This window comes from Marmota monax, unplaced genomic scaffold (assembly GCF_021218885.2).
Source record: "Marmota monax isolate L192 unplaced genomic scaffold, Marmota_monax_Labrador192_F-V1.1 WCK01_AAM20220418_F8-fsc00010, whole genome shotgun sequence".
In the NCBI taxonomy this organism is placed as follows: Eukaryota; Metazoa; Chordata; class Mammalia; order Rodentia; family Sciuridae; genus Marmota; species Marmota monax.
The window spans coordinates 28,828,194-28,972,372 of record NW_026692321.1 but is presented as its reverse complement, the minus strand read 5'-3'; the positions used below and the strand labels follow the sequence as shown (position 1 = coordinate 28,972,372).

The window sequence follows — 144,179 nt, the reverse complement described above, 5'->3', positions numbered from 1 at the left end:
TAGGTTCAAGTTAGAGCCAAGTTTCTTGAGAAGGGTTCTTAGGAGAGTCATGTGTGTGGTATGAGGCCAGGGTGGCAAACAGGAAGTGAAAGGGGCAGCTAAGGTGACCCAAGCCCAAAGAGATGTGTGCTAGAGGCCAGAGGAGTAAGGCTAAAAAGGATGGATGCTGCAACTCATGGGAAGGTGGGGAGAAGAACCAGATTTCCAGGCATCAAGAAGACAGGCACCACCATGAAGCACGCAGGAACCCATACACACCCACGTGTGTCCACTCCAGTGTTCCCACCTGGATAGCAGTTGTGGTAGGCATCTTGTGCTCACAGAACCCACTTTCAAGTAGGGAGAAAAAAGATCTTTTCTCTTAGACCTCTCTTTCTCTCCTTCTTTTTTTATTTTTGGCACCAGGGCTTGAACCCAGGAGCACTTAACCACAAGTTGTTGGGATTGTAGGAGTGCACACCACAACCAGCTCTAGACCTCTCTCTTAACAGAGGAAGAACTTTCCCAGAAGTCTTGGGCAGATTTCTCTCTACTTCTCATTGGCCCAAAGTGAGTCACATACCTATTACTAGACCAGTCACTCATAGAGGGGAATAGAATTATCCTGACTGGCTTAGACCAATCACCATTAAACCCCAAGGGCCAGCCTGTGGTCACTTAAAACCAACTTCTGTTAGCAAGGCAGAAGAGATGAATGGCTATGGGGTGGGCAGTTGCCAGTATCTGCTACAGATCTGTTTTCCCTCCTTGCTTGATGCAGTGGATTGAGAGCTGATAAAGGGAGGAACAAGGACACAGATAGAGTTATAAAGTAAGTGAAGCACACAGCCCCTTCAGGAAACTTATACCAGGGAATATGAGACCAAAAAGGAAACATACATGAGGATATAGAATGAGAAGAATAGGAAAGCAGATACAAGAAATAGAGGAAGGCAGTGGAGTGTAGTAGACTGAGTGTAGGCTGGGAGTTTGAATATTTTATGTTTTTATTTTTGCAGTGTTGGGAATTGAACCCAGGGCCTTGCACATGCTTGACAAGCAAGTGCTCTACCAGTGAGCTAAATCCCCATCCCTTGAGTACCTAATTTGATATGCATATAACTATGTGACTTTCAGCAAGTATGTTAATCTTGGAGTCCATCTTATCCTATGAAATGAGACTATAAGAATCACCATTAGAAATTAATGGGAAAGGTAGATACGGTGGTGTAGAAGTTCAAGGGCAGTCTCAGCAACTTAGTGAGGCCCTAAGCAACTTAGTGAGACCCTGTCTCAAAGTAAAAAGTGAAAAGGGCTGGGGATGTGACTCAGTGGTAATGCACCCTGGGCTAAATCCCAAGAAAGAAAGAAAGAAAGGAAGGAAGGAAGGAAGGAAGGAAGGAAGGAAGGGAAAACTAGTTTAGCAGTTCCTGAAATGGTTATATAGAGAGTTACCATATAATCCAGCAATTCCACCTGTAGGTGTCTATCCATGATAAATTAAAATATATGTCCACATAAATCTTGCATACAAATGCCCATAGCAGTGTTTTTTCATAATAGCTCCCAAATGGGAACAATTCAAAGTCCATCAACTGATGAATGGATGAATAAAATGTTGTATCCACACCATGAATTCTTATTTGTCAATAAAAATAAACACAATACTGTTATATGCAATAATGTGAATGAACCTTGAAAATTTAATGCTAAATGAAAGAAGAAAGTCAAAAAGGACTGCATAGTGTATGATTCCATTCATGCAAAATATCCAGAATAGGCAAATCTACAACACAGCAGAGACGAGTGGTTGGCTAGGGCTGGAAGAAACAGGGAAAGAGAAAGATGATGGTTAAAGGATGGAGGATATCTTTTTGGAGTGTTGAAAATGTTCTAAAATTGATCGTGATGGTAGTTGCACAATCCAGAATTCATTGACTTGCACACTTCAGATGAATACATTCTGTGGAACGTGACTCACTATAAATCTATCAGAAAAGAAAAATAAGTGCATGTTGGAGCAAAACAGAGTAAGAGGATGTTTGGCCAGAACACCTGAGTCTATCTATGAGGTGGACATTTGTCATACTTTGGCAATGGTTCAACATTTGAGGAGTGCCCCACACATCTTTGAGGATTCTTTTCCCATGAGAGAAGGTAGATATTTGTTTTCCCAGCCTCCCTTGCTACCAGGGAGCCTGCATGACACAGGCTCAGTCAGACACACCTTCCAGGCTCTGGAGTTGGTTCCACAGGGAGTAGGCACCATGTGAGTCCATGTAACTGGGAATGGCATCAGCCATGTTCACGTTCTTAGTCAATGGGGATGAGGCTCATAGGAGCATCTAGTTCCCCACACTGGGCTGGTAAGGGGTGAGCTGGAGCATCTGAATCTAGTAGTGGTGGACCAGCTGTCTCTACGGGGCCATATTTGTGGTGTGATTTGAGGTGTTATTCTTACTACCTCACCTCTAGGCCTGTTTCTCTGGTGCTCCCAGAGATTCTGTTAACTACCTACATTCTTTCATAAATCTCTCCTCTACTTAAATGAGCCAGATTGAGCTTCTCCTGTCCAACTAAGAACCATGGCTGATACAACTGGACCCTTTCTGCCTTGAGTCGCCTCTCCCTGTGAAAATAAGAAAGGAGAGTGGCCAGGCTATTTCCCAGGGAAATCAAGCTTCAAGCCAAGACTGACTTCTTTTTGCAGATTTCTTGACACAAGCGAGCCCCATCACAGTGGGGTGGGGAAAGATGGAGAAGGAAGAGAACAGGAGCCAATTTGGACTCAAGAAAGAAACAGAAAACAACAACAACAACAACAACAACAAAAAAAAAAAAACCAACAGCACATATTCTGAGATTTTCAACTGGGTAGAGTGACTAAACCGCTAGGCACAGTAGCCATTTAACACTCTCCAGAGAGTAGAGCTCCCCATGGGGCAGAGAGTGGCCTGCTTTATTCCTGAGGGGACACTCAGGCTCTCTCAGAGCCAACATTAACTTTCAGGGGTGGCTTGGAGGGTGTCCTCCATGCAAGGAATTGGCATTGATTTAAAAATATCTTTAATACTTACTAGGTGCCACACACTCTTCTGGGTGCTGAAACACAGTCTGGTCTGGTGGAAAGATAGGTAAACATACAAATATAAATTATGTCAAAGGTGATCTCTGGAGAAAATAAAGCAGGGTCAGGAGATGGGAGTCCTGGGATGGGTGGCCACAGTATACTTTCCAAGAAGGCCTTTCTGAGAAGGTAGGTACGGAGAAGATGGGGGACTTGGTAAGGGGGTTGGTCATCATCACAGAGATGTTTTCTATGGCTGTTCTTTCCAACCCTCCTCCTCCTCCTTCCCACTGAAAACACTTGTCAGACACAAACATGATTGTGGGGACAACAGGGGAAATATTTGGAGGGAAACTCTGGATCATGTGGTTGTCTCACATTCTGGTGAGTGGGGATTAAGAGCTCCCTGGGTGACCTGGACCATTAAGCTGGATGGGGCCAGCTGGGCAGGGCAACCCAGAGGAAGGAACTCTTCAAGACAGGTAGAGTGACCAGGCAGCCATGCTCACTGAGCAGGCAAAACTTCCTTTACAGGCTTAGGGACTTACTGAAGGCAGACACCCTCCTGGGTGTGAAAGGAAGTCTCATCGCTGTGTCTGAGTCTTTCGTCCCCTCCCCTGCAGTAAGTCTACAGATGGCACTGAGGACTTTTTCCTGGTCTCACTGCTCTGTTAAAACAAACACAGACGAATCCCCACTCTGGCTTCTCTGTCTGGGATCCTGATTCCCTCAGAGCCATTATGAGCCAGGCTGGCCCTTTGTTTCCTTTTCAGGCCAACTCTGCTTTTAAATCCAGCCAGTCTGGACTCCAGCAACTCCCTCGGATTCATCTACCACCTGCTGCCCCGCGCTGTCATTATCCCCATGACTCCTAAGAGATCTGAAGAAGAGAGACGCATGGGAGACATCTCCTGGAATGCTGATGAAAGCCGGAAAAGACGACGCCTGGGTTATTTGCAGATTTTTATTACTGAGGGACTCTGTGCCTTTGAAACTCTATATTATATGGTTTTATTGTTATCAGGAGCAATGCCTTGTACACACCACTGTACCTGGGGACATGATCTGACCCATAGTATAACTGAATCCAAAGTACCCAGTAGTGACTTGTAACCAGATTTTAATATATCTTCTCTCATTATCCAAGAGGAACCTTCCATCTGAGGGCTTGTTCAAGTCACAAAGAAATTCAGGGGAAGGATGTCCCTTTGGAGTAGGTCTTTTACTCCATCCCAGAGACTCATTTAAGATCTTCCCAGCTAATGTCTTAATTTCTTTGCCTTACACATGGTTATTGCTGGGGGACTCTGTCACTTGAAGGCCTTTTGAGAGGAACAGGAATTGAGAGGCAAATTGGTGTGTTGTATCTTTTTTGCTTTGCAAAATTCTCATATGCAATCTAACTCAGTCATGCAAAGTAGCAAGATCTAAAGGCTTTGGATTTAGTATCTCAAGAGGACCAGCTGTCAGGTAAGGGAAAATGTTAGTAAATATTAAACTCCTGTCTACCAGCCTTGGACTAAATACCCATCAACATCAGAACTCATATTCAACTAATCAGCTGAAAAAATATCCATGCTTCCATCTACTGAAATTTATTGACTATATATTATGTAGAAAGGCTGCTGACCTTGTTTTTTATTTTTTGCTTTTGTTTTTGTTTTGGTACCAGATTGAACTCAGAGGGGATTTACCACTGACATCCCCAGCCCATTTTTATTTTTTATTTTGAGATAGGGTCTTATTGTTGAGGCTAGCCTCAAACTTGTGATCTTCCTGCCTCCACCTTCTGAGTTGATAAGTTTCCAGGTGTGCACCACCATGCCCAGCTTCCTTGGGATCTTAATCCATGTCCTCAGTGAGTTTTACATTTTGGCAAGAGAAGCAGGCAGACAACCAAGAAAGAGTGAAGTAAATGCTAAACAAAGAGGAAGAAGATGGGATTTCAATAGGTTGAATTGCTGCCTTCCCAGTCTTCCTGGTCAATAGAGAATGGCTGTCAAAGAGATGTGAACCACCTCCCACTCCAGACCAACAACACATTGGTGGACAATTTGTTGAGCACTGATTATGCGCCACACATTGTACTACACATAATCATCTCTCCAATTTAAGCATCATGTCAGTTTTACAAATAGGTACTATTATTAGCTTCATTTTACAGATGAGGAAACTGAGGCTTAGAAAAATTACTTGCTCAGGATCACATAGCAAGTAGTTGCAGAAGTGGGATTTATAGCAAAGTTCAACACCAAGTTCTTAGGATTAGTATTCTGTGGCCTAGCTCTTCACTACTGCAAACCCAATTCCAGTGAAGGGCAGTGCAGAACAAGTGTAATTTGAACACTTCTTCTGGATGACTATTGTTGGTCTCTGGAACTGCATAGAACTCTCTTCCCCATGCCAGGGGTCCAGGGACTGAGGACCTGAGAAATAGAAAACAATTTTAAAGAGAATGAAAATGTTTATTTGCTATTCTTGCTCTGAATATAAGACTCCTTAAGACTGATGTTTGCTCCAACATTTCTGTGCTCCCATGTGGAGAGGGAAGGTGAGCTGTTTTGCAATAATTCTTTCATGTCTTTTGACTCTGACAACATGAGAAAAATATAAAGAAGCAGGACCACACCTTCCCCCTAGCGAGCTCAGCAGAAGATGAGCTCAGCAGCCTGCATTATTTTCTTAAAGGTACAGCTGCCGGATAGCCTCAGCTGCATTGGTTTGGAAACCCTGAAATGTGGGTCAAGACTCTCGGGCTGGTTTTGGCACAGTTGTTATTCCTGATCCCCTTCCGCAGGGAGAAGGCAGGTTGTGAAGACTGCAGGTGCAGGCTTTGGAGAGATAAGTACAATAACAGAGGATGGCACTGCCAAATTGCAGGCAGAATGCATGGGTGGCTCAGCTTCCTTGCTGCCTGTGTTCTCCTTTTGTACACCTCCCTCTCCCAGGCTCAGGAGGTGTCAGGAGGAAAGCTGCAACAGAGTTTTTAGCTCAGCTGTCACTGGGGCAACACTCAGAAGGTCAATTACGGTGAAGGCAGGAAGTGAGACTGGATAATCTGAGGATGTAGACATCTTGAGAGCTTTCAATAAACCCTGTCTCTAAGGGCCAATGTCATATTTTATGGTCAATCTTCCACTGCCAGCACAGAAAAGGACCACGGGGCTTGTTGTTTCCTGTCTCTGGTCTTGCAGGTTTTATATTCTCAATGCCTAGCAAGGTACCTGGCACATAATGGGTGCTTAATTAATGCTTGCCAAATCTACCAAGAAGGAGGTACTTAGTGGAAGTTTTGAGGCCATTTGGATAATGGCCTTTTTGTTTTAAGGATTATGCTCTAGCAAAGGGAGGAGTTTCTAGATAGACTTGGGATCCACCACAAACCCTAGTCTGGGCCAGGTGTGGTGGTACATGTCCATAATCACAGTGGCTCCAAAAGCTAAGGCAGGAGGATTGCAAGTTCAAAGCCAGCCTCAGTGACTTAGCAAGGCCTTAAGTAACTTAGTGAGACCCTGTCTTAAAATTTAAAGAGAATTTTAAAAATGGCTAGGGATGTGGCTCAGTGGTGAAGTGCCTCTGGGTTCAATCCTTGGTACCAAAAGAAAAAAACCCCAAAACACTACTCTGGGTACTATCTCCATGGGAGATTTTAGGTGAACACAGAATGTTCTGGGGCTAGAATCTGTAAGGACTTTGTGTCAAGGTATGGAAATTCTACAACTAGAATTATCAAACCCTAGTACAATCTGGAGACTCAGCGATGTTTTCCCCTGAAAACTCAAATGATCTATATTGAGGCTCCAGTCCATTCATTCTTCCAGTAAACTTAAGGACTAGGGCACAAAGAGCTGGGCTTAAAGAATAGAATCAGAGCAGGAAGACGACTGAAGAAAAAATTCTGGAGGTTTCCAAGCCTTGTCCTGGAGAGAACACATCTGCCCAGCTGAGCAGCAGGTGCTATAAAAACACTCCAGGTGCTGAGGTTGTGTTCTCCCTTCTGTGTGACTTCTTTTAAGCTTCTGGCAGCATGATTTCTTTGTATCCTTTCTTCACAAGTACCTTAAAGGTGCAAAGCTGAGTCTCCACCCCAGAATTCTAGGTGATTTAAGACTGACAGGTCTCCCAGGAAGAATAGCTTTCTTGTTTGAAGATTCCTATCAGGTCTCTGACAGTCCTGAAGTCTGATCTTGCCAGAGAGACAACTGGGTGAACCCTACCTGTGCTGCCTTGCACCACCTTGCACATGCCTTGGAGAGGACTAGCCTGGAACTTGCAGTGGAGCTGAGGCCTCTGAAGGAACTTCACTGTGGGGTTGTGCTGTTCAGTTTCCTGGAGAGAAATGCAGCCTGTTTGGAAGGTGTTCAGTGTACTGCTTCCAGCAGAGCACCTGGTAAAATTCTGACTTGCACCTGTGTTCAGGAAGGGCTTCTTCCTTCCTTCTTCTTTCTTATTCTCTCCACCTGTCTCCGGCCCTTCTCTTAGCCCCAAGTACACCTAGCCTTAACTTTGAACAGCATAACTGCCGCAGGGGAAGAAGAAAGTGCAGAGTAATCGCTCCAGGGACAGGCATCCCATTTAGTTTCACCACTTCTGACCTGAAGCAGATTCTGACTGCTGTAATGATTCCAGGTCTCACCGTCAGTTGCCCCGTTTAGACTTAAGATCTGGACTTCTCTTAAGTTCTTCCTGGCAGGGGAGCCAGTCTTGAGACCTAAATGTCTCCCTTTAATAGTGCTGAAGTTCCTAGGAATCTTGCAGCACTTTGAAAGGATAAAATCCTTGGAGGATTAAGACCACAATCACTAGTATATTAACTCATCTGAACCTTACCCAAGGTTCTCGAAGGAAGGGGCTTCTGGAGGATACTAGTTACCTGAGAGAGGGCCTAGCCCTAGGGAGAATTGCTCAGATGACAGTGACAAGCCTCCTTTTTCCTGGAAAGGTAGGCTCATTTCTACCTTTCACTCCCTGTCCTGCTTAAAGGCTCCTCTGAGAGAATGCCCCAGAAGCAGGCTGGTCCAGATTGCTTGGGTGTGGTTCCTCAGTATAATAGTCCACCCTTGTGCTGGGGAGCGGGGTGTTGGACAGTTGAATCTGAGGTGCTCTGATGTAGAGGAGAGACTGCAGCATCCTGTAAGCATTGCCATCATCATTATGACACATTTCCCTGGAATTCATGGATTTGGCCTTCAGCATTCACTCATTTAATGTATCTTTTAAAAATCAAATATCTCTTCTGTGCATTATCTTAGGATAGGAGACAGAATAAGACAATGCCTCAATCTTTGAAAATATCCTGGAAGACTAAAATGGCCCCTGGTGGTTACTGTCTTAATCCTTGCAGGATATTATCCTTCTAAAGGGCTGGAGGATTAATGGAAATTTCAAAAGGGCTCACCTACCAGGTTGGGGGACATCTATAAAGCAATACTGACCACATAGGACAATTCTCTAAATTCTGACAGAGAAATCCAAAAGTGCTCTAGGACTATAGGTCCAAGGTCTATAGGTACCAAGGACATCTTCCCAGAGCAGGTAACCTTCATCAGAGTTTTGAAAGAATAATAGTTTCCCCAAAGATGGAAAGGAAGACTATTCTCAGGAAGTGGGATGCCTCCTACTCTTGAGAATATGGAGTTTGAATTGGTTGAACTTTACTCTTTCCTTCATTTAAAAAATCCTATTTTTAAAGAAGTAGGGAGTTATTCAGAGTATGTGAAGGGGAGGAGGGAGAAGTGAGGATGAAATCAGACCTTCCCACCCTTTGGCCAGTCAGCCATGTTGTCTATTAATCCAACCTGCCAAATGCAATGACTCAGTGGCAGCTGTCAGAATCTGGGTCTTACATCCTCTGCTGTCAGTCCTTGTTGCTACCTGCTTGGCTCCTTCAGCCCAGCTCCTCATCTCTTTGCCACCCTTTGTCTTTCTTTCTTTGCTTTTTTTTTGGTACTAGGGATTTGACCCAGGGGTATTTTACAACTGAGCCACATCCCTAGCCCTTTTTATTTTTTATTTTGAGACAGGGTTTCTCTAAGTTGCTCAGAGCCTCCCTTAGTTGCTGAGGCTGGCTTTGAACTTATGATCTTCGTGCCTTAGCTTTCCGAGATTCTGGGATTACAGACGTGTACACCATACCTGGCTTTGCCTCCCCTTTCAACTGACCTCTCTGTCTTTAGCTTCCTCCCTGTCCAGTTCATTATTCATACCATTATCATTAACTTAGAAACATAAATTTCTTTATTTTAAATTTAAAATTTTTTAAATTTAAAAATAAATTTCTAAATTACAGGTCTTGTTTTCTCATCTTTCTGCATAGTGTATCCTAGTGCATTACCATTCAGGATAACCCTTAGAATGGCTTCTATGAAAGGCCCTTTGCAATCCTGCCCTTGCCTACCTCCTGAGTAGCTACCGTTCCTACCTGTACCTGCTTTGGACAAACCTAACTACAATGTGTCATGTTGTGCCCTGCCTTCAACTCTTTGGCTGCTCCCTCTCCCTGGAACACCTTTCTGCATCTTGTCCTCTCAGGAAATTCCTATTCATCTTTTAAACATGGACTCAAATATCACCTCCCTCCACCTTTCCATAAAGTCAATCATTGCCATTATTTATTTATGTTTCTATTGTTACTCCAGCTCTCCACGTTATGCTCTTCTGCAGATTCTGAGCAGCTTTAGGGCAAGAAGCAAGCTGATTCATTTTCACAACTCCAGCCCTAGCACAGGGCTGGGCTCATTATGGAGCTAAATGGAACAGAGCGAGCTTTGCTTTGCAGGGTGCAGGCTCCCAGGCCTGCTGCACATGACAATCACCAGAGGATCTGTAAAAACACCCCAGACCAGTTCAACTGGAATGTCAGGAAGTCAGGGTGGATATAGGTCATTTTTTGGAAGCTCCCCCAAGAGATCCTAATGGGAAGCCAAGATTGAGACCTGTTGGGCGTGCAAAGCAGATGGAAGTGAAGATTGAAAGACTTGAAGGCTAAACACTGCCCCTGATTATTTTCACCATGTTGAGCAAATCAGTTATTTTTCTGGTCTCATTTTCTAATCTGTAAATTACAAGTTCTGAACCAGAAGATTTCTAAGGCCCATTTCACATCACCAAGCCTTCTCCAAGCATCATTAAATGTTCCTGGGTCAGAAGAGAGTAGTAAGTGCCTCCACCAAGGTTTGGTTCTAGTCTTTACCTCTTCCTGGATGGATGGCTCAGCCCTTCCTGCTTTACCCTGGGCTCCTTCTTCTCTCTTCCTTTCCCACAGGTCTGGGGATTTTCTGTAAGCCAACCTTGCCAGGAGCTGGGAGCAGTTCTGGCAGAAGACGACCTCTGAATGATGGTTGGCTCAGGATTTTGCACTGATAAACTGGAAAGGGATCACTGAGGGTCACCAGGTGGCTCTCTTTCAGGACCCCGGAGCTGATGCCTTTCAGGAACGAACAGACTGTACCTATTGCGTTTTCTTTTCAAAATGTCATGCTGCATTTTTGAGAGCACATGTGGGAGTATATAATTAAAGTGTTAGCAGTAAAAAAATAAATACAAATGGTGCTTCCCTTGGACTTTGTGGTCTTATCTGTAGGAGCAGGATGCTGGTGGGAAACTCTACCACTGTGAGATCCAGGCTTCCTGGCTGGGCATACGGAGATTCTCCAACACTTAGTCACAGCGAACAGGAGTGGCCTCTTTCAGCCCCTGCAAACAGTTTCTGTCACCCGCCATCCAATCTGTCCTAGTCATGGGCAAGACTCTGTCTTATGGTAATGAGCAAAGACAGAGCCCGTGATGCCTCCATTTCCATTTGTAATAAATCATATCAGCCTGTCCCTGCAGTCAGTAGGAATTTGGTGCTTTGCAAATAAAAGCAGCTCTAACTTGAGCAGACACAATCCGTTATCCTGCCATCTGTTGTCCTGGTTTCCATATAGAGATGATGAAAAGATAGGGTTTTCTTGAAAGCTTGGCACTTTGGGAACAGAAGAAAACACGCTGCTTTGAAAGATATCAAACTGGCTCTCTCAGCTTAAATGCCACAATCTAGCCGTCTGTCCGTATAGTCCCCATGTTGCTGAGCCTCTCATTTCTGCTATGTTGTGTTCTGCATGATGATTAGGAAAAAGCCACAAATTCCCCTTTGTCTCCTCAGTTACCTGCCATTTTTGAGGAGTAGCCATCCCTCACTCTGATTGCACATTAGAATCCTGGAAGAGCTTTGAAAATATGCTGGTTCCAGGACTGTTCCCTCCTTTCAAGATTCTGATTTCATTGGTGCAGGGTGGGCTCCAAGCTCCTTCACCTTGTAAAGCTGCCTAGGTGATTCTAATGTGCCGTCAGGGTTGAGAAGTACGTGTCTTTATTTTATGAAAATTATTCGTTGAAGTTGAATATACTCTTGTGCATCTTCAAGACTCAACATTTATTGTACGTATGTGGACAGACATTATGTGAGATATGAGATGAACATAGCCAAATCCTTGCCTTCCAGAAATGATAATTTAAAATTGGTTTTGTGTCATAATTTGTATATAACTAGCATTGATGTTTGTTCCTTAAAAATACCAATAAATTGGGTTGGGGATGTGGATCACGTGGTAGCGCGTTCACCTAGCATGTGTGAGGCACTGGGTTCAATTCTCAGCACCACATAAAAATAAAATAAAGATATTGTGTCCACCTAAAACTAAAAAATAAATATTTTTTAAAAACCCAATAAATAAATAAATAGAAATTTAAAAACCCAACCTGAAAAGACTCCACCAAACCAAATAGAAATCAACAGTAACCAAAACCAAACCAAACCAAAACAAAATGAACAGCTCCCTGTGGTTATTTGGCAAAATTGCCTTAAGCATTTGCTATAGTGTGGATCTTACATATTCCCCAAAGGCCCATGTGTTAAAGGCTTGGTTCTTACTTAGCATTTTTGGAAGGCGGTAGAAACTTTAAGACAGGGTCTAGTGGGAAGTACTCAGGTCATTGAGGGCATACTCTGGAATTGGTTATTGGGACCCAGACTACTCCTCTCTCCTCTTCCTCCTCCTCCTCCATCTCCTCCTCCTTCTTGTGGTTGGGCACAATACCTTTATTTATTTATTTATTTTTATGTAGTGCTGAGGATCTAACTCAGGGCCTTGCATATGCTAGGTGAGCGCTCTACCACTGAGCCACAAACTCAGCCTCTTTCTTTTACTTTTTGATAGTGATATTGAGCAGGGTTTCTCTGTCACATGCTCCCACCATGATGTGCTATCCCTCCTCCCAGACCTAAAAGCCATAGATCTGTCCAACCATAGACTGGAAACTCCAAAACTGAGCCAAAATAAATCTTTTTCTTCAGAAGTCAATTATCACAGGTTTTATTACAGTAGTGGAAAGCTGACTAACAGTATTAAAATGGGTATACTTTCTACTGAAGAAATTCCTCTTTAGGAACTTATACTGAAAACAATAGAAAAGGTGTACATAATGAGGATGGTCATCAGAACATTGTCCTCCTTGAATCCTCCAGGGAAATGTTGGAAACTAGTAAAATGGTGAGATATTCATATCTTCTAGAACTCTATGTATTTCTTAAAAATATAATGCAAAAGATTTTTAATAGATTTTGGGGGAAGTTCACAGTATACTAAATGGAGAAAATCAGATTCTAAAGCAATATGTACAGTATCATCCTATTGAAGTAAAAGAACCATCATATATTTATAGAGGGGAAAAAACACTGAAATTGGAAGTATACCAAAGAGTTAACAGGAAGTATCTTTGCACTGTGAGGCCACAGGTGATTTGACTGTTTTTCTTTTCTTTTCTTTCTTTCTTTCTTTTGAAAGATACTATAAAAGTAAACCTCGGAGAACTAATGAAGGCTGGCCAACTTTAGGAGTCCGAGGATTCTCTGAGGAGTGCAAATTCCTAAGTGTTGATGTACCACAGTGTGGGAGACCTGGGCTCTTACTCTGAATTTCAACTTTGTTCTTGGAGATAGCTATTCCCATGTCCCTGCAGTGCCAATGTGCAATCCTGGTCTGGCTTGAAACATGAGGAATGGTTACTTCAAACCGGTGGCTTCAGGATTTCTTCACCGAAGGACTTACGGATGGAGGGAGGGGCTGGCAGTCTTGAAGGCCTTATCTTGGGGCTGAAAACTCCACATTCCTTAGATTGCATTCTTTCAATAGGCAGAATCTCTTTTTACAGGTGTCCTCATTCACATTTTATGTAAGACCATGAAAATATCAATTTTTTTATGTTAAAGATTGTACCCATTATTACCATAATGTGGATTCCTGGGGAGAATGAAGAGATTGTGTTGGTTAGAGTCCAATCAGCAAATCAGAAATCACTCAGAGCATTTTATTTTATTTTTATATTTTGGATTAAGCCCAGGGATGCTTAACCACTGAGTCACATTACCAGCCCCCCCCCCCTTTTTCCCCCCCACTAGCTGAAGATTGAACCCAGGGGTGTTTAACCACTGAGCCACATCCCCAGTCCTATTTTATATTTCATTTAGAGACAGGGTCTCGCTGAGTTGCTAAGTGCCCCATTATAGGTGTGCGCCACCACTTCTGGTATTCATAGCATTTTAAATAGAGGGAATGTAATCTAACAAGTGTTAGATGAGATGGAGAAACCAACCAGAGGACAAAGAGACAACTAAAAGATTAGCAACAGCTGGATGCTACTACCATCCATAGCCTGGAGGGACAATGGAAGGGAGGAGGTGGGTTCCCAAAGCCCAGGGCCAGAAATTACCTTAAATACAATATATTTATTTTTCTGTGGTGCTGAGTATCAAACTCAGTGCCTCACACATTCGAGGCAGGCACTCTACCACTGAGCTACAGCCCCAGCCCCAAAGAGTTACCTTAAATACACAGGAGGCCCTGCTGTAAGTGCAGCCCAAGGCAGAGGCAGATAAAAGAGTGGAAAGCACCCCAGCTGCCTTTCTCCTGCCTTCCAATTTTGTGCTGGTCTCTTCCGTTGTCCACATGACTGTTAGAGAGTGGCACAGGAGTCTTCCTACCAAAGGAGCAGAGAATGGGGAAGGGGGAGGGATAGACCTGGGGTCACTCAGGCTGGGACTGTGTTATATAAATGAGCCAAGGATGGTGTCTGTGAATTGGCCCTTGGGGTTTATTTCTTCACTGCAGGTTGAGACCCTTTGGCACATAAGGGGTGCCAAACTAAAATTTTTACACATACAATTATTTTAAAAATAGCTCAAACAATTTTTAAAGCAATTTAGAGCCTACTTGCTTCATATGACCTATGAGAGTTCACCTGGCATCTGTTAGCCATTGATAAGATAGATATCTATGGTTATATGACCCTAAAGGGCTATAGCCCTGGGCTGGGGATGTGGCTCAAGCGGTAGCCCGCTCGCCTGGCATGCGCGCGGCCCAGGTTCCATCCTCAGCACCACATACAAACAAAGATGTTGTGTCTGCCGAAACCTAAAAAATAAATATTAAAAAAAAAAAGGGCTATAGCCCTTAAGAGCTCTCTGAGCCAGTGATACCCTGTCCCCAAGCAACTGTGTGACATCACCTGAACATGTCACCTCCCTAATAACCCTTTTTCCTGGGATTTCCTTCTCCTTCTCTGTAAACCTCTGGGGAACAGATTTACCCTCTTGCACAACTCAGTAAAGAGCTACTCAGTCAAGTTTGTGTGTTGCTGCTTCTGGTAGTTTCCTTGATCAGCGCCCAATCCCTTGAACTCCCTACAGACTGTCATGGAGGCTAAGAAGAAGAGCTAATGCCCTTGTAGTCTCTCTTCGGAGCCCCCATTATTTCTGAAGAATTAGTGGCATATGACTTCATGATACTACATAGGTAGAATCTAAATGGTAAGGAAAGAGCTGTTATTGATTTCTTTAAATTGAACTGTATGAATTCCCATTCCCATTTTCCAATACAAAAATGACAGTTTCATATGGGTTTATCCAATGGTCTAAAGTTGACCTCTCTTTCCATCCCATGAGTCTTGAGAACTTGATTATATTCCTGTCATTCATTTACACATTCTATGGGTACATACTGTATACCTGCTTTGTGTAACAGGGTCTTTGCTTATGTGCTTCTTCACTGTATCTCTCTTCAGTACAGGCCCTGTGATCCCTGTGCCCAGATGATTACAATCTCCCTTTCCTTTCTGCTCCCAGAATCCAACTGTTTGCAAACTCTACTGTGCTCCTTAATTACCAAAGAGAGATTAGTTAAAATGCAAATTCTTAGATCTTCCTACTTCATTCAAATTCTATAGGTCCAGAGTGAAGCTCAAACACGCTTCTTCATTGTAATAAGCATGAAGGGTGTTCTGATACAGGTGGGATGTTCATCACCCTGCAAGAAAGGCCATTCTGGCTTGTCGTTCCAAGAGCTGCCAGAATGATCTTTCTAGATGTGTTTCTGTGTCATTGTCCAGCTTAGAGTCCCATGATGGTTCCTCATTGACTACAAGATGAAACCCAAATTCCTCAGCTAACAGAAAAGACCTTCCATGATCTACCCTTGGCCCACTTTTGGGGCTCTCCTCCTTCCACCCCACTTCTCCAAGAATACTTGCTGCTATTCTGTCGAATGCTTCCCTAAGTCACTCTGTGACTTGAAACTTTTATGTTCTGGGCCTGTGATTTTTAAGCCAGACCCACACACAGTGGCTGCTTCTGATAAACATGAGCCTGTGTCCTCTAGGTCTCCTCTTTGCACCTGTTCTGCCAGCTTCTGACCTGTTGACTTTGTCGCCATCTGACCTGGATTTTGTCCCTATTGACCTCTCAGCTCTCTAAAGATTTGGCTGGTTCCTCTCTGGCTCTCCCCAATCCAGTTTTGCTTGCCTTTGAAGTTCCTGACCAGCTTGCCTGGCACATGCTCTGGAGGGGCCCACTCTGCCTCCTGGTGAGCAACAATTCAAGAGCTCTTGCTTTTCTCTTTCACCTGGAATGCCCTTTCCTCGCTGCTCAGCCAGGGGAGCTTCTCAAGATTTAGCTTAAGAGCCACATCCTCAAAGATATCCTTTCCAATGTCCCCAGAGAGAATTAGCTGCTGCTTTCTCTGGGCTCTCCTGGTCCTCTGTGCACATCTGCAAGGTTACCCTTAGCACATTATTGGTTTACAGATTTACCTTCCTCTTGGGACCAGAAACTTATCTTAGGTATTCAGTGAATGCTTCCTAAATGTTCATGCTATGAAGAAAGGATTTCTAATTTCCATCTGCTTCAGGTTTACATTCTGGTTTTCATATGCTGGTTACCTAGAGGATGCCAACCACGAATTGCACCATTAGTAGCAGAACAAAATTTAGAAATGTGCAAAGCCTAATGAGGTCATGTTTCCCTCTTTCTAGGATAGGTTGTTCAAATGTGTTACAGGTATTTTTTGACCTTGTTGCTAATGGTTGCCTTGTTATTCTATATACTGCCTGCTTTGACATTCCTGTTTGACGTCACCTAACCCTAGGAATTAGTCAGCCTTCTTAGAACTATATACTGAGTGGTATTCCCAGAGGACAATTACTAGTCTCTCTGCAAGTTGTTAATAATTATAAATAGGAGGAAGCTTAACAATGTTTAGTATATGAATCCTTAAAATCTAATAGGTGATCCTTACAGATGAATGATATGGTTCTTATTCTCACAGTTAGTTTTGACTTTTCCTATTTATCATTCACCTTACTAAAGGCTGACCTGTGAAAGCATGGGAATCTGTGTGGTCAGGTTAGATCTTTTTTAAGGCTTTTTTTTTTTTTTTTGCTGGCTGTGCCCGGAAGAGCTCATTATAGGAGTTTTGCCTGTGACCTGGTCCCACAGCATGGCCTCCAAGGACTGTGCTGGGCCACAGTTGGGCTCCAGTGAATACTCCACAAAGTCACAAGGGGCAAAAAATGCATACAAAAGACCCAGGTCCTCATATAAGTTACAATACCCAAATGCCATAAAAATAGAAATCATGACCAGCATTATCTTTTTTTTTGCGGGGAGAGGGTGTACTAGGGATTGAACCCATGGTACTCTACCATTGAGCTAGATCCCTAGCCTTTTTAATTTTGAGATAGGGGCTCACTAAGTTACTGAGCCTGTCTTGAACTTGTGGTCCTCTTGCCTTAGCCTCTTGAGTCTTTTGGGGATTGTAGGTGTGGGCCACTGCACCTGGCCAGCATTATTATTATTATTATTATTATTATTATTATTATTATTTTGTACCAGGGGTTGAACTCAGGGGCATTCGACCATTGAGCCACAGCCCCACCCCTATTTTGAATTTTATTTAGAGACAGGCTCTCACTGAGTTGCTTAGCACCTCACTTTTGCTGAGGCCGGCTTTGAAAGTAGATGTTCCTGCCTCAGCCTCCAGAGCCACTAGGATTACAAGCATATGTCACCATGCCCTGCATGTTTTAACAGTTATTTGATATTCAGAAACTAGGACTAACTTTGGCTTAGAGATCAGGATATTGGCTATCTTTTGTCACCAGTAACCATGATGCCCACAAAAGAATTTCAATGACACTTCACATTTTATAGGCATTATTATAAACTCTGTTTATAGGCAAGGAGAACAAGATTAAACATTTTAACCAAGATCACAAGAAGGAACGACTTTGCAGGTAGGCACCCAGATTTAAAATCCAATATTTTATATGAAATGTTGGATTCTGTTTCTTGGGGAGCAGCTGGAGGTACTGGTTGGATTTTTGAGGACAAGGTCATGTGTTGTATGCACAACTGATTCACTTAGCCACAAGGAGAAAGGCTGTGTCCTTTCATCCCCACCAGTACACATAGTTTTATCAATGCATGTCATTGGGGTTTTAGGCAATTCAACTTTATTGAACATTTCCTATGTTACCAACTTTGTGCTTGGAGCTGGAAATGTAGTCTTGCCCTCAATCAACTCAGAATGTAATAGTAAAATCAAACACATAAAAATACTGTGATAAGGACTTTGATAGAGGCACACCTGGGCATGAATGGAGCCATATCTCAGAATGGGAGTTGGGGACCAGCAAAAGTTTTCAGGCACCTCCTGATCGTACAAGTCTTAACAAGTATTTAGTTAGGGTAATTGGAACTAGCCAGGGGGAAGCGAATGTGCAGACACACACTGTGGTAAAAGAGCATGTGATCCAGCATGGGAAGATTTCAGAGAGGTCAGTGAGAGGCAGGAGGGGCAGGCAGAGTCCAAACTGAGAAGGGGTGTGAGACCCACACTGGAGTTCCACTTTATCTTTATAAATTTAATGAGCCATGAAGGACTTTAAGTTGGAGTGGGGATATATGTTTTATAAAGCTCCTCACCTATTCTGATCAATTGCAGCAGTTCCTTCTTTGGGAGGTTTGTGCCAGGCTGCACCTCCACCCACTTCAAGGGGCTGTAGTGGGAGCAACCCTATGACAAAGTGGATCAAGATACTGCTCCTGAGGATTTAGGAAACCAGAAGAGAATGGAGGGGAGGTCCTCTTTCCAGTGGATGAAATAGAAACTGCTGGTGGCCAGGGTTTCTGCCACTGGGAGAAAGCTGGACTTCAGGGAAGTGGGAACTTGAGCTCTTGTAGGGAGAAGCAGAGAGTGGCAGAGATGAGGCCCCTAGTTTTAGTTGTTTGTGAGGCTCAAATGTATCCCAGCCTTGCTTAAGACTGGATTCTCTGATTTTTCCTTGAATTCTACAAATGTCACTGGTATCCATATAGGACAAATCTTTTATTTGTTTAAGCTAGTTTGAGTTTAGTCCCAATTCATCAATTCCATCATGAATCCTCTAAAGAGTAATTGGCTCCTAGTTACAAAAACAGAATGACTTGGGAGAGATAAAAGGTAGCTACTAGGTGCTAAGCCCACCTCGGTATAAACAACTACACGTAAGGAATCAACGAATAGGCAATATCTCAGCAAGAGAAAATGTTTGTGTCAGGTCTGTTTGAGACTGTTTTCCAAAAGGTTTATCTATCTTAGATGACTCATTGGTCTATGTGAACTGATTGGTAAAATGGGTTGACCGCTTCTGGCTCTCTGTGTTGTAGTTAGGTATTTGGATGAAGTGGAACTTCAGGGAGGGCTTGGTAACTACTCTTTCTTGTTATAACATTGATTTATCTTCTATTTTCATCCAACCCTCCATGTGGAAAATTAGCACTTGTTCATTAGAGGTTGGGGGTTGAGTCTTGCTGGTGCCCTGATATTGGAGTGTGGTCACAAGGCAGCTCCAGAGATAGTACAAGCTCAGTAATGACAGCCATATGTGACAAGGGCCCACAAACAAGATGCAAACCCCAAGAGTCTCAAGCAGACAACAAAAAAGGAGCTAGGGATCAGAGCCAGGTAGAAAACAAAGGTATGCTACCTAAAACCATGGCTGCTTATGGGACTGGCAAGCCCAAGACTCTCTCGTGTTTGTCTGTGACATGTGAGCATAGATGAGTCTATTTAGATGAAAACATGGGTTACAGGCGGACAATTCCAGCCACCACTCAAAAATTTGGTTACTGAATATTCAATAAACCATGGCCTTGGTACTGGACCTGGTCCATGAAAGCACAGAGGAAGGCAGCAGATTAAGCAAATAGATCTTTCCACAAATCCCCACCCCCAGGATGTCCTTTCCTTCCCTTTTTTCTCGGCTGTGGGAGTCACATAGCCATGAAGTAGAATACAACCCACAAGCTTTCCACTACATGTCAATTTGTGTTAAAGCAACAGACAGGGAATTTCATACAACATCTTTATTTATCCAAACATTTGGTGAGTGTGGGTAAAGATAACAAGCATTATCTGGGCTCTCTGCGGAGGCTCACCATAACATAAATAGACATAGTTGCCCAAAAGCATGATTTTTGTTCTAATAGCTGTCTGGAACTCATCGGTCAAAGCAGTTGAACAAAGTGCTTCTCTCTGATACTATCAGGCATAGTGTCTGCATGTCTGTCTCTTCCCACAAAGAGCTTTTTTTTTATTCCTAGTGCAGAATTTCCCCCCTGCTTTTTGGCACTATGGGATTGAATCCTCATCCTCACACATGCTAAGCAGATGCTCTCCCATAGAGGTACACCCCTAACCCTCTAGAAATGGTAGTTGAATCAACAAGCCCAGGGGCTCTGCGGTGCTTTCCTGTAGAGAACTGAGTAGAGAAGGAAGCAGAAAGTGACCCAAACAGTAGAGGGAACCATGCTGGGCTTTGGGAGAAATGGCCATCAAAGGAAGGTCAAAGCTAGTTGGCGGGAGGTGGAGGAAGAACTCACCCAGTGAGCCCTCACTTCCTATTTGGGAAGCGGACCCCTGCAGTTCAAAGCTTAGCTCCTTTTGTGTTTCCCTTTGCTATAGACATAGCTATTTTATAAGTTGAATTAGGAGAAGGTTAGATCCTATTTGGAAGGCAAGATTTTTGTACTGTCTGTAAATTGAGAAGCATCCCTTTGTTTTAAGGGTGTGAACAGTGCAAAGTGCAATAGAGTCCGTGGACAACTCCATCCCTGTCAGCTATGGGAAAAAAAGTGGGTATCTGGGGATTCAACAGAAGCCTAAAACTTTCTTCCCAAAGCAGGATGTGGTAGAGGTGATGAGGAAAGATTTTTGATCTTCGGAAGGTCACCACTTACCTGGCAACAGCGCCACATGACTACTGCACAGATCCTTCATCCATTAGATCACATCTTCTCTGGGGCTCCTCATTTGCTATAAGACAAGGTCTATACTTCTAGATGATACTTGCTGCTCTCCCCAGGGAAACACAAAAGGAGCCATCTGCCCTTCCAACTTTGGATTCCAGGTCCAGTGGTAGACAATTCCCAGATCACAGAAGGCTCTTCCCCCACATGCTTGCATGCAAGCTATCTCCCATAGCTGGGTTGCTTCTTGGTCCACTTGATGGAGATCCATTCATCCTTGTCTTAGTCTGTTTATGTGGCTATAACTGAATGCTATAAAGAATAAAGGTTTATACAGCTCACAGTTTTGGAGACTGAGAATGTCTAGGGTCCAACAACCACATCTACTGAGAATCTTTTTTTGCTGGGACTCTGTAGAGTTCTGAAGTGGCATAGGACAACATGTGGGTCTTTCTTTTTCTTCTTATGAAGCTACTAATACAATCATGGGGATCCCATTCTCATGATCTCATTTTCTGATACACCGTTATATATCTGTGGGTTTGTCTTTCCTACTAGAATGTGTGCTCCATGAGGGCAGGAACAGGCTTTCGATTCATTTTTTATATCCCTGAAAGAGCAGTATCAGTAATTGATAGGTAAATGGGTGGAATGGATGAGTGCCACTCAACAATGACATTAGCTTTGAAAGACACCAGCAAGTGATTTTTGAAGACATGCCAGACTTCTGTGTCTTGGTCCCCTTTCTACCTCCTCCCTGTCGGCTCTGAGACTTCTTGCCCTGGCTCCCTCCTAACCCAGCTCACCACCTCCTTCCACGGGCCAGGAAGGGCTTAGCCCAGTGTTCTGCACCTTTGGCTGCCCATGAGAACCTCTGGGGAGTGTTAAAACATACTAAGGCCTAGACCCCACTCCAGACCAACTCGACCCTGTGTGTGCAGCTAGGGTTGTGAGCCTCCACCCCCAGGCCACAGAAAGCTCCACATCACATACTCTGAGGCAACAGTGTTTTCAAAAGCATCACTCCATGTGTACAGCTCTCCAAATCTTCCCTATACATGGAAAAGTCCAGAGGAGAGTAATAAAAAGCAGGGAGGGAGTGAAACCTATCTTCACATCCAGGATAAGCGCTGCCCTGTTGTAATACACTGGGCAACTGTATTGGGAATATCTACTGTGAGGTACTAGATGTACTTCTGCCCTGGAACTTCGGTCTTAAAATCAACTGTTGCCCAATCTCCCATGGACATTTCACCCACATCACTGTCACAGCACTCAGCATGTGACCAGCCTGCCTAGGCTCTACCGGCTCGTGCACTACAATCTACTATTGACTTACAGTTCAATGAAGCCCAGGCTGGCTACCATCCTTGTCAAACCCTGGCGACCTCTAGTTTAATTGGCATTGGCCTTCTCCCAGGAGGTCAAGCTGAGGTTGTGGGCTGATTACCCAAGGGCCTGTACCCACTCCAGAGGTCAACCGGATAACTGCATAATTGCTGGGACCAATCCGTCATGCCCTGAGGCTGGGCCCCTGGCTTCTGAGCACACTGAGCAACCCAATTTTGACTTTTCTGCGGCTGTGAGGATCTGGAGCAGTTTCTATTTGAAAATTTACCCATTAGCCCTGTCTTCATTGGCTGTCTTTTCTCCAACTTCCCCTCTGCTAGAAGGCAAGAGATTTCATTAAAGACCCCTTAACCTTCCTTTAAACTTTTGGTTATTTTAATGGGAACACTTGAATTGGGTTCTGCCAGGAGAAACCAAGTCAAAAAAGCAGGAACTTATTATTTCTCAGGATCACAGAGTGTGAAAGAAGGAGTCAGATTTCAGCTATCATAGAGAGTCTTATGCCCGGCAATCTATTAGAAACACATGCAGAAATTTAAAAAGAGCTGATGGCCAGGTGGACTTATTGAGGCCCATCTCAGAGGTGGGCCTCAGATACTGGCATTTTAAAATCCCCCTTGTGAGGCTAATAGTGGTTAGGGTTATGAACCATTTGCTAGTTAAAGTTCCTTTATTTTTTATGTGAGAAAATTAGGACTGGAGTGTTTGGGATGAATTCTGAGCCATTAGCCATGCTTGGATGTCCCGGTTATCTGAGGAACCAGAACTGTAATTAGTGACAATAATGTTCTGCTCTTTTCTGCTTGTCATATCTCTCTGGACTACTTGCATGTTCTCTTACCTTCCTCCCACTCCCTAATTTTCCATTTCTAGGTAAAATCTCAGAGGTTCTAGAATCTTCTTTTCTTTCTAAACCCCTGATTTAACTTTCACTGAATCGGTAGATAAGCTAGAGTACAGGATACCTTGCCCTGGGTTACCCAGCAAGTGACTGCGTTCCATTTTTAGTCCATAGTGGCATAGTGGGCTCTCACCAAGAGGCTTCCAGAAGGATTGTTCATATTCAATTATTTTTCAAAGACGGATGTTGGCTCATAAAAATGTGCCAAGTATAACTGGGGGGAACGCAGACATTTTGGGATTATCTTGGCTCCTAAACAATTTGCAGGTGTTAAATTATTATGATAACACGAGGGTGGAGTGGTGAATAAGGAACAGGTAATCAGGCCAGGACTTGAGTGAGGCAAGCAATAGATGGAGTTGCCAACATTGAGGAGCCAGGTGCTCACTCTCAAGGTTGTGCAAGAGCCTCCTTCCAAACTGCGTCCTTGGCTTTCACATGCCTCACCCTAAACCTGTCTCCGAGGCAGGAAGAAGTGGGGGAGAGAAAGTGGAAAAATTCTACTTTAGCTGAAAAGTTAAATCTAGAATTTATTCCAAGTTAAATAGAGTTGGAATGCAAGTACACTAGCTTTAACCTTCCTTGGGCACCAAGTCCTGTGGAGACCAGAGGCCTTGCAAGCAGAGAAAGCCACAACTGGAAGCCACCCCCTCCCCAAGGTGCCAAGGAAGACCTGAGGAAACTTCAGCTTTTCTTCTTCCTTGCTGGGACCTGTCTGCTTTACCAGTCTCATGAAGACTGCAGGTGAAGGAGGCCCCTAGAAAAGCAAAGAATAGGCATCCTCATAAGATGAATTTAAATAGTTAATTTATTTAATTCCTCTTGCTTGAGAATTTGTTTCAGAAATAAGCCAGAGTCCTGAGGCTTTATGATTGTTCCCACAATGCAGACCTAGTAGTGTGATTCCAAGGACTGGGAGAGGCTGTCTTCTTAAGCATGGAAACTAAACCTATGGGTCTTCTCATACCCAAGAGTCCAAAGTTAGAGCTTTACACCCTTTATCTAATGTAAACTGCAAATTCCTAGAGTTAGCACACGTATCAGTCATTCCTGAGAGCTGGAAGGTGCGCCCCACCTGCACCCCAGTCTGCCAGGAGCCAGCAAGGCATCCCTCCAGGGCCAGCTCAGGTCCCATTCCTTCTGAGATGATGTGCACCTTAGCCTCTGACCCAGGAGGATGCTCTTTTCACTGTCTGAATCTGATAATTAACTGCCCTTGACATCTTCTCTGTTGACATGAAAATCTACGAATGTTGAACATTACTGGAAAAATCGGTCAAAAGTCTGAATGGAGTCTGAAGTTTAGTTATTAGTATTCTACCAATGTTAGTTTTTCTTGGTTTGGACAAATGTACCCTGGTTGAGTAAGATGTTAACATTAGGAAAAGCTGGTGGGGGGTCGGGGGATTATACAGGAACTCCATGCTCTGCTATTTATCTTTTCTTTAAGTCTAAAATTATTCCAACAAACATTTTTTTTAAAATGCTTTCATGTTTGTCCTGTAGTGGAGTTGAAAGACTGAGCTTTAGAGCAAGAATCTTGGCCCAACCACTTACTAGTTGAGAGCTGTTGGGAAAATAAGTGAACTCAAGTCAAGTTTATTTGGCTATGAAGGGGGGATAATGCCTATGTGGTCAGGACTGGTACTTGTCCACTAATATTGGTCCTCCCCACCTATCAGTCATAGAACATGGTTGCCCATCTGGGCTATTATGACTATTTTGGTCCGGTGATTCTCTGGAAGCCGGTGATGGAGCTGACAAATACTAGATATATCACTCTAGACTGGAGAACTCACATCTGTCCAGGTGTGATAGAGCTTGGATTACAGCAGTGGTTCTTTAATCCATTTTACTTCATATTAGATTGGCTGGGGAGCTTTAAGAAAATGTAGACCACACCCTGGTACTAATCAATTAGTATTTATGAAGGTAGGACCCAGGTATAGATTTTTTTTCCCAAGTTCCCCAGGTGACTCCATTGTACAGCAGACTGAGAACTAGTGGATTAGATGGTCTTTAAAATTCCTTCCACTCTCAATTTTCCGGATATTGCAAAATCCATGTTTTGGCCTTGGAAATGGGTTTCTGTGTCAATTAGCAGTGGGTGGATTTGGGAATTCAAAACACTGAGCAAAGTCAGAAGGCACATTCTGAAGGACTGATTTAGGGGGATTGGGAAGTTATGTTTCCTCTTTGTGATCCCCTTCCAGCCCTCTCTGTCTCTTCTCAGTGTGTGAGGTTAGCATGAATTTTCAAATGAAGAGAATCACCATGCTACAGAACCATCTTGTTCCCAGATTAGGGAAGTGATTAAGTAGACTCCTAGTAATTTAAGGCAATAAAGAGAAAAGAATTAGTAGGGTCAAGAAAAATTTGCCAGGGCTGGAGATGTGGCTCAAGCGGTAGCGCGCTCGCCTGGCATGCGTGCGGCCCGGGTTCGATCCTCAGCACCACGTACAAACAAGGATGTTGTGTCCGCCGATAACTAAAAAATAAATATTAAAATTCTCTCTCTCTCTGTCTCTCTCACTCTTTCTAAAAAAAAAAAAAAAAAGAAAAAGAAAAATTTGCCAAACCAAATGTGACTAGAAAAGTACACGTGCTAGTTGTAAACATTTGGTAAATATAGAAAAAAAAAAAAGCAAAGAATAAAACCTACATCACTCATAATACGACTTTCAGAGACAGAAATTATGAACATTTTAGCATATTTAGGTCCATCCTTTTATTTTTATAAAAGTGGGTTGATAGTTGTTTTAGTCAGCTTTTTATCATTGTGAAGAAAATAAGACAAGAACAACTTAAAGTAGGAAAGTTTTATTTTGGCTTATGATGTCAGAGGTTTCAGTCCACAGTGCCTGGCTCCATTGCTTTGGGCCTGGGTTAGGGCAGAACATCATGGCAGAAGGACATGGTAAAGAGGAGATGCTTGTAACCATCAGGAGGCAGAGGGAGGGGGTAGAGAGCCAAAGAGAGCAAGGGGAAGGTGCTTGGGACAAAATATATTCCCCAAGGGCACACTCCCAAAGATTCACTCTCTGATCCCACCTCCCACAGCCTCCACCACCTCCCAATAGTCCATTCAGTGTTCAATGGATTAATCCACCTAAAAGGCTAGAGCCTACCTGATCCAATCACTTCTCAAAGACCCACATGTGAATATTGCTGTATTGGGGAACAAGTGTTCAACCCATGAGCCTGTGGGGGTTACTCTAAAGTCAAACCATAGCAATGGTGAATATAAAGTTTTTTTTATCCTGCTTTACCACTTATTATTAGTTTTACACTAAATATTGTTGAAACCATAATTTTAATAGCTACATAACATTTTATCACATGATTATTTCATACCTTGATTTTTTTGGATCATTAAATATTTTTCCTTTTTCAATTCACTTTAACTAATGGATATTTTTGACTCAAATGTTTTTTGTGGTGTGTGCGTGCCCACAAGTATACCTGTCCTTCAGATAACTGAGGGCTTGTTTTCATATGAAGTAAAAATCTGCTCATGCATATTGTTTGGGAAAGTCTTGTTTATTTTCTTAAGGAGGTCTGGAGGCCCTAACAAATACCTATGGCTTCCTTCTATTCATTTCATGTATTTTGTTCCAAAGATTTCATAATTCCATCTCCACCCCTGTTATTCCCTAGGGTTATGAGAGAATAAGAAAAATATTTTTCATAGACCAGGAATTGTATTCTTTTCTTGGCATGTCCCCTCCCACAAAGCACCTTAAGTCTCTATATAAATAAATGACACAAATAAAGATCTTGTCGGGGCAGGGAGCATGCCTATTGCTTTTCTGAGGCCCAATGCAACAGTATTGTTCATATGTTTATGAATCGAGGCTGGTTTGTGCTATGAAATAGGACCAAGTAGAGATGTAGACACATGACATATTGATTTTCACACATAACCCTTTCAGGGAATTTGAGGAAGAAACTGAAGAAAGATGAAAGGGAAAAGAACAAATAGAAGATGAGGTAACAAGGGCCCTGAAAAAAACTAGAGCTCTATCTGATGCTCATTTAATTTCCAGCAGATCCTGTCCACATTCAGATTCAAATTCAGTGGGTCTGCAGGAAGGACCTGAGATTCTGCTTTTCTGAAAAGTCTGCTTGTTGGCAATGCTGCTGCTCCATAGACCTCACTTGAGAAGCAAGGGCCTAGCATGGGTTGCACCATTTTAGCAACAGTGCAAAGGCACGTTCCCTCATTGCTGCCATTATTTATTTATATGTTCTGATTCTCTGACACCTGTTATTGCCTGGTTCACTGGTGATGCTTTTTTTGTGTGTGCTCATGTAAACAATGAGGATGCTTTTACAAAGCTCTCTCAATATTGCACAGGACTCATCTTCTCTCCCAAGTTCCCTCCAGTAGCTTCTCCTTCCCTCTACCATGGTTTTTGATTTCTTGAGCTCATTTCCAGGTTTTTCTTCGCTTAGATGACTCATTCAATCAATTTTTCTGTCCTTTCTTTACACAAACTGGTTTTATTTTTCTAGAGATTGCAATGCACAATCTTTGCACCAAAACAGCCTTCCACCTTTTCTTTCTGGTTCCACCTAAGAATAAAATTACAAATAGGATCTCCCAACAGTGGATGAGTTTCAACTAGACTCAACTTAATACTTATAATCAGCTCCAAGATTACTTCCTCATGAAAATGGTTCACCACAATATATGGTTTCCAGACAGACTGGAAGGAACACTGATGTTTTTCCTAGAATGCAATTTCTATGACACTGTGGTAAACAGGAATTTTCAGACTTGCAGTCAATGAATGTCTTTAAAATTCTGTTTGGATGAGACTAATCCCCATGGCTGCCCAACCACCCTATAACCCAAATGGTTGGTTCTCTGATCTAAAAGCAATGATTTGGGTGTGAATCACTGACCACAAATTGTAATGCCTGGCATCATCCCTCCAAACCCACTCAGGTCAGTAAACAGTGATTAAGCCAACGAGCTGCAACAAACCTTTCCAACTTATAAACTAAGTATCCATTTAACTCATGCAAACTTTAAGCTATTTTGGTGACAGTCTCATTAGGTTATTCTGTAGTGCACAATTAAAAAATGACACAAAGTGGTAGATTGTTTGCCCAGCATGTACCAGGCCCTGGATTCCATCTCTAGCACCACACACACGAAGAAATTCACAAGTGATGTATCTTTAAGAAACTATTTACGTGCCGTTCTATTAAATGAAACTTTCTATTAACTGGCATCTGCACAGATGTATGGTGTGACCGTGAAAGATGATCAGTCACAATGAGCCTGAAGCACCATTCTAGTACCTTCTAAATCATTAAAGACAGCTGTGACTTTCGTTTAATGCTTTTTGGTGTTAGATCTATTTGAAGTCCATTCTTGGGAAATTGATCTTCTGTGCCTTATAATAATTTATATTGGCAGAGTGTTTTCTGGATTATCCAGCATTTTCAACAAGAAAACGTTATAATCCACATCTTAAAGCTGAAGTAATTAAGGCTAAATGATTCGCCGGAAGTCCACAGGAGGTAGTGAGTAGAAAAGCCAGGACAAGAATTCAAGTCTTGGGCTGGGGTTGTGGCTCAGTGGTAGAGTGCTTGCCTAGCACGTGTGCGGCCCTGGGTTTGATCCTCAGCACACATAAACAAAGTAAATGAATAAATAACATAAAAGTATTGTGTCCAACTAAATTTTAAAAATTAAATATTCAAAAAAAAATAATCCAAGTCTCATATTTGGCTCACTATGGCTGCTTTATGATGGTTTGTTATTTGATAATTAAAACAATTGTATTACTTCTCTAACAACCACTGAAGAACAAGGTTGACCAGAGTTATCCTGGGTCTAAAGTATGACTTATAAACTAAAGAGACAACCTTGGTACAGCACATAGAGGTATGCATTGACAGAGTTTGCATGTCCAAAATTCACATGGAAGTTCTTCTTTAATTTATCTGGGGATACCAAGCATTATAACTCCATTTTTCTTTTCAGATATTTTGATGAGTCAACCAAGAAAAAAAAAATGGCTTGCTACCTTAGAATCTTAGCCAATTTCAATTCTATTTGATTCAACAAACATCGGTTAAGTATCTTTATGTGCTTGCATACTGCTGGGCACTGGAAATAGAAAGGCTGACAGGACACAGTCATTTATCCTTGGAGAGATTCACAGACTTGTTAAATGGTTACTGAGACTACTGGAGCAGCCCAAGAAGAAAATGGTCAGCTGGAGGAAGCAAGTTGGAGGGGGGTTGTGGGGGAACAGTTGATTCTTCAGGATGAGAATGCAATTCCCAGGCATATGGCAGGCAGGTATTATTCCAGAGTCAGGAATGCTGAGGAGTAGTCAAGTAGGCCAGCAATCTGGACGCCTGAAGGTGAGAATTGGAGGTCATGTCAAGAGACAGGGATGAGTCAAACACGGTTTTTCACAATAAGAACAATACTAATTGGAGTTTACCCATTAATAAGTGGAAACCAAAGAAGAATTTTATGTAGGAGAGTAACTGTGGGTATGCGTAGCAACTCCAGTTTTTGAACCACACAAGGGTCCTTCTTTCTCTTCTCTTGCTAGTTACCCTTGCCCTCGATGAGATGTACTTTCTGCTTTTCAAGTTAATAACCAGACAGCTTCAGCAAAGACTCCAAGACCCATCCCAGTCAGGGGCCTCACATGCTCCCACCTCATAGATGGCATGGTTTGGGGTCCTAAATCATATTATGCTTGATGACCTACTTTATTTACCTAAATGGTCACTCACATTACTTAATAGTCAAGATAAAGAAAGTGAGGACTTCCCATGAATCAGAACAAAGTGTGAATCTGTGCTCCAGGTGGTTAGATAGCCTAAGTTTTGGGCTGTGCTCTTCTAGGTTCTCTAAGAAGAGTGAATTTTAGAGATCAGTAGATGGAATTAAGATTCCAAAAGAAAATCCTTACTTGCTTTCTGATCAGCAGGTAGACTAGCATTAAAAACAGAAATGTCTTCAGTTTCCTCTGCCCGTGGGGGTTCTGGTCTTCTTGAATAAGCTCCTAGTGGGGAAGAAACATGCAGTTCCACTTAATGTCTAAATGGCTTCCTTCCTGGTCATGCAAGGCCATAGAGCCTTTATTAAAAGCAATCTCTGTTCCCACATCTGTCTTCCTACTTGGCTTCCCGAGTGTCCAATCCAAGCCCCTGAAACTGCTGCCCACCACCTGCTACTCCACTTACAATTATCCTGGTTTGGCATGTGTGTCCCCTCCACCCTGAGCACAATACATTCAGACAAGGGACACCCCACCTTCCCTCAGACTCTCACAGTCAGCTCCTGCCTGGCACAGCAGGAAAACAATCATGGCATAATTTGCAAACTGTGAGAAAAGTAACAAAAGCATTCTCACTCTGGCTCAATTGCTTCATATTTGCTTTGTGCTTATTTGAGGATAACTCAGTATATTAGTTAGGATCCTCCTAATAAACAGAACCAATAGGGTGCGTGTATTTGTGTGTGTGTGTGTGTGTGTCTAAGAGAGAGAGACAGAGAGAGAGAGAGAGATTGATTAAAGGAATTGGCTCAAATGATTATGGAGCCTGACAAGTGCCAAGATCTGAAGGGTGATTCAGCAAGCTGATGACCCAGAAGAGTGGATGGTATAGTTCCAGTTCAGGTCTAAAGGACTGAGAGCCAGGAGAACTGATGGGGTGGTTCAAGTTAAAAGGGTGGTAGGCTTGAGACCCAAGAAGAACCCAAGTTCCCTGTTTCCATTTGACGGCAGCCAGGCAGGAGGAATTCTCTCTTGCTTGAAGAAGGGCCAGTCTTTTATTCTCTTTAGTCCTTCAACTAATTGGTCGATTTCCACCCACTGTAGGTAGGGACATCTGCTTTATTCAGTCTACCAATTTAAAAGTTAATCTAATACCAAATACTCTTATAGCAATAACCAAAGTAATGGTAGATCAAATACTTTATTATTTAAGGACTGGACTCTATGGTCTAGTCAAATTGACACATAAAATTAGCTATGCACCCAATATATCAATAAAGTTTATATACTGTGAAGTCATCCATGATTTGTGCAGTACGTAGAAAGCAGATTTATTTTACATGCACTCAGGATTGTGTAAACTTTATCATTTCTATAAGTTAAGTTTGTCAAGTAGACATGTTTTTTTTTGAGACAGCACGTTTATTTATAATTTAACTAATATGCAAATACAACCTTTATCTACCAGTACCTTCACTAATATTTTAATTATCTTTGATTCTTTCTTTGAAGGATGAAAATTTTAAAAGTACATGCTTCATATTTCTGTCGAGCCTTTTATCTTATACCTTTCTTGACTTTGTAGATATTTTTAGAGAAATATATTTAAAACTGTCATTCTCAGTTCTAGTGGCTCCTAATGAAAAGGAGGGAGCTAGTTGCAACTGATACTGAATTAGAGGTGGAAGAGAGATAGCTAGAGAGAAATGGCTACAGACCATTCCTCCCCTGGGGAGCAGGGAGACCATGGTCCAAACCACTAAGCTGGAATAGAGCAGAGTTTGATCCAGGCTGGCCTGGGCTGTGGGGAATTCTATCCAAACTGAACAGGCAGGGCACAAGATGAAATTTCTAAGAAGAGTTCAGATGCCATATTTGTGTTCAACATATTTATTCAAGAACCTATCTGTCTTAGGGATAAGACTAGAACAAATGGGGCTCTAGTCAATGTCTCAGAGTTTATGGATAGGCCCTAGATTCAATAGGCAGATGGAAAGGGAACAAAATCAGAAGCCATGGAAAACAGTAAGACAGAGGCCATATTCTGTGGCTTGTGATAGGGGGCTATAGTTCCATGGTCCTATCACTGGGCATGGGGCTTTTCCGGGTTGCCCTCAGCAGGAGAGAAGGCTCCATATACACCACAAGCTTAGCTTCACATCTGCTCAAGAACCAGGAAGAATGAGTATGAGCTTGGAGTTCCTCTCCATAAGGCGTAACTACCCACAGATATTATTGTCTTATATTTACTTTACAGTTTATGTAAGGGAAGTTTCATACATACTGCCTCAAACTGAATCTGATTCTATGTAAAGAAACATGAATAGATGGGGAACTGTTAGAGATGAGGAAATGAGGGTCAAGTAACTTGGACCAAGGTTATCTACAGTTAATACTGGTATTTTGCTCCCCACTCAAGTGCCATCTTTCCATATTTGGAGATCAGATCCAAGGCATCTACAGGAAGCTTCTGGATTTAAAAAAAAAAATTGATGGTTCTGGATAAAGACACACTTGTAGTTCTGCTCAGGTTTGCACTGGGCCCTGGGAGCCTTATGCAGACAGGTTCCATGGGCCTCTGCTTCTTTGGCTCCCAGTCACCTAACTAGGCTTGCTCCAGATATTGTGATGTGTCTGTCTCCGCTCATCAGACCTACCTACTCTCCTCCCTTTCCTTGAATGACACGTCTAGATGTCTAGATTGGACTTAGATCCTCACAGTTTACCTGCAAAATCCTTACCTCACTCTTTATGGAAGGAAATGGTGAATTAGTTATCTCAAGATCCTTTAGGATGAAGGTCTTGGAGAGCAGATACTTATGAAATTCCTCATGAAAGGGAATAAAATGTAGTTCAGGAAGGAAATATGTATTTCCTTCCTGGAAATACGTAATACGTATTTAATAATAAGTATTATTATTAAATAAGTAATAAGTATTTATTAATAAGTATTTTCTTATTAATAAATAATAAGTATTTCCTTCCTGCTCTACATTTTATTCCCTTTCAAGAGGAATTTCTTGTGTGTCCTTTAGATGATGTAAGTATTATGTCTTTTGTGTGGATGGTGGTCTTGCCCTTACAATGATCCTTGTCAGAAAGTCGTTGCTGTTTGTAAAATGGGGAAGTAAATCTCCACACCTATGCATGGAAGTGCTAAAAGGCGATGATTAATTTATTTAAAGCCATGAACCTAGTTAGAGGCGAGATAGGACAGGGCTCTCAATCTCTTTGCTCTGGATCTCTCTAAATGACAGGCAACACTGCAAAGCATGGATTCCTCTTCTATTCAACCCGCACAAATAACTAGTTATAAATCTCCTGTAGGTAGAAAGTGACAAGAAAATGATCAAAAGAGACATGATGGTATTCTTCATTCTTTCCTCATCCTTTGGCATCTTTCTTAACATCCAAAGCAAAATATTTTGAGACAACACAAGGGTGATTGGTTACTGTGTGGATTTTCTATAAAATAGCCAACAATCTCCTCTTTAAACCTTCCAAGTGCCTTACACTTATTCCAAAGGTACATATGACTCTTATGTATATGTGTATTTTTGTAGTGCTGGGGTTCAAATGCAGGGCCTTGCATGTGCTAAGCATGCTCTCTACCATTGAGCTACACCCCCCACCAACTCCACTTATAACCCGTAATCTGTAGAGTTTGTCTGGGGCTCAGGATGAGTCTCAGACCAGGTTGCTGGTCATGGGATAAATATACTCATAACTTTCTGAGTGTCAAAGTGGACCAGACAGGCTTTGGTATAGGAAATAAATGGCACTTTTCTGATAACTCTGTGTCTTAGCTTGGGCACCCTAAAATCTGAGTCCTAGATGGACTCAGATGCACTTCAGAGAGTGAAGCAGGATATGACAGGAAAAGGAATTAAGCTAGGATGTGATCTCAGGTGGAATCTAACTTTGGTATGATTCCCAAAGAAGAAGGAATTGTACCACTGAGCTGGTCCCACCTTTTGGAAGGGGTGCAGCTTTTTGTATAGGGGACCACTCCCCATCAATCAGGCAATGCGGACTGTCTTGGAAGAGGGTGGTATTGTAAAAGTCAGGACCAAGGGCTTCTGTGCAGTAAAGGCAACTCTCTAAAGAAGGAGCCAGCTGTGAGCCCTTCACAGCCACTCAGGAAGGACACAGACAGGGTCCATCTACAATATGGGCTAAATATCAACACAGGGCATTGGCAAAGCCAAGACAATAGAGATGCCTGTGAAATTCCGGGAAGAAAACGGCTCCCTGGAATTAAGCAGAGCAGGTATTACTAGGAGATAAATCCAGGTTTTCAGGGTCCTAAAGCTTGTTAAAAATTGAGAAACTCTTTCTAAGGAGAAGAACACAGAAGAGAAAACTGGGTTCAGAGTGTAAGTGAAATTGACCAAGGACATCAATCAAGGAAGTAGCTCTGTTTCTGGCTCATAGTCCAGCATCTGCTTTGTGATAACAGTAGCCATACCCACCACAGCAGACTTCTGGGAGAGCCAGGAGATAACAAACATGCTTTGTAAGCCCTCCCTGAAATGCCATGTAGCTGTAAGTCATTAGTATTAAATGGACGATTGATCTGTGAGGTGAAATGTTGCCAACTTGAATAATTTGGTCAAAGGGGATGTGTGTGTGTGTGTGTGTGTGTGTGTATTCCCCCCACCCCTCCTGAGTTTGATGCAGTTCTTCCTAGGTTTGTGCAATGCTTTTCCCCCCCCTCAGCATCCCTGGCTTGATTCGAATTTGCAAACTTCCAAAGTTGGCATAAGTAACAAACTGATAAATCTTCCAGGCTCAAGGTTATTTGCCTGAGCATGGAAACAGAGAATGGAGGCTTTATCATAGAAAACAAGAACACACTGCCTCATCACCCTACCAGAATAAATAGTTGAGGAACATTCAACAGTTCTTAAGAGGCAAGGTTGAGGAGCTGAGAGAAGGAATGGTGGTCTCCTGAATTCTGATAGAGCAATAAATTCCTAAAAACAATTCTTGATTCAAAAACTATAGCCAATTGGCACAGCTGACTCTAAGTCCTGGATATTACAATTTGTGCCCAGTGAGTTTTCCCTCATCCAAATTTTCATCATTGGTAGGTTGGAGGGGTCTCTCATCCCCTGAAGATAAGTGGGCGTCATTTAGTTCACCTTCTTTTCTGTAAACTGAGCAGCTCTGTTGAATTGTGGGACAGGAGCCCACTGAAAGAGTTGAACAGCTCTGTTGAAAATAAATAAATAAATAAAAACTTTCTTTTAGAAAGTTCTTATTCTTTCTTTTGAAGATAGGATTTAAGAATGCAGGAGTACAGAATTGGAACTGGCAGAGAGTGCTATGTGGGAAGCTCCTGTGGAATGTTTCTGGCAGGTGGTCAGCCAGCCTCCAATCAAACCCTTCTAACAATGGGGACTCACTTCCTGATGACTCTTGCCTCAAACTGGGAGTTCAAGATGGCTCTTCTTACTCCACCCTGTAATCTGACTTCCTTTTACTTCAAGCCCCTGATGTTTTACCCCTAAAGACTCATTCTGTAACCTCAGGAAATAAGACCCATGACTTTGTCTTGCCTCCTTTCTGTACCTTGCAAGGATTTGTTTCAGATCTGTCTTTCTTGCTACGCTGTGCAGACACATTTGACTTCTCTAACACCTATCTCAGTGTCTGGCACATGGTTGGTGTGTGGGATATATTTGTTGGATAAATTAAAGAGTGAATGAATGAAATCCATTTCTTTTACATTACAGATTTTAAAATATTAAAAGATGGTTATTAGGCTGTTCCTCTTATTTCCTATCTTGTCCTTTTTTCTAACAGACTAATTATTTTTCAATAGTTTCTTGCAATTTCAGAACCACCTGGCCTGTCTCCTTCCCTTTCCTTTAATATTCCTATTAAATTGTGGCTTTTACAAGTATTTGAAATACCACAGAAAAAGCCTTAGTAGCGTGCAGTAAAGTGGGATCATCTTGTGGGCACAATGATACTTTATCTGAAAGAAGGCTCCATGAGTTCTTTTCAGAGATAATGAGATAGGAGGAGATTCTATCCCCTGACTCCTACTCAAGCAAAGGAGTATATCTCATTTACTGGATTGGAGTCAGACATATGTAAGTTTGTGCTGGAATTCTACCATTTGAAACTAAATATACTCTTGGGTAAATTACTTTTCTGTACTTTAGGTTCAACATTATACTGTGTTGAACACTGGAGATAATTGTATAAGTTGTGGAGATAAAATGAAATTATGTATGTAAAGTTCCTGACACATTTTCTGACCCATACAAGGTAGACAAGACATGAGAGCTATAATTATTTTTCATAATCTCTGATTAGGGTAATATTATGGGAGTCAGATATAGGCCAGATTTATATTTAATTAGACTTCATGGTGTTAAAGTATGATAATAAGCAGAGACTCTCAGAACTTTGGGTACAAAAAATAACCAATAACATATTTTTCATTCAAAAAGCAATGTGTATATTGTATAAGATCACTTAAAGGCAATATGACAGTAACCTGAAATTTCCCAGAAATCTTTATATAATCTATAAAGTCCAGGTAAGCCTGGATTCATCCAAAGGGATACATGGTCAGGATAATATATAAGGTAATGTATACCTACTAGGTTTTTCTGCTCCTATGAGCTACAAGATTATAATACTGTCTAATGTAGTTTCTAGTTGACGGGAAGCTCAGGATGCAGCACCAATATCAGTCATTGAAAGAACAGACATTGTGAATCCTTGGAGAATGCAGAAGTGTGTTTCCTGGAACTGATCTTTTCCTTTTCCATTACAATTGAACATAGACCCAAATTCATGCTCAGAGAGCTCTGCTGAGTACTTGCAGAGGATACCTAGCCTTGGCCCCCTGATCTTTGCTTTGGAGCACATGGAACAGAAAGAATTGCTCCAAGTTTCAGGCTGCAGCAAGATAGTGGATGTTTTTAACTACTCAGATCCTCTGCTCCAATGTACCTAACTCAGCCAGCTGAGAGAGGCTAACTCTTGGTTGGTCTGTTTGATAACAGAAGACATTCTATATTCACCTCATTTGTCCTGTAAGATCAGTAGAGAAAAAGGGCACAAGGATTTGGAAATCAGTCCTCTTCTATTTATGTCACAAGCATAACTATTTTGCAGGAATGGAAATTACAATTGGCATGCTATTTATTCATCATCTCTTACCCCTTCTTGGTTTTCATACTGCCTGGCCTTGGAGAAGGCTATTTAGGGCCAGAAGGGGTTGAGACGGATGGAGAAATGGCTATGAATGTGGGTTCATGGTATGATGAAGCACGGAAGGAGAGAAGAATGCGTTTTCACGATCGTGGGATTTTAGAATCTTGTTGGCTTAAAATATGGCTTTCATTGCCATATTTGATCCCTTGAAACAAAAGTGGGTCAGGCACTGAGGCTGAGACATGAACCAAAGAGGGAACCCACTTCTTTGGAACCTTCCCAACTTTCCTTCTTTTTTGTATATTCCAGGATTCTAGGTCAAGGCCTGCAGTTGACAACCACTTAGATGTTATATTTAATGAGGTACCACACTAAGAATTTTAGAAAATAACCACAAAACTGTTTGTAAGAAATTCCAAGAATAGAATAGTGTTGTTCAGACCTTTGTCCATGGCAGGGGACACTGCTTACTATAGCCAAAAAAATAATAAAGAAAAGCAAATAGGGCTGGGGATGTGGCTCAAGTGGTAGCATGCCCGCCTGGCATGCGTGCGGCCCGGGTTCGATCCTCAGCACCACGTACAAACAAAGATGTTGTGTCCGCTGAGAACTAAAAAATAAATATTAAAAAATTCTTTCTCTCTCTCTCTCTCTCTCTCTCTCTCTCTCTCTCCCACTCTCTTAAAAAAAATTAAAAAAATATTAAAAAAAAAAAGAAAAGAAAATAGATTTTATTATTCTTTTGAAACAATGGAACAATAAAGGATAAGAATTAAAAGGCTTGGAGTTTCTGTCTGTGCCAACTCTCTAACTTTGGCCAAAATACAAACCACTCATATCAGTAAAATTGAAAGAACAACGAGTTACCTTTTCACCTAAATCTGGGGTGAATGTGAGGATTGTGATTAGAACTTACTGAGATGGAAAAGAAAAAAAAAAAAAAGGCTACTTAGATTTTTTTTCCCCTATTGGAAACATTAGGATTTGAGGTGATGCACTTAGGCATGGCCTCTATGGATTGGGAACATTTCTTCTCCCTATATCAACATTTTGAACACTGATCCTATGGAAACAGGGTGAGTAGGGCAAAATTCCCCAAACAAGAGCCCTTCTCCTTGAATAATAATAGAAGTAGCAAGAATCAGTGTTTATTGAGCATGTGCTGTGAGCAGACACCATGGTAAGAGCTTTCTCAGTATTATCACTTGCTTCTCACTTTAAGCATCTGGATTATCATAATTTTTTAGACAAGGAAAATGAGATTTGGGTTCTCACAGAGCTAATAGAAATGTAATTTTTTCATTTTCTCTAAAGTCTTATTTCCTCTGATTCATATCTGCAATATTTATGTGTATGTGTATATATATGCAAACATAAACATATACATATATAACATATAATATACAATATATTATTTTACATAGAATTCTACAAATATGTCTTCTAAATTTATTTATATGAAACACACACACACACACATTTTTTGCAGTGCTAAGAATTGAGCCCAGGGCCTCACACATGCTAGGCACATACTCTACCACTGAGCTACATCCCCAGAGCTTTATGTTTAATTTTCAAATTGCACATAATTATATGTATTTATGGAGTACCGTGCAAATTCAATACTTGCATATAGCATGTAATGATCTGATCAGTATAATTGGCATATCCATTACCTCAAACACTTATCATTTCTTGAAAGTGGAGACATTCAAAATCCTCTCTACTAGCTATTTTGAAATATACAATTAATCGTTGTCAAACATAGTTATCCTACTAATGAAATTTCAACTTTAGCTAGCTGCTAATTTCACTAGCATATGTACAAGTTTAAGTGCATCCAGTGGGATAAATCCTACTCTGTTGCAAACTCTGTTAAGAATGAGGATTTTTAAAAAAAATTAGCTTACACATACACCAGAAAAAAAAAAAGAATGAGGATTTTTACTTGTCGTGCTTACAGCTATGTCTTCCATTGTAATAGGAATTCTATATGTATATGTCATATGAAAGATTTATTATTGAATATGTGATAGGAAAAAAAAGAAAAAAAAAAAAAGAATATGTGATAGGTCCAGAGAAACTCAAATCTAGGGATATGCTTTGGGGCTGGGATCAGGCCTCCTGAAGCTCTTAAGTTTGAGTGGGCTGTCCATGGGAAGTGTCCTTTGGAACTTGGTGGAATGGGCAGGGAAGTTGTCCCCAGGTCAGACCTAATGGACTACAGATGCAGTATCCATCTAGAATATGTGGCTGGGTTCTGAAGACTAGCAAGAATGCATGAAATCCCCAAGGTAGCATAATTGTTTGTTCAAGAGAAGTATGTGTACCCTGGATATTAGGACCAGAATAAAACTTTTCCCGAGGCTTCTCATACACACTCTCTTGCATAATGAATACACTGTATCTTGAACACATCTGTAATAGAGATTTTATGCTTTTCTGTGGCTGCTCTCAGTAAAGGTGGATGACAGTTTCTGGACTATAATGACATTATCAGGCCCACCCTGGGATGTCATTGAAGAGAGAGCTCCTCCCTGTTTTAACCATTCCTTCTCTTCCATGATTCATTGTATGGGATGCACTTCTGGAGCAGGTGGGCACCCTGGAGACACTTCATTCTTGGATTGTTCCAGAAGCAGCACTAGGAATTTAAACACATCCTCTGCTTATTCACACACACTCTGCGCTTCCTCTGTGGCCCATTACTCACCCCAAAAGACACTAGATTTAAAAGACCATTTCACTTGGAGAAAACTCAAAGGCATGAAAAAGGTCTTGTTATTTTCTAAATAAGATGATGGAAAAAATGCAAAACAAACCCAGCAACAGCCACCCAGTTTGATGCTGGTGCCCTTTATTTCAATGCAAATTTAAGACATCCACAGCCTAACAAAGAGAAAGGGTCCACACAGGACCTGATCCCCCCATCCCCATGCAAAATTTCATTCTCTCTGCCATGCACCACTGGTGTGGCAGAGCATTGAAAAGGCCAGTTACCCAAAAGAAGCACTTCTAAAACTTTTGAGCCCACAGGAAGTCTTATAATTTTCTCCAGAGTCACAAAATAAATTTCAGACATATCATTTTGTCACTGAAAGTCGCCAAATCTAGGGCCAGAATGATTAGGAATGCTGGCAGAGTTGCAGGAAAAAGCCCTCTCTCCCAAGGCTTTGTTCTGTTTCAGGGAGCCTGCCAGTTCTGCCTGCTGTCCAAGGCCAAGATTGTGTAATCCCTACGCCCCGGGAGCCTAACAACCCTGAAGGAGCCTGCCTCCTCCTTCAGCCTGGCCTGGCAAGACCTGAAAACAAAGAACCACTTCTTGTCCATAGGACCAGCTTGGACCACCGTATGCTGGATTTAAAGCTCTAATCTACCCACCTACCTGGCACAAGTAGCCCTTTGACTCATCTAAGTCAGGATTTCTGAGTGGTGTTTGGGTTTTATGTTTTCCATCCCCCTCATTTATAACAAAAGAGAAGACATAAAGGATATAGAATCATGAGAAATGTAGGCTACATTAAAGGAAGAGTCCCTCGCCTGGGCAAGTGGCAGAAACTAGAAATGAACGCTGCTCCCTGAGACTGGTATAAGGGAGTGGGGAAGCTCCAATTTCCCCTTTAAGCCACGTCAGGTAGACTGAACTCCCTCAAAGTTAGGATCTCAAAGGAATCAGCCAGATCCTGTCCCCAAGTCTTTATCTTTTATATATTTCCACAGTTTCTATTTTGTTTGTTATTAAAAGCTGTTGGGTCTTAAAGAGTATATTGTTAAAATGTATTTACCTTGTGGGGAGTTTTGCCTGAAGTGTGACCAATTTTCTAGTAGGGACAATGACTAGCAAGGAAGGAAAAGCTCTGAGGAGGACCACTGTGAGGGTCAAGGCTTAGATTGGGCGAGAGGAAGAGAGGCTTGAAAAAGAAGGAAATCTTTTGTCTCCAGATGGTCCTGCCCCTAAGGGCTCTAGCAAGACAAAAACCATACCTGTGCCACCAGGGTGCTGAGGACATAGGCGGTTCTGGGAAGGAAAAAGAAAGAAGAGAGGAGAAGAAAGGGGGACATAAAAAGACTTCAAGCACCGGGAGGGAGGGTTTAGCCTCAGCAAGTTGGTTGGAGGGGCCATGCCCACTTGCCCCAGCAAAGGGCTGCTGACCACTGGCTCATGGATGTGTCTTGGGCACAGGCAGAGTGGTGAGGTGGAAGTGGCACTGTCCTGGACTGCAGAGGTTTAAGTCCTTGTCCTGTAGCAACTGGCTGTTTGACCTCTGGAGTTTCTTCTTATCTATCACAGAGGGGGTTGGCTCTATGGTCTCAAAGGTTGCTTCCAACTAGCACAGTTCTGGCATTGTGAAATGGTGTGGATTTTGAAGAGCTCACGGAAGGGAGCCACACCTTACCCAGAGGACATTCCTAATTAACCCAAAGGAGCAGTTCACTCTGGAGGCCTGTTCCCCCTGGTTTCCAGTGCTGTGTCTCCTTCTCAGTACAAAGTTTATAGGAAAAGCCCTTGGAAACTGCTGCTTTTCTTTGCCCTTGAGATAAGAACCCTTTTGTTTGGGTCTCAAGCATGTCTCGAGTTATGTAACTCACTTTTATTAAAACTCTCCCTGACTGCTTTATATTCAGCTTCTTAGCTGCCCTGGTTTGCGGCTTTAATTAAATAGGTGGCCTTGTATTTATGCTAATTTTTTGTCTTTTTCAGATCTTGACAGGATAATCACATTGGTTTGTTTAGTAAACACTGAGACCAGCTTCTCCATCCAGGGCCTGACAAATGGCCTGCGACTGCTCTGGGAAAGCTTTGCTCCTGATCCAGGAAACATTTTCAAAGGAACAAGCCCCCAACCAACCCAAATCTGCCTCCTTTACAAACCTATTCTCCTTGGAGAGCCAGACAACTTCTTTTTTTTTTTTTTTTGAACCCTGGGGACAAGAGTAAATCATCCATTCTTCAGAGTGGTTGTCTCTGATGTCCTATCCAAAGTAGTTCTCTTCCCCTACCTGTTGTCCTTTTCAACTTGTCTTCATAACACATACTATTATTTGAAACCAGCTCATTTACTTACTTTTGACTATAATGACCGTTGTGTTCCACCTGCCACCAAAGCATGAGCTCCCCCTGCCCCTGTCTTCAAGAGCAGGGAGCTAACAATGGCCACACCCATGTCTTGCATGGGGTCAGTACATGATCAAGTAGCCAAGGATGACCTGTAGAGTAGCGACCTAGGCATTGGGCTTGCTGGGATAAATGAATCTATAAAACCAAAATGTGTTATATGTTTGGAGTTGTGTTGCCAAAATCAGAATTTCCTCAAACCCTCATAATTTCTCCTGCTGAGTAATGGGAGGTCCCCACCCACTGATTCTCACTTGGTGTTGTGCAAGGTGCTGGGGGAAGGGTGAGAAAAGGCAAGGCATCAATGAGACAGGCTTTTGAGGAATTCACAGATCTGGAGTGGAATGAGCTGCAGGAGGAAGGAGGGCTTGTAAGTGAGTAACTGTGAGGTGATGGGATTAGAGCCTTGAAAGGGATGGAACCAACACTAAGGAGCAGTGACCAAAGGGACAGAATGAGAGACTTCACTTTTCAGAGCCCGAGGGTTCAGGAAGAGTTTAACAGGGGAAAACAGGAAGAGCACTGAAGGCACCAGGAACAGCGTGTGCAAATATGAGAGGATTTGTGCGTTGCCAGAATAAGGGCAAGCTGTGCATTGGTGCAGGGAGGGCCCTGGAGATGGAAGAGGGACGTGGTGGGGAATGGGACTGGGAAGGTCAGCTAAGGGGGACTGTGGAAAGTGTGGCTCAGGGCCTTGATGAGGAAAAGGAAAGTGAGAAGGGCTGATGTCAGACTTCCCCGCTGGGTGGGAGGACTCTGGCTCCTGACTTGCTCAAACTTTGATACCTGAAATCTGCAATGTCATTTGGGTACATTTAGAGGTAGGGTCAGGCTTGAGGGGAGTTCTCTTAAAGAAATACTACAAAATTTGATTCAAGAATGCTGGGGTGCCTTCTAGGGGCTCATACAGGGAGGCTTTATGAAGTTAGTACTTCATTAGCTTTGCAGTGAAGCCACCTCTGGAGGCAGGGTATGGCCTTTGTTAAAAATATTCCAAGTCTGATGTAAGAGCTGATTTTGTGAACTCACAATGATTTTCCTGGGAGAAAAGTCTATTCTTGCCAATTCTTCCTTTATTATAAACAGGTCTGAGTTTTGTGCCTTCTTTTTCTGTTTATATTCTCTTTCCAGGTGACCCAGCTGCCTAGATGGATCATGATATCCTTTGCAGTCCTGCCTTTGCCTGTCTTTCTTTTTCTTTTTCTTTTTATTTTTATTTTTTAAAGAGAGAGGAGAGGGAGAGAGAGAGAGAGTTTATTTATTTATTTTTAGTTTTTCGGCGGACACAACATCTTTGTTTGTACGTGGTGCTGAGGATCCAACCCGGCCGCACGCATGCCAGGCGAGCGCGCTACCGCTTGAGCCACATCCCCAGCCCCTTTGCCTGTCTTTCTGACCATCCTTCTCACTATTCTTTTTCTGCTTCCTCCACACCAGCTTCTGCCTGGTGCTTGGGAGCTTGAACTCCCTTGTATCTCAGCACCTTTGCCTTGGTGGTTCCTTTACCTGGAGCTCTCTCTCCCCCAAAATTTCATCCTCACCTTCAGGAAGCAGCTCAAATGCCACCTTCTCAGAGGTTCTCAGAGACCTTCTGTAGTCATTCAACCCAAGGACACCTACTAGTCACTTTCTAGTAGCCTCTTTGCTCTGTTCAATTTTCTCCGTAGTACTTTCCTCTATCCAAAGTCATCTTTGTGTGTGTTTGCCTTCTTACTCTGTCCTCTTCTATCAGACAGCTGTTTGACAGAGGAACTTTGTCCTGTTCCCTTTGCTAGATCCTCCCCACCTGGAATGGTTCACAAGGACATTCATTTGTAAAAGGAACCTATCAGAGCCTACTGACAGCATTCTTGCATAATTATAAAATTTTGCATTTGTACTTTTCCCCCTTCTAGTTTTCAAGACAATTTTACAGACATAATCTCACTTCCACTTCAAAACAACCCAAGGACGCAATCAAGAGAGAGGCTGTTATACCCATTTTAATGATGAGTATATTGTGATGAGGAGATGGAGAGGTGGAACGACTCTTCTAAATTTTTCCAGCGAATAAATGACAGCATCAGGTTTGCCATCCAGACCAAGCCTTTCCCAATTCTATCTCATATTCTTCAGTCTTGTGATTTCCCCTAGCAACCCAGAAAGAATCCATCCATGTGAGGAATGAGAAATCACTGTGTCTTATTCCTCTAAGAGGAAACGAAAAGAGAATTTGGCTTCTGCGTGAAGATTTATTTCAGCCAGCCCAAACTTCTCCTGTGGGTTCCCAGAGCATTGAGCTAATTTTTACATAGTGATAATTAAGTTCAGGACAACAACAACACATTCATTCCCTTGGGGCAGAAGAGTTTTGTAACTTATCATGACAATGGTGAAGGCCTTGAACTTTTATTTTGATTTAATGTCTAAAGTATCTGCTGCTTTGCAATTTCATATATTTCACTTACTTAAAGGCAAATCAGTTTGATTGGGAATGAAGAGTGAGAGTCAACCTTGCTATTTTATTTTTTTTATTTATTTATTTTTTAAAGATGACATGTTTCTTTTTTATTTATTTATTTATTTATTTTAGTTTTAGGCGGACACAACATCTTTGTTTGTATGTGGTGCTGAGGATCGAACCTGGGCCGCACGCATGCCAGGCGAGCGTGCTACCACTTGAGCCACATCCCCAGCCCAACCTTGCTATTTTAAAGAGGTTAATAGACTAATGTTTTTCTAAACTTGCCTAAAGAGACAGTAATAAAATAGATCAGAGAATTTAGAAGCCTGAAATTTCTGGTTCTATTCAAAGACAGTTGAAAACCAGCTTCTACAACCTCCTGAGCTTCAAATCTCCACTAAAATCTTTAGGAAATTTATAGGACTCAAATGAGACTTGTATCAATTTCTTATTGACGGATAGCATACATAAAAAGCATGCAAATCTTATGGGACCCAATGAATTTTCACAAAGTGAACTCATTCATGTAATCAGCTTGGATGCTCAGAGGTAAAAATGATTATGAGAGTGTAACCCCATCAGTTGATTAATCCTTTTGATGATTAATAATTTGAATTGATTACTGGGTGATAATTGTAGCCAGGTTGGGTGTGGCTCCTGGAGGAAGTAGTGTTATGCTCGAATTCAGGACCCCCAAAAGACTACTGTTGGTAAAGATGGCGCCCAGAGTGCTTCTCTTCTGGGAGCTCAGGTCCATGACCCACCGAATCGCGCGAGAACCGTCACCTCCAATCCCTGTGAATGGCGCGAACTTTGAATTGCGCACCTCCAATCCCTCAAGTGGCGCAAACTCTCGGCCAATGAGGAAGTAACAGCCCACTCCAATTGCTCCTCCTCATCCTGTGTTAAGCCCATAAATATCAACACCCTGTTCGTGCTCGCTCTCTCTTACTCTCCCTCTCTTACTCTTATTCTCTCTTACTTTACCTCTCTTCCTCTCTTCCTCTCTTCCTCTCCCCCTTTCCCCCTCTCCCCCTCTCCCCCCCGCCCCCTCCTCCCTCTCTCTCTCTCTCTCTCTTTCTCTCTCCCCCTCTCCCCCTCTCCCCCCTTCTCTTCTGCAACTGGCCGCTAAGGTCCTGCTAATAAAATCTCGGACAGGTTTTGTTTTGGCTTGTTGAGTTTACGGAGCTTTTTCCACTGTTCTTTACAACCACCAGAGACCAAGATCCATGTAAGAGGCAAAGAGGTGTTTATTGCTAGCTAGCTCCATCCTCTGCATGCACACAGCAACTGGTGACTCTGAGAGGCTCCCGAGCCCAGGGTTTGCAGCAGTTTTATACACTCTTTGGGGAAGGCAGGGACTTCATATACATCATAGCACCTCCTAACAAATCATCACACACCGCGGGAAAATCATGAAACAACTCTAAAACATGATTAGCTCATTCACTGGTGGGAACAAGTTAGGTAAGGGTGATTGGTTAGTACAAGAGGGGGATTCGTTTGAACTGATTGGTTTAAGCCATGAGGGGAGTACATGCTGAACTACATGGTTTCCCAACATGTTATCAACCACCATAAACTACTGGGAGGGTCATCTGGCATCCCAGGTATTTCCCTGTCTCATGCTGCTAGGGGGTTGCTATGGCTCCTCACCAGGGACACCTGGCTCTGCAGATCTCCCCTGTTATTTGTAGATAAACAACTCAGCAGGGTGGGTATGTGCGTTGGTTGGACAGGCTTTGCTCTGAGGTAGAGGCTGGTTCCTCAGTAGGACTCTGGGGTATGGCCTTGGACTGTATTTTGTCCATGGTTCCTCTCTTTCCCTATCTCTCTGCTTCCTGGCTACCATGACCTGAGTAGCTTCCCTCTACCACACTCTCCTGCCATGATGTTCTACATTACCACAGGCCCAAAGCGATAGGGTCTGCTCATCATAGACTGATGCTTTGAAAGCCATGAGCTCCAAATAAACTTTTCCCTCTTAGTTGTTCTTGTCAAGTATTTTGATCACTGCAATGAAAAACGAACACAGATAGTTTCAACCCATTCAACAAGATGGCAAACTTCTTAAGGTCAAGAGTTTTGTTCTATGCATCTTTTATAGTTGATATACCCTTAGTGCAGTGCTGGGCACATAGTGAGTGTCCAGTAATTTCTGATTTAATTGGGCTGAACTAAATGATGGAGGTGAACCCGCCAAAGTCAATGGAATATCTCAATGATCACAGTTCCCTGCCTAATCACTTCCCTTTTAGTTCTTCTTATGGTGATAAAAGGACCAGGAATGAGGTTTTCTACAAAATGTCCAGTTTCTCTGTGTTCCTCCCGAGCCCATGTCACAAGCTCATTAGGTAGAACAAAATCTTCTATTTTCACCTGGATTTTCCTGAAGCATGTTCCTTACGTCACCAGAAAGTGGAACAACAGGCAGAGTGTCTTGCTTTAGGTGGCAAGAGAGCATTGTTTGTGTCCTTCCATGGTGTGTGTGTGTGTGTGGGGGGGGTACTTTGGACTCAAAATGTCTGATCTTATTACACTAACCTGATTTCCCTATTGCTGAGTCCAGTTTGATAGACATTTCTCTAAAGGCCACAAGAATCTCTAGGATTCTAAGTTCTCCATTTTGCTGATTTGAAGCAAATCTGACCGAATTTTTAAACACTATTTCTGTCATCTCATAAGCTAAGGATCTGTACTCAATTGCCCATTTCAACATGCAGTGAGAAACCAGCCTCTACCTCAGAGCAAAGCCTGTCCAAGGAAGGGGGCATGACCCTTGTCCTTGGAAAGACCCACAGAGCACTCCTAGGCACTTACCCACCCTGCTGAGTTGTTTATCTACAAATAACAGGAGAGATCTGCTGAGCCAGGTGTCCCTGACTCAGGCTAGGTGAGGAGCCATAGCAACCCCCTAGCAACCACCAATCAGCATGAGACAGGGAAAATACCTGGGATGCCAGATGACCCTCCCAGTAGTTTATGGTGGTTGATAACATGTTGGGAAACCAAGTAGTTGTGGCTTAAACCAATCAGTTCAAACGAATCCCCCTCTTGTACTAGCCAATCACCCTTACCCAACTTGTTCCCACCAGTGAATGTGCTAATCAATGTTTTAGAGTTGTTTTATGATTTTCCCGCGGTGTGTGATGATTTGTTAAGAGGTGCTATGATGTATATGAAGTCCCTGCCTTCCCCAAAGAGTGTATAAAACTGCTGCAAACCCTGGGATCGGGACCTCTCAGCGTCACCAGTTGCTGTGTGCGTGTGGAGGACCGAGCTAGCTCGCAATAAACACCTCTTTGCTGCTTACATCGATCTTGGTCTTTGGTGGTCTTTTGGGGGGTCCCGAATTCGAGCATAACAGCAGCATTGTGTCACATTAAGCACATTTTGCTTATTTTGAATATTGGCTATATATGAATTGAGATTCTGAGATGTTAAGTAAGTACATTTTAGTAGTTTTGATTTTCTTTGGAATTAGACACTAGATGAATCTAATTGGTAGAAATCTCTCTCCTGGCCTTTTCCTGTTTTTCTGTGACAGTAAGAAAGGTGGCTTTTAATGGGCAGAATCATAAACAGGGAATTTAAAAAGGAAGAAAATATTAACCTTGAGAAACATGTAGAAAGTTGATAAAACTAAGTCTATCTGAGTGAGTTTTCAAACTCCAAGTGGGCCACTTGCCATCAAGCATATCAACATAGAATGAGTGAGTTTGCAAGAAGGGGATGGTAGAATTAAAAAAAAAAATTCCTAAAAAGAAAAATTGTGGTAAGATCCTGAAAGCATATCAGATAGTAATTGTACACTGTCACTAATGGGAACAGGCTTGTTTTGAAAGTAGAAATCATGATCATCAGGTAATCAGATCTAGTGTCCGGGGTCTCTCATGACACAGTGATTGTTGTAGACTAGACCAAGAAACAATGGGATGATTTATTCTTTCCTATTAGGGTTGGTCAGCTTCCCAAGATTTGTGAGAGGGAGGAGGGCTGTGAGATCCACAATGTTTTTCCTTTGGGAATGGGCCTCAAGTCTCAGATCTCCTGATAGTTTTCTCTCCTCATCTATGTATTTGCTTTTCAATATCAGATTGAACTGGCTATGATTATTGAGTTTATTAAATTCAGGTCCATTAGGAAATTCTATGGGTATTTTTGATTAGGTGCCAGGTGAGCTCTAATGGTTGGGGTGGAGCAAGCAGGGAGCATAGCATGAAGTGGGTCTTTGGTAAGCTGGAGAATCTATTTCCTGACCTGAAGAGGGTCTATTAGCCAGCATCAGATAATGGTCACTGTGTAGGTGAAGTGACCCAGGTGGTCAGATCTTCTGATGTTTTAAGAAAAACCAGAAATACATATATTTAAAAATGTGGATAAGTTTCTGATTTTTAACTGTTTTAAGTTAAAGAAATAAAAGAAAGTCACTCTGTAAGTCAACTATATAAGTACCAAACAATAACAACAAATCTGTGGTTCTTATACAGCTTCCTGACCTTAGGCCTCCTGGTTATACTGATTTTCTAGAGTGAAAAATTCAATACTTATTCAAGTCAGTTCAAGTTATAAAGGACTAAATAATAAAAACATATGTGGCAATAAAATAAAATAAAATTTCAACCAAGCAACTAGGTCTCCTAGAAACCCAGGAACTTTATAAACATCCTAGATCAAGGGAAGACCAGAAACAGCACATGTATGGTATTGAGGGATGACTGGAAGGTCCTTTACCACTACCATGGTGGAAACTTTCAGAAGTGGGGCCTAATGGAAGGTCTTTAGGTCACTGGGGATGTGCCCTTGATGGGAATAGTGGGACTTCCTCTTCTTTTTTTTTTTCTTCCTAGACATGAGGAGAGTGGTTTTGCTTTACCACATGCTTTTGCCACTACTTTCTAGCACTCCAATCAGAGGCCTAAAAGCAATAGGTCTACCTAATCATGGACTGGAGCTTCTAAAATTATAAGATGAAATAAACTTTTTCTCTTTTTAAGTTGATTACCTCAGTTGTTATAGTAACAGAAAGCTGACAAACACAGGTGGCATGTTTTGATATAAGCTACCTATAACTCATATTCATTTCTCTGATAATTGCAGAATTTTTGGTTGGATCTCAGAGCTTCTTGTTGTAAAAGGACCTTCATTACTTCACACAGGGGTAGTGGTGTTTTTTTTTTTGTCATAGTAAGTGGATTATTGGACTGGAAAAGGAGGAGCTAATAAGTCAAGGTGTGTTTGGAAATTGTGCCCATTGTTCTTATCAATGATAGACCCTATGGAGTACCTCTCCATCAACATTCCTCCCCTCTTTCTTACTGACAATATCCCAGTTATGTTCAGGTATCAGGCAACTTACATGCTTTTCTAGTGGTGAATGGATTCACATTGGAGACTGATTATAATACATCCAATTTCTTCTCTTTTGTTGATTCCTGAATTATTGTTGCCTAATATCCCTGTCCTCCCTCTTGACTCACAATGGGCACTGTTTTTTCTTCCATTGATCTTTTGTCACCTTCCCAATTCAAATATCTTCTTAGTCCCTCTTTTCCATACTCAACTACTCACAATTATCTCCTTTATCTCATAATATCCCTTTTCCTGTCTTTTCACCAGAGTCCTCCTCAGAGCATCTGGATCTGCAGTGGTTTCCTGGAGCGCTCTCATATTAATTTTAGGAAACAGCCATGTATCAGTTTTTGGCATATAATGCTAAATCTCCTCTATTTCCAACTCCCCACTGGATGGTTACCGGCTCCAAGGTTCTCATATAAACATGATGAAAGATATTAAAGTCACTTGGAGCTGGGCATGGTGATACATGCCTATAGTCTCAGTGACTTTGGAGGATGAGGCAAGAGGATCACAAGTTCAAGGCCAGCCTGGATGATTAAGCATGGCCCTGTCACAAAACAAATAATAATAATATTTTTTTTAAAAAAAGGCTGGGGATATAGCTCAGTAGTAGAGTGCCTCTGGGTTTAATTCCCAGTACCACAATATATTAAAATCACGAAGGAACCTAGGAACTTTGGGCAAAGGGGAGGAAGAAAAGGGGAGGGGGCATGGGGGCAGGAAAGATGGTGGAATGAGATGGATATCATTACCCTAGGTACACGTATGACTGCACATGTGGTACGACTCTACATTGTGTACAACCAGAGAAATGAAAAGTTGTACTCCATTTGTATATAATGAATCGAAACGCATTCTGCTATCATATATAACTAATTAGAACAAATAAAAAAATCATGTGGGAATAGGTTTCCTTGTCAAAGTATTAGACTGAAAGAATTTGGGATTTTAAAACTACAGCAAATTTTATGGTGAGAAGTAACCTGCTTCTCTTATGAAGAACAACTACCCTACCTATACTCACGGTGGGTTTCCCATAGCTTTTCTTCATTGACCTCTCAGTCACCATCAACTAAGGATGGAATAAAAGAAAACACAAATGTATATGAGGAGAGAGCCCCCAAGATGAGATAGAGGGTTTTAATCTTGACCTTTGGATTTAAATTTGTCCACAAATAAGAAGCTAAAAAATGGTGATTTCATATGTGGAAATGCACATGTTTGATTCTACATACTTAAAATAAGAATAGGAGGGAAATATTTAATTCATATTGAAATTCCTAAGTCTGATTATTTTAGACATTTATTATGGGGAGACTTGGAACTACTGAGTTTAGCTAGATGGGACAATATTTATCACTTTTGGCCCCTGCTCCCTCCTCCCAGTATCTATTTGTACCCATTCTGTCACTAATGTACATGGTTTTGTGCTGGTTGATACAATATCCAATGCCCTTGGGAGGAGAGGTAGCATTTGTTGAGAGCAGGACCCAAAGGAAAATGGGGAAGGAGGCACAGCCTCTGTTCCTTGTATATCCTCTTGGAAGGGGTTTGAGACTCCTAGTTAGAGGAGTGAGGACAAAACAGAGGAATTGGCTTCTTGAGACTTTGAGGCATTCTCAGCCAGGGAATGAGAGTAATAAACTGCAAAAATATTCATGAGTATGGGAATCCTTTGGCACAAACAGAACTGCCTAGGAAAAAAGTGTGGCCCTGCAATTCTTCTCAGTAGTGGTACCCAGAGGACCAGAGACACTTGGATCATCAGCATTCTACCCAGTTGGCCCAGACCCAGGCTTTTTCCTGGGGAACTGTCAGCATGAGCTAGGATATAACTGTCCTCAAGAGCTCTGAAAAAAATAGATGCTAATGGGAGAAAGGTATTGGAGGGAATAGCAAGACTGGGCAGAGAAGGACATTTAACATCAACACTTGTTTAAGAAAAGAAAGAAAATAAATATAGATAGATCTGACACTCCTCCATAAAAGAGACCTCATAAAGGTTTTCCCAACTTTGGCAATAATCTAAAAAATTTATATGACATTCACAATAAAATGTTATGCATCAACCAGCCTATAAATGATTGCAGTATGTTGCACTCCTGTTAGTTTTGCAAAAATAAAAGAATAGAAATGTTAAATATAGTTCAAAGAGTTTATGTCACAAATCTGGAAGTGGAATCTGATGATGTTGCTGCTCCAGTTTCTGGATTCTTCATACCAAGTGTGGTTATTTCTGAGGATGACTTTCCATGGATTACAATATGTAACACAGAGTTGTGCTCAGAGTGAGCATGTCTTTGAGAGAGGCTTCTCAATTGGAGCAGGGGATGGGTACAAGGTGGAGGAAATAAGTTGGCTGTTTTCAACACAGTCCCAACGTGGGATCCACAGAAGAGTGACAGTAGGTGTAAATGCTTCTCCAGTAACAATGTCCTTCCCTTAAGCAGTTTGGGCTCTGGGTTTGAGAAGCAGACTATACTGAAAACATTGGAGCAGCACTTTATCTCTGAGATCTACCACTGATGTCACAAAAAAGCCCAATGGTTAATTAGAACAAACAGTGGAAACACTATGATATTCAACCATGGCCTTGGACTCAAGAGTGGAGAGAATACAGTCCTTAACTTTGGATATTTTGTTCATCCCGGAAAGGCACAAAACTCTACTGAAGGAAGAGTCTTTTACTGGGGAATGATCCGGCCAACCCATGGAGCTGTTGGTATCATATTCCAGAGTTCTTCAGGTTGCTACAGGCAACAGAACTTAGTAGTTTGAGTGCGAACTCCAAAGTTCTATCTGTGGGGTCAAAGTCCTGGTCCACTATTTTATAAGCTAGGTGACCTTGGGAAAATTATTAAATGTATATTTGCTTCAGTTTTCTCAGTGTAAAATGTAAGAGTACCTTTGTTTTAGAGCTATTGTGAGGCTTAATTGAAAAAAAGTACTATATTATTATGGCAATACAAATTGCCTGGCATTTGTAAGTATCTAATAAATATTAGATGCTATTGTAAGTATTCGTGGAGGATTTCAGGGAGTTTCCTCTGTGACTCAAGAATCTGATTCCAGTATCTTATCTCCTAGAACAGTACCTAAAGGAACAGGGTTGCAGACCGTTCCAGTGAAGCAGGCCTTGGATGCATGTCTAGATCCCAGTGCTCCTATGTGGGGCCTCACTGGGCTCTCCTATGAGATTCTTACCTTGCATCTTACACTGGAGTCTGTGGAGTTAGTTGGAATTGGCTGTCCTGTGCTTTGTTCTTTGACTTGTCCAAGACCTGGTGCTCCTTTCTGCTAAGGTCATATTGGTGTAGCATACCCATCTGAATCTCACCTACAACCTCCATCTGATTCCTGGGTTAGACTGGATAACCTATATCACTGCCCTTAAGCCTGGTTCTTTATTCAACTAGCTTTCTAGTCCTCTATGGTATGTGTGGTGACCTCTGGGCGGGCCCCAGCAAAGGGAGGCTCAGAAGGGAAAACTAAGGCCCATTTTCATTTCTATCTAACCATTATGCACCATCATTTTTAATATGCTGCACTATTTCTTAACGGAATAAGGCTATCATGTGGAGCATGGGTTTCATTAAGAGTTCCACATGGAGAAGAGGAGCATGAAATCCCTCTACTTTCTGTTTTCTCTCAATCTCTTTAGCATTAACTTCCAGGATGTAAGCTCTACCAGGGAAAATCAGGACACATGTGTCCTTGTCTATTTCTATGTTCTCGGGTTCAAAGATGATAGGAAGATGTGTAAGTTCAGAGGCGAAAAGTATTCAACAGTTCCCAGAACCAGTATATGTATGTGGGGGAAAAAGACAATATTAAAAAGTGTCTGGAGCCAGAAACTAGTCTATGGAAAAATTTTTCCAAAACTGGTTGGGTTTAATCGTAAAAAGAGGATTTTGTCCTCATCAATGATAATTAAAAATGAAATTTCTCTCATGTTACAAATGCAATTATAAAGGCTTCATACATTTTCATGTCAAAGATTAATTGAGGTTGTCATGAAAAGAAAATTTGATATCCCTGGGACCTGAAGCTCCTATAGGAAAGACACTAGATTGAGGTTTTCCCAACAGTTGACAACATTTTCAAAAATTTATGTGACAATAACAGTAAAATGCTATGAAGTTGAGAGAAACAGAGAGAGTTTTCTATGTGATCAACAATAAGAACTTTACTGACTATGCCACAGAATGAAATAAATTGTCTTTTAACCCTCTTTTCAGAAAACAATTTCCCCAAATTGGTATAGTGTAAAAAGTCAACCAAAAATTCAACAGTTAAAAAGTCAGAAAAAGTGTTTTAAGAAGATATAATCAATAAAGAAATTTTTTTTGCCTGTGAATTTGTGGTATGTTAGCTTTACAAATGTTGTGATTTAAAGGGGATTCTTTTTTTCTTTTATCCCAAATAAACATTTCATTTCATAATTTATTTTTATGTAGAAGCGTCCCCAAATTTGTAGATAGTTTAGTGTCACAAAATCTGGATCTTTTCTTGACGGGAGCTACATGGTCCATAATCTAATTTACAATGACCATCAATGGATATTTGGGTATGCCTATGGGAACATGTTCTGTAGGTGCTACATATCATTTGTATTAGTCAAACAAAACAAATTAAGAATCACTTATTGACAACAAAAACAAATAGGTAACTTTACCAAAGAGCAATCACCAAGTGTTTATTATTGTTATGTATTTACTTATATGTTTACCACATATATATTTATGTATGGGTATTTCACCATATGTATGTGTTCTGATTATCTATTTTTGTATGAAAAAAATTATACCAAAAAGTACTATGTTAACCACTTCATTATACTTTACTCTATCTCACTTGGAGGGTAATCGAGAAAAGCTTGAAAGATAAATATTTGCCAAGCAGATTAGGTGGCAGTGTCATTACATACCTATATTTTAGCTGGAACAAAGAACTATTATGGGAAATAGAAAGAAGGAACTGATAGTCTGAGTAATTATAATTGAAGACAGACCCAAGAATCTTGGGGAAAGGAAGAAATGGCATGATACTGAGATGAAGTGTCAGAGAAAACTGAGATTCAACTACCAAAATATAATGATGAAACTATTCTAGTGGCAATGAATCCAAGTATTAAAAATAGGTTATAACAAGGACATTGGATTCAAAGTATATTGTCCAGGTGGAGTGTTTCTGTCTGTCAACGAGCCAGTGAATTTTTAGGAGTTTGGAATCAGGGTTGGGTTGTGAGAAGGAAAGAAAGATTTGGCTGTTCTTCAGTTACAAAAAGGTATGTTGATTGTAATAAGGCCAGTGTAGATGTTGTCTTAATCTTAACAGAGGCCAAGATGTGCAGTTTCTTCTGTGAAGTCTGGATTTTCCACTGACTTCAAAGGCATTCCTGGGGGCAGGCAAGCCATGGGAAACATGTTAGGTGTTGTCTGGATAGCGGCCTGAGGTGGATACCATTCACTACTCTGTTCCCAGAGGAGTCTAAAGCATATGGCAAGGGTTGCTTCAAGTTACAACCACATTTTCTGTGTCGTGGTGGCTACCTTTGCCCCACCTCCAGAATTATTTTTGAAAAAACGCGATAGAATATGATATAGTTCCTAGAGAGATCCTACAAGCATTTTTTTCTTTTTTTGTATGATGGTTGTACTTTTTTTTTTTTGCAGTGCAATAAATTTGGATTTTTATTGATCCTATAAACTAAACTATTTTAGTGACTACATGACACCAATGAACTCTACAGGAATTGTTTGATAAGTAGGTGATCCCCCACCCTATCCAGGATAGTGCTAAACTATTTTAGTGACTACATGACACCAATAAACTAAACTATTTTAGTGACTGCATGACACCAATGAACTCTACAGGAATTGTTTGATAAGTAGGTGATCCCCCACCGTATCCAGGATAGTGCTCCCCTGGTGCCCAGGGATGCTCTTTTTTTTTTTTGTGGGGCTGGGAATTGAACCCTGGGCCTTGTGCATGCAAGGTAAGCACTCTACCAACTGAGCTATATCTCCAGCTCCCCTAGGGATGCTGTTATCCTTAACCTTGTTAATACCAGCCATCTGAAACAGTCTAGACATCTGGAGTGATGTTTCTAGCTACTTAGTGGCCAGGATAAATGGTTCTGGCATAGAATTTTCGGTGCCTAGCCATAAGGACAGTGTGCTATCTGGAAATACATGCTTAAGAACATGGGCAATTCAGGCAGACAGAACTGGGTTGAAATTTTGGCTCCTCAACTTACTAGCCATGTGGCCTTGAACAAATATGTAATCTTTTAAGCCTCAGTTTCTTCATTTGTAAAAGGCTGATGATGTAGGGACAGATGAAGCAAGGCACCAAAGACAGCAGGAAACAGTTATTTGGCTGTAGCCAGGTTCAGAGGGCGCAGCTTTTGCTGTAATCAATTAATCCCCTAAACCCCAAGCTCAAGTAGTTTTAGAATTTTATACAGAGCATGTCAGGGGAGGGGCTCAGAAGTTCACATAAAAGCAGCTTTTTCTTTCACTGTTCTGGGCAAGTTAACCCTCCAAAGACAACACCTGAGAAGGAGAGAGCTTCTTTTTCCCTTTCTTTTCTCCCCCTGCCAGCAGTTACCATGGAGCCCAATTGGTAACTTCTCTTATCTTAAAAATGTAGACTTCTCTGTGAAGCTCCAGCTCAAGGCCAAAGGCCTTGTTAAAGGATTTTTTAAAATCATATTTTGCATTTGGAAACACACTTCTACAAACTACTATACGGGATACATGTTTGTGAAAAACAAGTAAAGGGGTGTTCAGCACCTGGAGTGCTGATTTCTTCCCAGCCAGTGACCAAGTAAAATAGAGCAACAGGAAAATAGGAAGTTTAACTACATTGAACTTTTTTTTTAATCTTTATTCTGTTTGTTTATTTATTTTTTTATGTGGTGCTGAGGATTGAACCCAGTGCCTTACATGTGTGAGGCAAGTGCTCTGCCACTGAGCTACAACCCCAGCCCTACATTGAACTTCTTTTATAGATTGTTTTGCTTATAGCTCTAAAATCAATTATGGTGAAGATTTCTGGAGAAGCTTAGTTAAGATTTTTTTTTTTTTTTTTTGGAGGAGGGGGTGCCATTTCACTCACAGAGTTATTTTGTAGGTTAGATGATATTATGAATAGGTATCTTTATTAATTATGCTCCTGCTCTTCAAAGGGAAGATCTTAGACTTGATAGATCTGCTTCATTGGAGCAATAATCATGATGTCTATTATTTATTGGCATGTGCCTGTCACCGGGCAAAATATTTACATTCACTGTGATCCTAAGAGAAGAGAATTTTACTTCAAAGCAGAAGAGATCAAGGGTCAGGGAGGGTAATCATCTTTCTCAATCTCATAAAACCAAGTGAAAGAGCTGGTGTGTGAATTCCAAAGCTGGTGTTCTTTTTACCAGCTTGAATTGATGCTCATGTGTAAAGTCATTGTGTCTGAGGTTGAATGTAGATGGGGGAATCATGAGTTTCCTCTTACATTCATGAGAGACAGTGGACCCTTGCTGTAGAGAAAAATGGACCCCTAATATTAACCAGCAAGGCCAAATGGAAATCTATGGAAAAACTGCTTTCAAGATGGCCGTAATTCTCAACCAGAGACAAACAGGGTTATGCCAGGGAGGCATGCACCTGTGCTCAGGCTCCTACAATAAGTTTTAGACTCAAGAAAACCTAAATGTTCTTGATTTTATTTATCTTAGTATAAACCAATAACCCTGACTCACCAGTTTCCTATAAATACAATCTTCCTGCACATCAATAACTGCTATAGTTTGGATCTTAAGTATCTCCCAAAGGTCTATGTGTTATAAGCTTGATTCCCAGGGTAGTGCTTTTGGTAGGTGCTTAGGTCCCTGGGGGCATGCTCTTGAAGAGCGAGTTCAACCCCAGCCCTCCCCTCCCTTCTTTCCTCCTTGACTTGTTATAAGGTCTGTGGTTTGCTCCACCATATGCTCCCTACCGTTGCCACCATGTACCACCACTAGAGGCCTAAAAGCAATGGGTCCACTGGATCACAGACTGGAATCTCCAAAACTGTGAGCCAAAATAAACTTTTTCTCTTTATAGATTGATTTTTTTAGGTATTTGTTATAATAACAGAAAGTTGACTCACACAATAACCCAGAGACCTTTTTTTAATTCACATTTACTCCAGCAGGAACTCTGATTTCCCTCTGTCCCTGCAAAAATTTCCTGCCTGGCTTCTCCAAGATGTTTAATTCCAAAGAAGTCTCTATATAGCAAATCAGTTTATTTACTGTAGCCGTTGTGCAACTTCTGGGTTTAATCAACAGCCACTGGCCCCTGAGGTCAGGGAAAGTTGCCTGAAGAGTCTGTCCTGAGTATGACAGTGACTGGGTCAAATTCACTGCTTTCTGTGCTTTCAGTGTTGCCAGTCCTTAAGGCCAATTCCCCAGCAGCCCCTGCATTTGTTTCCTGGACCTTGGAGCAACAGTGTCCAGATTCCATCCCCCACCCCACAGTTCAGGCAAACACTTGCTCATCTTTATTAGTCACTTTTGCACATTCTTGCACACATCTTCAGGAACAACAATTTGCAAGAACAGTGTAGCTGAAACAGTACTTTCAGAAAACACATCACTGAAATGATAATACAGCTCTACATGGAAGGCAGTTTACCCCCAACATAGGCATCTTTTCATTGCCAGAGTGTTATGCTCGAAATCAGGACCCCCCAAAAGACCACCAGAGACCAAGATCGATGTAAGCAGCAAAGAGGTGTTTATTGCGAGCTAGCTCTGTCCTCTGCACGCACACAGCAACTGGTGACACTGAGAGGCCGCGAGCCCAGGGTTTGCAGCAGTTGCACTCTTTGGGGAAGGCAGGGACTTCACATACATCATAGCATCTCTCAGCAAATCATCACACACCGCGGGAAAATCAAACAACAACTCTAAAACGTGATTAGCACATTCACTGGCAGGAACAAGTTAGGTAAGGGTGATTGGTTAGTACAAGAGGGGGATTCCTTTAAACTGATTGGTTTTAAGCCAAGAGGGGTGTTTGTGCTGAACTACAAGGTTTCCCAACACGTTATCAACCACCATAAACTACTGGGAGGGTCATCTGGCATCCCAGGTATTTTCCCTGTCCCATGCTGATGGGTGGCTGCTAGGGTGTTGTTATGGGTCCCCACCTAGCCTTAATTGAGTCAAGGACAGCAGATCTCTCCTGTTATATGTAGATAAACAACTCAGCAGGGTGGCTATGTGCCTAGGTGTGCTCTGTGGGTCTTTCCAAGGACAAGGGTCATGGCCCCTTCCTTGGACAGGCTTTGTTCTGAGGTAGAGGCTGGTTTTTCAAGAGCAAGCAGTTTATTTCATTTGCGCCACAGTAATTTCTCACACTTTTTCTGTTGTGGTCACCACTTCATATTTATTTGTCTACCTGTTTCCCCAGCTTAACCCTGCCTCATCTAGGTGATATACTCCAAATCAAGGGAATGGTTTCCATGAATGGAGATCCAGTTTTCTGCGTGTTATAGGGAAGACCATTCCTTCTTTCTTACACCATCTTGGCAGGGGTTAACAAGATAACAGGGTGAATTCCAGTCAGTTCTCAGACTCTCTATGCCCTGTGCTTTCCTTCCCCATAGAAGGCTTGTTAAGAAAATATGTGTCTGACAAATGGCAGTGAAATGTTTTCTTTAACATTCACTTCACCCTCTTCTTTTTTTGGACAGCCAATTTTTTTTTTTTTTTTTAAATAAGAGTTTGACCTTATCTTGACTCAGGTGTTGTAACCACAGACTGGGGAGAGAGTGGGTTTGGGCTCTAGGATGGGCAGAACACCTAAAGAGAAAAGCACAAAAGAGAAAAAAGATTTGATTGATATCCATGCAGGGATAGTAGACTAGATAAATAGATTTGGATTCCTTCAAGGCGGAGGGAAGAAAACCATAAAGGGTGCTATTCCACACCAGATGACTGCATCTTCCTCAAGAATGCTTATGCTAAACTGCAGAGGCTTGGATGAATGTTACAATCCAGCAAGTTTGTTACCTTGGGCATCAAGCCTATAACACATAGACCTTTGGAGGATACTTAAGATCAGATCCAAACTATAGCAGTTATTGAAGATTTTATTTATAGCCAACTGGTGAGGGTCTCATTGGTTGTTTAGCGCCTTGCTTTTGCTGAGGCTGGCTTTGAACTTGCGATCCTCCTGTCTCAGCCTCCCAAGCTGCTGGATTTACAGGAGTGAGCCACCATGCCTAGCTTGGTCTATGCTTTTTTACATTAGAAATGATTTCTTAAATATTTTAATTTCTAAACATCTCATTTGTGAACCATTTATTTTTTCTATGTATCTCTGCATTTTTGGTGAGTAAATGACAGAGTATACATCTTTGAAAAATCATCTTTTTAAAGTTTTTTTCTTTTTTGGTCTTCTCATTTAAAAAGAAAACACTATGTTCTTGGGGCCAATAATAAAACAGAAAATGTCCACACAAAGTAAGCTCTCCAAATTGTACAATCATAAACACACAAGAAGAATGCTGCTTCACAAGTTAACAAAGAGCCTACCAATTCTATGAAGGAGAGGGAAGTGTAATTGTTCTTGGGATGATGGTGGTGATTTAGGTCCCAGATTTAGAACATGAGTTATCAGAATATTGTTAAGAGCATGCATATGTTAGAAGATCATGCATATGTTAGAAGGTCCATGTGGTTGTCATCTCCTCCTTCTCCTTCTCCTTCCTCTTCTTTTTTTTTTTTTTTTTTTTTTTGGCAGTGGAGAGTGAATCCAGGAGTGCTCTACCACTGAGTTAAATCCCCAACACTTTTTGTTTTATTTTGAGACAGGGTCTCACTAAGTTGCCCAGTTGGCTTCAAACTTGTGAACCTCCTGCCTTAGCTGAGATTATAGGCATGAGCCACCACACCCGTTCCTATTACCTTTAACATCTCTTTCCATTTTTTTACACATCTACACATTTTTATAGGATTGAAGCTTTTTCCTCTTTGACATTATGAGTATTTCCTCTATTGACAAATTATTAATGAAAGTGATTTTTAACAACTGTATTAATATGTGAAATGTAAGTTTTTATTGATCTTTGATCAAAGGCATTTTGTTTGTAAAAGAAATAATTATTTTATTTTTACATTTTTTTTTATTGAGAAACCCAAACCTTTCTTGGGAATAATTTCAAATTTACAAAAAAAAAAAAAAATCAAGCATAATACATAGAACATCTGAATAATTACTTATTATCTAGATTCATGCATTATTAACATTTTACTTAATTTGCTTTATCATTTGTTTTCTCTGTTTCCCCTTCTCTTTCTTTCTCTATATACATATATTTTCTGAGTGATTTGAGAAGAAGTGGCATACATCATAACCTTTACTCCAAATTGTCCCAGATTTGGCCAGTGGGAGCCCTTTCAAGTTACCTTGTGTTTGGGTGGCATATCTTACTAAATTGTTGAGCAACAGCTTAAATTCTGTCACAGAAACACCAAACCTGAGACAGTTCTGGGATCAGCCCTTTCTCCAAGGACTCTTGGCTCCTTTAGAAAATGGCACTAAGGACCAAGACTGGGCACTGTGTGATAATTGCTACTTTTTGCTGGGGGAATGTGCTGGGGACTGAACTCAGGGTCACTCGATCACTGAGCCACATCCCCAGCCCTATTTTGTATTTTATTTAGAGACAGGGTCTCACTGAGTTGCTTAGAACCCCACTTTTTCTGAGGCTGGCTTTGAACTCATGATCCTCCTGCCTCAGCTTCCCAAGCCATTGGGATTTCAGGAGTGTGTACCCAGCTCACTGCTACTTTTGATGTCTTTGCTAATAGGCCTAGGTGAGTTGAGAAATATATATATATTTCTCATATATATGTACACACGTATATACACACATGTGCGTACACAAATATACAACTGTATGTGTGCACATATTTACATATTTAAACTTTCATATACCTATTATTTACTTTAGAAATCTTGAGTCCATGTCAATACCTGCAACTTAATTCATCCCATTGTGTTCATCTTGCTTTTTTCTTTCATTATCCGTATGTCCCATCTTCCCTATTGAGAACACTGGCTCTTAACAGTATCAAGATAGTCACTAATTTGCTCAATCCCATAGTACATCTAAAATAAGTTCAGAACTACTTCGCCTGTTATCTCTATGAAAACAAGCCTACTAAAAAGGGGTCTGATTTTTTTTTCTGTTCTCTCCTGATTCTGCACAAGAGTGAGACATATTTATGATTTAATAGTATATTTTCAAATTACTTAGATTGGTTGTCTTTCTTTTTTTCCCTCTTTGGAATAGTATGTTATGTCTTTTTGTATAGATAAGTAGATATATGTATACTTTGTTATTTCTTCTCTTCACAAAAATGGTAGCATACTAATATGCCCTTTTGCTTTTTCCACTTAAGAAAATTTCATGGAAATTACTTGATATCAATTCATAAAGATCTTCCTTTTTTTCCCCTTTATAACAGCTGCAAAGTGGTCCATCATGAGTATTTATCATAGAATATTTTAAACAACCACTTATGCTTGAACATTTACATAGTTTGCAATGTTTTGCAACAGCAAATAATGTGGCAATGAATAACCTTGTGTAAATGTATTTTTTGGTACTGTTGGATTGTATCTACAGGGTAAATGCTCAGAAGTGAGATTAGTGGGTTGAAGTAAAAGCAAAATAGCTTTGTTGGTTATTGCAAATTCCTTTCTATAGGAGACATATCATTTAGCATTCTCAGTGTATGAGAGTAACTTTTTCCCACACCTTGTCCAACACACTGTAATCATAAGCTTTTGAGTTTTTGCCAAATGGATGAGTGGATTCTTAGTGTTGTTTTTGTCTGCGCTACTCTTTTTATGAGAGGAAGTAAACATTTTTTATTTGTTTAAGGACAATTTTAAAAACTTTTCATTGAATTGTCTGTGGATGTCTTCTGCTGATTTTTTCCCCTCATGGGATTTTATGTATATATATATTTAATTAATTAATTAAAATTATAATTTACATTAACTGAAGGCAGAACACCAGAGTCCCTGGTGTGGTTAAGCTATGGATTCTGCTCTCCAGACACTCATAGTTTGTAAACACTATCACAGTGGGAATGAGCACAAGTTCTGTAATCAGATTGCCTGTCTTTGAATGCCACACCTGCCACTTAAGCAGGTTATTTGATCTCCGATGCCTCTGTTTATCTATAAGATGAGACTAGTAATAGAATTTACCCCTTAGGATTGTTATAAAGGTTAAATGATAACATATATAAAGTATTCTAAACGGTGCCTGGAAGAGTGAACATTCCATAAATGTTAGCTGTTTATAGTCAAGAAATGTTCTCAATCAAGAAAATGCTCTCAATCCATTGTTTGATTTGATCCCATAAAAATGCTGTTAATTGGGCTGGGGTTGTAGCTTAGTGGTACAGCACTTGTCTAGCATGTGTGAGGCACTGGATTCAATTTTTAGCACCACATAAAATTAAAATAAAGGTACACTGACAACTAAAAAAATTTTTTTTAAATGCTATTAATTGTAAAAAAAAAGGTGAGGATTTTAGAAGTTTAGAAGCATCAGGTCAATCAGTGGTAGAATCATTCATTTATTTACTCATTTGTTCATTCCACAGGTTTTGATTGAGACTCTACTATATACCAGGCATTGTCTAGACACCGGAGATAACCCTGAGCAAGACTGACCTTTGAGCTTCCGAGTTACTCTCTTATCATGGAGGGCTCTGTGTGGGGTTTGGAAAGAGACAAAACCCAAGGAAACCTATTTTGTCTTGTTCATTATTTGTCTCTTCAGAACCTACAACAGAGTCAAGATTTATCTGTTAAATTAACACATGAAAAAATGAATGGTGAAGAAGGAGGCTCAATATATAGTAGAGGCTGAATCAAAAGACTTTGCCAACTATTCTTTTTTTTTCATTTTTTTTTAGCTACACATGATATTGCAATGATCTTGGCAATTCATACATTTGAATCATTGGGGTATAATTTCTCATTTTTCTAATTGTACAGATTGCAGAATCACATTGGTCATAGAGTCACCTATATACATACAGCAATCATAATGTCTATTCTATTCTGCTGCCCTTCCTATCCCCCCTACGCCTCCCCTCCCCTCCCATCATTTCTCTCTATCCAATCTAATGTGACACACTTTTTTTTCTTTTTCTCATCACAACATCATACATATATTCTGTATAATGATGAGGTTCTCCTTCCATCTTCTGTGCAACTCCCCTTTTCCCTCTTTTTCCCTCCCACCTCTCTTCCCTATTTAGTGGTAGTCTTCTTCTCATGCTCTTCCTCCCTATCCCATTTTGAGTCACTCTCCGTATATCAGAGAAGACATTCGGCATTTGTTTTTTAGGGATTGGCTGCCAACTATTCTGAAGAACTTGATTTAATTTGCAGCAGATAGACCACATGATCAAATCTGCATGTAAGAAAACTCAAACTGGAGGCTGTGTGGAGGACCCAAAGGAGGACAACCAGTTTTTACAGTATGTCTAGTGGGAGCTGATGAATCAAGAAGGAGATTCAGGGGATAGAGGAGGTGAGCAAAGGAGAAATTCAGAAGTCAGAATTGACTTCACATGGGACTTTTGGGTGTAGAAGAAAGGAGAGAAGGGCTGGGGATGTGGCTCAATCGGTATTGCGCTGGCCTGGCATGCGTGCGGCCCGGGTTCGACCCTCAGCACCACATACAAACAAAGATGTTGTGTTCGCTGAAAAACTAAAAAATAAATATTAAAAAAGGTTCTCTCTCTTTCTCTCTCTCTCTCTTAAAAAAAAAAAGAAAGGAGAGAAGTCTGGAATAATGTTGAGGTTTCACTGTGATAAGAAATCGAGGAGAGATGACTAATGTGGGAAAAATGGAAGAAAACTCTTAAAACATGAACTTGAGGTGTTGGTGGGACCAATGATCATTCTCTTGCCTGCTTGCATTTGGCTTTTTGGAGTTAGGAGCTGTGAATTTGTTGGGGCACTTAGTAGCAACCTATGAGACTAACAGTGTCTAATAGCAGAGAGGACACTAGTTAGGTGACCAACTGGCCAGCAGTGCAACTTTGGGAATCACCCTAACTTTCTCAGTATCGTTGATGGGGTATGCTCAGTGCTACGTTAACTGCTAATAGTGAATGGAAGGTAAAAATATTATCTTTGCATCTTCTCTTATGCCCGAGATGATGCTTTGCACAAAGCAGAACGGACAATATTAAATAGATATCACATAGGAGATGGATGAAAGAAAACACTTCATCAGACAAGTAGCTGCTTAGACTTCTCCAGGAATCAGAAGGAGCTCTCAATCTCTTCCCTTAGTGGTAAAGACAGAAAACAGATGACTAAACAATCCCCAACAGCCCAAGAAAAGTCCCTCTACAATGGTCCCCTGCAAGCTTCTATGATACCAATGTTTTTCTAAAGATCATGCAGGATGAAAGGCTGTGAGCTTCAGATTATGAGAAGACCTGAACAAGGCATTTATTTGAATACGTGGACACCTGTTTTTACCCAGAGAAAAGGAGTTTCTAATGAAGCTGAGGATGTGGTAAAAATCCAAGAGAATAGAGACCATGTTTCGCAGAAGCTAACACAGGTTGACAATTATTTCAAAAAGTCACCTGAACTTTCTATAGGATGTCACTGGATCCCCACAAGAAGGTTCATCACAGTTCAGAAAGGACCTACTACAATTCATTATCTGATCAGAGTGCTTTCTGGTTTGCCCCTGCAGAGTGCCAAGAACAGGAGGGTAAGGTTATGGTACGCGCAGTTAAGAAGACAGAGGAGAATCTCCTAAGTAATGGGGAGATGGGAAGCTAGTGCAAACAAACTGTATGATGGTGGTAGGAGAGGAAACAACAGTACGGACTTGCACGGGTGACGAAAAGATAAAAAGAAGAGCACAAGCAACAATTTGCTGGGTGAAGAGGGCGACAAGGGGAACAGCTGCGGAGGCGGTCGTGGGAATGGAAAGGCGAGAAGGAAAGGGGTGTGAACGCAACCTCACGTGCAGGGCACGAACCAACACTAGAGATGTAAATACAATTGGGGAACTGAATTGGGAAGGAAGAACTTAGTCCTCGGAGATGCCTTATCGGTTTACACAATCCAGCCCAGAGCTAAGGGGGTGTGGTAGGTAGCTCAGAAAGGTGGGCGTGTTAGACCGCGGCGAGGGCTGTAGCGCGCCCCCATTCCTGCCAGAAACGCTGGGCGGAGAAATCCCCGTCGCACGTCTGCGAGGCGGAGGCGGAGTGAGGGAGCGGATGGGCGGGACGGGGGCGGGGGCAGCACAGGGAGGCGCGGGCTGAGGGCGGCGCTAGGACCCGCTGGCCGCCCCGCCGGCTCCCGGGAGGTTGATAAAGCGGCGGCGGCGTTTGACGTCAGTGGGGAGTTAATTTTAAATCGGTACAAGATGGCGGAGAGGGACGAGGCAGCGCGAAGGCAGCAGCCGCACCAGGGGCTGAGGCGCCGGCGGCGGACCAGCGACCCTAGCGCCGGGGTTAACCACGTCTCGTCCACGACCTCCCTAGGTACGGCCCGGCAGGACAGAGCCCGCAGGGCTCGTGTAGAAGGAGGCGGCCGGCAGCTCGGGCTCGCGGGCACCGGCCGCAGGCGGCGGGGTCGGAGTCCTGGGCTGGCTCCGCTCTCCTCCCGCCGCCGCGTCTGCCCGCCGGGCCTAGCCCCAGCCGCGCCCCGTGCTCTGCCGCGCGCGGCCTGAGAGAGCGGCGCGCGGTTCTCGCAGCTCTTGCAGCTGTCGGGTGAACCGGCGGCATGCGCGTCTGAACCGGGCCCGGCCCCCTGCCCGCTCGCCCGCCGCGTGGCTGCGGCCGTGTCCGCCCCGGCCCGAGGGGGCGGCCTTGAGCCAGGGTTGCGGGCTGGGACTTGGGGAGGTCGGCGGCGCCGCCGCGCAGTCCTTCGATCTCGGGCGCGGCGAGGCGACCCGTCACCTGGAGGGCACTCTCTGCCCTCTGGGCTTCGCGCGGACAGAGAACGAGGGGCGGCCGGGGCGTGATGGGCCCCTTCGGGGAGAAGGACGTGAGGAGAGCGGACACCTCGCTGCCAGGTCGGAAAGCTCTCCCGACACACTTCTGAAGTGAACCGCAGTCTGCAGGCCGGGGTTGGGGTTGTGCTTGGGCTCGCGTTCCGGGGCGGCGGGGCGGGGGGAGCCCTCAGTCCCCGACCCATTTGAGCGAGTTGCGCGTGGCAAGGGTCTCAAGTCTAGATTTAGGTGTCAAACTGGTGTTTTGAGCCTAGGGTTCCTAGTCACTTGGATCAGACTGAAAGTGTGGTGTTAAGTCACCTGATCCTTCGTTCCCCGGTTTTGCTGAATGTGAGCTCCTACTGTACGTGTAAAGGCGCCCCTGCCCCCTCGAAGGCGCAGTTGCGTTGGCAGCACGGTGTTGTGTGTTTCTCTCACTCATAGCACCCCTATTTTTAGGAGTTTAGCATTTGATCTTTCACTGTGGTGTGAATTAAACGTTTGGAATCCTGATTGAGAATTTTGATGTTACTTAAAGGCATAAAGTTTCTCAAAGGCTTATAAATAGTAAAAGCCTAGAGTTAAGTACGTCGAGCTAAGGTAAGAGTATATTAAATATACTGAATGTGAGCACGTGCTTTCTGATTTTTTTTTCACAATCTGATAAAAGTTTTACTGGATGAAATTTAAAACATTTGAATTAAATATTAAACACAGGTATTCACTTTATTTTGTTATTTTTGTGGTATTGAGAATTGTACCCTGGGGCACTCTACCTTTGAGGGCTATCCCCGACCCCTCCACACTTCTTTGTCTTGATTTTAAAGTTTTGAGACAGGGTCCCATCAATTTGCCCAACTTGGCCTGGAACTTGCGATCTTCCTGCCCCAGCTTTCTGTGCTACCGGTCTGGTAAGGATTCACTTTAATAAAAAAGTTTATTTAGAATAAATATACTTGATCATTCATGGTAGTCCTTGGACATATATAAGGTGATGACAAACTAGAATTTTCCTAAATGAAAAAGAAAAGAAAATGAAGCTTATTGAGTTATTGTTTGCCAACTACAGCACTTGACTGAACTGTTTATAGTTTATAGAAAGAAATACTTCCGGAGAGGCTTTGCCTTATATCTGCGGGTTGTATATCTCAAGTAATTAGCTGCCTGAAATATGAATGGATTAATTTAGTTCTTTTGGGCCCTAGGAGAGGGGGATGTATGTGCTCCTCACTACCCCAAACTCTTTTAGATATAGTTTCAAAGTATTTCATCTACTTGCCTTTTTAGGAGAAGCATACATTTTGACTCAGTTATGGTTATGAACATTGTTTTTGTGTTGCTTATTGAAAAGAGAGAAGACTCAGGAGACTGTTGATAAATGGGGCCTACCACTTACTAAAAGCTCTTGACTGCTACTTAGAGATTTTGTCTTTCTTCTGGTTGTGGTGGTGGTGAGAGGGGGAAGAAATTAAATTGATAGCCATTCCTATCAATTGACTGCCTAAAAGAACCCCTGCACCTTCTAATTTGTTCAGAGACACCCATTACTGCATTAAAAACCAAATAAACTTGTTAGGATTTGAGTTGAAGATAAGAACAAACAAGTTGTGAATTATTAGGGACTCATCTTTTTTTGATCATGTTGTATAAACTCTTTTTTTCCCCTCTGCTTTCTGGAGAAGTAAAGTTGAAGAGTTGAGTTGGGGTGAGTCAGGTGTCACTTTAGTAGTTAGGAAGATGCTGTGTTTCTCTTAAGAGAAATGTTTACTCTTTTAGGAATGTAGGATCTTTAGAAAGCAAATAAACATCTCAGTACATAAGCATTATTGACTTTACAGGTTGATAGGATTCTGTAGATGTGATTAAATCTACTTAGTAAAGTGTTTTGAAATTCTGTGAAATTTTTCTTTTGTGGGGAGAAGAGCTACCTAACAGTAAAGAGACATTTGTTACAGGGAAAATAAACTATGGTCAAAAATTAAGATTCTGGCCTTAAGTTTAGTGCACATAGGCATGCAGTATTTCAGAATATTGTTTGTGTCTGTGTGTGTGTGTTTGTGTGTGTGTGTGTGTGTGTGAGAGAGAGAGAAAGAGAGAGAGAGAGACTGTATTGTAACTTTGTGATAAAGTTTTTGTTTTTTGCTGTAACAATCCCCCTCCCCCACCTCCCCACAGCAGGGTATCAAATCTTGTACATGGTTAGGCAAATGCTCTACTACTGGGCTACATTCCTAGCCACAATGAAATTTAATTGTGGCTAATATTAAAGTTTAATATTCACAAATAAAAACTTTCTTGAAATTGTTAGACCTTTTCCAAAATTAGGCAACTACTTGTACTTGGAACACTGTCAACTAGTATGATGATGCTGAACTACAAGATATATTTTTTACATTGTGGGACTTAGTAGCAAGACTCATTTAAACATCCTCTTTTTTTTCCCCAAAGAGATAATGTGCACTTTTGACTGACTTGGATTTGGTCTTCTGACTAGTTCATGTAGAATCCAGGGGATTCCCTTGCCAACCTACCTGCTTAGTAAAACTTATTCATAACTTGTGTTTCTATGGTTGACATAAGAACAATCAGTGATTAGTTGAATACACTGCCAGTTAGTAACTCTAATAACTACTGGAGAAATATGTAACTGATGAAAGATGCATAGTAGGATCTCTCTAATACCTTTTACCTTTATTGCAAAATATGGCAAGATGTGTTTAAAAAATTGTTTTTGGTCAGTTAGAAGGCTTGCTTGACATGCAGCTGTTTGGCAGGCTCTCAATGCCAAAAATGGAAAGGGAGTAGAAGTTAATACTTTTTTTTTTTTTTCTTTTTTCCTTTAATGGTGATTTATAGCTCTGTAAGAAAGAGGGCTATCTCTGGGGTGAAGACAAAGAACAACTACCCCCCCCCCCCTCCTTTTTAAAGTGTGGTGGTATTCTGATTTTGTAGCCATTTTGAGATTTCAAAAGCCAGGTGTGTTACTTACTTTCTAGAAAATTTGTCATTGATAGATGTGAACATAGAATAACTGAACTTGATCCTACAATAAATCCATTACTCAACTAAGTTTCTTCCACCCTAACTGTCCTTTGCCATTCACCATACAGAAGAACAGTTGAGGGCTTTCTCTATAGTTTTAAAAGTGTTTAGCCAGAAGGAAATGCCAACCAGAAAATACAGTGGCAACAGGGTAATTTTTGGGACTTTATAAAACACTTTAAAATCTTGTCTTTATTTTATTTCTTAAAACCTTTCTGTGAAGGAATTCTGTTATTCTCATTGAAGAGAGTGAATGTGATTTCTCCACAGTCTCAGAAACTACTGAGGCACTCTTAACAGACTTGGAGGAGGCTAGGGGTCCCACATACATTGGACATTATCACATATAACTAGGAATGACCAGGCTTTGTTGAATAAACAAAATTTGAAAGCATAAACTAATGAAGGAGAGAGAAGATTGGGCCATAAAAAGGAATGAGAAGGCAAGTCACCAAGTGGACTAGGAAATTTTAAAGTAGAAAGGGAAAAGGTAGATATGAAAGAGAGTAGAACAATTGGTGAAGAAAGTATAACAGTTCTGCTCATTATTGAGTAGCATGAAATGGCTGGAAGTGCAAAGCCAAAGTAACCATTTTGCAAATGATTTCTTAAGTTATTGGTAAATATATCTTTATGTGCTTTGGTGTACACATATATTGTGGATAGAATTGTAACACTGCGTGTCAGCAGCCATCTTCACTACTTTGGAAAAAAATGGCTATACAGTAACTAGATGGGCAGATGATAGCTACTAGAAACAATACTGAAATCATGAAAGACTCATTTAAACATCCTTTGTTTTCCCAAAGAGAAACTGTGCTCTTTAGACTTACTTGAATTTGGTCTTCTGGTCAGTATAGATACAATCTAGGTAATTCCCTTGCTAAACTACTAGCTTAATAAAACTTATTCATACAACTTGTGTCTCTATGATTGACATCAGTTAGTGATTAGCTGGATATCCTGTTAGCTAGTAATTCTAATAACTGGTTGGAGAAATATGTAATTGATGAAAGATGCATAGCTCGGGTCTCTAGTACATTTCATCTTTCCCTGCAAAATGCTGATATGGTAGCAATGTTTCTTTAATCATAGAGAAGAAAATGTGGTGGAAGAAGAACAAGGAGTCATAAGCTGAGTGACTTAAGCTCTCTAAGCTTTGAAGCCCTCATATATAGTAGTAATGATAATTTCATAACAAGGCTATTGTGGGAAGCAGATGATAGGGTACAAGTGTTTGTAATACTTTACAGTTTGTAAAGCTGTGTATAAGACATAGTAACATGTAAGAATGTGCCAGTTTCACTACTTGTTCTATTATGTGTAAAGTACATTTGCAATCAAAAGTTATAATTTTTTTCTTTAATGTGTAAGGAGGTTTAGTTTGGACAAGGGTGGGGGAAAGTTTTTAACTTTATCTGTGAAATGTGGATAATATGTTCATTATAGGGTTATTTTGAGTATTAAATGTGGCAAAACTGCTTAACCCTGTGCCAAATATTCTTTTGGAAGTAGTTATAATGTTTGATTATTTGAGACTTTGAACTTAAATTAATTTTTTTTTTTTTTTTTTTTAATATTTATTTTTTAGTTATTGGCAGACACAACATCTTTGTTTTGTATGTGGTGCTGAGGATCGAACCCGGGCCTCACGCATGCCAGGCAAGCGCGCTACCGCTTGAGCCACATCCCCAGCCCCTTAAATTAATTTTTAAAATAGATGATTTGTGACTTGGAAGGCCTTTTCAGTTTTAAAAATAAAATATAAGTAAATATAAGTATACATATTTCTTAACTCTTCATTTCAGTAAGCATGCGTTTTAGAGACTCAATCATGTGACAAGGTCACCTTCTGGAATTAATTCAATTACAGAATTCAGTATGAGTTCATTTCTTAGCTTAAGGTCATGGCAGTTTCCAAATATTGGCTTTTCAAACAGTGATCTGCAAAATCTACTTCAGCCTGTCATATACAAGGAATGCCTAAAAAATGATTGATTTAAAACCACATAAACAGTGACTTCCAATTCATTTAATCCTTTTTGGTAGAGTCATGGACAGCAATTAGAACTGTATCCTTAACATTTAAAAAAACTTTTTTTTTGGGGGGGCGGGGGGTGGGGTACCAGGGATTGAATCCCTGGATACTCTACCACTGAGTTATATCCCCAGCCCTTTTCCTTTTATTTGAAACAGGGTCTTGCTTCATTTCCTAGACTGACCTTGATTTTGTGATCCTTCTGCCTTAGCCTCCAGATTCATTGGGATTAGGGATGTGTACACATCACCATACCCAGCAAGACTTGAATTTTAATTTTAGGACTATAGTGTTTATCTGTAACATTTGTGCCTTCCTGATGGTTAATATCTACCCTATTAAATTTATAGGTCTTTCCTTTTCCTTCCTTTTTTGGGGGTGTTGGGGGGAGGCACTGGAGATTGAGCCCAGGGGTGCTTTACCATTGGGCTACATCCCCAACTCTTTTTTTTTTTTTTGAGAAAGGGTCTCACTAAGTTGCCTATGCTGACTTTGAATTTGTGATCCTCCTGCCTCAGCCTCCAGATTTGCTGGGATTACAGGTCTGTACCACCCTACAAACTGCTTCTCCTCCCCCAACTCCCTCCTGTCCTCTTTTCCCTTTCTTGTCTCTTCCCTCTCTTTTTTCTTCATTAAAGAGGTATTATCTATTTAGGCACTTTAGAAACTCTAAAGCATTCTATATAGAAATTCTTGAAAGAGGAAAAATTTGCACATAAGCTGTGCAAATTTTCACCATTCTAATACACAGATCAATGAGAAAAAAAGTTGGATTAAATTCACTTTTATAAAAATGGGAGGACTTTATTTTGAATGACAAGTTGGAGAGAAGTTTTTTTTTGCAGAAAATCACCCTTGTTCTTAGATTTTTTTTTGAAGACAGTTATTGATAAAAATTTCATAAATTGCTGTTGTATTTTCATCAGCCTTTTTATTTCTTAATAGATATGACAGTGTGGACTGGCTATGTGGAACTTTTTGTATAGAATTGAGAGGCTTTTACTGCAGAAAAATGGCAGGGTACTTGGATGTTGTTTCTCAAAAAGTAGCTAAACTTTGAAGTATGCTAGAAATTGAGAAGGTTGAATGATATGGCTGGTGCTAAATGTTTTTTACAAGTGGATATTATGATAGAAATTTGTCATGTATAAGTTGTAGCAAAACATGTTACTGAACAGGATGATCATAGATTTTTAAGCTTACTGTGTGTAAAATGGTAGCTCATGGTCCTAGCTTTTAACTTTTTAAAATTTTAAAAACAGCAAATCTTGCTGGTGTGATGGTGCACACTTGTAATCCCAGTGACTCAATTGGGAGGCAGAGGTAAGAGGATTGATTACAAGTTCAAAGCCAGCCTCAGCAACTTAGTGAAGCCCTGAGCACCCTAGTGAGACTCTGTCTCAAAATAAAAAATAAAAAATAAAAAAAGAGGTGGGCATGTGGCTCATGATAGGGTAAAGCGCCCCTGGATTCAATCCCTGGTATTAAAAAATAAATGAATAAATCTTGGAAAACACTTTGAAAAATACAAATAAAGAAAAAGAAGAAAATAAAAATACCTGTTAACGGTAACTAACCACTGCTAGTATTTTAGTGAATATGTTTTAGTTTATGTTCTTTTAAAAAGGAATAATTTAATTTTTCCTAAATTGAGACCTCATTGTAATTGTTGTAATCTGCTTTTTTGTTTCATATTTTCCCATATGATTAAATAATCCCTACAATATGATTTTTTTTTTTTTAAATGGTGATGTAGTACTACTTAGCTATTTCTCTTTTTGGAGATGGGGCTATTTCTTGTGAATAATGTTGGCTAAATGTCTTTGCAGATAAATCACGGCCTTTAGGATAGATTCTTAAAAGTAGATGACTGGGTCAAATGGCATGTACACTTTTAAGATTGAAGCTATCCCTGGCCAAATCCATTCACAAAGGTTACACCTTTTCTTTCTCCAGTAGGGTAAGGTTTGTGTTTGTTTACAAATGTCTTTGTTCACAATGGGTGTTAGTTAAAAATAAATGCCTGTAATTCTAGGTACTCTGAGGCTGAGGCAGGAGGGTCTCAAGTTCCAGGCCAGCCTCAATGACTTAGTGGGAACTTCTGCAATTTAATTAACCCTGTCTAAAAATAAAAAGGGCTGGGTATGTAGCTCAGTGGTAAAGCGACTCCAGTTCAATCTCCAGTACCAAGAAAGGGGGGAAAATAGGCCAACACATAAGTAAAAATGAGCATTTTACTGTTTTAATTTGTAATATGTACATATATATTTTTGGTGGTACTGGGAATTGAACCCAGGGCCTTATGCATGCTTGGTAAACATTCTAGCACTGAGTTACATACCCAGCCCTTTTTATTTTTTATTTTGAATAGAGTCTCCCTAAGTTGCTCAGGCTGTCCTTGTACTTGTGAGACTTCTGCTTCAGCTTCTGGAGTTGCTTGAATTACAGCTGTGTGCCACAGTGCCTGACTGATTTGTATTTCTTTTTGCAATTGATGTTGAAATATTGATATCACAATTGAAATATGAATTCTTTTTATTAATTGTTTCTTTGACCATCTCTCAGTTTCTTTTATTTTAAAATCCCTTTTGTATGTAATAAATTATTTTTTATAATTGCCTTTTAATTTTATATTTTTTTGGTAAGGATAGTATATTTTTAAAAAATTAAAATAATTTCTTTCACATGAATATATTTCTTAAATTGGCAACTTTTGAAATACTGTCTTTAGTGCCAACCTCCTCTTTAGGTATGCTGTTGGAGTGCTTTGTTTTTTTACTGTTCTAAATTCTTTGTGAAATATTGATTACTTGTGCCTGTCTCTTAATTGCTAGACTATGGGCATCTGCTTTAGTGCCCAGAATTGTGGTAGAAGAAAATAGTGGATAGGTTCAGCTCTGTTTAACCATCAAGCTTCAGTTTTTTTTTTCTCCCCAATGTCATTTTAAACATTTATTTTTTAAAATTTGTTATTAGTTATACATGATAGAAGAATGCATTTTGACACATAGTACACAAATGAAGCACAATTTCTCATTCCTCTGGCTGTACATGGTGCAGAGTCATACCAATAGTGTAAGCTTCAATTTTGTAACTTAAAAAACTTACTTTAGAAGTTTAAGATTAAAATATAATGCCTTAAAAACATTTGGCATGTACTGAGTGTTCAAAGTTATGCTTTTTGTGGATAAGGGGGAACATGAAAGGAATGGGATTAGTTTTCTTTTGGGATAGAGAAGGGGTGGGTTGGGGCAGGCAAATTGAAGACCATACTTGGGCAGAACTTTTTTTTTCCTTTTATGCTGTTATTTGACGTTTCATATCTACCTTATAAGCAAGGTTTTTCAGTTGCTTGTGAATACCAGCATAGAAAAGTATAGAGATCCCTGCTTCAAGCTTTCATGTAAATGGGAGATCAGGGAGACCTTAGCATACTTGTGAGTTAAGTTTATAATTTCAGAAGTAGAATTACTGCGAGTGTTGGTGAAGGAAATTCATGGAGAAGAATTATTCGATAAAAAGAAAAATTATTCCATATGTTGGTAACCTTACAAAATTAATTTAAGCACTTGTCCCTGATTTTAAAGAATTTTCAGTCTAAAAAGGATGCTTAACAAGTATTTAAAAACATAATTAGAGGTAACTGGAAGAACAAATAGTGTTAGAACATGTTTAATTAAAAAAAAAGGAATATGGGGCTGTTTTTCTGTAGCCAAATAGAGCAAAGAATTGATTTAAATGACTGGATAGTTCCTGGAAAAGCTGTCTGAGTAGCCCAAAATGTGACTTAAAACAGCAGAGTTGTGTTCCCCTTTCCCTCTGTTTTTGAGCTTATGTGTTTATTTACCACAAAGAATTCTAACACATGTACCCTAAAATTGTCTAACTAGAGAAGGGACAAAAGGAGAGTGTAGTGGGAAACTCTCACTTTCCTATTCCTTTGTTTTTTCAAATTAGTCACATTTTATCTGGTTGGAGGGATGTTTATTTGTTTTTGGCACCATTCCCTTCTTTTTACAGCTGCTCTTGTAGTAGGAATTTTGCCTATTTTGAGACAAGTCTGGAATTTGAATACTTTCTTTTTTTAAACTGCTGCTATAACAGTTATCTGAGGTAGAGAGATGTAGCAAAATGGAATTTAGTGTCTTATTTCCATGGTCTTGGCAAATGCCTTTTTGAAATTTGTCATGATAACCCTGTTCTAAATTTGTGTGTGTGTGTGTGTGAGAGAGAGAGAGAGAGAGAGAGAAAGAGAGAGAGAGAGAGAGAGAGGGAGAGGGAGGGAGGGAGAGGGTTGGGGGGCAAGCAGGGGGAGATTCTCTTGGTTGTCACAATTTTCCTCTTACCTGTCTGCTTTAACTTCTACAAAGCTAATTTTAGAGCCAAAATGGGAATGATTAAACTATTTGCCTGCGTTGAGGAAACCTACTCTGGTTTTGATGGATTCTTGATCTGTGTGTGACAAAACCTTGGATTCACTGTGCGAAAAATACTTTTGGAAATGGAAATGGAGTACTTTGTCACTTAATAAAGAAAAGAAAATGTCCCTTATGAAAAATATGGAATAGTTTATTATTATCTGTTGTCTAGACCAAAAGATGGATGTTTAAGAACTAGCTTTTGCATACATCTTTTCCCATTTTTATTGTCAGCTTGACTTTGGGCTTCTCATGTCTAGGCTCTTCAAATTGCCTTTTATCTGATCTCCCTGTTCTTAGTTTGTTACACTTCTTACTCATTACTTTTAGTTTATCTCTGCAACATAGGTTTAGTCCTGTCTCTGCTCCAGAATTTTCAGTAGCTCTCTCCTCAGAGATAATGTTTAGCATTCTTAGCCTGTATTTAAGGTTAGCCTTAACCTGATGTCCAGGGCCCGAGAAATGCAGCCATCTCCAGGATGTCTTCATTAATGGCTCTAGTTTACGTAATCCTATATAGTATGGCTTTTGTTTTACTCAGTTAGATTTTCTTTCTACTATCCTTTTATACATTTTTGTGTTAGAACCTCTAGAGTAAGGGTATTATTGGTGAATTGTGCTTTTAGTATCTAGTATGATTCTATGTTTTCTAATTATTAGTCTGAAGTAGGTAGGGTGGGGGGCCTTCTGCAGTAGTAGTTGTACTGAATATGAAACAATGAGTTGTAAAATATATGCAGATATTGCCAAGGGCAAATATCCTTTTATTGCATCTTAAAGATCTGCAATTTAAAACTTGCCCTTCTAGAAAATTTATGAAGAAAAAACTTGTGTTCCCTATGTTGGAACTTGTATAAATGATTTGTTGGCTATATAAATGATTGAGTTTAGACATGGAAGTTTTGGAAAAAATAGCGTGTGCCAAAAATTTGTTATAAAAATGAGAGCATCCTTTTTATGTAAACATATTTAATTTTTGGTAATCTTTTTATTTTTCCAGGTTTCTAGAAATCCTAACCACATAAGAATTCAGATCTGATTGTATTCATCAGATATGCTCCTTTAATAATGCAGGTAGACATTGACCGAGTTTATTCAACTGATATTTTCTTTTAGTAATAAAGGTGGAGTTTGGCATAGTTGTGAGATGATAGATTTGATAATCACAAAGACCTGGCTGAGCATCCTTACTTGACTACATACAAAGTTTGTATTCTTGCAGATTATTTAATTTGAGCCTCACTCAGTGTCCTCCTTTATGAAAACAAGGAAACTTGTAACTACCCCACAAAGTGATTTTGAAGATTAAAAAGATAATACATGGTATAAGCACAAAGTAGACACTCTTAAGTGTTTTCCTCTCTTCTGTAGTAAAAAAAATATACTACCTAAAATTATTTCCCGCTGGGCACAGTGGCACAGCCTGTAATCCCAGTGGCTGAGACAGGAAGATCGTGTATGAGTTCAAAGCCAGCCTCAGCAAAAGTGAGGTGCTAAGCAACTCAGTGAGTCTGTGTCTCTAAATAAAATACAAAATAGGGTTGGGATGTGGTTCAGTGCCCCTGAGTTCAATCCCTAGTACTCCCCCCCACACAAAAAAATAATAATTCACATGGTAAATTATTTTGAGTGATGAGAAAGAAATTAATAATGTTTTCCTTTCTTCTCCCAGATGTGTATCTCATTCACTTTTTCCGCTCAAATGTTTCCTTATTGGAGAAGGTATTGCTGATTACTCTTAGAAAATAGCAATACCCTGTTCTGTTTCTCTTAACCCATTTGTATTTCTCTGTGCTACTTAACACTAGCAGGCATTGTGTGTGTGTTCTATTTCTCCATCTTTAGAATGTAAGTACCTAAGAGCAAGATTTTTATTTTTATTTTTATTTTTTGCTAGTGAATCTTCAGTTCCTAGAACCATGTTGTAGGTATTCAGTGACTGCTTATAGAAGGAATAAAGGCTTATGTTCCTCCAATTCTAATTCTTTCATCCTGCACATCAGAATTACTTTGGCGGTTGTTACTGGATGCTTGTTAAAAATGTAGATTGGGCCCCATGTCTGATGAGCAGAACCAAATTCTGAAGGTGAGGTATAAGAGTCTATATTCTGAGCAAGCCCTTGGATGGTTCTTAAACTTTAGTATGCGTGGCACTCATTGTTTTACCCTGTGGTTATGGCTAATTAAATACTGATACTATAACTCAGTTGTAGACCATTTATAACTAAATTACAATGGGTTGACAATTCTGGAGCAAGAAGACCTCCATTGTTAATGAAGGGTTATGTGTATCCGTAGTTCTGATTATTTTGATTACTCTAGTTATTGTCCAATAGTCCAGTTTTATCTGGAATGTTAGGGATCTAGAAATCTCAAATACTAGAAGTTAGGAAACTCACTTTTTCCAAACAAAAACAAACCCTTTAATCCTACTTATATTCTGTACTTGTCTATTTTTACTCATAGTAGATGAGCTAGTATTAGGATTCATTTTAAATGTTGTTTTCATTAAAAAATGTGGTCTGAAAATGGAAGTATTAGGGAACAAAATTAACCAAAGTATATTGTTATATTATGTGCATGTACAAATATGTCACAATGAATCTTACTATTTTGTATAACTATAAGGCACCAATAAAAAAAAAATTTGGAGGGGGGAAAAGCAGCTCCCAACCAAGAGAATAAAAAAAAAGACTTGTAGGGACTCATTTGACTGTTTTGAGCCTCCTTACTTTATCTGTTTATGCCACTGGGGAACAATGAGTGATATTTATATAAATTATCCTTTAATATTGAATAACATGAAAAGGCAGTTTTAAAATAGCATTGTGGGCTTAATATAAAGTAGAAATCGTGATGTATGTACTACATTTTAGCTATAGAATTTTGAAGAATTTTTTTAAAAAACTCTTTTGAATCTTCCTCCATCTGAAATTGGGATGATAGCTAGGTCACAGGGTTGTTGAGGATTACACTCACAGGGTGAAAGTCATTGAGTCTGTGACTGTAAGTTCCCTCTTTGGGGAAGTAAATTCTGAGACAGTATGTTTCATTAAAAACAATTGTAATATGCTTCAAATTTACAAACGTGACAGATAAAGATACAGTAGAGCTCAGGTTCCTATTGCATACAACTTATTACATATTTGCCATATCAGTTTTGAATCCTTTTTTGAGGGGAGTGGGTACCAGAGATTGAACACAGGGGCATTCAACCATTGAGTCTCATCCCCAGCCCTATTTTGTATTTTATTTAGAGACAGGGTCTCCCTGAGTTGCTTAGTGCCTCACTTGTGCTGAGGCTGGCTTTGAACTTGCCATCCTCCTGTCTCAGCCTCCAGAACTGCTGGTATTACAGGCATGTGCCACTGTGTGTGGCTTGAATCCCTTTTAAGAGAGAAATAGGACAGTTAAGGAATTCACGCAATACCTTTTTATATACATACCTATCCTGAACATGGCATATATTTCTGGTTTTTAAATAGTTTTATGATGTGTATGTGTGTTTCATAAATAATAGATATAAAAATTTTTGTGTTTAAAAAATCATAGTAAGTGGCTGAAATTATGTATTCTTTTGTGGCTTGATTTGTTTTTTCGTTAAATATTGATTTATATCAATATTTAGATTTTACTTATTAATTTCAATTTTCTGACTTACGGTTTATCCATGGGTATTTAGGTTGTGCTGTTTTATTTCTTTCTTCCTTTTTAAAGGTTTTAATCTAGCCCTTTTTTTTTTTTGGTTGTTGATAGACCTTTGTTTTATTTAATTATATGTATGTGGTGCCGAGAATTGAACCCAGTGCCTCACACATGCCAGGCAAGTGCTCTACTGCTGAGCCCCAGCCCCAGCCCTAGCCCTCTTCCTTTTTTTTTTTTTTTTTTTAATACTTCAGTGAACAAGAAATCATGTCTCTCTTACATATTTGTGCAGGAATTCCTCTAGGATATATAAAAAATAACTTCCTTAAAAATATTAAACTAAAAAGTTCCATTGTTTTACTCTCACTTTGGGCAACAGAATAAAATTATATTACTTTCCCACTTCCCCCAAAATACCTGAGAGCAGATGTAGGACCCTTTTTATTTCTTGAGATTTTCTGTAAGACTTCTCTTTGGAAGAAAATGGAGAACTACTTTAGTGAGAGGATTTGGAGAACCTAAATAGAATGTTGCTTATTATCACTTATTCTAGCATCTCTTAAATAGTCAACAGAGTTGACTTCATGAACTGCAACCTTACTTCATATATCTTTTAAATTAACTTTTGTATTTTCTTTAAAGTACACTTATATTCAAGTGTGTGCTTTAAAGAACTGGTTAATATTTGATGGCAAGCTTTGGGAAAATTGCTTTTGAGCTAACATATTTATAATCTATTTTACATTTTTTCTTCATCTATTTAGATAAATACATAAAAGCATTTTTTTTTATGCCGTAGTTTTCTTTAAGTTGGAACAGCAAAAATTGTGAGACATCAGTGCTGGTTACTATGGAAACGTTAGATTTCAAGTATAAAATAATATATGAATCTTACAGGAAAAACAACTCTTTTTTTTTCCTGATTCAATAGTAATGGAGGAAAGAGATGAACTATATTATAGCCTCTTGAGAGCATTTTTAAAAGCATGGGTGTTTTAGGACAACCTGTTGTTGGCCAAAGAGGCAAGACTAGTGGGGAAAAGTATGATAACTGACATTGTTAATAGGTTCATCTCTGGAGTCTTCAGAGTTTTTGTTTTTGCAGGTTGTTATTTTATAGATCCAGTTTTGTATGAGAGAAATTTAACTTGATAAATTCCTACTGACATTATTTTATAAGAGAAAATTATGGATTAAAACTTTCTTATAGTTCCTGATTGGCTAATAGCTGCTTCTGTCTTACTGAAGTACATGTTATGCTTTGTCAGTATTTCTGTTCCAAGCTACATTATCCTGGGAGGCAAGGCCCAGTATTGTCATAAAAGCTCACCCATGTGACTAATGATCACTTTTGACCTTTAGTTTTCAACCCTAGTTGTGTATCATAACATTTTATAACATTTTCTCCATCTATTTTTTAAAAATATTTATTTATTTTTAGTTGTAGTTGGGTACAATACCTTTATTTATTCATTTTTATGTGGTGCTGAGAATCGATCCCAGGGCCTCGCACATGCTAGGCAAGCGCTGTACCGCTGAGCCACAATCCCAGCCCCTTCTATTTTTTTTTAAGTAGTGATAGTTTTACGTACCCTGTCTCTTGCACAAGAATCCCCAATAGGTAGTATGAAATGTTAGTTGTATCAAGAGAGTGTGTGTGTGTGTGTGTGTGTACGCACATCTTAGGATGGATAGAATGTTATAATTTAGCTTGATTTTTTTTTTTTTTTTTTTTCCCTTCCTGAACACTTTGCTTTAGCATCATTAGGCTACATGAAATAAAACTAAATGTATGGCATTTACACACTAAATAACCTGTAAAATATTGTGACCCTTGTTATTCTATACATGTTCTGAGGACCAGGAGTGTAGTGTTGGCATCATTTTGGAGTTAGCTAGAAATGCAGTTTCAAGCTGCACCCCAGATTTAAGGAGTCCAAATATACAGTTTTCAGAAGATCTTCAGTTGAGAAGATCTTATTTATATTAAAATTTTGATTATATTAAATTATATTATATTATACATTTTATATTATATGTATTATATTATATTATATTATATTATATTATATTATATTAAAATCCTGGCCCAGCTCCTCCTCCCTACCCCCTGTAGTGGTCGAGTTGTGTTTACTTTAGAATGAGTGAATAGGCTGCATGATCTCTAAATTCTTGGTGAGTGATATATTTAATTTTAAGTATCGAGGCTAATTTTTGAGCATGTGTACTAGAACTTGAATGTATGCCTTGTGCATCTTGATATGGTGTATATTCTAGGGAGCATTCTGACATTCTATTGATGCATAAAACACTTGTAGAACTTAGAAAATGCCCTTTGTCCCCATTATGAAAAAATACCTCCAGAGTTTTTTAAGAAATTAAGTTATTAGTAACTTCATAATCATTTTTTGTTTTTTAACCAAAATATCTAGGCATGTTCAGGTACTGTATTCACAGTAATTCATCCAGAAAAAAAGGATTTGTCAGCATTGGAGACATTGAAATTGTTTTTAAGTCCCTATATTCAGGTTATGAAAAAATATTTTAAATTTAATTTAGTGAAAGAATTGGAAGACAGCTTCAGTTTTTAATTACATTGGTATAACTTTCATGGGCAATTATCCTAGACGCAGACAATACACCTATAAAATATTGTGACCCTTAGAATGTTTTTGTTCTTGAAGGTGATTGATAAATTGGTTGTATTGCTTTAATTCTGTGTTTGATAAATGAAAGAGGTAAGAAGAATAGATCACATCTGATTTTTAAAAAATCTGTTGAGATGTAATTTATATAAAACTCACTGATTTGGGAGCACAATTTGAATTTTGACATATTTGTAGTTTGACCTTTTCTACAGTTGTGATACAGAATATTTCCAGTACCTCAAAACATTCTGTAATGTCCTTTCATAGTCAATTTTTTCTTTACCCTTGCTCCTGATAACTACTGATCTGTTTTCTGTCAGTATAGTCTATACTTTCTCTAGAATTCGACATAAATGGAATCATACGGTACAATATTGTGTGTGTGTGTGTGTGTGTGTCTATGTGAGGCTTCTTTCACTTAGCATGTGACTTTTAGATTTACCTGTTTTTGTGGGTGTATACACACGTATAAAATTCTTTTCATTTCTATTATGAATTTAACACATTTATTCATTTTCTAGTAAATGAACAAATGTTTGGGTTGTTGCCAGTTTTGGACTCTGACAAATAAATCAGCTATAAGCGTTTGTGTTCAAGTCTTTTGTTGTCATATGTTCCAAGGGTTGTTTTTCAGGCGAGCGCGCTACCGCTTGAGCCACATCTCTAGCCCCATACTGGTTGTTTTTCAAATGTTTAATTTTTAGAAGGTTTTGCCAAAAAGTTTTTTTGAAGTTAACTGTATCATTTTACACTTCTGCCAGAAATATATATGATGGCCGTGTTTTCTTGAAATGTCTCTTACTCCATTCTTTTGTTGGTCTTGTGTATTTTAGCCATTTTAGAGGGTGTGTAGTAATAATATCTTACTGTGGTAATAATTTATATTTCCCTAGCATCTAATGGTGTTGAGTATATTTTCATGTGCATGTTTGCTATTGATATATTTTCTTTGAAATGTCTGTTAAAAATCCCTTGCCTATTTAAAAATGGAATGGTTCTTATTTAATTCTAATAGTTCTTTATATATCCTGAATACTAGAGTTTTGAAAAATATTTGTAGATGGACACAATACCTTTATTTTATGTATTTATAGGTGGTGCTGAGGATTGAACCCAGTGGCTCATATGTGCTAGGCAAGCACTGTGCCACTGAGCTATAACCCTAACCCCCTGAATACTAGATTTTGATTAAGGGTTTTGTTATGTGTTCATGAGGGGTATTGATTTATAGTTTTGTTTTCTTGCAATGTCTATCTGTGGTTTTGGTATTAGTAATAATACTGACTTATAAAGTGAATTGTGAAACATTCTCCTCTCTCCCCTTTTTTTCTATAAGGCTTTGTAGAATTGGTATCATGCTAACTTAAGTGTTTGATAGAATACACTAATGAAAGTCATCTGGGCTTAGAGTTTTCATTGTAGGGTGTCAAGTGGATTTGATTTTGAAGCTGATTCTTTTCAGTCTTCCATACTAGTAAATGAGTACCTTCTTTTAATCAGTCACCTAATAATGAATCTCTTAGGGTAGAGTTCCTCCTTCCAGAATATAGGAGAAAGTAATTACCGTGTGTTTAGAACTATATTTTTGAGTAATATGTTAAGGGGTATGGTGGAGTAAATACAGAATTTTGTAATCACAAGTCTTGTATATTTTGAAAACATATTTGGCCTTTTGTTGGTACCCTTTCCCCAACCCCTTTGCTTTTGTAATTTATTTGTTCAGGTTTCTTCAGTGGAATTACCTATATTTTGGATATTTCTGTAGGGATGTTTAACATGTTTTTCTGCCTCCTGTATTTCCTTCCTTCAGGTTAGAGCTAGAACTTTGATCAGATTTAGGTTTCTTGAAAATTTTTTCCACCATTACATCTTGCTATGCTTCTTGATGTATCATATCAGGAATATGCAGTGTCTGATTTTCTGTTTGTCATGTTAGGATTGATTCAGGGGAGTTAGGTGTTGATCTTTTTTTTTTTTTTTTTGAAATTAATTTTTTTAAGAGAGAGATAATTTTTTAATATTTATTTTTTAGTTTTCTGTGGACACAGCGTCTTTATTCTTTTTATTTTTATGTGATGTTGAGGATCGAACCCAGGGCCTTGTGCATGCCAGGCCAGCGCGCTACCGCTTGAGCCACATCCCCAGCCCCAGGTGTTCATCTTATCCATTATAATGTACAGCCTTTTACCTTGTAGTCCTATGTGTTGTTCATTGCTGCTTTTTTGAAGTTCCCATTTCTAGGGAGTGAAGATTGAGTTTTTTTTTTTTTTAATAGAAGACCTTAGACCTTACCACTTAATTGGTTCCTGGATAATAGTGTTAAGTCAGATTATTAGTTTCTGTAAATGCGTTATTTCTCTTTGGGATTCTTTTAGGAAATCTATCTTATTCTGTGTTGTATTGATCTTAAAGATAAATGGAAAAATCAGAAAAATATTTTACATACAAATTAAGAACAAATATCAGATATTTAATATAAGCAAATCCTTATTTAATAATGATTGTGTGTACACTAATATAACTTAAAAGAATTTTTCTTTGTTAACTAGGTTGAAGCTTTTTAGATCCTCTTTTAAAGCTCCTTTTCTACGGACAATTAAAACTCAGGGTCTGTTTCCCTGGTAGATTTTGCTTTAGCAACCATAGGAGGACTATATTATTCCAAAGATTTTACAATTATTTCCAAAGTTGTTATCATCTGGTTATTGTTTTTCTTGTTGGTGCTCTATAATTTTGAATAGTAAATACTAGGAGAAAGACATTTTTCTTTAATGATTCTTGTTTTTCCACTTGTGAAGTGCTTTGTTGATGAGATCTCTTGGGTAAGATTCTAATATTCAGCTAAGTTTGTTTTGAAACCTGCATTGCTCTTTCTTGGTATTGTAGCTTGTAACATTTTGCTGAGAGCATTCGTGTTCCAAAAAATTCCTTTTTTATTGATGGTGATCTCAAATCATAGTTACCTTCTTAACTTCTAGGAAACATTATTGCAAAATTCCTCTGTACTTCTGTGATGGCACTTCCCACTGAATTTCAGTGTCTGCCTGTTCTCTTCCTAAACCTCTCATACCATTTTATGTGCTGAGAATATATTTCTTTGATCCAATTTTAAGCATTTGATAGTGTGTCTAAGAAAATTGTTGCTTTGGTTCAGAGTTTTATAGATTTTTTTCATTTACTGATATGTTTAACTTACGAAGTTTTTTTTCACATTTAACAAATTTACTGGTAATTGCACTAGCCTAGAGAATGTGCTTCCTTCAGTTATGTTTCCTTGTCCTTCACAACTGCGCTTTGTTGAATGTAACTAAACCAGGATGACAATTTATACTCTTCTCATTTTTTTTAGATTTAAAATGCCATGCCATCTTTTTAGAGTGGCAATTAAAAAAAATTTCTTTAAGCAGTTTGACTCTTAGTAATTTATTTTTTCCCCCAAGATCATAGCTAAGCCAAGAAATTTCAAAAATTGAAAAAAAAATTACGAAAAACAGAGCAGAATGCATACCTGTATAATTCTGCATACCTGCACAATTCCAGAATTTTAAGCTGGATTGTTAGCCCCGACAGATTACACAGTGATCCTTAGCTTATAGTTGCTAATAGTGTTTAGATTATAAACACCGTGAATCTTGATTTATAAAATTGTAAATTTATAAATTTGAGCTTTGTTTGTGGGCATTTTAATTATGGCAAAGGTCATGAAATCAGGGTAGGGCTTATTGAAGACAAACCTATGTTTGAGGCTTTGCTTATTTAAATAGAGGCTGTGATGGGGCCTTATAGATCTTGCTGTCTGTGGTCTGTGTTTATAGCTAGTTCTAGTTTTTTTATCCCTCATTCAGTTAAGAGAACCACATTTAACTATGAGAAAAACAGTTTGTGTTACAAAGTTAAGTTGAAAGTTGCATTTCTGATGGAGGGTTCTGTAGGAGTCATAGATTATAGAGGCAAATAAATAGTAACTATAAACTATTAAAATTAGTTTTCAGCATTAAATTATTTACTTGTACAAAATACCTCAGTAGGGCTGGGGATGTGGCTCAAGCAGAAGCGCGTCTGGCATGTGTGCGGCCCTGGTTCGATCCTCAGCACAATATACAAACAAAGGTGTTGTGTCTGCTGAAAACTAAAAAATAAATATTAAAAAATTCTCTCTCTCTCTCTTTAAAAAAAATACCTCAGTAAACTCTTAAATTTTTATGCAGTACGTAAATTCTTTTGAATTTATAGAACTATCTGTAAAATGCTATTAAAGCATTTGTTACTATAGAATTCAAGGGACTTTTGGGTGATAAACTGCTTTACTTTTGTAAAGCTATCTAGATTATGAAAAAATCATCTATATAGGATACCAATATGTATAGAGAAATAGTCAATTAGAGCAGTACATATTAAAGCAATATGGAGAGCATGAAGAACAGAATTTGATTTTAATTAATTTACATTTAAAAAGTTTTGTTACTATATGGATGCAAATAAGAGTATAATTTTTTTGATATTTAATTCAGTTATTTAGTAAACTATATTTGGAGCAACTTGTATATGTGAATGTACTCTTTCATTGTAAATGCTATGAAACATAAGTGATATTTCTGATAAACATTTTTGTCTGGGGATGTGGCTCAAGCGGTAGCGTATGCACTTGCCTGGCATGCGTGCAGCCCGGGTTCAATCCTCAGCACCACATACAAACAAAGATGTTGTGTCCGCCGGAAAAAAACTAAAAAATAAATATTAAAATTCATTCTCTCTCTCTCTCAAAAAAAAATCCCAAAAACAAAAAACAACATTTTGTGTCTGAGTTGAGTATATTGTACATGTTAAATTCACAGATTTGAAGACAGTATGAGGGAAAGTATCAATTTTAAAAGAATTTCTGTGTTGAAATGATAATATTTGGAGTATGTTGTTAGTAAATATAAAGAATTATTTATTTTTGATTCTTTTTGCTTTATAATGTGATTACCAGAAAACTGAAAATTTATGTATCTGATATTTCATATGCATTGGGCTGTCTATTCTCATTTAGTGTATTTACATTTGATGTTATTATGGATTTAGTTGAGTTTAAGTTTGCCATCTTATTTATTTTTCCTCCTATTCTGTCCCTTTGTTTTTGTTCTTATCTTTCCTTTTGGGTGAGTTGAGTATTTTATAGTATTCCATTTTGATTCTTTACTGCTTTTGTAGCTATACCATTTATATTTTTTAAAGTCATTGTTGTAGGGCACTTCTAAAGTGTAATTTCATTTACTCATATTTTTATAACATTTGTCTTATTTTTTTTTACTTCTATGTATATTATAAACCCCACATTACAATTTATTATTTTTGCTCTAAATGACCAGTTATCTTTTAAGAAATTACTGGAAGGAATCAATTTTTTATATTTGTAACTATTGACTACTTCTGATTCAGATCTATATGAAGTAATTAAGAGACTTTCCAATAAGTAATATTATGTTTTAGCCTGAATTAACATCATTTTGCCTGTTATGTAGTATACATCTGCTGGCAACAGATATTATTAGCTTTTGGTTATTGTGTTTATTTTGCTGCCCAACTCTCCATGCTGGGATTCAAATCCAGGACCTCTTGCATTGACCTATACTCTCAACCCCTTGCTTTTATTTTTGAATGTTAGTTTCTGGGTTTGATACTTTTTTCTTTAAGGGCTCTGAAGATATCATTCCATTGTCTTCTGCCCCCCTATTTCTTCTGATAAGAGGCAGTTATTTGAATTATTTCCCTTTGTGTAATATGTATCATTCTTTCACTCCACCCTCTAGTTTCTTGAAAGATTTTCCCTTTATAGTTAGTTTTTAGCAATCTGACTTACCTGGTTTTCTTTATATGTATCCTAACTTGAGATTTGCTGAGCTTTTTGGGTCTGTATTCAAATTCGGTAACATTTTAATTATTCAAGTATTTTTTCATCTCTGTTCTTTGTCCTACTTCTGGTTTACTAGCTACATGTTAGATGTTGCTGCATAGTTCTTTTGAGTCTGTTTTTCTTCATTCTTGTTTCCCCTTGTTCTTCAGATTAGAGAATTTCTGTTTTCAAGTTTACTGACCTATTTTGTTTTTTAAACTACCTACAGTCTACTTAAGTCTATCCAGTGACTACTTTATTTAAATTATTGTAATTCTCAGTTCTGGAATATTCTTTCTTTCTCTCTCTCTCTCTCTCTCTCTCTCTCTCTCTCTCTCTCTCTCTCTCTCTCTCTCGCAGTTAACCGCTGAACCACACCCTCAGCCTATTTATTTATGAGAGAAGCTAAGTTGCTGAGGCTGGCTTTGAACTTTGAAGAGGGATCCTCCTGCCTCAGCTTTCTGAGTCCCTGGGATTACAGGCATACACAATTGTGCCTGGCTTCATTTATGTTTTAATAGTCTGTTTCTTAGATGAGATGTTCCGTTTATTCATTTATTATTAAGACCTTATTTGTTTGTTTGTTAAGTCCTTGAATATATTTACAGTATCTACTTAAAAGCTTTTCTCTGCTAAGTTCCCAGTCTAGGTCATTTCAGGATTAGTTTTTATTTGCTGTTTTTCCTTCTTGACTATGGACTACATTTTCTTCTTTGTATGTCTAGTAATTTCTGATCATGTATATTACATGTTATGCATTGTGAGATTCTGTTATCGAGATTTTGTTGTTGCAAGCAGTTCAGTTACTGGTAGATCTTGACCTTGTGTAGGCTTGGCTCTATATTTCATTACTGAGGATCTGTGGAAAATTTAGAAGACCTTTCCCCATCCTCCCAAGTTGTCTGTACTAAATCTTCAAACTGTGTGTCATGCAGATCATTCCAAGTCTTGATTTTAGGTTTTGCTTTGAATGGTCTTTCAAAAGGCTTTATTCTAGAACATGGTCCGTAGTTCTAAGATGTGGCCTTTCTAGTGTCCCAGCTTGATGCCACCTGAATTGTAAGATAACTCCACTCTGACTGGGTCAGAACTCCACAGTTTCTCAGAATTGTTTGACTTCCTGTGGCTTTTTCTTTCCTAATCCTGTAGTAGCTGTCCCCTTGGTATTATTTCCCATGCTGAAGACTCTGGGCACACATCTGCACAACTCCTTTTCCTCCTGCACCCTGCCTTACAGATTCCTATTATGTTAGTAATCCTGGGATCTTTATTTGCTTGTGTTCTAGTACATCATGCTGTGGAGGGAATTGTTCCTGTCCAAAGAACTGGGGGAACAATTCACCTTGTGTTGCCTTAGGGGTTACTGTTTTATATTGCTTGAGTAAGGGTTTGAAAATAATGCCTTAATTTGTTATGTCTAATTTTATTTCTGCTTTTGGTAGAGAATTCTGGTACCAGTTGCTATAATGACTTGAAGTCTCCAATCTTCTCATGCCCCATTTACCTGTATTTTTATAGGTTCAAAGCAAAGCAAAACTGGGGTTAATCTATATTTGTAATCTGCCTTTTTCCTACTAATTAAAAAAACAAAACACTCCTATTAAGAGTGTTTTTAAAGCTGTGTAATATGGCTCAAAGTTCAGCCACTTTCCATTTTTGAGATACTCAGCATTAATCTTAACTACCAGAAATAACACTAGTAAACTTGTACATCTTTGTTAGTATTTTTGTTTATTCCTTTAAAATAAATTCTTAGAAATAGGTGTACCTAGGGCTGGGGTTATGGCTCAGTAGTAGAGTGCTTGCCTAGAACGTGTGAGGCACTGGGTTCGATCTTCAGCACCACATAAAAATGAAATACTACAACTAAAATATAAATATTAAAAAAAGGTGGACCTTGATGTAACCTCTTTAAGGTTTTTAAAAATATGTGCTAGAATGAACTATTGAATGCTTAGCTCTATTTTCATTTGAATATATGTTATAAAAGTTTAGGTCTTAGTACTGGACTCTAAAACATTACTTTGCTTTCTTTCAGATAACTGGTTTTATAAATGGACTAAGTAGACAGAATTAAGGTTACTTTCCATAAAAATTTGAGATTTCTGTTTGAAATATGAATAATAACCTAAAATACACTTTAATTGCTTCTGAAAAGCAAATTGATTTTTACTTTGTTCTCTTCTTGTAAGTTTAGTTTTGAGTTGATGTAATCTAATATTAGTAACAGTTTATTGTAATGCAGATTTGTAGCACCATTTTATTGTCTTATCTAAAAATTATGCTTGAGGTTTGCCGACAGATCTAGGTCAGCTCTAAAGTGTAAATTTTGCTGTTGGAATCCATGTTGAATGTATGAATTTGACAGATTTAAGATGAAGTATGATTAAACAGTAAAAAGACAGGTGTCTTTTAAAAGTAGATTTTATTTTATTAGAGCAATTTTAGATTCATAGCAAAATTGAGCAGAAAGTACTGTTCTCACATTCCTCCTCCTTCCTCTACTACCAGCATCCTTGCATGAGAGTAGTTCATTTGTTAAAATTGATTAATCTTCCCTGACACATTATTATTATTGAAGTCCATAGTTCACATTAGGGTTCATTCTTTTTTTTTTTTTTTTTTTAGGGAGAGAGAGAGAGAGAGAGAAAATTTTTAATATTTATATTTTAGTTTTCGGCGGACACAACATCTTTGTTTGTATGTGCTGAGGATCGAACCTGGGCCGCACGCATGCCAGGCGAGTGCACTACCGCTTGAGCCACATCCCCAGCCCCCTAGGGTTCACTCTTGAGGTTGCGTATTCAGTGGGTTTTTGGAAAATGTATAGCATCAGGTATCCACCATTATAGTATCATAGAGAATTCATTTCTGTGCCCTAAAAAAATTGTAATTCATCTTTCCCTCTCCCTTAATCCTGGCAACCATGGGTCTTTTTAAAGATAGGTGCCTTTTTGTAGGACTTGTGATGAATAGATTATTAGATATACTTAGTGCTAAGGTAAGGAGAGAGAGAGATTTGAGAAACTGGCAATCATCTAGTTGTCTTTTAGCTTTAACCTTGAAAGACCCACTTTGGCGCTGAGTAGGGAGAAATGACTTGGAACTGAATCAGGAAAAATACTGTAGGACTGAAATCTACTCGTTCCGGTACTTTGGCATATAAGAATGGAAATATAATAAGTATTCTATACACAAGACTTAATTGACATTTAAAGTATTAGGTTAATACTAAATTCAGAGACTTGTAATTGTAGGTAATCACCAGATGCTGATATTTACAGGTATTCTAATGAAATTTACCTTTAGTTCTCTTTTATTCAGTTGCCTTTATCAGTGTTTGATGAAATATTTTATGTTTATTTATGCCAAATATGGTGGAGATATCATCATGGAGTTAAGGTAGGTGAATCACATCATTGTGTTTTCCATGATACCTTTGAAACATTTTTGCCACACTTGCATTTTAAAGTCTTTAGCCTCTGTATGTGTTTATCTGAGGTGCATATCTTTATTCATGTCTATGAAAAAAACTTAGCCACAAGGTAACTATAGCTAACTAATCCAGGTAAATTTTTATGTTAATAAAGGCTTTCTTCCTAGGGTTTTCCCCCCTCTCTTTTTCAATTAAGGAAAAAAGAAAACTAATGCTTTCTTTACAACAAGAACAAAATTGTTGGTTTTTTACAAAATCACCAATCTCCACATTTGGTTGTGATATTTTAGTACTTACTAATTTTAAGTTCCTTTAAATCAAAGTGTTTTACTTTGTGGAACCATCAGTTTTCATTGTAATTTTGTGGTCAATACCCTTAACTACTCTTGACTTGCTTTGATTTCCCCAAACTAATTAATTATTACATTTGCTTCTAAAATAGATAATGGTAGATGTAAGACTTCTGAGTGAAATGCTTAAATATATTCTTTCAAAAAGTATTAAGCATCTTCTAGGCTAAGTGTTAAGCATTGGTTAAGGTACTGGAAGATAGAATGAGTGATCAACAAGAAGATTAGTGTTGAACACTAGAAGATACAAATGTAAATAAATGTAAAAGGGTTATTTTAGATATTGAAAAGGACTATGAAAAAAACCCTTTAAAGTGTTAGGGATGGGGTCACTATTTGGATTGAGTGGACAGGGAAGACCACACAGAGGAGATAACATTTGAACTGAGGCCTGGGGTGGGGCGGAGGTAAGATACCACGTGAATTTTTAGGGATAGAGCATTCCATTCAGAGGTAAAAGTTTTGGGCAAAGATTCTAAGGTGGGAAATGGGTTTATCCTGTTAAAAGAACAAGAAGAAGTCCAAATGGCCCAGGGCTTTGGGAATGAACAGGGGTGTGTAATAAGAAATAAGAGGGGAGGCAGGAGTCAGATCACATGGTACTGTGGAGGTTGTGGTAAGGAACTTAGAGCGTGGGTGTTTTTTGTTTTTTTTGGCTTGTTTTTCTTAATACTCTGGTTATAGTGGGACGATAATAATTGAGTTTCAAGCAGTGGTTTGGCACTATAGAAGGGGAGACATAATAAATATGTACTTACATAAATATTAAAATATTGTATTAATATAGAAGGACTAAACTTGGTTAGGTGTCTCAGGGAAGATTATTGTTCTTGGGAAATGACATTTAAACTGAGAATTAATGAATAAATATGAATTGATTAGGGGAACACCATGGGAAAGAGTATTCCAGGCAGAGAAATGCCACAAGTAAAGTCTGAGTCTAGAGAGAACTTAATGGCATAAGTATCTAAAAAAAAAAAGACTAGTTTCGTTTAAAGAGGGGAAAGTAGCACCAATGCAGCCAGAGATTGGTAGCATGTACAGGATCTTGTAAGGCGTGTATAGGATTTTAATCATTAGTCTTCTGTAACAGTGATTTTAAGAAAGAGAGTAACAATCAAATTTACATTTGACTACATTATTTATTTCCTACTCTGGAGGTTGAATTGGTTTAGGGGAAGGGAGTAAGTGCCTTAATGACAGAGAGCAGTTGGGTACTACAGTCTAAGTGGGTCAAAGTAGTGGTGATGGGAATAGAGATGCTATCAACAGAAATTGTGACATGAAGGTGAAGTTAAGAATGTGGCTATTGATTAAATTTAGGAGTAATGGAAAGGAGAGGTGTTTCAAGGACAGCTCTCAGATTTGTGCCTGAGCAAATGGGTATATGGTGGTGTAGTACATAGCTACGGGGCAGATGAAAATTACTGTAGTGTTTTGGCATTTCAAGGTGTAAATTAAAGCCTCTCCTGTTGGATTGGTTATTTTAAAACTACTGTTATATAAACTTATTATGTACCATATATGTTTCAATTTATGTAATCCTGATGACAACTTTGTGAGGGAGGTGCTGTTATGATCCCCATTTTACAGATGAGAAAACAGAGAAGCTGTGACATTCCCTGAGGCAGTTTTGCCCTCTGGCTTGTGTACTTAACCATTGACTAAGATTGGAAGCTTTTAATCACAATTTGCATACTGTTTTATTGTTTATCTGGACTTTCTAATGATGTATTAACTTGGAATTTAACTGTATTGTGTCTTTCCTGGAAAGTCAACTTTTTGTGCATTTATTTATTTATTTGAATTTTTTTTTTAAGTTGTAGATGAACACAATACCTTTATTTTATTAGTTTATTTTTATTTTTTTAAAATGTGGTTAGGGTAACAAACCCAGCACCTCACGCATGCTAAGAAAGCACTCTACCACTGAGCCACCTCCCCAGCCCCAACTTTTTGTGCATTTAAATAACATATTTGGCTATAGTGGTATGACAATGAAACAGTGATAATATCTTCTTTAATTAAATATTGATTTCTTTTACTTCCCAAAATTTTGCTTCTGTAAGTTTCTTTCTCTCTATAATGCATTGTCATTGTTTGTAGCACATTTTGAAATAGTGTTGTTGACTTCCTTTATAAAGAATTTAATAACGGCTATACTACTAGGTTACTTTTTTTTTTTTGTATTGGGGATTGAGCCCAGAGCCTCATGAATGCTAGGCAAGTGTTTTACCACTGAGCTATATCCTCAGCCATATTAGGTTACTCTTACAAAATTAGGGACTTAGCTTTATGGTGGCATTTTTGGAAGCTTCTTAGAACCTTAACTTTGCCCTTTAAATTCCAGAATGAATTCATATATTCAAAATTCCAACATTCAAAATTCATATATATGTTTTAGTCTTTGTAATGTAGAATAATTTTCCAGGGAAAATTGGAATCTGAAGTATCAGGAAAAATTGATTTTATTCCCTGTCAGTTTGTATTTTCTTGGTGCATACAGTAGCAAAAAGCCTTTACAGAAGGATGCAGTGCTCAAGGGGTAAATGTGACCAGCATTCTTTGTCCTATTACAGAAGGAGCGGGAAGTCCAAAAGTACTTGACTCTCTCTTTATTAAATTATTCTCAGATGAGAACAGGTGGTGGGGGGTGCATTTGAACTTTGGCTGTAGATGTGGTTCTTAATGAAAAGTTTTGTAATACAGGGAATAAAGTAATTTCTTTCTTTCTTTTTAAAATTCTAGGGGAGGATTATGAAGATGATGACCTAGTAAACTCAGAGGTTATGAAGAAACCATGTCCAGTACAGATTGTCCTTGCTCATGAAGATGACCATAACTTTGAGCTTGATGAAGAAGCTTTGGAGCAGATACTGCTACAGGAGCACATACGAGATCTTAACATAGTTGTGGTATCTGTGGCAGGAGCTTTTCGTAAAGGGAAATCATTTCTGCTGGACTTCATGCTTAGATATATGTATAACAAGGTGAATAGTGTCTTTTAAGTTGAACCTAATCAAAACAAATAACTGCCAACCAGTTATTTAAAAAATATATATATATATATATATACATACATATATATATATATATATATACACACACACATATATATATATATATATAAAACAAGTATTGTTTCTTTAATTTTACAGAAATATAGTTCTTTAATTAGACTTCTCTATTAAGACAGTAATGTAAGTTTGAGCTCTTGATTCTTCTTTATCTCTGTTGTTCCTTTTGGGACATAATACATATTGATGCATATGCTTGAACCTCTATATTCTAGGCAGTATAGTAGTAGTCCAACATGTTTGAGTATATCCTGAAAATATTGGAAGTACTACTTATCTTGTCTCCCTTTTTATTATTTCTTCACTTTCATCTTCCTAGATACTTTTACTGTTAGTGAAGTTTTCTGATAGAAACTTGCAAAGTATACTTGTGTTTCTCAAATAAGTCACTTTTAGTGAATAAAGTCCAATTCCTTAGAGTGGCTTCTATGGCCTTCCATGGTATCTGAGCCTTACTGCTTGCATCCTTACATCAAGTATACTGTAGTGTTTGCTCTTCTCCTAGTATGTCATGTTATTCTCAAATATCCTGTTCTTTGCTAATCTTTTCATAGTAGGCCTTTCTTGATGTCCAAGTTTGTTAATTCTCTTCCCAGCTCTCATGGCATGTTTTATTAATATTACTTCAGTTTTCTGGCTGGTTTACCTTTTTGTTAGTGGTGGGACTTACATTGATTATCCTGTCTCCAGTACTTAATGCTACTGTGTGTTGTTGATGTCTGTTTGCCGGATGAATCTCCCTCCCTCTACACACTTTTGCTTTTAGATATTTACTATGTTCTCCCTGACTTTGACTTTCAAAGTCAAACACAAAACAAAAAATAAAAACCACTTGACTTAGTGTTTTTCTAAAAGCTGGAGTCAAGTGGGAGGGATTAAGTTTGATAGGGACCAAGAAGAAGGATTTGAAAATTTTGGAGTGGAACACTTAGGGTAGGTGGCCTTACAGGAATTTTTGACATAAGCCACTAGAAATAAAACTTTTAACAGAATTATGTAATTATCTGAGTGTTCATCTTTTTAAGTTCTGTGTAAATCTGAGTTTGCCTTGAAATAAGGTAAACTTTCCCAGTTGGTTTCCCAAGAAGCTTTTTACTAAAGTCTTTTTATAGGTATCTCTTTAGACCTTTTCAGGTATGCCTGAGTATCAAGAAGGTAGTTCATATTAATGAATGACATTTTATGTGTTTAGGAAATTAGGAATGGAATGTTAACGATTTTTCATTTAGACTTATTTTCTAGAGCTTAATATATGAAATAGAAAATGTATAAATAGTGGCATATTTTTAAAAAAATATATAATTTGGAAGATATTAAAGAATTTTGATGTTTTTTAACTCCTTAACTTCTTGTGTATTTCATATTTATCTGTTTCTGAGCTGTTCACTGTAAATGTATTTGATTCCAAGTAGGTCACAGATAGTAAGTAGAATGTTAGAAGGGGAAAGAAGCTTAGATTGCTTGTCTAGGAATGACAGATAAGTTTCACCTCAGGTAGCATTTCTGATTCCATCTCTGGTCAAATTAGTGACTGTTAGAGGAGGAGTAGCAGCCTACATTTGTCATTCACAATCGTGGAACTAACAGAACTCCCCCTTTCTGGAGGAGGCACTGAAGCGGTGGAAAGGTTCTGATGACCTCAGGAAGGTTATATACCTAGTTACTGGCTTCTGTGGTGAAATTATCTTTATGCATTTTAACTTATAGAGTTTTCATATAGAATTTCTGATATAAGTCACCTTATTCTGTTAATCAGAAATTATATTACATAGTGTCTGATTTGGGGGATCACATACTGATTTGGTGGTTAATCATTCTTTTCCCATGAGATGTAAGTAAAGAAGGAAAACTAATAATGGGATAGATTTGAATACTTTCCTTCAACCTATATACCTGCAAAGATGATATGCTAGCTGAGAGAAGTAGAAGAGCAACAGTTTGTATCATCTTTTAGTGTCTTCTCTACTGACATGAGTCAGTTTATGTAAGTGTGTGTTCACTAAAGGAGTTAAATGTGTAAACCTTTTACTTTATAGTTTAGAAATAGATGAGTATTTTTATTTTGAGTAATTAGTAGAGGAATACTAACATAAGGCTGAATGTGAGCTTTTTGTTAGAAAAATTCAAAAACTTCAGTAGCAAGCTTTTAAAATCTAAGATTATTTTGAGATTTCTATTTTAAATCTCTAAATATAGGGGAAATTCTGATTTTTAGGTCTCATTTTCTTGTGAAGTTAATAGCTTTTTTTATGGTTTCTTTTTGAGCTACTACTTGATATTCATATTCCCACCACCCAGATGAAGATATAGAGCATCCCTCTTTGTTCTCTCACTCAGTTAATTTTTATCCCCTCAAGTAACTATTATTCTGAACCTCTTATCATAAATTCTTTTCTCCCATTTTTGAACTTCTCAGGAATAAAATCATACTGTAGATATTCTATATATGGCTTATTTTGTTACAGTTCTTACTGTAAAATGTACACATCTCACAGTTCATTATTTTTGTTGCTTTAATATTCTGTTTGATGATATTGTGCTTTATTTAACCATTAATCTGTTGATGATCTAATTATTTTTAGTTAGCTGATTTTTGTGACATGTTTTCAAAGTGAAATAGATTACTCTAGTATCAATAGGAATTGTTAGAAAAAAGCTGATCAACTTGTCACATGGCTACCATAAAAGTACTTTCAATTCCTGGAATCAGTTTACAGAAATCAAAAATTAATGTATTGAATTAAATTATGTAATATATGTAATACTTAACACCGTGCTTAATATATTGACACTGTAAATGATAGCTGTTGTTGAACTTATCTAGTGATCTTAATTCTATGCAGAGTTGCTTCTACTTTATATCATTTCTTATTTTTTCTTTTAAAAACTATTATAAAGAATTTTAGGGCTGGGGATGGGGCTGGGGATGTGGCTCAAGCGGTAGCGCGCTCGCCTGGCATGCGTGTGGCCCGGGTTCGATCCTCAGCACCACATACAAACAAAGATGTTGTGTCTGCCAAAAACTAAAAAATAAATATTAAAAATTCTCTCTCTCTCTTAAAAAAAAAGTTTCCTTTAAAAAAAAGAATTTTAAACACATGTCAGATTAGACAATCATATAATGAATGCCCACATTCTTATTTTTAGAAATCATGAACTCTTATCAATCTCATTTCATCTGTAGTCCAGCTGACTCCACACCTGAATGCGTTGTTTTGAAGTAAATCCCAAGCATATAATTTCATTTGTAGATGTTTCAGTATCTCTTAAAGAAAAGGACATTATAATAATGTCATCATACAGAAAAGTAGTAATAATTTTTGAATATTGTGAAATGTTTACAACCTTTTACTTGCTACAGATGCTTTTTATGTTTTAACAGTTTGAATCCAACCAGATGAGATCTACATTATGACTTGATGTTTTTAAATTGTTTTAAGCCCTGTTTCTATTTTTCTTGGCAAGTTATTTGTTGAAAAGACCAATTATGCTATAGAGCTGCACATTTCTGGATTTGCTAATTTTATCCCATTGGTGTTGATTCTATAGACTTGATCAGAATCAGGTTTTATTCATTTTCGGCAAGAAGACTTCATAGATGAAAATATATTCTTCCTCAGTGTCTTTTCATATAACAGTATTTGAGTATTCATTGAATTCTAGGTACTGTGATTATTAAGCACTTAACAGGTATTATTTTATTGAGTATTCATAATAATTCTACATAGTAATATTAGTATTTTACTAATGCTAATATTACTAATATTAGCATTAGTAAAATTTTAACTTGCTTAGTTTAAGAAATGAGGTTTAAACTAAGTGGCAAGGCCAATTTCATTATTTCCCCACATATTTCCAGTATGTAGAGGTTCCATATAGGATGTTCCTACACTATATTGCTCTTTTATAAATGTTTACTTTTCACTGTTTACTTCAGAAGCTGAAATAGACTTGACAGAAGAACATGTGCTAGTGCAAATGTAGTAATGTTTCTTGCTGTCCACTAGTTTCCAAGCAAAATGAATGAAGGATCTTTGCTTTGTTTGGTACATAAGAGTTTTGACTTTTCCATAGCATATTTTCAGAAGATATTTTAAAGAAACTATCCTTTATGTAGTTTTTATTCTTTACTATTTAAGGACTTGCTTCTAGAATGCTGCCAAAGAGCAGGAATAAAAACTATATTTAAGCATCATATGCAATACATATAACTCACCTGAAACATGTATGAATCAGCCCTATGGATGTTGAATTTAATTTCACTTTCCTCTCCAAGGCTAACAGTGTCTGAGTTGTAAGACTTATGGGAAATGTGTGAATACATGATGAAAAACTTGTTTTGTTTCATGTTCTTTTTCCAAGAAAGAAATGTACTTGGAGGAAGAAAATATCTTAAAAAGCCTCTTCTTGGTCATTTTATTTTTTTATTGTGTTATAACTTAAATGCAATAAATGCATAAACCTTAGTATAGCCAGTTAATTTTTAAATAAGTATGTTTTTTAACCACTACTTCAAATCAAGACAAAACACTTTCTGCATTTTAAAAGACTCACTTATTTCTCCTCCCAGTTATTACTATTCCAGCTCTCAAAGGCCACTATGCTGACTTTTATTGTCTTAGATTATTTTTGTCTATTTTGGAAGTGACATGATTTGTAAAAGTATGTATATTTTGTGTCTGATTTCTTTTATTTAACATTAAGTCTAAGAGATTTATCTGTGTTGTTAAATGCATCAGAAATGTCTTTTTGTTGTTAAGTGATATTTCATTGGAGGAATATATCACAATTTAATTACCTCATCCTCTATTGATATACATGTAAGTTGTTTCTAGTTTTTGTTTCTTCTAAATAAAGTTGTTGTGAATATTCTTATATGTGTATATATATATATATATATATATATATATATATAATTTTTAAGAATTACTTGGGAATATACACAATTCTGTTAGGTTTATATCTAGGAGTAGAAATTTGGGTCATATGACAAAATACCTTTTTAGCTCTACTAGTGGCTGCCAAATAGTTTTGCAAAGAGGTTTCACCAATTGCACTAGGCAATATAGGAGACTTATAGTTGTTGTATTCCTTGTAAATGTCATCTTTTAAATTGTAGCCATTCTGATAGGTGTGGATTTTGTTTATTTTAAAACATTATTATACTTTATACTGGTTCATTAGTTCATTGAACTATCTTCCAGATTTAATCTAGAGGTTTAGCTTATTCATTTAACCATTTCAATTGAATTTACTTGGGAATATTTCACTTGTTTTAAGTGAAGCATTGTAACTCTTATGTGATAATCTGAAATTTTGAATTTTCTATCATTTTTACCAATGTGAGAAACAAACAAAATTTGATCAGAATTTTAAGTCCATAAGGAAAATAAAAATTGTAGGCTTGTTAGAGGGTGTTGGAGTTGGCTAGATAGCAGTTTAATAACTGGTGGTATCTCCCTTTTCTGTTTTGGTACCCCTCAAGGCCACCTTTTTGTTTTTAAGTTGTGGTAAGATAGGCAAAACAAAAATTCACCACATTAGCCATTTATAAGTATACAGTTCAAAGGCATTAAATTTATTTATTAATTCTGTGCAGCTATCACCAACCACCTTTCATCTTGAGGACTTTATTTTCACAAACTAAAGCTGTGTTACTATTTAAATGCTAAATCCATTTTCCTCTCCTCTCAGCCCCTGGCAATCACCCTTCTACTTTCTGTCTGTATGCTTGACCACTCTAAGCAACTCATGACTGAAAACATAACATTTCTCTTCTTGCGTCTGATTTATTTCACTTAGCACAATGTCTTCATGGTCAAAGATGCATTTAAGCAGAACTTACATTATTAAATTTCTCCTTAGCAAATCTGTAAGTTCTTAGAAATGTTCTTTGCTTGACTTTGTGACCCGGGTCAGTTGTAATGCCAACTATTTGTCCAGCCCTGGAAAGAGGAGTTGGACATGAGGCAGGGATGGGAGATCAGTAAGATTAGACACATTTTAATTATTTCAGAATTAATGTTCCATGTTTTTTTTCTGGGACTTGAGTTTTCTCACATTCAACTGAAAATACTAAGCTACAATCAATGGTTAGAATGTATATACTAGTTCTCCCCACCAGTTTGGGTATTGAGTGTTAATAACCTGTCTCCTGCATAGGTACTTATTTTATACAGGTTAGGATTTTCATTTGTGGGGCTTTTAACTAGGGATGATCTCCTTCTTTATTGTAATGCTAATTGGGTCTTAGTTTTATACTTTTTTGTCTTTTACTCCAATCCAAGCTGAGTTATTATGGCTTCTGGATGGACTTTTATTTTTTTAGCCTGGCTGTTGTGGAAGGAGTCAGCAAATGGGAAGCTGGTGTGTTCTGATGGTTCTGGGCTTGTCTGGGCTACCAAACTCTGGGTCTAAAGCTTATATAGCTGTTGTTTCATTTTGTTGCTACAGACAATTACTGTTCCTTTGGTGAAATATGAATTTGTTTTTTACTATTTAGAGTTTATTTATTGCTGGTAAGTTACAAAGACAAGCCTTTTTTGGCATGTGCTGTGTTTATTCCACTATTTGACTACATTTGAAGTTCAGATGACTTCAGATTGCCTTTTGCAATTGAGAGTTATTCTATAAGATCTCCTCTTTTCCTACTATTTTAAATTGAAAGAATAAGGTAGCTTTTGGAAATCTGTGAGTTTTGAGGTTTTTTTTTTTTCTCTGTAGTAGTGAATGGAATCAGATTAGTGTTTTTCAAGTTCCAATGTTTGCTTTTAATAAATTTAATAAATTTTGAGATGGGGTCTGTAATTTTTGAGACATAATCATTGAGACTGTCTCTAGAACCTACTAAAATGTTCTTGGAGAGGAAAAACTTTGTTCTTGTTCATTGCTCTATCTCTAGAATCTAGAACAGTGACTGGCAATTGGTAGAGGTTCAGTAGATTTGTTGAACGAGTGAGTGAATGGATGAATGAATGTATTTTATGAAAGCTTTAATGTTCAGTATGTTAGAGAAATAACAGATTTCAAAATTTTGAAAATCTGATTAACTTGGTTTTCTGATTTACCTTTTCTTTTATCTTTTTTTTTTTTTAAAGAGAGAATGGGGGGGGGGGGAGAGAGAGAATTTTAATATTTATTTTTTAGTTATCAGCGGACACAACATCTTTGTTTTGTATGTGGTGCTGAGGATTGAACCCGGGCCGCACGCATGCCAGGCGAGCACGCTACCACTTGAGCCACATCCCCAGCCCTCTTTTATCGTTTTATTAACTAATCCATTGAATATTTTACAATATTCCCATTTACTAAGAAGCAATGATACATAGTAGATTTTTATGAGACACTAATTCTTTTAAAATTTTTTTTGAAGGGGGGTTAACAAGCACATTAGCCTATGACTTTAGTCATCCATAGTTCAAAAATTTTATTTTTACTGCTTTGTCTACATAATTATATTGTTTCTAGAATAATAAAGAAGCTCATATTTCTTCTGCATCTATTACCCATGCTTAAAAGGGAGCACAAAACTTTAATGTTTTGAATACCTAACTATAAACCAGGCACTATTTGACCTGCTGGGAATTCATGAGAATGAAACAAAACTGCTGTCATGGAAAGTAATTTTGTTTAGAGAAGTAGTTTTGTTAGAGAAGATATAGAGAAGCAAGATAAGTAAAATATGACTAAAAGTAGACTTCTGTAAGAGGATAGTGTCTTTTAACTTATTTGTGTAGGTTACACCTTTTAAAAATGGTTCATTCAATACCAGATTTCTTTGACATTTCGAGAGAATGAGTAGGTTCTCACATGTGGCATCTGATTCCCCCACCATGTCAAAAAATCTGAATCTAGGCAGAGAAAGGTGTTGATGGCTGAACAGTGTATGCATTTGGGAAATGGTGATATTTTTTTCTTCTTCTTTTTTTGGTGGAGGGATATGGTAGAAACTGGATATGTAAGTATTGGTTGGGAATATCAGAAACAGAGAAAAAATAGATTAAAGGGGCATTGTTATGAAACAGGTCTCTGGATGGATGGTCTTATAGGTAATGGGGAAGCGATAGATGGAGTTTTAGAAAGACAATGACATGATTACATTTCTTGTGAAAATTAGCTGTGACAAGAACTGGGGTAGAGTACAGCAAAGAGGTACAAGAACAATTTGGAGCATCTAAAATATAGGCCAGGGGCAGGACTACCAGTTGTCTATCCTCAGGAAGGGTACTTTGAAATATGGTTCTATTGTATGTACTATGAATGGAGTTGTACCATGTGGCAGTCTGTAACCAGCAGAGGTGAGGGCCTTTAGTTGAAGTTATTGAAACCTGAAGAAAACAAATAGAGAATTTTATGACTTATAATAAGACTGGTAACCTACTCGAGATGAGAGTTTTGTGAAATGATGATTATAGATTGTTTAAAGTTTAAGGCTGTATTGTCATATTACATTATGGTCTGGATGACTTATTTTTGCCACTTTATACGTGCTCTTCCTAAATTGTTTCATCCTTCATCGATCCTGCTTTAAAACATCATCTTCCTACCAGTAATTTGAACTTTATAATCTATTTTGGATTAGATATTAAAGCTTACCAGAAGTATTTCTGAAACCAAATCTTTCCTTGGAGATATGTTGAGTAAAGGACTTTTAAGTATACTAAAATAGTCATCTTGACATCTGTCAAACGTATTCATTTATGTCCCACATTTAATTTTCTAGATAAACTACCTTATGATTTATTAACTGTTATATTATTTCTTATTTATTTATGGTGCTGGGGATTGAATCCAGTGCCTGTACATATTAGGTGAACACTCTACTAGTGAGCTGTACCTCCAGCCCCATCATATTTAATTATAGTAGTATGGCCTGTAGTTTTAATTAAAACATTATATTATAGAAAATTTAAAATATACCCCAAAATAAAGAGGATAGCATTATGAACCCCAGCATTATATACATCAACATTTTGCTGGTCTTCTTTCATCTGTTTTCTGTATGTATATATGTGCCTTTTGAAATATTAAATGCCAGGCATATCCTTTTACCACAAATACTTGAGTATCTAACATACAAGTATTCTTTTAGCTATTTCTTAATGCAACCATGACATCATTCATATCAGACAATCATATTTATCCCAACTGATAATGCAGTCTGGGTTCAGATTCTGTTCATTCAAGTAAGGCTTTTTTATTCTTGGATCATTTGAATCAGGTTGCAAACAAGACTTGGTTTGTTTGTTTGTTTGTTGGTGGTGGTGCTGGGGATTGAATCCAGGGCCTTATGCATGCAAGGCAAGCACTCTACCAACTGAGCTATATCCCCAGCCTAAGACTTGGTCATTTTTAAAGTTGATTATGTTTTAAAGGTAACAAGGCATCATAAAAAACATTTAATATAAGCTCTTCTAAGAGAGTGATACTCTTTTTTGACAGTCATTCTTTCTGAAACTTAGTTTTACTTTTCTGTATAAGAAGATATAGCTGGTGTCTGATTTTTGTTTTAAACATTATAGGAAATCTTTGCTGAAGAGGGTAAAATGGGTGTGACCCCACTCACCTAAAAGCCCACAGAGTGGAAATTTGAACTGACTTGAGAAGGTTCAGGTTTGAAGGAAACTGCATCCCTATAGAAAACCACATAGAATTTAGGACTGCTTTTGTAACTACTTGGATGATGTTACATAGTGTATTTTATCTTTGAACTTACCTTCCTCATCTGTAAAATATGGAATGGGTGATTTTTAAAGTTTTTTTATTCTTTTGATTTTTGTGTGTTTTATTTTACATTTATCTTTGACTTTAACAGGATTCTCAAAGTTGGATTGGTGGAAACAATGAACCATTGACCGGCTTTACATGGCGAGGTGGTTGTGAAAGAGAAACAACAGGCATACAAGTTTGGAATGAAGTATTTGTGATTGACAGACCTAATGGAACAAAAGTAAAATTTCACTTATACTTTTCTATTTTTAATCTTCTATATTTTTTTCTTGAGCTACTTTCTGTGTTAAAAATCAAAGGAACAGGCTGGGGATATAACTCATTTGGTAGAGTGCTTGCCTTGCATGCACAAAGCTCTGGTTTCAATCCCCAGCAACCCCCCGCACCCCCCCTCCAAAAAAAAAAAATTCAAAGCAACACAGAACTTAATGTCTGGCAACTTTAATGTATAGATTATTATGTTAAAATGTGTAGAGATGAGTATTCTTGATTTAATTATTGCTTTTGAAATTTACCATTTAATATATGATTTTTATATTTGTTTTTTGTGACTGTTTACTAAGTATGATAAACTTTTGAATTCCTAGGTGGCTGTGCTGCTAATGGATACCCAGGGTGCCTTTGATAGCCAGTCAACTATTAAAGACTGTGCAACCGTATTTGCTCTGAGCACTATGACCAGCTCTGTGCAGGTGAGATAGGGATTAAGTGATGACATCAGTTTATATGATCCTGGTACCTTCAGCTGCTCCTCAAAAATGCCTTTTGATTGAAGAAAAATTTTAATATGATTAAAGTTAAAGAGCACATTGACATTTCTTATTGGTTATTTACATTTCCATGCCTACTGTTCTGGCTTATAATGTGAAATTTTGTATTTTGGATAGTTACAAAGGAAGCAATATACCAGAAACCAGTTCCTTTGAATTTTTTGTAGAATCTAGGCTTTTAGCCGTAGAGGGCTGGGATAATGGCTACTACTCACTAAGTGATACTATCTGAGACCCTCAGAAATCTCTTTTTCCCTTCTTGTTTTTTTTTCTCTGCTTTTGCAAAATGGCACAATTGCAATAGTATAGAAGCCATCTCTTCATATTTGCCTTATCATAGTGTAGCCCCTCAAGTAAGCTGGCAGTAGACTTTGCCTTAAATTATAATGAGGGAGTTCTGTGTCTTAATATTTATTATTGGGGTTCAAACTTGGGGTTCTCTTGTTTATTCAACTTTTTAAAGATCTGTCTTTGGACAGTAACTTAAAAACTATATAGCCACTTTCTTACCTGCAAAATGAGGGTTTTACCCATTTTGCCTACCTCATGTGTGGCTGTTGTTAAAGAAGAGATCTAAATAAGATAATGCATAAAGTGCTTTGTAGACTCTAAAAAACCAAGAAGATTAGATATCTATTATTGCTTTCTTCCTGACCTTGGAGGTTTGTTTTCTTTCCTTAAATAAGTTCTAGCTGATAAATCAATAACAAATTGACCTTGTCTTTTATTCTTTCAACAAATTGTTAGCACCTATTATATCCAGGGTAGTATTCTAAGTACTAATGATCTAAGATAAACAGGTCTCTGTCTCTCTTTACTATTTGCCTTGCCCTGACAATGAAAAGATCTGGACCTGCTTTCTAAAAGCTAAGGTCCACTGGATGGATAAGAATAGATTAGTCACACTGTCAGGTTTTACTTTAAATCTGAAGTTTAATTACCTCAGTCATTAATTACTTTTAAAAATACTCTTTAGAATTAATTATGACTTGAGACTGACTTGAGACTATCATTTTAGGTTTGCTGAACTTATAAGCATCAAGTATATGTGTTCTTGACCTCCAAGTTATCTGTATTTCTCCCTTTGGAGTACCCTTATTTTCTTAGATACAAGTTATTTCTTAGCAGTAGTTGCCCATTCTTTTCCAATTATAGCCTGAGTTCTCTTCTGAAGATCTGTCTTGGAAGGACTGGACCTAACTAATCTTTTCTCCAATTTCTCTTTTCCTGAGTGTGTACTTTAGAGCCTCTACTATAGCTCTGGTCTGTTTTGTCTTTGGAAGTCTTCAGAAAATTCTGGACAGGACAAGAGTGCCACCTACTGTTACTTTTGTTAGTTTCCAGAGGCTGCTGAAATTTTTCTGTTAAAATTGTTTAGACTGATAAGTTTTAAGTAAAAAGAGAACTATAGTAGAGTCAATGTTAGATGAGATTCCCACTGATCAGTTATATACTTTTGCCCCTCACATTAACCAGCTTGGAAAAATGGTATATAAACAACCTTTACTTTTTAGTTTTCTTTCTTAAGTTATCGTGACATGAAACTTTGAGGAGAAAAAGAACCTATTATATAATTTTTAATTTTTTTTTTTTTTTACTTTTTAAAATTTTGTTCTAATTACATGTGAATGTAGAATGCATTTTGACACATCATACATAAATGGAGTATAACTTCTCATTCTTCTGGTTGTACATGATGTAAGATTACACCGGTCATGCAATCATATATGTACATAGGGTAATAATGTCTGATTCATTCTACTGTCCCTCCTCCTCCAATACCCCCTCCCCTCCCTTTACTCTCCTTTGCCTAATGTTTTCCCAGGGAAAATCAGAGGTACTTTACATTAGCATCCACATATCAGAGAAAACATTTGGCCTTTGGTTTTTGGGGACTTGCTTATTTCACTTAGCATGATATTCTCTAGCTTCAACCATCTACTGACAAATGCCATAATTTCATTCTTCTTTAAGGCTGAGTAATATTCCATTGTGTTTGCATACCTCTTTTTTTTTTTTTTAAATATTTATTTATTTTTAGTTTTCGGTGGACACAACATCTTTGTATGTGGTGCTGAGGATTGAACCCTGGCCGCACGCATGCCAGGCGAGCGCACTACCGCTTGAGCCACATCCCCAGCCCTCATTTTCTTTATCCCTTCATCTTTTGAAGGGCATCTAGGTTGGTTCCATAGTTTGGCTATTGCAGTACACTTTTTTTGTCAAGTATCTGCCAAATTTAGGCAGTGTATATGCATTTATTCTTGATTTTCACATATTTTACCACCACTCCTTCCCCCTTAATATTTTTTTCACTTGACTATTATGAAAAAAGAGAAAGTCCTTTTTGTATGCCACTGATAGTGGCTGAGTGATTAATTTGTGGTAAGGCATAAAATAGTCTTAATTTTCACAAGGAAAATTATGCACAAGCTGGGTATTCAAAGTAAGACACTAATAAAAACAAAATGAATTTTGTTTTAATAGGTATATAATTTATCTCAGAATATTCAAGAAGATGATCTTCAACACTTACAAGTATGTATGTCTCAGAATATATGCTAAAGTTTTAAAATTGAATTGTCATGTTATTGTGAATTTATACTTAGAAGCCTATGATGTAATAACAAAGTTGAATATTATATGGTTTAAAACTGACCTGTGATTTCATTTTTTTTCTTTTAGTACTGAGGTTTGAACTAAGGGTCACTCAACCACTAAGCCACATCCCCAGTCCTATTTTGCATTTTATTTAGAAACAGTGTCTCACTGAGATGCTTAGTGCCTTGATTTTGCTGAGGCTGGCTTTGAACTTGTGATCCTCCTGCCTCAGCTTCTTGAGTCACTGGGATTATAGGTATGCACCACTATGCCAGGCCTGTGATTTCAATATATACCCTGTGTGTTAGAAAATTAAATACTTAGCTTTCAGATGATATTAAAAGTTCTGATAGCTTGTCCTCTGATATAGAACAATTTTATAAATGTCTCTGTCAATTTCCCTGGGGACATTAGTTTAAATAACTTGATTTTACAGTTATTTACAGAGTATGGAAGACTTGCAATGGAAGAAATCTATCAGAAACCATTTCAGGTAAGTAAGTGTTTTATCATTTTATAAGATAGACTTATGAGAAGCTCACCTCAGCTTTTAACTTTGGAGATACAGGGTATTATGACAAACTCATTTGTAGCAATCAATTCAGTGGAGTTGAATCTAAATATTGGTGATGTCGTCACCAACTTAATACCAGTTTGAGGCCAACAGAATAGGAAATAGAACAAACAAATCTAGTTTGATTAAGGGGGTAATGCTTCTCTTAGATGTTACTTAATTCCAAAACTTAAGACAGTGAGAAATTGAATAAGACAGTTATATCACATTTCTTTTATATGTGATACACTACTAGAAAATGTTGTAGGTCTATTTTTAACTTAATTTTATTTTGCAAAGATATACACATTTATTTTAGCAATTCAAACAATATGGTTTTATGTAGAGTAAAAAGTGAAATTCTCTTAAAATGACTCCCTCACATTAACCAGCTTGGAAAAATGGTATATAAACAACCTTTATTTTTTATTTTTCTCTCCAAAATTATCATTGACATTAAACTTTGAGGGGAAAAAGAACCTTATTGTATAATAATAGGTGGGCCCTTAATATAACCATGAGTAATGTAACTTTTCTTTCCAAAAATAAGGGTCAGTTTCTTTTTTTGTGGTATGTTATAAATGTTATAAGTTGAAGTTAGTCCTGTTACTCTTTATTTTGGTTTAATATGAAAAAGTTCCAGGTAGTTTTTTTTTTTTTTGGTACTGGGGATTGAACTCATACTTAGCTACTGAGCCACATCCTCAGCCCTATCTTGTATTTTATTTAGAGACAGGGTCCCCCTGAGTTGCTTAGCACCTTGCTTTTGTTGAGGCTGGCTTTGAACTTGCCTGCCTCAGCCTCCCAAGCTTCTAGGAATATAAGTGTGTGCCACCACACCCAGCTACTTTATTTTTTGAAGCAAGTACAATTTGCAGGTTGCCATTAGTACTGTTTGGTCAGTTGCAGTTAAGGTGGGGGAGAATAGGAAATAGAACAAAGAAATCTAGATTGATTGCCCATCAGTGTGTGAAGTCCTTCCTCTGATAGCATTGCTAGGATTATTAGTGGGTTTACATCAATTGTGTCTCATTCTTGTCTGCTGTTCTGGTTAAAGCAATCACTTTTATGAAATGATTGGGCAGGTTTATGGCTTCCTTTTATGTATATGAATAAATATATTATCTGTGAGTTTTTCTGAACTAGGGTAATTTTGCCACCCAGTAGACATTTGCCCATGTCTGGAGACATTTTTTGTTGTCACAGTTTTGGGGAGGTTAATGCTACTGGTGTGTAGTGCATAGAAGCCAGAGATATTGTTTAATATCCTGTAATGCACAGGACAGCCATGCACAGTTAAAGATTATTTGGCCCAAAATGTCAGTAGTGCTGAGGTGGAGAAACTTAAGTGTATGAATTAAAAATCATTCTGTGAAATTAGTGCTATTGACACCAAATCTATAATCTGTGTAGAATTAGCCATCTTGATTTGGTTGGTCTTGTAATTATACAACCTTGATTTAAAATTATGATCTAAATGCCCTGCTCTGCCTTTTGTTCCTTTTAAAAATCATGTTATTGCTTGGGTGACTTTTTTCCTTATATGAAGTGAAATTCAAGTGGAGGTGATTACTTGGTATGGGGTTTGAGTATGTTGTTGGTTTAGGTGGGCCCTTAATATAGCCATGTACTCACTTTTAGTAAGAATTGTTTAGGGGAGAAAGGAGGTGTTAACTATTAAAGTTATGGTTTTTTCTTAAGATTTTATAAGAAGTGTTTTGTATTTTTTCTGCGTGTAGACATTAATGTTTTTGATCCGAGATTGGAGTTATCCTTATGAACATTCATATGGTTTGGAAGGTGGAATACAATTCCTTGAAAAGAGATTGCAGGTAAGCCCTGTGTCCTGGAGAGGAGAGCATAAGCACCACACCAGGCAAAAGGCTGGGCTGCCTGGACTGTGCTTACACTGTCAGTTACTAACTCTACATAGGTGGTTACATGTGTTTTCTCTCCTGAACAAATTGTCCCTCAGTAAATATTCAAAGGATCAACCTTCCCACCTTCCCTCCTTCCCCGCCTTCCTTTCTCTTCCTTTCCCTTTCCTTCCTCCTTCCTCTCCTTCCTTCTCCTCCCTCTCCCTTCTCCTCCTTCCTCCTACCCCTTACCCCATTTCTTCCATCCTTCCTTCCTTTCATTCATTCTGGGGATTCCACCCCTAGCATGCCTGGCAAGTGCTCTATTACTAAGGTATTTTTCGAGCCTTATTTTGATGTTTTTTCAGACAGGATCTCGCTAAATTGCCCAGGCTAACCTCAAGAATTTTGGTATCCTCCTACCTTAGCTTCCTGAGGATCAATATTTTTAAGGAGATTTTGGTCCACTTAGAATATTCACAAGTCTCTTTCTGGTCAGCTCAGCTTCTCAACGTTTGGGACAGGCTGGTTAATGTTTACGTATTGAACACAGATGATATGAGAACCTCTCATATCTCTGATAGAGTGACAACATATAGAGCTAGAAAAGGGATTTTAAACATATCCCTAACCTTAACCCTAACCCTGAACATATCTAGTTCATCCTTTTTTTCTTCATATTTTTTAATTATAGTTGGACACAATACCATTATTTTATTTATTTGTTTTTATGTGGTGCTGAGGATCGAACCCAGGGCCTTGCATGTACTAGGTGAGTGCGCTACCACTGAGCCACAACCCCAGCCCCTCCTTCATATTTTTTATTGGAGCGTTATAATTATTCACAATGGTAGGATTTGCTGTTACATATTTGTGCATGCATACAAATTCTCTAGTACTTCTTTTCCTCTTCTCCTTTCTCTCTTTGGTCCCTTTTCTTTGCTCTACTGATTTCCCTTCAGTTTTCATGAGACACGTGTTCTATACCTTTTTTTTTTTTTTCTTTTTCCTTTCTAGCTTCCACAGATGAGAAAACAAACAACCCTTCTAAGTTTGGCTTATTTTGCTTGATGTAATATTCTCAAGTTTGATCCACTTTTTTTCAGTGCAAATGACATCATTCCATTCTTTATGGCTGAATAAAATGTCATTGTGTATATATACCATATTTTCTTTATCCATTCATACATTGATGGATACCTAGGCTAGTTTCATAGTTTGTCAGCCTTTTTTTCTTGTACATTGTTTTAGTCAGCTTTTTTGCTGCATGTGACTAAAGGACCTGATCAGAACAATTGTAGAGAAGGAAGAGTTTATTTGAGGGCTCCTGGTTTCAGAGGTCTTAGTCCAGAGAAGGCTGGTTCTCTCTATTCCTTGGCTTGAGGTGATACTGAACATCATGGCCGGAGAGTGTGGTGGAGGGAAGCTGCTCACATCATGGTGATCAAGAAGCACAGAGAGACTCTACTCTCCAAATATAAAATATATACCCTATAGCCATGCCCCAATTCTTTTACTCTCCAGACACACCCTACCACTTCAGTTAATCCCATTAGGGATTAATTCACTGATTAGGTTAGGATATAACCCAATCATTTCTCTTCCAAACCTTTCTGCATTGTCTTACATGTGAACTTCCAGGGGATACCACATCTAAACCATAACATACACAGTGAAACTGGAGCCTGGAAAAGTAACTTGCTTATGGTCACTTAACTAATTATTGATAACTGGGTATAGGATCCAAGTACCACTCCTTTATGATATGCCACATGAAGCCATTCCTGGAAAATAACCTCACCAACAAGATCATCATCTTTTATCCTTAAAGTACCTTCCTGTGAAAATAATTAGGAAACCTGCAGGTCAGATAATTACAGATTACCATCTGCTAACATATACAATATATATATAACATCTCTATGTGTAGAGATCCCTTTATTAATATAGTAGGTTAATAAGATTTTATTGTCTGTGGAATGATGCACTTGGTTTCTCAATCACATTCTAAGACTTGTGGTGGAATAGTGTGATTTTCTTATTCCTAAAATGAGATTAAGACCAATTCTTTACTCTTGGATTTTCAGCTCCTTCAGATAACTGCAGTTATCACAGCTTTTTTTCTGGTTTGTTTATAAGAAATTAACAGACTATATCTGAACTAGGTACCTCAAAGCAAGAAGGATTTTAAACTTCTTATCGATGCCATGCATGTATTCATAAGATTGCTCAGGTCATAATGTGTAGCTTGGTAACTTTGTAGAAAATAAAACGAATATAGCCATAAACCTACACCCAGAAGCACCACCTCCAGGTACTTACTTACCCCCACCTAATCCTTACCATTATCCTTTTAACAGGCTTTGTTTTTGTACTTTTTATGAATACAAGCACTTACACATATGTTCTTTTGTATTTAGCTTTTTTGCCTAATATTTTGTTTCTGAGACTAAAACATGTTGTTGCATGTAGTTTAGTTCATTTATTTTCATTGCTATTTAGAATTTCACTAATCGAATAGACAACTGTTTTTCCATTCTGTTGCTGGAGATTTAAGTGGTTTCCAGGTTTTAATTATGAATAGCACATGTTTTGTTACAATGACCATTGAGAAGAACCTTTTGAAGAGTGTGTAAATTATCTATCTCTAAATGAGTTAATAATTATTCAAAATGTTTCTAAGATTTTCTTCCAGAAAATAAATATCAGTATCTCTTTTCTAAGCTCTGATAACTAGCATAAATTATAGATAATCACATAAAGAGAGTCCTAAAATACCATTTCTAAGGTAGTTGGGACTACACTGGAGCTTTTTGACCTGGCTTTTATTCTGGTCAGGTGCTAACCCTTTTATTTGAAGGCATATGAGTATTTTGTTTGTTTCATTTTGTTTTGTTTTATTATGACATAAATACTTTAAAGGTAAATCTTATTTATAAGTCACAGCCACAACTTGTTATTCAGACATTAGATACTATAATTGATTGTTATTTTATTTATTTATTTTTTGGTATCTCAGGCAGCTTACTTAGGAAGAAACATCTTTTCTGGTTTTAAGAAAATGTGAGGTCTTATCAAAGTGTTCAGAAATGGGCCTTTAGAACCATCTGAGTTGAATGTATATACATGCAAGTATACATGTAAATTTCCTTTTTTAACATTATTTTTTTTTTCTCTTTGCACCATTACCCTGTCTCTTTCTGCCCTCAGGTAAAACAAAATCAACATGAAGAGTTACAGAATGTAAGGAAGCACATTCACAATTGTTTCTCAAATCTGGGTTGCTTCCTTTTGCCACATCCTGGTCTTAAAGTTGCAACTAATCCTAGTTTTGATGGGAGATTGAAAGGTGGGAATTCCCATTCTTGCTAAAATCAAACATTTTTAGAGACTGAAAGTTTTTTCAAATACATGATTCCTTAAATTTCCTGTCTTATTGATAAAGGATATCATGATGTATTAATACTAATGTGCTTAGAATGCTCTCAGTGTTCTTTCTAGCTTTTATTGGTTTGTTTGCAACCATCTAGCATATTGATTAACCTATTTTATAATGTGTTCCTTTGCTCTGGACTAAAGTCTTGAGAATTTGGAAGGCTGAAAACATTTTAATATTTTATCTGCTAAAAAGCTCTAACCATTTTATTGTATTGATGCAATTAGACTTAAATTTCTCTGTTTCATAGTTGATATGAAACATAATTTTTTGTGGTTTTAGAATTAATCTAAGTGTGATAGCAAAAGGCTTGAGAATTAACAAAAGTTACAGTATGGTTAGAAAAACAAAATATAGTATTAAAATTTAATTTGATCTCTTAAATTGTTTGCCTCTTGAAAAGGATGCTTTAGTTTTAATACTTGATGAAGATATTGTTTTGGTAGTCCAAATTTGAACTGAAAGAATTATGGGGGTGTGGGAAAACCGTGTACTAGGGTAGTCGGGATTTTTGTTTTTTCCTAAGAGATATGGCATTTTTGGATGAACTTTAAAAAAAAATGATTGTATTTAAGTGATAATTTGTCCTCTTACAAAGTTATAAAATAGACCTTATAAGTTCTTATCATTGAAGACTTATTTTTTTTTTTATTTTGTTGGACTAAATGTTGACTAATTTCATGCTCACCAGATATTGATGAAGACTTTAAACGAGAGCTTCAAAATCTGGTTCCATTGCTGCTTGCCCCTGAAAATTTGGTGGAAAAAGAGATAAGTGGATCTAAAGTCACTTGTAGAGATCTTGTAGAGTATTTTAAGGTAGGCAAACTCTTAAATTGAATGACTATCTAGGATAGAAATGTAGCCAACTTAGAACTCATCTGTATATATAAGAAGTTTCTTAACCTTTACTTTAAAACAACAACAAAAACAACCCATATTTGGGCCTCAGGGTGTATCGACATTTAAGGGTACTTAAGAGATTGTAACAGACTACTTGTGTCTTCTAGAAAATGATTTTGTTTGTTCACAGAATTATTCTACTTTTCCTCCGTCTGACATGGAGAGAAGAGCCATTTATTATACTGAAATACTGCTTTGTCATTTGTGAGTGACAATAGGGATTGGAAACATAATTCTGTATTCTGAATTCTTCAAAAAAGCATTCTCTCAGAATTCTGAGGACTCAAGAAGAGCAGCTGAAAGTATCTATTACTGATTTTTGAGTTCAAATGATTTTTTCATTGGTTTTTCCCTCTCCCTCAGTTATTCTTTAGCTCTTATAGTTTGCCTGCCAGGACAAGACCATTGTAGAGGGTTGTACTATTATTGGTCATTATAGGTAGGTGGGAAGGAATAGTTAACTAAGAATGTATTCTTGTTCACTTATTGAATGCCTGATCATTTTCATACTGTATTTGTTTAGTTATAGATTAATATTGAGTCAGTAGAAAGTTGAGATGAAAGACACCTGTATGGACATCAGAACATTTTTTCTTATTAGGTTTTTTTTTTTTTCTTCTTAAGCTGAGATAAAATTTAAGTTAGTCAAATACTGGGTTAAAATATTTTCTAACATGTTTATTTGAAAAATTGACAGTAGGACTGGGGATATAGCTCATTTGGTAGAGTGCTTGCCTTCCATGCACAAGGCCCTGGGTTCAATCCCTAGCACCAAAAAAAAAAAAAGATTGACAGGGAGAATTATAGATTTTTTTTTTTTTCATTAAGCAATGGCATTTTATGTATAAAACTTTTAAATATGAGATACAACTTATACAAGTTCAAAGTACAGGTAGCAACATTTCTTCCAGGTGTTATTTAGCTGCATGTATTTAATAGTTTTGAGAATGTGATTAATTTTGTTGAAATGAGAGTATATTTCCTTTTAATGGTGCAAATTTTCTTTGGAGATGTCAAATCAAATTGTGTAACCTACAGTATAATGAATCTTATGTCTTTTTAGGCTTACATTAAAATTTATCAAGGAGAGGAACTTCCACATCCAAAGTCCATGCTTCAGGTAGAGAGAGATTAAGACACTGTGTGTATGTATAAGGCGTTGGGGGAAGGGGCAGGAGGTTGTATATATCCTTATTTATGAGAAGAAAAGTCTTTGCTTTAAAGAGAAATTCTGGGAATGGCAATGTGGGGAATGTTCTTTTTTGCATGGAAATACATTTTATATATTTAAGGCAGTATGTGTCATGAATTCTAAAGTCTTTATATGATTTTTTTTGTAACTGCATATTGCAGACCTTGAGCCATGTGTAGGCCAATAGAAATAAAGCCCTTTATACCTTCTCTTCAGATACTTAGTGTAGGAACATTTCTATTGCATTAGATGGTTTAATGTGGTTTAATGTGGGCCTTTCTGAACTAAGCTACTTCTGTTCTTTGAGTCTTTGACAAAGATTGTTTGAAAAAACGCTTATTTTCATTTGCTATTGATTTAGAGCTGCTTCTAGTGAATAGGCTCCCCCCTCCACACACTTTAAATTATGTTCTTTTATTATGAATTAGTATTGTTTAATTCAGGTTCTGTTTTTTTAAGACTTACTACTTTGGGCAGCTTCTCAGTTTTATAGTGGATTAAATAGTATTTTCTAGTAAAATTAATGTAGTAAGCAGTTTTATAGGTTTGAAAATATGTCTTGTGTGAATCTGATTATGAAAGAACTATATGTAAGGAAGGAAATCATGATTCCTTACATCTAGCACATTTTAAGATTATATCTGTATCTGTCCATTTCATAACACATGGTACTTTCTGAAAACCTCTTTAAGCATGAATCTAAGCAAAATAAACTTAGGCAACTATCCTTTTAAAAATCTATATCATAAGCTACTGATATACTCTCTTAAAGGAAAGGAAAACTTTAAGTTGATATTTTTTATGGTTCAATTTAGACTTGTTCACTGTATATAATTTATTATGTTAATCAGATTTTGTAGAGTCATAGGATATTTTTTGAACAATAATTGTGCATTAAATTTTATTTTTTTAGGCAACAGCTGAAGCTAATAATCTTGCTGCTGTAGCAGGAGCAAGAGATCTCTATTGCAAAAGCATGGAACAGGTTTGTAACTAAAATTTAAATTTGATACTAGGGGGATAGGAGACTTTTATATTTAAAGTAATGGAGCCAATTAGTGTTCCTTACATATTGTTATATTGTTTCACAATCCCCCTTTATAATCTCTGTTGGAAATAAACTAAAAGAATAATTCACATGATTAGAATTCAGGTGGTAAGGTATTGCATAACCTCTACTAAAATGTTTTCTGGCTTGTGATTTAGAGCACTGTTCTTAGCCTGTGATAGAAGTTAACATTGGCTTAAGGCTAGTAGCAACTTCTGCCTTAAGCTTGTTCTATGTCAGTATGTAATCTTTTATCCACTCTTGTCAGCCACCTGATGTATTAGTGGGTCAGGTGAAGTCAGGTATCAAGTGTAGTGTAAAATTTTTTTACTTCAGTTTTAGTAGTATTATTCATATTTGGAAAATTACTTGAGTCAGTTAAACCTGTAAGAAATAATAGGTTATATTAATCTGCAAAGTATTACATACAAATTTAAAAGTAAATCATGTAAGTGGTTTGGTTAAAACTATGAGCAGGGAACTTCTTTCAAGTGTTAATTATTTCTGGCATGTAATCTCTCCTACTGTAATTCTGTCTGTACAGGTATGTGGTGGTGACAAGCCTTACATTGCACCTTCAGATCTGGAGCGAAAACACTTGGATCTCAAGGAAGTAGCACTTAAACAATTTCGTTCTGTGAAAAAAATGGGTGGAGATGAGTTCTGCCGACGTTATCAGGACCAGCTTGAAGCTGAAATTGAAGAAACCTATGCAAATTTTATAAAGCACAATGATGGCAAAAATATCTTCTATGCTGCTCGTACTCCTGCCACACTGTTTGCGGTCATGTTTGCTATGTATATAATCTCAGGACTGACTGGCTTCATTGGCCTGAACTCTATAGCTGTCTTGTGTAACCTTGTCATGGGGTTAGCACTGACATCCCTTTGTACTTGGGCATATGTTAAATACTCTGGGGAGTTCAGAGAAATTGGAACAATGATTGATCAGATTGCTGAAACACTATGGGAACAGGTTGGTATCTATCTTTTGGTTTTTCAGTGACTAATCTCATTTTCCCCATGACTCTCTTTATTCCCCACCCCTCCCCTGCAGTGTTTACATATCAACACAACTACTTTCCGTTGATAAAAATATATTTTATGTTTTGTTTGGATACAGAATGTACTAATTAAAAATTTCTTTTTCTTTAAAGTCATAATGTATTTTGGTTAGCTTAAATCTGTAATATTCTCAGGATAGATTCTTAGTTAGTCATAGGCCTGATTTTACCGTCAGTCGGTAGGACCAGGATCTCTAATAATATATTTTTGTTGAGAAAATAAAATATAATCAATGAATAGTTTTAAAGGTAAGGAAAAGAAGTTTGGAAGTATAGTCATGCTTTTGGAAAGAAAAAGAAGTTTCTTACACCAGCAAGAAGCAGTGCAGGAAAAACATTGGATGACAGACACCTGTCATTGCCTTCCATGAAGAAAGTGGTGATTTATTGATGTACTACAAGAAGCAATCCCACAGAGAGTTTTTTCCAAAGAAACTTTGACTTCTGTACCATGGAAATACTAAAGGACAAAGTAAAGCAACCATGAGCTGAGAAACCAACTTCAGTCATAATCTTTTACCTCAAATTACAATTCAAAGTCAGGCTGTGAACTCTTGTCCAGCAAGTATCTACTAAGGAGTGCGTTTTTATATATCTGCCACCTGTATGTTGGATTTGCCTGTGTAAAGATAATTGTCCTTAAGGATGTCATTAAAATGATCATCATGAGATACCTGAAAATCATGTCAAGGACCAGAATAAAAGCTGAGGTTATTATCAATGAATGATGTGAAGGAGCATTTTCATGCTCCTTCTGGGCCAGTAAGGTGTTGAACCTATTTAAAGATTTAGGATTTGCAGGTGCATGTTTGTTTTGGCTTTAAAGACTGAAGAAGCAGACCATTTTTTGAAAAAAGTTGATTAGATGTTGACTTTTCTTGTAATAGTGTGTTAATTTGGGTTTTGCCTTTTCTCTTTAGAAAAGTATTCTATTTGTGTTTGGATATTTGTTAAATTTTAGAATTTTATTTCTTTATAAATCTTACTACTTCATGGTCCTTTGATAATTGCTAATAGAAGATGGATTAAAAGCTATCACCACGTCACTTTTTATAAGAGTGTGATCTACTTATCATTTTGAATCATTACTGATTTTCTGCAACATGAATTTCAGTAATTTCACGTTGTCTTTTTAAAAAACACTTACCTGTCTAGCATTGATTATAGGATTTTACAGGTGCCATATTACAAAACAATTAAATGATGTGCAAAAATTATTTTCAGTATAGTATTGTTGAGGTAAGGTGCTCACTAGTCAGAGAAGATCTGTGTTATGTCAACAAACCTTGTCTAAAATGTATTGCATTTCTCTTTTCTTTTGCTTCAGAGGAGTCCCAGGAAGGTGAGAAACCTACAGTCTCAAATTCTTGTAGTCTTAAACTCTTTAGCATCAAGGCACTCTTGAGTCATTCTCCTAACAAATCACTCCATGTTTTAGGTGTTTTCCAAACTGTTTGAAGTTACTAGACGTCGAATGGTTCATCGTGCTCTTTCATCAGCACAGCGACAGAGACTGTCATCCAACAATAACAAGAAGAAAAATTAGACAGTATTTTTAACTTTTTTCTCTATCTGAAGTGTTCACACTCACACATGTAGGACAATAAGCAGGACCGTCTGGGCCGGTCTGCATAAATGCTGTATACATACCAGATTTGATGCTGCATATAGGGTATGGAATTGCACATCCATCTCATAGGATTTGTAAATGGTTTGAATAAGAGGAAAGTAATTTTTGTTGCATTATAAAATGTCTAAATGCTTTACTTGTATCATCATAACTTTTTTTTGGGAGAAACATCTTTTTATTTCTCACATTCCTGGTTATTTTTGTCATTGCTTTGAATTGAATTTTTATATCTATTTTTATATGTAACTCTTTTTTTACCTCATGTTTTGTTTGTTTTGCACATTTCTCATACCACAGGTATTGAAGCCCCTGGGTGATAATTTGATGGAGGAAAACATAAGGCAGTCTGTAACAAACTCTATCAAAGCAGGCCTGACTGACCAGGTGTCTCATCATGCCAGATTAAAGACAGACTGACAGTTCATCTCCTCATGGACTCTACTCTCCCTTTTTTCATGCTTGCTGTTCAATGAGAACTCAAATAAAAATAAACCAAAGTTTACAATCAACTGTAGAAGTAGTTTAGTATAACTGGCTTCACAGATGGCTGCCACAGAGTGTGAAAATTGTTTGTTGGTTTTAAGCATTCATTTAAAGGCTCCTAAGACCTGGAGATTGGGTGAGGAGCATTATTATATCATGCACATTTGTGCCATTTTTAGTTCTTTTTTTTTCTTCTTTTTACTTAATCTAATGTTAGTGAAATTTGTCTTATGTAAAAGGATATTTCAGGGAAATATTTTAAGAAATCTATTTAGAGTCTCTTTAACAGTGTCCCATTGAAATATTAATTTTTAAAGAATTTATGAATCACTGTATCAAGAATCAGATCGGAATGACAATGAAGCCTTTATTGAGCCACTACATTAAAAGTATATATTGCTTTACTGCCTTCAATACCAGTATTACATAAATGCATGTATCGGAAATTTCACAAAAATTACATGGCAACTCTTGTAGCTAAGAAAGTTATTCTGAGGTGTACATTTGTCTTGCCTTTTTAAATTTATAAACCTGCCCTAAAAGGAGATGCATATCTGGGAAACTGAACTGTCTTTTTGCAGTTTAGCCTTCATGTACATAAAATATGCCATTAATTTTATTGGGGGAGAAATTCCATCCAAAAATGTTGCCTACAGCTATGAGTTAAGAGTGTCTGTACAGTGTGTAGCTTTTATTTTCTAAAATCACAGATAGGGCATGTATATGAATTATAAATATATAAATACGATTTTGTATTAAAAGTTTTGTAGTTTATGGCAAAATCTGGTTCTGTGGTAGGCTAATAAGTACAGTTTCTGTGAAAGGAATGTTTGTGGCTCACGTCAGTGTGTGAATGCATAGACAATTTGAAGTTTTTGATATATTTGTGATATTTATCTTCCTTGAGCACTGCAATTCTCACCCCACCCCCCACCCCAGGGAATTCAATGGGAATGTTTATTGTGACTTGTCCTCTGTTGCATTTTAAAGTTATTTCCTGTAATTTATTTTCAGTACATAATTAAAAATTTGTTGTATATATAAAATGAAACTTGTGATTCTTTTTTAAGGAATTCTTCAAGTATATGTTCCACCACATAAACCATATTTGTTTATACTGAAAAGAGCATGAGCAGGAAACACTCAAGTGAGAAATCTAAGGTATTGTACCTTGAAGCAAAGCCTGTAAAGTTGTTTTTTTCTGTCTGTGTAAGAGAAAACTTGTGAGTAGCTTAGGTGTAGCTGAGGCTTATTAATTTCTCCTCTCCCTTTCTCTCTTTGTTTTTTTGGTACGTGTTAGTGTAGTATATGCAAGGCTGACCTTTTAAAAATACTTTTGTAGCTTTCTTTACAGTAAAACACCTACTAAAGCACTTAGTTTGGTTTTTAAGTAAAGAAAATTCAGATGTTGAGTTGCATGCATGAAAGTTCTAAATTTACTTTGGTTGGTATATCTTCTCTCCCACCTCCATTCAAATCTTGTTTTTATATGGATTGTATTTGTTTTCCATCTGTATTAAATTACTGCCTACTCACCTGTTCTTAAACATAAAGAATCCACCTAAAAAGTGTGTCTCTTAATTTCTTCTACCACCCTGTTTTATGAATGCCATGGACTGTTTTTATGAATGAAAATAAAAATTTGTTATAATAGCAATTGTTCTGAAATATAAGACTTAGCTTACCTTTAAAAAAACTTGTGAAATCTAGACCATTTGATTTCTTAGTATTTTTTGTTAGAGTGTTTTCTCCAAAGATGGTATAATTCTATACAGAATTCCAAGAAAACCCTTCAGTTTCAGCTGAAGGACTCCGATTGTTAACCAATAAGCAATAAAAGGGATTAAAGACAGACTCAAAATTATTGACTAAAATAACCCTTTTGGTGTTAGTATTTCTGTGGTATAATTTTTAGTAATCAATATTGCAACTTAGGTTTTTTAAAAAGATGAAGATTTTTATGAATGATAAATTATTTCTCTTCTTAATTAAGACACAGTTTACTTTTGTGAGAGGGGCAATCATTTGTGACCCTGCTGTTGAGTATGCCTTGTATGTATATTTCTCATGAAAATAAATGGCTAGTTATTTTTGCCTCAGTGAAAATATCCTGTTTTTAGAATTGAATACCAGTATTTCACTTTTGAGGGTTATTTTCTACAAACTTCAAGATGAAGTTTATTTTACTTTCAGAATTGAGCTGGTCTAGAATTGGGTGGTCTAGAAACCTTATTCCTGATGTAGGCATGAGTGCTATTAGTTTTAGTTGGATTGCTTCATTATTATGGATTTTTTTTAAAAAGAGAGTTTGGGTATTAATTTGGTTAAGACCCATTAAAATATTCCATCAAATTTCCAAAAACACAGATGTCACTGTTAAAGGTTTGCTGTGTAAATATCCAAAATGGCCTTTTATATATATATATATTTTTTTTTTTTTTTTGTTTGTTTGTTTGTTTTGTTTTGTTTTCGGCGGACACAACATCTTTGTTTGTATGTGGTACTGAGGATCGAACCCAGGCCACACACATGCCAGGCGAGCGTGTTACCACTTGAGCCACATCCCCAGCCCCCCAAAATGGCCTTTTGGAAAGCAGTTCTTAACTTGTTGATTTCCTGGCCAAATAAAGCCAATTTGGGAATTCCCCAAATAGCGTGGAATCACCACCCTCTCTACCTAAGTCTTATATTATATTCCAGGAACTTCTCTTCTCAGATTTGCATTTTTTTTGGAATTTAGGCTGTGGAATTGAGCTGTTCCTAACATTCTGCAGTAAAATACAACTTTTATGTTCTTTAAATTTGTGACTTTTTACAACTCCTTGCCTGACCAAAAATACCTTAAGACTTAAGGAAGAGGATCTCACCTGTTGCATAGTTTAGTAAAATATTTCCACATATATATTTGTACTTTTCACATTCATGACAGACCTGTGATATTTATAGGAAATCATATCATCAAAAACAAAGTCTTAGGTATATCAGACTTGCAAACCTAGGACTCAGATCCATACATACCTCGAGATGTTTGAATCAGTATGAAGCTTCAGACACAGGTGAGTAACATCCCTAACTCAAGATGCAAGATGCAAACTCTTTCTTGGCTGCATTCTAAAAAGCACTAAAAAGTAGAATATGATTTTACTGAAACAAGGTGAAAATTACCCATAATATTACCATGAAAAAAATAAAGAAGTCAAAAATCTCCCTGTCCATTTGATTTGAATGGATACCTCAGAGCTAACCATTATTTAGTTTGGTATATGTACTATTGAAATCTGTGCTTATTGACATGTCTGAATGTGCATAAAACATACTCTTGGTGTTATTTTACACGATGGGATTATCCTGTATATTTTTTATATAACATGGACATTTTCCTAAATTTTTAATTATTTAATATTCAAATGGTTGCTTTGATTATTCTGAGAGGGTAGATAAAATTTAAAAAAAAATTTTTTTTTTTTGAGTTGCTGTCTCACACATGTTGCCCAGGCTGACCTCGAACTTCTAAGCTCAAACGAACCTCCTGCCTCAGCCTCCTGATCTATAATTATAATTATGTGCCACCATGCCTGGCTGGTAATTGGGGTTTTGAGGAGAGAACATCAGGTCTTGTATTACTGCTAAGAGGTTTTTTTTTTTAAATGATAGTTTTCCCACTGCCACAGGCTCGAGAGAGAATCAAATAGTAATATGTGAAGGGTGCTTGGCAAGCAGGTTCAGGAACAGAAAACTGCACTCTTAATTTTGCTTGTGTTAAGGTTCCATCTGTTGACTTCATTTGGCCCTCTGTACTTCCTGACGCTTGTTCATAACTTACTTTCCCCCCACTTTGTCATTTAGGCTGTTAAAGATTTTTGTTTTATGACAGAGACATCATAAAAATGTGTAACCTAGAGTAGAGGAATACTCAAATTGCAATTCTAGGAAAGGAAAATGGACCTTAGTTAACTCAGGTTTAGTTCCCAGCACAACCACCTCTAAGCTTTGGGAACTTGAAAAAAGGCCAATGTAACAGGTGAGCCTCAGCTGCTTTGTCTATAAAATTGGGAATAATACCTGTCTTGCGGATCTCAGGAGAATGTAATGAAAATGTATCAAAACTGATGTTACTGGGCTGGGGATGTGGCTGAAATGGTAGCGTGCTTGCCTAGCATGTGTGAGGAACTGGGTTCGATTCTCAGCACCACATAAAAATAAAGATTGTGTCCACCTAAAAACTGAAAAATAAATATTTTTTTTAAAAACTAATGTTTCTTTAAATCCTTTGTGTGGGGATGATATTTGTTAAAAAATGCATCTGTCTTCCAAATTATACCTATTTTTAACTTCGTACCTCCTGCTTTCTAAAGAGAATAAATAAGATGAAGTTTGGATGATAGCGGCCATTGCTGTTTTGTCTATGGAAGAAAGCATTTATCAGTATTTTCCTCAACTGGATTAAGCTTCTTGGGAAGAAGAATTATACTGTATATGTAGTTTTATGAAGTGTCTTTATACATAGTAAATGCATGAAGTTTTTAAAAATGTGCTAGAATAGTCAACTTCATCCTCTCTACCTGCCTGCCTGCCTCCCTCACACATAACATCTGTGGATGAGTTAACTGGTTGTCCCGGCAACCCGTTTTCTAAATATCAGTGGTTGGGTTTTCTCCTTTTGGCATCAAAATACTAAGCAACATGATCATTCACTAAAATTTGTGGTAATATAACTTTAGAATTTCAGTATAGCATTTTGTTTTAATGTAGCTTCTTAAGCATCTACTCCTAAATTCTCCCCCAGTCGGGCTTACAGCTTATCTGTTGAGAAGATAAAATCCTTATTATAGGTTATTGTGTATCTGTAAGAAGTTCATATTATTTTGGACAGGCTACTCCTCTTTTTGGGCGAAGAGTGAGTGTTTTATAGGGGGAAGAAATCAAACACATTTATTATCCAAATGCTACCCGTTCCAGTGCAATAGCTAAGAGTGAGTATTTTCATCTCTGTTTCTTATAGAAAAATTATCTGAGGCTCAGAGTTTGGTCACTTGGGGTGGGAAGCCAGGCCTACAATGGTGTAGGATGACTACACCAGAGATGGATGTCGCAGTGGAAATGAAGTTATACAGATGTGGGCCAGATGGTGAAGGGTCTTATGGACAATATAAGGGAATTGATGTTCAGGTTAAAGATACATTGATGGTTCTTAGGAAATCAGAGGCGTTAAGCAGTAATTCTAATACTCTAGGATAGTTTCTTAAAGTATGGGTTTGCTTTTATTTTTAATCAAAATCACCAGAAGTACCTGTTACAGGTGCATATTCCTGGGTTTCATCCACACTGTATGAATTTAAATGTTTCTATTAGTCTTCAGATCATTCTGATACATATTGCAATATAAGATGCAGTATTTGAGAAATTTCATAATGGGTAGTAGGCTTATGGATTTTTCCTGCTGTTTTCTGCTTTTCTGATTAGGGAAGGTTTAAATGTTGTATTCTCTTTTTTCCTGAGAGATAGAGAGGTGGGGGCCTCTGCTGGGAAAAACAGATACTTCTTGGGCTGGAGTTGTACCTCAGTGGTAGACGGCTTGCCTAGAACGTATGAGGCACTGGATTCAATCCTTCGCGTAAATAAATAAATTATTATGTCTATGTATATTTAAAACACTAAAAAAATTATAAACGTTTACTCTTGTGCATTAAAATAGATGACAGATCCATCCATTCTCCCTCCCTCTCTCCCTCCCTCCTTCCCTCCTTCCTTCCTAATGATATTGAGCACCTTCATATATCTGTTCACCATTTTTATGTTGTCTTTGGAGAAATGTCTATGGAGGTTCTTTACCCAATTTTTAATTGGGTTATTTGCTTTTTACTATTCAGTTGTGAGTTTCTTATATATTTTGGATATTAACCCCTTTTCAGATTCATGGTTTTTGCATTATTTTCTCCAATATGTAAGCTGTCCTATTATTACATGTTAACATTTTTATGATAATTTTTAAATAAATATTTTGATAAAAATGACATTGTTTTATACTTTTGAAAATGAACAAATGATAGGCTTATCAGAAAACAGCTGGATTCTCATATCAGCTTCTATATTCATGTTGTAATATATTGGTTTGGTTGAAGTATATGAAGAAAATCTGACCTGACAGGTAATATAGTTAGAAATGAGGAAATAACGGAATCCCAAAAAGTGTCTTAGGGGCTCCCAGAGGTCTCTGAATTATATTTTAACAACCACTGCCCTATATTAAGAAGTATCTTTGGCAGGCAATGCTAAACAAGGACTCTAAATGACTTTGAAAGGATGTAGTGTCTTCTTAGGATTTATTTCCAAGTTTTGGGTAATTTTTCTTGATACTTCAAAAATCCTGTCATGCTTCTGTTGCCAAAGACAGGTTGGTTCAGACCAGGTTCCACTTGTAAACACTAGGGATCGGGACTGTATTATAAACCCTGTTCTTTAAAATTCCCCTTTTTTTCTTCAGTATAAAATGTGTGTTATACCAGAAAATTTTAAAGTATAAAAGAAGGTGGTTCTAAGGTCTGGGGAATGATTGTGGGTATTATTCCAAAGGGGTAGAAAGGAGGCAGGTATGATGGGGAATTCCAGGACAAGGGGTAGAACAGTAAGAGATGAGGTCAGCCAGGTAGAAAGGAGGCCAGGTCATGTAAGTCCTGTCAGCTGTTTAAAGGAAATTTTAGTAGGAGGAAAACTAGGTACCATTAGGGCATTTTGAGCAGAAGATAGCTTGACTGGATTGTTTTCTCTATTGTGATGAGAATATATTTGGGAGAGGAGGGGACAGGGTCTTGAAATTTCATTTAGAAGGTGACTGAAATAATCCAGGTGAAACAAAATGATGACCTGGATTAGATGGAGAGAAGTAGATTTGGTATATTTTAATGAAATAGGTCATGATTTGACTATTTCCTAGGTAATAGATACGTTTGCGTATTCTTTACAACAGTGCTTGTAAATTTTCAAAGATGAGGAAAGAGAGAGGCAAGACCAACCTTGGCTATTAAACTTTTTTTTTTTTTTTAAGTGAGAGAGGAATTCTTTTTTTTTTTTTTTTTTTTTTAAGAGAGAGAGGAGAGAGAGTTTTTTTAATATTTATTTTTTAGTTTTCGGCAGACAAAACACCTTTGTTTGTATGTGGTGCTGAGGATCGAACCCGGGCTGCATGCATGCCAGGCGAGCACGCTACCGCTTGAGCCACATCCCCAGCCCACTATTAAACTTTTATTTTTTTTAATTTTTTATTGTTGGCTGTTCAAAACATTACATAGTTCTTGATATATCATATTTCACAATTTGATTCAAGTGGGTTATGAGCTCCCATTTTTACCCCATATACAGATTGCAGAATCACATCAGTTACACATCCATTGATTTACATATTGCCATACTAGTGTCTGTTGTATTCTGCTGCCTTTCCTATCCTCTACTATCCCCCCTCCCCTCCCCTCCCCTCCCCTCCCCTCTTCTCTCTCTGCTCCCTCTACTGACATTCGTTTGTCCCCCTTATATTATTTTTCCCCTTCCCCTCACTTCCTCTTGTATGTACTTTTGTATAACTCTGAGGGTCTCCTTCCATTTCCATGCATTTTCCCTTCTCTCTCCCTTTCCCTCCCACCTCTCATCCCTGTTTAATGTTAATCTTCTTCTCATGCTCTTCGACCCTACTCTGTTCTTAGTTACTCTCCTTATATCAAAGAAGACATTTGGCATTTGTTTTTTAGGGATTGGCTAGCTTCACTTAGCATAACCTGCTCTAATGCCATCCATTTCCCTGTAAATTCTATGATTTTGTCATTTTTTAATGCAGAGTAATACTCCATTGTGTATAAATGCCACATTTTTTTTATCCATTCATCCATTGAAGGGCATCTAGGTTGGTTCCACAGTCTAGCTATTGTGAATTGTGCTGCTATGAACATCGATGTAGCAGTGTCCCTGTAGCATGCTCTTTTTAGGTCTTTAGGGAATAGACCGAGAAGGGGAATAGCTGGGTCAAATGGTGGCTCCATTCCCAGCTTTCCAAGAAATCTCCATACTGCTTTCCAAATTGGCTGCACCAATTTGCAGTCCCACCAGCAATGTACAAGTGTACCCTTTTCCCCACATCCTCGCCAGCACTTGTTGTTGTTTGACTTCATAATGGCTGCCAATCTAACTGGAGCGAGATGGTATCTTAGGGTGGTTTTGATTTGCATTTCTCTGACTGCTAGAGATGGTGAGCATTTTTTCATGTACTTGTTAATTGATTGTATGTCCTCCTGAGAAGTGTCTGTTCAGGTCCTTGGCCCATTTGTTGATTGGGTTGTTTGTTCTCTTATTGTCTAATTTTTTGAGTTCTTTGTATACTCTGGATATTAGGGCTCTATCTGAAGTGTGAGGAGTAAAGATTTGTTCCCAGGATGTAGGCTCTCTATTTACCTCTCTTATTGTATTAAACTTTTCTAGCAGGCTTTTTAGTTTGTTTTCTGTTTTCTTTGGTGCTGGGGATTGAACCTAGGTGTGCTCTATTATTGAGCCACATCCCCAGTCCTTTTTTTTTTTTTTTTGGGTACCAGGGATTGAACTCAGGGTTACTCAACCACTGAACCACATCCCCAGCCCTATTTTGTATTTTATTTAGAGGCAGTTCTCACTGAGTTTCCTAGAGTCTCGCTTTTGCTGAGGCTGGCTTTGAATTCATGATACATGACTTAACCTCCCGAGCCACTGGGATTACAGGCATGCGCCACCATGCCTGGCTCTCAGTCCTTTTCTTTTTTAAGGGTTTCCTTAAGTTACTCAGGCTGGCTTCGAACTTGTGACTATCCTGCATCAGCCTCCCTAGTTGCTGGGATTTCTTGAGTGTGCACTCTGATGCCTCAGGCCAGCCTTCTTAGTTCCAGCAACAGAATCCACTTGAGATAATTTAAGTAGGAAGAGAACCACAAAGGCTAGGAATTTTTAGAGAAGTTGGGCATGCCTTCTTGGAATAGCTCCAAGTGGAAGGGAATTGTGGCATGACATGGTCTCTGCTGTGTGGATGGTGAAGATAGCCGTCATCACCACTGACCATTACCATGCTGCCTTGGCTGCCTGAGTCTTACTGCTTTTTCCAGAAAAACTCACTTCCAAAACAAGTCGTGCACCTGGAGATCTTGTTGATAGAAACTAACACACCTGTTGATATACTAATTTCTAAATTTCAATGTGCACACCTGTTGATATACTAATTTCTAAATTTCAATGTGCTCTATAAAAAATTCTGTCTGAGGAAGGTAGGATTCATACTTGGAGAATTATCAAATTGAGGAGAGTATTTTGGAAGACTTGTGGTAGCTCTAAGTGACACACTTCCCTGTAGCTCACCCTCTCTGGGCGTTCAGCATTGATGCACATTTTTTTTCCATCTTCAAATCTCTTACCTGTACAATACAATGGAACTATTCCTTGTATGAAACTTGCTTTCTTCCTAACAAGGGGAATCCCCAAATCCCAATTAGGATTTGGTTTGGTGTTCATTCTCCTAAGCACAATAGCTTAATTCTGTGAACTGAGGATGAATTACAAAATGAATCAACAGCCAATCTAAAATAATCAGGAAGGTAGAGGGTATTAAAAATAATTAATTCATGTACTTATGTATATAACTCACAAAGGAAAGAGAAAAATAAGTCTGCAGTTGATATTTTCCCATTTTATGTTCCCTTTGTATTTAGAATTTAGCCTTTATCTAGCAGAGTGACCAAACTCAGTGACCAAATCGTTAATTCCTGAGGGATTTGAGTCTCTGGTGGTCCTTTATTCTCTAGGGTTGCTCTAGTCTGTTAACTTTCATTATTAAACAAGACAATAGAAGGATATTCCCTCAAAGGGTCTCCTAGTTTCCAAATGTCCCTTCCAAATGTCCCCCATCTCATGTAGCATCAATCCTTCCCTTGATAACAAGTATCAATGGCCTCTGTTAAAATAGTAAACATCCCCCCCACCTGTCCTTTCACTTGCTTATTTAGTAATGTGGTGTAAGGAAACTCAAGTGGCCATAAACACCTGGTGGGAACATTTTATCTCTTGTACATCAATATTTCTAAACCAGCAGTCTAAAATCATCAGAATGGCAAGTGACAATTGGTAAGTGGATCAAAACGTTAACGGGAAGTTATCACACCTGCTTTTATTTATCAATTCCCAGAAAAATACTATCATATTACTGTTGAAAAGCATATCCTACACTTGGTAGGACAACAGCCAGTTCTATATAGTGTTGTCTCTTGGCTGGTACTGGAGATTTCAGAAGACCATTTCTCCATCCCATAAGGTCACCTGCTTCACAGTGAAAGCTTTCACTAGTCTTCCCACATATCCTGGAGCATCCGCTTATTGCATCATTACTTTTCTTTGCAGTGGAGGGGGAGGATACTGGTACCGGGGGTTGAACTTAGGGGCACTTGGACGCTGAGCCATATCCCCAATCCTATTTTGTATTTTATTTAGAGACAGGGTCTCACTGAGTTCATTAGGGCCTTGCTGTTGCTGAGGCTGGCTTTGAACTCGTGATCCTCTTGCGTCAGCCTTGGAGCCACTGGGATTACAGGTGTGCACCACTGCACCTGACTGCATTATTACTGTTGTTGTCAAGTGAGTTCCTTCATAAAAAACACCTTTTGGGGGGAATATGACCACAATTAAGGTATTTAGTATGCCCAACAAAGAACAGCATGCAGAGAAGACAAATCCAGAGCCAGAGTGAGTGTGTGTCCCAGCAAAGACAAACGTAGTGTGTGATGAAAGGGGTCCTAAGTAATCACCTATCCAGATGGTAAACTGGTCTCCCTTCATCCCCCCACCCAACTTGAGGCTCAGAGTTGGTTGCTCCAGTTGACAGGGGAGGCCCTCAGCCATGCATATCAGACTTGGTGGGAAGTCTGTTTCTTAAGCCCAGACATAATCTCTGTTCTTTCTTTCATGGCTACTGAGTTCATTAAATTATTGAGCGAACACTGAAGTGGCTTAGAAGTAGTCTTTCACATTATACTACAGAATTTCTGGCATCCCTACTGTATTTAATGGAGGCTACTGCAGAGTCCAGATTTCAGGACACAGATAAGCAAACAATTAGAACCTTTTCCCAGTTTGCTTATTTACATTTAGAATCTCTGCCAAAGAAATCCTTGTCAAAAGTTTAGCTCAGTCTACATTGACCTAGTGTCTCCGAATCTATTCTCATGAATGTTATATAGATAAATAAACAAAACTTGAAATTTTCATTTGATAGGTATTCTCTCCGGGGTTTGATTTTTGTAGTTGGTCCCATGCAATAAGTGGATGTCACTGTAAAAAATAACAGGAGGAAAACTGGTGTTTTATTGACATTAACTGTCAGAGTATGCTAGATTGGATCCGTTTCATGAAAAAAAAAAAAAAAAGCCTTGCTTCTCAAGAGTGGCTCAGGGACATGTTCAGTCTGTGTCTTTACTCTGCCACTTGCCCCAGTCTGAAATGCCATTTCCACTTTTTTAGGTTTATTTGATTCATGCATGTGTTCCCTAAAGCTCAGCTTCTTGGAGAAATCAGGCCCCTACCATAACTCATTTCACATTTAATAAGTGTACACTAACAGGATGGTGTCTGTATTTTTCCCATTCTTGCAAGACCTGTGGATAATCACTGGAGGTCTGGCAGCTGCAAAAGTCCCCTGGAGCAAGGGATGGAAGATGACGGGGAACTTTATATGATCTCTCAACAAGTTCTGCTTTATTGGAGACAAGTCTATGGTTTTCTTCCCTTGTGTATTTTAGATCCTAAGCTTTCAAAGAATTATTTCTTGGCAGTCATATTTTAAAAATCTGCCTGTATCTTTAAGTGTTGATATTTTATTTTAGCTAGTTTGTAGTCTAGTGGAATTATTCAAGGGTTCCAGGTTTGGGATTGTTGGGAACGCATGCCCAGTGGGCACCATATTATTTTCAAATGCTTATGAACACTGCATTGCAAAACATTTACATTTTTTTTTCTTGGACTGGTAAATTTTGGTATTACACCTACTCAGGAGTCTGTAAGCATACCTTCCTTACCTGTATATTCATTCACCTAGCACATTTATTAAGTGTATATTGTATGCTACATGCTGGGGACACAGTGGTGAACTACATGCCCTATTTCTGCTACTACCATAGTCTTTACATAACTGCCAGGAAAGTTACTACCTGTCAAGTAATCTATCTCTGGATGCTAAATTAGGAAGTCCTGTCATTCACCTAGAGTACAGCAGGGGGCAGATGAAGTCCATCTTACAAAAGTGTTCGTGGTAGTCCAGCATTTCCAACACAGATTGTTAACTCAGTTCAGCTTTTGAAGGAAACTAGCATCTGATTTTGCATTTATGTTTATTGCTTACCTGACTTTCAGTGTCCCTGTTGTCAAAATCTGGAAAAAAAAACCTACACATACATTTCTTCTTTCAGAGTAAATATTTTTTGGGGGATAGTTACATTTCGGATGTTTGTGAAAGCCATCGTAATAGCAACAGCTCCTTTTTGTAAATAGGAAGAAAACCAATCTAGAGATCATCATTTCAATTCTTTGATTTAAGCTTCTTCCAGAAGCCAGAGAACTTTCAACACTAGCAAATCAAATTGATGATTCTGTCTCCAGAAGAAAATCAATAATTGCTCTCTGAGGCAGACAAATTACAGGAACCACAAGTTCCACTCTGTTTCGTAATCTCATGACAAACACCATCTGAGTTACTTACAGTTCTTGGGTGGGAACCTTTTCTTACTAGGATCCCATTGACCATACCCAAAGCCGGCTATGTCTCCTCTCTTAGTTTTGTCACTTTGCTCAAATGACTTGTTTGTATTCTGGCCTGTTGTGATCCTCATCTCGTGGTTTGGTGAATTTCCCAGTTCTCCAGCACCAGCCAATTTCCACGGAGGGTCCTGGGAAGCTTCTTGGACTGGCCACTAACTGTTGGCCCTCAGCTCTAGCAATAATGTGCTAGGCTGAAGGCTTATTTCGTTGGAAAATTTTCCTCGTTTTGGCTCCACCTGTTCTGCTCACCCCAGCTGAGAAGTGTCCTTGTGTATCCTCGGGAGTGCCACTGCCATCATCAGCTCTGGAATTCAATTTGCCCTGAGCTAGAGAAGTGGCCCTGTGTCTACTGCCTCAGAAGAGTGTCTGTACCTCCACCCTTATAGGTGGCTTTCCCTTCTCCTGTGGGTAAATTTGTACCTGTTACTAAGAGTCTGTGACTTGTTTCTCAGCGTCTTTATGAAGGTTATTTGGTTGTAAGGAAGAGATGTTCTGACGCCCACCCAATTTTGTACAATGTCAAGGGAAATTCAGAGAGCCAGGGACAAGACTGAGTTCAGCCACTTGGAAATGCCACTGGAATGTTGGGAACTGAGTTGTTCTATTTAGTTCCAAGACCCACATCTCTCTCTCATGTCTTTCTCTCTGTCTCCTCTTTCTTTGGTGGCTTCTGGTGCTTGAAATGCAACAATATGGCTGTCCCAGCTTTGTTCCACATAATATTTCAGTTCAGTCACTTTCATCTCAGGATTTATTATCTCTGTGACAGTTCAAATACTGAAAGAGTATGGTGCTTTGTCAGCCAATTGATTGACAGATTTAAAAAAAAATTTATTATTTTAAAAATAGACATTATTATTGCTATATGTATATAGGTGACTGTATGACCAATGTGATTCTGCAACCTGTACAATCAGAAAAAATGAGAAATTACACCCCATTTGATTCAAATGTATGAATTGTCAAGATCATTGTACTGTCATGTGTAACTTATAAAAAAATTATTATTCTTTTTAGATATACATGACAGTGTATTTTGATATATTATACATTCATGAGTATAACTTATTTTAATTAGGATCCCATTGTGATTGTACACGATGTAGAGTTACAATGGTTTTATATTCATATATGAACATAGGAAAGTTATGTCTGATTAATTCTACTATCCTTCCTATTCCCCTCCCCCTCCCTTTCTTCATTCCCCTTTGTCTAATCCAATTGACTTCTATTCTTCCTTCCCTCTCCCTTTATTGTGTGTTAGCATCTGCATATCAGAAAAAACATTGGGCCTTTGGTTTTGGGGAATGAATTATTTCATTTAGCATGATAGTCTTCAGCTATATCCATTTACTGGCAAAAGTCATGAAGTCATTATTTTTTATGGTTGAGTAATATTCCATTATGTATATATACCACATTTTCTTTGTCCTTTCATCTACTGAAGGGCACCTAGGTTGGTTCTATAGCTTAGTTGTTGTAAATTGAGCTGCTATAAAATAAACATTGATGTGGCTGCATCCCTGTAGTATGATGATTTTAAGTCATTTGGGAATATACCAAGGAGTGGGATAGCTGGATCAAATGGTTCTATTCCAAGTTTTTGAGGAATCTTCATACTGCTTTCCAGAGTGGTTGCATCAATTTGAAGTCCCCCCAGCAATGTATGAGTGTAAATTTTCTCCCACATCCTCACCAACATTTATTGTTATTTGTATTCTTGATAATTGCCATTCTTTTTTTTTAAAAGAATTTTAATATTTATCTTTTAGTTTTCGGCGGACACAACATCTTTGTTTGTATGTGGTGCTGAGGATCGAACCCAGGCCGCACGCATGCCAGGCGAGCGCGCTACCGCTTGAGCCACATCCCCAGCCCTTGATAGTTGCCATTCTGAATGAAGCAAGATGGAACCTCAGTGCATTTTTAATTTGCATTTCTCTAATTTCTAGAGTTGTTGAACATTTTTTTCATATATTTGTTGATTGATCATATTTCTTCTGTGAAGTATCTGTTCAGTTCTTTTGCCCATTTATTGATTTGGTTATTTATTTTTTTAGTCTTAAGATTTTTGAGTTCTTTATATATTCTGGAAATTAATGCCTCTATGTGAGGTACAAGTGGCAAAGATTTTCTCCCATTGTATGCTGTCTCTTCATGTTCTTGATTGTTTCCTTTGCAATGAAGAGCTTTTTAGTTTGATATCATTCCATTTATTGGTTCTTGATTTTACTTCTTGGACTTTAGGAGTCTTGCTGAGGAATTTACTTCCTAGGCTGATATGATGGAAAGTTGGGCCTATATTTTCTCTAGTAGGTGCAGGGTCTCTGCTCTGATGCTAGGTCCTTGATCCACTTTGAGTTGAGTTTTGTACAGGGTGAGAGACAGAGGTTCAATTTCATTTTGCTACATAAGGATTTCCAGTTATCCCAGCACCATTTGTTGAAGAAGCTGTCTTTTCTACAATATATGTTTATGCTACCTTTGTCTAGTATGTGATAAACTATGTTTGTGGGTTTGTCTCTGTATCTTTTATTTTGTTCCACTGGTCTTCAGGTCTGTTTTGGTGCTGATTGATGAACTGAATCAGAAGTCAACCTCTGTTGTAATCAACTTTGGCCAGAGGGTAGGTCCATGTGATAGGCATTGGCTAAGGTCAGTTACCCAGGAACTATCTAGATCACATTCCTAGGCCTTCATGTGTACATAAAGCCCAATAGTTCACAAAGTACTTTTAAACACACTATTTTTTTTTGCTTTTTTAAAATTCTAATTTTTATATATGATAGCAGAATGCAATTCATATTACACACACAGAGCACAATTTTTCATGTCTCTGGTTGTATACAAAGTATATTCACACCATTCGTGTCTTCATACATGTACTTTGGATAATAATAACCATTACATTCCACCATCATTTCTAACCCCATGCCCCCTCCCTTCCACTACCACCCCTTTGCCCTATCTAGAGTTCATCTAGAGGATCTCCCTATCTAGAGGATTCTCCCTTGCTCCCCCTCCAAACCCCATTTTGAATCAGCCTCCTTATATCAGAGGAAACATTTGGCATTTGGTTTTTTGGGATTGGCTATCTTCACTTAGCATTATCTTCTCCAACGCCATCCATTTACCTGCAAATGCCATGATTTTATTCTCTTTTGTTGCTGAGTAATATTCCATTGTGTGTGTGTGTGTGTGTATCACATTTTCTTTATCCATTCATCTACTAAAGGGCATCAAGGTTGGTTCCACAGTTTAGCTATTGTGAATTGTGCTACAATAAACATTGATGTGGCTATGTCCCTGTAGTATGCTGTTTTTAAGTCCTTAGGGTACACACTAAAGAGTGGGATAGCTGGGTCAAAAGGTGGTTTCACTCCGAGTTTTCCAAAGAATCTCTATACTGCTTTCCATATTGGCTGCACCAATTTGCAGTCCCATCAGTAATGTATGAGTGTGCCTTTTCCCCCACATCCTCGCCAACACTTATTGTTGTTTGTATTCTTAATAGCTGCCATTCTCACTGGAGTGAGATGAAATCTTAGAGTTAGTTTTGATTTGCATTTCTCTAATTGCTAGAGTTGTTGAACATTTTTTCATATATTTGTTGATTGATTGTATATCTTCTTCTTTTTTTTTTTTTTTTTTTTTTTTTTTTTTTTTTTTTAAAAAACATTTATTTTTTAGTTTTAGGTGGACACAATATCTTTATTTTCTTTTATGTGGTGCTGAGGATCGAACCCAGTGCCTCACGCATGCCAGACGAGCACACTACCACTTGAGCCACATCCTGAGCCCGTATATCTTCTTCTGAGAAGTAAACACACTATTTAATTTGCTTACTTCTTGAATTCATTTGTTCATTGAGCATTTATTGAGCATGCCCTATACCAAGTACTGAAGAAGGTAACCCTTACTTGGCTCCATGGTCAGATAGGAGTGTGTCCTTCTAAAGACAGTTGTATCAGGAGGGGTTCAGGTTTAACAAAAATGCAGGAATGTGATATAAGTGCAGTGGCAGAGAAAGTTAGCTTGCTATGGACAGATGGAGAAGAATATAACTGGGATAGTGGTAAGGCAGGCAGCTTACTGTATGACTTAGTGATATTTACACAGCATAGTAATCAGCAACTTGGCAAGACAAGTAAAAACATCACCTGACTTGATTGATGAGATTACAGCCGCAAAGGGGTTAGATGATTTGCCTGGTATTATACAGCACTGAAACCAGGACCAGGGTCCAGATGTCCTGCCTGACATCTAGTCCTCACCTGAGGAGGTACAGCCCCTCCCACCCTAAGTCTGCATTTGGGATGCATTGGTAGGACCCCTCAGTGAGGTGCTTGGAGACTTGCTTTGGTCATCTTCTCAACACCTGCTGGTCGTAGTCTATGCAGAACCTAGAATTTTCAAGGGTAGGGTATCAGGAGAGGGTGGGGAAGGGGAAAAGTAGTTGGGGAGGTTGCCATCACTTTGCTTGGGAGGGGGAGATTGAAGGTCAGAATTCTGCCTCAGAATTGTGACGGGGTTGTTTGATTCATATGACCATATGATTAGCCTGGTATGGTGGCACAGGCCTATAATTCCAGCTACTAGGGGAGCTGAGGCAGGAGGATCACTTGAGCACAGGAATTTGAGGTTAGCCTGGGCAACATAGCAAAACAAAACAAAAACTGAAACACACACAGTGAGGGTGGGTGGGGAGGAGAAGAAATCAGATCCCCCGTGCTTCTCACAGGTTTCTAAGATGGAATTTGCAATATTGGAATTTGCCCGGGGCAGGCCCAGCTACATAGACCTCACTGGATGGCTGTGTCCCAGTAGGTGTCAGAGCTATCCCTGGTAGTGACATGAATTTGGCTGAGGAAGTGTTTTGGTGGAAGTCAGGGCAAGAGGAGTTTTCCTGTCCTTTCCCTTTAGCCACTTCCCTCGCAATTGGCTTGCCTCTTGAGCCACATCCTTTTTTCTGTTGCCAAGTAAGAGGTGAGGACTGTGTCATATGGACCACAGTCACAGAATCACATGCAGTTGTTAGAATGTGCATTCACCCTATTTCCTGCCATTAGGAAAAATGCAATTTCCTTGAGACTCAACTCATCCCATTTCTTGTTCTTTTTTCTTTGCTCTTTTTTCTTGAAGCATGAGATCACCTGGGCCTGTTTTTGTTAAGAAAGAAATAGGTTAGAAATATAGAAAACGCCTCTTTACTGGAAATAATCAATACCAGGGGCATGATCCATTGCAACGGATGCTGAACCTTTGTGTTGAGGAGGCCACAGGTGTGGCCTAAAGAAGATGTGTTCCCTTCCACAAAAAGCAAATTGGTTCTCAGTGCCAGGGAGAACCTGGGGTCACTGGCTCTATTTTTTAAAGAGATGCTAGAAATCTGAATTGAAAAAAAAATCAGTATAAAATTGGAGCACACTTTCTTAAAAATATAAAGTGTAACAAAATAGAAGAGGATTTGGCTTAAAGGCAAGTTGGTTTGTAACTTGGGAGCTACTTCTTTTCCAAAAAGAAATCCTTCCCAGGCACTTTCCTCCTGGGTATTCTTTCTGAAAACCCAGAATCCTCATCGAACCATGAGACATTATTATACAAAATATACATCCTACAAAATATCGGAACAGTACCCTTCGAAAGTAGGAAGGTCACAACAAAAGAGGAAAGGCTGAAAAAAATGTTGCAGATCCAAGGAGACTAAGGAAACATGAGGACTAAATGCAGCGTGGGATCCTGGACGGGCTCCTGAACATTAGTGGGAAACTTGATGAAGTCTGAATAACTGTCTGGAGTTTGGTTAATGGTGTCTATTTCTTCATTTGGACACTGTAGCAGGGAAATGAAAGATGTTAACATTAGTGGGAAATGGATGAGGGGTATGTGGGAACTCTCTACCGTATTTTTAACTTTTTTGTTATATAACAAATTACTCCAAAATAAAAAGTTTATGAAGAAGGAAAAGTCCCTTTCAAGCTTGAGATAAACTTTGGTTGTTATGGTCTGAAAATGAAGTCATATTTCTAGGGTCAGAACAAATGCTGTGTCATTGGCATCTTTCTCCCAACCTGTGTTGAGCTCAATGGTCATTTTCCCTTGAATCTAATGGTAACAAAGACTCCGAGCGAGGGCCTTGGGTTAACCCAGAAGCACAGAGGTGGTCATGTAAGTGTCCTAGGCAAAATGACATCTCCCTTGCTGTTAGTGAAGGATGGTCTGTTTAATGTCCTCCCTACCCCTACCCCCACCCCCACCCCCACCACGGACTGTCCTATAGTGGCTAGAGTTAATTTGAAATCTATAGAGTTTAGGTGCAATCTGAGGGCTGACATTTTGCGTAAGAGTATGGTGGGTTAACCTGTCAGATTGTGGGCTAAATGATTTTCCAAGCAGCTTTGGGCTTTGTGTGGTGAGATCCAAGGAGGCCTCCTCCTTTCTAAGAAAACATTCTCAGTGTCAGGAAAATTGATGAGGCAGAAAGGGCTGAAGTGAGCCATGAGACGAAAAGAAGGGACCAGCATGGGAGCAAAGAGCCCCTTCCATCTAGTTTCATCTCTCTGGAGGAGTTAAGTTTCTCCGAACTTGTGTTCCCTCCAACTCCACAGGGATTATATCACTCTGTAGGATTCCCAGGCAATTATTCCTCCTCGAAAGGCAGAGTCTCTCCTTTCAGGACCCAATCAAGCAACCACAAATCAAAGATAGCTTGGACTCGTTCCACTAATAGCATGGAAAGGTATTAGTTGAAGTCATTTGCAAAGGGAAGTGGCTCAGATATCTCTGGTCTCACAAGAAAAGCTTCTGTAATGTCTGATTACGGTTACAAGAGGCTCAGTGGAGTGAGGCATCACATTTCTCATAATGAGAGGTTATTTATTACCCACTGAACCAACAGACTCTCTCTTGCACGTTTGTGCAAGATAAGATAGAATGCTCTCAAGTTGAATTAATTCTAAAAGGAAAAGCAACACACATGTTCTCGGCTGATGTTTATTTATTTATTTTTTTTAGCTTTGGTTGTGTAGGGAGGGTGGTCTGAGGGGCTGTGCATGGCTCTCCTTGCCCTGGTGTTTAATGCTTGAAGTTGGACTCACTGGGAACATTCGTTTTGGTCAACACACTGGATCCGTGAGAGACTGTCAAAATGTTAAGAACCTGTACCATTCACCATCATTAATTTAACAGTTACTTCTTCCCTGTCCCCTTCTTTGTGGCTTCGAGTAAGCCTTCTGGCTACAGTAACTGGTTCAAGAATGGGCAAATGACAGAATCTGGGCCACTCAGAGTCGTTCCTAGGATTGTGCTAAGAAGAGCTGGGAGTGAAGACATGCAACTCAGGGGGGGTGGAGGGCTGTTTTCAGCCACACAGAGAAAGCCCATCTTTACTGATAAAAATGAGAGGAGAGGAGGAGAAAGGAAAGAAAGAAAGAAAGCATTGAGGCTCAATGCTAGGTACTGAGAGCCCAGATGGGTGTGTGTGTGTGTGTGTGTGTGTGTGTGTGTGTGTGTGTTTCTTCCAGTAAAATCTCCTTTCAGTAAGTCCCACTTTAATTAAGCCCCTTCTCCTGGGCTTCTACCACTTGCAGGAACTCACCGGTTAACACATTCGTCAACGTGCCTTTCTGCTACAGTTTTTCATAAACGCCTTTCCTAGATGGGCAAGAGGAGGCCTGCCTTCGGGCCTGCATTTTCTGGTTTTAGAGGCCCTGGCCACCATATTTGGGTTCTGGGATGCCAGGAATCTGTGCTTGTCAGGAATGAAAAGAGAGTAAAATAGAAGGAAAGTAAAAAAGGAAGGGGGAAAAAAATGAAAAAAAGAAAAAGAAAACACCTTGGCCTGGTAGAAGGGAAACCAGAGAGCTGAAGTGTGGATTCCTCCTGGGTTTTTACAGGTTTTGCCTATTTGGCTTTTTCATAAGAGACTTTTGAAGAAAGGGCTCTGCCGCGAGAAGAGTTTCATATTTACAGGCTTAGAAGATCTCTGCCCGACTTTCCAGGTCTAACCTTCTTTATTATTCCACTTGCCTGGTCACCTGGCTTGGAACTGGCTGTGTTCACAGTCCAGAGCTGGCTCAGCAAGAGATGGAGGGGGAGGGAGGGTCATGTGGGCTGAAACAGGACTAAGCTCACACCAAGGACTCACAGTGGCCTCAATTCCTTGTCCCCCACTTCTGCAGGCCCCTGCTGAGATAAGCCTGGGAATAAGTCAGCCATGTCAGAGTTTCCGCCTCAGCTGGCCACCCGGTCACTCTTTGATGCACCACTGCAGTTAGAAGGGCGCATGCGGGTGTGCAGGTGGTCTGCGGGTCTCTGGTCCAGCAGGGAGGCGGCCGTCTGCCAGGCAACAGGTGCTCTGAGGCCAGGGAACCTGGAGGGCCTGCTGGGAGTGAGGCAGGGTGTCAGGTCGGAGGAGAAGCACGTGGGGGTGGAGAATAATAAACTCCTTTATGACTCTAAAGGCTCTTGGAGCCTACTTTTCAATTATAAATAATCCCAGGATTTGTTCAGAGCTCAGCAGTAGCCCCTAGTGCTCTGCAGCTGGGCAGAGCAGCCCACGTGACTTTTTAGATCTTACTCGTGTGACAACCTCCCAACTCCCAGCCTTTAACAGTGTAGGAGAAGAAATTCTAGAAACACAACCGAAACACATTCACCACTGAAATCAAAGTGATAACTGTATTTACTTCCTGGGTTTATGTGCAGGTATGTTAACAAGGACTCTGTGCTTACTGTAAGGAACTTTCAATGTATACAGCAAATATTTATTGAATACCTAGTGTGTGCCTGTATACCAGTCCTGCACTAGGCAGTCAGGTGGAAGGGGAGGCATGGATGATAAATTCTTGAGTTATAGTTGAGCTGGAGAGGCAAACACAAGAGCCTGTTGAGATGCTAGACTCTAGGCTTTGTTCAAATGTTCTAGAACAGGTTGCAGAGCAATGAGCAAGCCTCCAGGGGATGCCTTTGAACTGGTTCTTTCAAGAGCAATAAGAGAGCTAGAACTAATTCTGAGTCCCTGCAAGAGAGTCCAGGAAGCAAATGAGAATCAAAGGCCAGCACGTAGGAGCCAGAGGAAAGAAAGAATCCCCTCCCTCAAAGCAAAGGGTCTATTGGAGGGCTGTGTGGGAAAGTCTATACAGGACCCAAGGACCAGAGGATGGTGCCTGTAGCTGCCCCTAGCAGGAGACGGGAGGGTGGATCTTTTGTAAAGCCTGCTGCTAGTGATGATCTGGAAGCAGCCTGATGGCTGGAGAGGGTGATCCCTGGGGTGGGAGGCACTTCTTCCCCTGTTGCCCAATCACAGTCCAAACCTGCCTCCCACATTCCACAGTTAGCTATAGCCTGTGCTGAAAATGCTTTGATTTGAAAAGAAATACTTTACAGGCAACATCAAGAAGTCTCAGAAAACATGTTATTCAAAGAAAATGTCTTTCAAAAGTTTTGATATAGGTAGAGGGAAGACGGGGGAGAGTTCGAAGTCATGTTCAGGAACATGATGTCCTTTCAAAGCTGTTTTGGGAATGCCCTAGGCTGGAGGGGAAGATAAAATGATCTCACTGTAATTTGAGGAAAAGAGTCTTATTTTCTTCTCAGTTTCCTCAGAAGTGAAGACAAAACTGTGTTAACGCATGTTGTGTTGTGTGTGTTGCAGGTGCTAGCTGGACTACCAGATGATAGGTTGTCTAACAAAGGATTCTCATTTGTGCCTTGGAAAGAAATTCTTAACATATTTCAAAATTAGTGTTTCCAAGCTCCCAGCAAAGATTTTACCAAGAGTCGTAGGAAAAGACATCTTTCTCAATGCTGTTCTAGCAATCTTTTTTTTTTTTTAACAAAAAAGCCTTTATTAAAGTTTTTTTTTTAAATTAGAAAAGTATAAAAATAAAGTAAATTTTAATAGTCTGTGTAATATAGCTCTAATAACATTAACAATATAAACAAAGATGTGAACATGGCTAGACAAGCTGATCAATGTGTATATCTTGAATATACATCAGTAGGCTGAATTCCTACAAGCAGAGTTATTTTTTTCAAAGGGTTCGTGTTTTTACAAATTTAGTAGATGTCACAAAATGCCTCCTGAGCAGGACATTAATTTATAATTCCCCCAAAATATTTGTGTATGTATGTAGTTTCTTTGTTAATTTGCCCTTTTAAAATATTGTTTATTTACTTTTGACTGACAGAATAATTTTGTGTATCTGTGGAATACATTGTGATGTTTTGATCTACATACACATTTTAGAAAGATTCAAAGATGTTAATATCATCACCTCACCAATTTATGACTTTGAAGACAACAATAAGTGTTGGCCCGTGTGGGGAAAAAGGCACACTCATACATTGCTGGTGGGACTGCAAATTGGTGTAACCAATATGGAAAGCAGTATGGAGATTCCTTGTGAAACTGGGATGGAACCACCATTTAACCCAGCTATCCCTCTTCTCAGTCTATACCCAAAGGACTTAAAAACAGCATACTACAGGGACACAGCCACATCAATGTTTATTGCAGCACAATTCACAATAACTAAACTGTGGAACCAACCTAGATGCCCTTCAGTAGATGAATGGATTAAAAAATGTGGCATATATACACAATGGAATTTTACTCAGCAATGAAAGAGAATAAAATCTTGGCATTTGCAGGTAAATGGATGGCAATGGAGAAGATAATGCTAAGTGGAGTTAGCCAATCCCAAAAAACCAAATGCCGAATGTTTTCTCTGATATAAGGTGACTGACTCACAGTGGGGTAGGGAGGGGGAGCATGGGAGGAATAGA

General features: G+C 38.5%; 1 protein-coding gene across 3 annotated transcripts; it reads left to right on the top strand.

Moving 5' to 3' along the window:
- The first annotated feature begins 66,186 nt into the window (after nucleotides 1–66,186).
- Nucleotides 66,187–121,632, top strand: Atl2 (atlastin GTPase 2). 3 transcript variants are annotated; one of them, XM_058578469.1, is made up of 14 exons: nucleotides 66,187–66,338; nucleotides 94,988–95,229; nucleotides 105,131–105,265; nucleotides 105,633–105,737; nucleotides 108,303–108,353; nucleotides 108,853–108,909; nucleotides 110,709–110,801; nucleotides 114,036–114,174; nucleotides 114,953–115,080; nucleotides 116,228–116,284; nucleotides 117,270–117,341; nucleotides 117,949–118,380; nucleotides 119,796–119,810; nucleotides 119,907–120,385. In XM_058578469.1, the coding sequence occupies exons 1-14, from the start codon at nucleotides 66,221–66,223 to the stop codon at nucleotides 120,012–120,014; spliced, it is 1,752 nt and encodes a 583-aa protein (XP_058434452.1). In that variant the 5' UTR covers nucleotides 66,187–66,220; the 3' UTR covers nucleotides 120,015–120,385. The 3 variants fall into 3 exon arrangements, with proteins under 3 accessions (XP_058434452.1, XP_046297632.1, XP_058434453.1); XM_058578470.1 differs by lacking the exon at nucleotides 66,187–66,338 and adding an exon at nucleotides 66,709–66,871 and having other exon boundaries at nucleotides 119,907–120,386; XM_046441676.2 differs by lacking the exons at nucleotides 119,796–119,810; nucleotides 119,907–120,385 and adding an exon at nucleotides 120,396–121,632.
- The last annotated feature ends 22,547 nt before the right edge of the window (nucleotides 121,633–144,179 follow it).

Coding starts and splice junctions, on each gene's coding strand:
- Atl2 (XM_058578469.1), top strand. CDS start 66,221: ATGGCGGAGAGGGACGAGGCAGCGCGAAGGCAGCAGCCGCACCAGGGG. Junction 108,354..108,852: donor ATGATCTTCAACACTTACAA/GTATGTATGTCT, acceptor TTGATTTTACAG/TTATTTACAGAGTATGGAAG. Junction 114,175..114,952: donor TTTTGATGGGAGATTGAAAG/GTGGGAATTCCC, acceptor CATGCTCACCAG/ATATTGATGAAGACTTTAAA.